General features: G+C 42.3%; 4 protein-coding genes across 5 annotated transcripts; 2 read left to right on the top strand and 2 right to left on the bottom strand.

Annotated features, from left to right (window-relative positions):
- The first annotated feature begins 73971 nt into the window (after window positions 1-73971).
- On the top strand, window positions 73972-87609 carry MPHOSPH6 (M-phase phosphoprotein 6). The gene is made up of 5 exons (XM_081963502.1): window positions 73972-74129; window positions 81325-81437; window positions 82489-82579; window positions 83953-84053; window positions 85340-87609. Exons 1-5 carry the CDS (start codon window positions 74079-74081, stop codon window positions 85479-85481), a joined length of 498 nt encoding a protein of 165 aa, XP_081819628.1. The 5' UTR covers window positions 73972-74078; the 3' UTR covers window positions 85482-87609.
- Window positions 87610-90637: 3028 nt separating this feature from the next.
- Window positions 90638-103648, bottom strand: LOC309397459 (arylamine N-acetyltransferase, pineal gland isozyme NAT-3-like). The gene is made up of 2 exons (XM_081963498.1): window positions 103614-103648; window positions 90638-92032 (listed from the first exon to the last, which is right to left on the bottom strand). The coding sequence occupies exon 2, from the start codon at window positions 91997-91999 to the stop codon at window positions 91118-91120; it is 882 nt and encodes a 293-aa protein (XP_081819624.1). The 5' UTR covers window positions 92000-92032; window positions 103614-103648; the 3' UTR covers window positions 90638-91117.
- On the top strand, window positions 101353-143405 carry SDR42E1 (short chain dehydrogenase/reductase family 42E, member 1). 2 transcript variants are annotated; one of them, XM_081963486.1, is made up of 6 exons: window positions 101353-101478; window positions 101714-101776; window positions 118482-118666; window positions 139829-139975; window positions 140222-140310; window positions 140937-143405. In XM_081963486.1, the coding sequence occupies exons 4-6, from the start codon at window positions 139910-139912 to the stop codon at window positions 142030-142032; spliced, it is 1251 nt and encodes a 416-aa protein (XP_081819612.1). In that variant the 5' UTR covers window positions 101353-101478; window positions 101714-101776; window positions 118482-118666; window positions 139829-139909; the 3' UTR covers window positions 142033-143405. The 2 variants fall into 2 exon arrangements, with proteins under 2 accessions (XP_081819612.1, XP_081819611.1); XM_081963485.1 differs by lacking the exons at window positions 101353-101478; window positions 101714-101776; window positions 118482-118666 and adding an exon at window positions 138253-138529.
- HSD17B2 (hydroxysteroid 17-beta dehydrogenase 2) lies at window positions 114998-124817 on the bottom strand. The gene is made up of 5 exons (XM_081963507.1): window positions 124336-124817; window positions 120104-120316; window positions 118616-118801; window positions 116259-116396; window positions 114998-115876 (listed from the first exon to the last, which is right to left on the bottom strand). Exons 1-5 carry the CDS (start codon window positions 124619-124621, stop codon window positions 115515-115517), a joined length of 1185 nt encoding a protein of 394 aa, XP_081819633.1. The 5' UTR covers window positions 124622-124817; the 3' UTR covers window positions 114998-115514.
- Window positions 143406-144179: the final 774 nt, after the last annotated feature.

Below are 144179 nucleotides of genomic sequence, written 5' to 3'. Positions count from 1 at the left end.
CCCATTTCCTCCCGATCAGCTGGGACTCAGGAGGCAGAGAATAGATGGGGGTGAGGCCAGCCAGAGGTGGTATTTGCTGGTTCTCCAAACTCCTCAAAATTTCTGCTACTGGTTCTCCAGAACTGGTCAGAACCTGCTGAATACTACCTCTGATATGTGTGTTTGTTTGTTTGTTGATGTTTTAGTTAGTTACTTACAGAATAGAGTTGGAAGGGATTTTGCAGGTCTTGTAGTCCAACCTCCTGTACCATTTCAGGAAAATGTCTGTCCAGTCTCTTCTTTAAAAACTCCAGTGATAGGAAAGGAAGGAAGGAAGGAAGGAAGGAAGGAAGGAAGGAAGGAAGGAAGGAAGGAAGGAAGGAAGGAAGGACAGAATAGCAGAATATTGGAAGGGACTTTGGAGGTCTTCTATTCCAACCTCCTTCAGTTGTTCTCACTGTAAGGGATGTTTATGGAGATTCTCCATCATCCAGATGATGGTTGTCCCCAAGGTGCTTTTTTCAAGAGGCAACTGGACTTGCTGGTTTTCCTTTGAAGATGTTTCACTTCTCATCCAAGAAGCTCCTTCAGTCACATTTTCGGTGCCATCATAACTTTGAATGGTCACTGCTGGAAACCGCCGGAAACCACCGTAAGTCAAGGACTACCAATATGAATTACTACAGAGCTTTCAGAGTTATGGAGAGACAAACAAGTGTAGATAACCACAATTGTGACAGTCTCTGCAAGGAAGAAAGCTTTACAAACCCAAATTCTAAGCACCCTGAGGATGATTTTTTAAAAAGATAAAACAAAAGCTTTTTCTCCCACCGAAAGCAGTGAGTTATTCTAGAAAAGCATTGAGACAGGATTCATTCTGAACCAACAGGGCTTGTCTGATGTTATTTGCAACCTGTTGGCAAGGAGCCTTTTCTAGGAATTAATCTGAGCAAAAGGCATAAACATAACACTTAGTTCATTTACACACACACACACACACACACACACACACACACACAAAGAGCATCAATAAAACTGAATAAAACCTCAATAGATGGGACATGTTAATTGAGTGTTGGCTTTTCTCAGAGGACAAAACTATCATATTTAAAGCATCTGGGAGCTTACAACATATGCCCATCCTTATGTTTAGCATTAACGTTGTCTGAGCACCTCAGACGGAATGCATTATCCACTTTTTTAAAAAAAATAAAAGACAACCGCTGTCAGAACAGGGAGAGTTTCCTTAATGGGTGGCCTTTTCAGAGAATCAATCAACGCTTTGGCTAGTAAAGGATAGATATTAGTATGCTAAGAAGCTTGAGCACAGTGGCTAAGGGACACACCCCGTATGCCCGAATTCCCAGAGTTGCAAATGTTAATAAAAGTTCATGGGCACTTATTTTATTTTATTTATTTTATTTGTTAAACACGTACAGGATAGCGGGTGTAAGTATGAACATGGACCTGAACAAAAGAAATGAGTACAAATAAATGGGGACAGTAGGACAGGGACGGTAGGTACGCTGGTGCGCTTATGCACGCCCCTTTTACGGACCTCTTAGGAATGGGGTGAGGTCCATGGTGGACAGTTTGAGGTTTCCTATTACCGCTAACCCTTCCCAACATAGTGCTTTTAGAATAACAGAGTTGGGAGGGCATCTAGTCCAACCCCCTGCCGAAGTAGTGGGGATGGGCTACACCATTTCTGCCCCTATCCACAACTACAAGCAAAGTAGCCTACTGAGAAAGAATTTAGGAACAAATTTTAATCCTTCCCTTCCTGGAAACAGTGTTTTTGACTCTTTAAAATATAAATGGATGAACAATATTCATAGCACTAATTAATATGCATATTCAAAGGGGGGAAAATATGACAAGCCCTTAGGACTGTGTTTCCAGAGAAACAAGGGCAGCTTTAAGAAGCCAATCACATTTTTTGCTTACACTTCCTTTGTTAATTATTAGCTAGTCTGAATAGAGTGATAAAAGCATCTTTAATATGCAGTAGCCCTTTCGTTGTGGCCTAATTAAGGACGAAATTCAATAAATGGACAAAAGGATACATTAGCTGATGTTTTAAAAATAGCTTTTTTTTAAAGCATGGGGTCTGTTGTCACCTCCCATACATACTTTGCTGCCCTATAATTAAGATCAGAGAGCAAACAATCCATTGATTAAAAGCGACCTAGTGCGCTTCCTTGTCAAATTATTAAAAGAGAAGAATTAATTGACACAGCCCTGATTTGCAATTGCAAAAATGGGCTCCAACACCACTTTGGGGAATGGGCTTTCCCAAGGTGATTCAATTAGATGAGTCTATTCTGACTTTTGGTCATTGGCATTGGTGGCCAGCATGAGGGTTTCTTTTGGGTAGCAAGAATTGTGACTTCTGGGAGCCTCAGAATTAAGTCCATTGCCGGTTGTTGAATCTCCTAGGACATTGAAAATAAATTAATAAACTGAAGTAAAAGAAGGAGGGAGGGAAAGAAGGAAGGAAGGAAGGAAGGAAGGAAGGAAGGAGAAATGAATAAAGGAAAACAGAGAGAAAGAAGGTAGGAAAGAAATCAGATGGAGAGAAAGTGAAAAGATGAAAGGGAGGAGGGAGGGAGGGAGGAAAAGGGGAGGGAGGGAGGGATGGTGGAAGGAAGGGAGGGAGGAAAGAAATCAGAAGGAGAAAAAGTGAAAAGATGGGAGGGAGGAGGGAGGGAGGGGGGAAGGAAAGAAATAAAAAGGGAGGGAGGAAAGAAATCAGAAGGAGAAAAACTAAAAAGATGGGAGGGAAGAGGGAGGGAGGAAGGAAGGAAAGAAAGAAAGAAAAAGGCAGGGAGGGAAGAAATCAGATGGAGAGAAAGTGAAAAGATGGCAGAGGGAGGGAGGGATGAAGGAAGGAAGGAAGGGGAGATGAATAAAGGAAAACAGAGAGGAAGAAGGAAGGAAGAAAATCAGATGACGAGAAAGTGAAAAGGGAGGGAAGGAGGGAGGTCACGAGAAAGCAAAAAGTAGCCCCTATACAGGTAGTCCTTGCTTACGACCACATCTGACCCCCACATTTATGTTGTTAAGCGAGACATTTGTTAAGTGAGTTTGGCCCCATTTTATGACTTTTCTTGCTATCTTTCTTAAGGGACTCACTACAACTGTTAAAATTAGTAACCCAGTTGTTAAGTGAATCCGGCTTCCCCCTCGAAGGGGATCACGTGACCCCAGGACACACTGCGCCCATCATAAATATGAGTCATAAATACCAAACAGCTTGACTTTCATTATGCACCAGGCTCTCTATTTTCCAAAGACACACAGACACAGACACAGACACACACACACACACACACAAACACTCAGAGATGTGTGTAACACCTCAAATGGGTGTCTTGGCTCGTTTTTGCATGAAGTGAATTTCAGTGTTAATTGTTTGGTTCCTAGAGAATATACGCCCGTCTTGCCACTGCAATCCTCCAAGAGCAAATTATTTATATATGTAATGCAACAGGAGGAAGATTGCAGCTAATGTAACATTAGCTGTTCCATTATTCCTATGTGTTAGTATAGATGGCAAGGTTTAGATTTTTTTTTTAAAAAAACGATTCCTCCGATAGTATTTTTTTAAATTAAAGACGATCTTAAAATGGCAATAATTGAAGACATGATTAAAAACGCGTGAAGATTGTTTTTTTTAAAGAAAATATGGATTTAACAAGTAAGGAACACTTGGGGGATGTAGAAGATATAGTCTCTAGGTGGGGTATTATAATTAAAACCTTCATCATTAACTCAAGGAATAACTGAAGTAGGAAATAACCTGAAAGTAAGGTAAAGTTAAAGATTCCCCTGGCACATATGTGCTAGTCGTTCCCAACTCTAGGGGGGCAGTGCTCATCTCTGTTTCAAAGCCAAGAGCCAGCGTTGTCCGAAGACGTTCTCCATGGTCATGTGGCCAGCATGACTAAATGCTGAAGGCGCACAGAACGCTGTTACTTTCCCACCAAAGGTGGCTCCTATTTTTCTACTTGCATTTTTTTACGTGCTTTCAAACTGCTAGGTTGGCAGAAGCTGGGACAAGTAACGGGAACTCAGTCCATTAAGTGGCGCTAGGGATTAGAACCGCTGGTATTCAGTAGGTTCTGACCAGTTCTGGAGAACTGGAAGCGGAAATTTTGAGAAATTCAGAAAACTGATAAATACCGCCTCTGACTGGCCCTGCCCACATCTATTCTCTGCCTCCCGAATCCCAGCTGATCGGGAGGAAATGGAGATTTTGCAGTATCCTTCCCCTGGAGTGGGGAGGGAATGGAGATTTTGCAGGATCCTTCCCCTGCCACGCCCACCAAGCCCATCCACAGAACCGGAAGTAAAAAATAAATAAATCCCACCACTGAACTGAACCCACTTCAGAAGGTGAAACGAAGGTGAGGCTAGAGGTGTGGTTGGGAAGAACCATTTTTTAGACGGAGATACGTGGGACGTTGATAAATTAGTGAGATTCTATCCAGTGGGCAGGGGGTAATGATAAATCCTCTTGACTTTTCACAGGCCTCCTTTTGGTACATTAAACCTCATTGTTCTCCCGAATGCCTGATTCTAAGAATAGGATTAATTAGCTTCTCCAGCACCACAGCCAGCGAGGTTGTGCTCGTTTTCATTAGTGTTGACCTGATCCCATCTCCAAGCCCTCATTGTTATAAGCATTAATGATGCACCAGAGAGGCCTTACTCTTAGCGTGATAGGAAAGGCAGGAGGCAGCTTGTTTAGAATGGAGGTTTGTTAAACTAGCCAGGAAGAGAGAATTGTGCGGCGTTTATACCTGGCCAGTGACTGACTTTGCTGTTTCATATTTCTTCTTGTTCTCCTAACTTAGGATCCTTCCTTCCTTCCCTCCTACCCTTCCTTCCATATCTTCCTTCCTTCCCTTTCATTCTTTGGTTCTTTCATTCTTTGGTTTTTTCATTCTTTGGTTCATTCATTCTTTGGTTGCTTCATTCTTTCTCTCTTCTTCCCCCCCTTCCTTCCCTCCCTCCTCATTTTCTCTCCATCTTATTTCCTTCCTACCTTCTTTCTCTCTGTTTTCTTCCTCCCTCCCTCCCTTCATCATTTTTCCCTGTTTTCTTTTCTCCTTCCACCCTCCCTCCCTCCCCTCCTTCCCCTTCTTCCTTCCTTCCCAAACTAGGTAACATTATCAGTGCTAGAAAGGAATGGGGAGGAGGCAGAGAAGGAGGAGGGGGAGGACTTTGGGATCCTTGGGTGCTCTCTGAGCTTAGTGGTTTTCTTGCAGACATTTCATTACCCAACAAGGTTACATCATCAGAGTCCCAGAATCCCCTGGAATTGGGTGGCCAATAATTTTAAATAAATAAATATCCCTTGCAGTTTTCTTCTGGGCTCCAGATCATAAGCTGCAAACTATTCCCTAAGAGGCATAGCCCAGATGAGCAAAGAATGGAGTCTATTAGTTTATATTTCATTTCTACAAAGTATGCATTCTTTTAGAACTTCGTTCCCAAGTACGGAATATCAGACAGGGTCGCAAACAAACTTAAAGGGAAAGTTACAACCCACGAAACGCCTCTTTCTTTTTCCGAGTTTTCTGTCTAAAACTCAGCTGCAGGGAAGATTTGAAACAAAAACCCGCACAATTTCTTCTAAGAGAATTTTCATGATTCTTGCAGAAAATGACATTTTTTATGCACGCTCAAGAGTGTAATTTTCACTTTAACAGACTGGCTGGCAAGATGGAAACCTCGTGTCTCCTGCTGTTTCCCTGCTTATTTTATGCTGCAGGAGGGGCAAGGGGACAAGCTTTTTTTGAAACTTTTCTGACAAATGGGTTTTCGCCAGCGTTATTTCTGAGCACCCATTAGAGTTGCAAAGCTCTTAGACTTCAATGGGCCACTTGCAAAAAAAAAAAGTGCACATGATTTGGGTGATAATCGTGAATTTCTCTACACAGGAACTCTTAAATCACGAAAAAGGAAGTATCCACATTATTTTATTTTATTTTACTTGAACTTGGCAATAGAACGGGAGGAGAGTCGATCATTAATTCACTGCACTTAAAAAGGCATTGCTTCCATCTATCTTTGTCGTGAGGTCTAGCTGACAAAAAAAATTACCTTGCAATAATTTACGCTATTTATCATTAAAAGCTCTTTCGAAAAAGAAGATGCAGTTGAGCTCTGAACCATGCTGTCTCAAGGACTTTCAGACAATGAACCATGCATATATATGGGCTAGTCATTCCTGACTCTAGGGGGTGGTGCTCATCTCCGTTTCAAAGCCAAAGAGCCAGCGCTGTCCGAAGATGTCTCCGTGGTCATGTGACTGGCATGACTAAACACCAAAGGTGCATGGAACACTGTTACCTTCCCACCAAAGGTGGTCCCTATTTTTCTACTTCCCTTTTTTACATGCTTTCGAACTGCTAGATTGGCAGAAGCTGGGACAAGGAACGGGAGCTCACTCCGTTATGCGGCGCTAGGGATTCGAACCGCCGAACTGCCGACCTTTCTGATCAACAAGTTCAGCGTCTTAGCTACTGAGCCACCGCGTCCTATTTCTTTTAGGGAATAAATGAATACATTTCTTTGCAAGGAAGTACAAGACATAATTCTTCAAAGGCTTTCTTTTTTTTCTGATATCACATGACACCCCCCCCCCTTCCACTACAACCCCTTAGTACGTCCGCTGCTATTTTTCTTTTTAACAGTAAAAGCTGAACAAGCTTTCAAAGGACCCCTTGAACGCTGCCAATAAGAAAGCACACATTTCATTATGGATTCCAGTTGATGAATTATTTGTTCTCTGAGCCATCTCTTTAACTATTAAAGCTGATATTTGACAGTATCTGTTCGAGGTATGTCCCAAAACCTTTTCATTTTGTAAGCGCGGTACTTAACTCACCTTTTCCCCAAAGCGGGAGAGAGACAGAGAGAAAAGAAAAAGCTAGGAGAAGAAGAAAGTAGAAGACAAAAACCCAATGTCCTTTGAGACTAGGTTGCTTCAAGGGTTGTCTGTGTCCCTTAAGACCAGTTGAGAAGATGGTGTGGCCAGTCCATGAATGACATAATAAGGAACTTACTGGTTTGCTTGCTTTGTGAGCTGGTCTCTGGAGAGCCGAGTCCCAAAAAACAATTTCCTTTGAAGAGGTAGGGCCAGGCTAATGCATTAGTGTGCCAATAAATATTTCATAGCTCATAGGAGATATCTCCTCCAGCAAAATGCAAAACAGAGAGCAGTCTGAAGAGCTGCTCACTTACGTACCGGTATATATTTTATTTCTAAAATAAAATAAAATAAAAATTAGGACTTAATGAACTTGGGCTGAAAATAAATGTACGCATGGAAATGTATCCGAAAAGGCTGCAAATCAAGAAATATTTTAGAACCTGGAATCCTGAACTTGGAATACAGGTGGAGCCACGACCTACGACTGCCATTTTCACACTTACGACCATTGTAGCATCCTCACAGTCAACAGCCACACGCTCGGTGACTGACTCGTGTTTATGACGAGCAAATTCAACAAGGAAGCCAGATTCGCTTAACAATGGCGTCAATAGTTGAAAACCCGCAGTGATTCACTGAACAAGGGCGGCGAGAAAGGTCGTAAAATCCCCTTCACAAAGGCCTCGCTTAGCAACAGAAATGCTGGGCTCGATTGTGGTCGTAAGTTGAGGGCTACCTGTATATTATAGCCTGGACTAACAATACGATTTGTGTGCGTAATTCTGCCTAAGACGGTTGTGAAGGGAAAGCAAAACAAAAAACAAAAAGAGTGGGAAGCCACCACAAATAGCAATTTGATTTGAAAAGAACATTTACACTTACGGAATCATTGTTTGTACCTTTTCAACTTCATTTTGATTGACGGCTATTTAGATGGCTCCTTTTCCGGGCCGTGTTTGCATGTTATTAAAAAATAAAATTGGGGGGGGCAGGGGGAATCCTGCTCTATCTTTGCAGACCCTGTGTTGGCTGACACATTTGCTTTTATTTTATTCAATCATGTACCTGTCATTTTGCTGAAATATGACTCCTGTTCTTCCAGCACTGCGTTCCCTTTCATTATATCTTGAAAATTAGCCTTCCTTAAAACACAAGCTATGCTTTTCATTTATTTTTTTTATTTTTTGGGGGGGTGGGGGGAACTTTCTTCTGCCAAACAACCCAATCTGTGCGCCTGCCCTGTGACAATCAACAGGAGGACAATTTTGCTCAGGCTGTGGCCGATTGCATCGAAGAAACGCATCCCCAAAACAAGAATAACAACAATAAAGCATTTAGCCGACCTTCTGATTCATAAGCATAAATGGCAGGCAGGGATTGACAGCAAAGAGAGAATCCTTAATGCCTGGATTTGTCAGAAAAGCAGGATTTTCTTCGGAAGGGGAGGAGTGCTTAAAAAAAGTATCAATTCTAAGATGAAGAATCATCCACTGATTGTGATATGAAAACTCAATTTAGCGCCTTGCGCCTTTGGTTTTTTGCATTTGGTGACAGGAAAAAAAGGGGGGGCGAGGGAGCATCGATACAGAATTATGAAAAGCAAGCTTGCACCCTTCTGGCCTCAGCTGGATGCAATCCTCCTCGAATAGAGATACCCAGCCTTCAATCTCTCCCCCTCCAACACAAGTCCTGTTGACTCCTGCCTTAATTACTGAAATGTGTTACACATGGCGTTGCCTAGGAAAGGGGCTGAAAATATCTGCTAATAGGAAATATCGTTGCTAGGGCTGCGGCGCTGGGTTTTATTTATTTCATCAATTAATTAAGGCTTTAAGAGGCGGATCCAGTCAGTGGACTCCCAAGGAGCCTCCCTTCCCCAGTCCATCATTTGGGATGAAAAAGGAACCCATTGTTGTGGTCCACCAGTGGCGGTGGAGCTGGCAGCAGAGTTGGAGAGTGAGGAGGTTGGGGAGGAACATGGGACAGTCCTAGAGTCTGGGGAAGGTTCGGATGGGGCTCTGCATCGGAGGCAGAGAGGGGGCCAGGGCCATCTGGTAGTTATTTGCTGCCTCCGGAGTCTGACCAGCGAGGCAGAGGAACAGGAGGAGCCTGTTCCCAGTGTGTGCATGCACAGAGCTTCCAGAAGGTAAGAATAGTTGAGACAAAAGAGGCGACTCGGGAGTAAGACTTGGAGATGATTGGCCCCTCCCATAAGACATAAAAGAGGAGCAAACGGGACGTGAGCCTTTGCAGGAAGCAATTTTGTTCATTCCGGTCGGTTCAAATTCTGAGAAGCTCCGTTTGACTCTGTGCTCCATTTGGCCTTGAAAAACTAATTGGCAATTAGGTCTCTGGCAGCGTTTCAAGGGAGATAAAGGTGGGTGCTTAGCAGCATTACCCTGAAAGACTGTGGCAGACATCTGTCAGACTCTTTACAGACTGGTTGTGGATCATTATGGGCTGTGAATGAACATAATTCACAGCTGTTTAAATAAAAAGAGGCTTTTGGGGACTAAGCATGTGATTTATGCTTTCTCAGGAAGCCTAGGTCAAAACACCCATATGTCAATAAGCTGAACCTTTAAAACCAGTCTTTGTAAATAACCGTGTCAAACCAGGGTTCTACATTTGATGAGGAAGATGTAGGAAGTACATAAGGCTCCCCTCATTTACGACCTCATACAAGAGGGGAGAGCAGACCTGGTGTGCATTACAGAGACCTCGTTGGGCCATAAGGGGGGTGTTCCCCTCATTGAATTATGCCCACCAGGAAAATCTTAAGGGAGGCAGAAACCTGACCCAGTCTCCCTGCCTCAAGCAGAAACCGAGGAAGCCAGCTTTTAGAAATGCAGATTTGGTAATCCATTCAGAAAGACTGGGTCAGCCAGAAACTCCAGATAAGCAGTTAGGCAAGACAAGATTAGCTCAGACAAAAACACCCAGGATTTGCAGTTCCCCTTTTGCCTATAGAGCCAGCCATGACCCCTACATGACCCCGTGGATATCAAACAGGTATAAAAACCCACCCTACTCTCAACTCCATTTTGTCAGCTGTCCCAGAACTGCACACTTTTGTGTTGGATGCCTCCATCCCTTCCCAGCTTCCTCCAAGTTGAAATAAAGCCTTGTTTTAAAAAAAGGACCCTCACCATAAAGGAGAGATAAAGTTTAAATTGTTCACACATTTCCACCGACGGAGGCTCCTAGAGAGGGGAGTAAAAAATATTCATTTGCTACCAAACTATCCTGAAATTTTATATCTGCCAAGGTTCAAAGTGTGCACTTAGGAGTGTGAACTTTCCCATAATTATATCCTGATCATCATTATAAGATTTACTTATCTCATTATCAGCTCACTCTTCTATGGGAGGTCAGTCATGTATCCCTTTTATTGCCTGTTTAATCCTTCTGCCACCAGCTCCATTCAGATTGATTTACTTATCGTATTTCTCAGCAAGCAAAGGCTTTTAAACATTTAAAAATAACCTCGTCTCTTTCCCAGTGTCCAAACTAACCTTCTTTTCCCCTGAATCCCATAGTCATTAGCCGCTGAATTAGAAAAATAGGACCCAAGCATTATTTCATTTTTTTAAAATAGTAATAATTATATTAGTACAGATATATGCATTCAGGGCAGGAAGCATCATTGCAATAGAGCACAAAATTCAAGGTCAGAAAAATAAGGTCCAATATAGGAGGAAAATTTGGAGTTGTGATCCATCCAGCGATACCTGGACTGCTAAGAAAATGAACATTGGTTGGATCAGCATGGTTCCTTTCTATTGTCTGACATTCTGATAGATGAGCAATTCTCAACCTTGCACACTTTAAGATGCATGTACTTCAACTCCCAGAATTCCCTTGTCAGAATGGATTTAATTTACACCAGGCACAGGGGCTGGGGAATTCTGGGAGTTGAAGTCTGCACCTCTGGCCAAAGTTGAAAAATGCTACAGGATCCAATCTGGATCGGTTGCTGGGACCAGAGGTTTTGTCATCCAAACTTTCGGGCTTGTGCTGGAGACCATCTTCAGGGAACTTCTCTCTAGCAGAGTATGTCACAGATTGAATCCTGCGACATTATCCTGGGACGCTGGAATGGAACAGAAGTTGCCTTCGGTAGTTGTGGGAGCTTCATTACTGGAGGCTTTCAAGAAGAGAAATGGCAGAAATGGTGTAGGGTTTCCTGCTTGGGGGTGTGGGTGGTCTAGATGACCTACTACAAGGTCCCTTCCAACTCTGTTAATCTGGATCTGGATCTGACATGTATATTAGACTTCATTTTAAAAATAAAATATTGATATAAATACATTATTCAACCCTTCCTGGTTTTTGTTGGAAGAGATAACTGTTGGAAGGAATAAGTAAGAAATATTTCAATGACAATTTTCAGCCATCTGTTTCCAGCAGGAACTGTTAGTCAGATTCTGTTTTGCGCAGACAAAGTGACCTGGAGATATATATTTTTAAAATACTAATCATTATGTTTAATAATGAAATCACTTTTTGTGTGCCTGTGAGTGGATCATTCTTGACTCCTGATAACTACATGCATGAGTCTGCTGGGACTGAAAATGAGAGAGGGAGAAAGAGAGAGGAGGGGAGAGAGAAAGAGAGGGAGAGAGAAAGAAGAAGAAGAAGAAGAAGAAGAAGAAGAAGAAGAAGAAGAAGAAGAAGAAGAAGAAGAAGAAGAAGAAGAAGAAGAAGAAGAAGAAGAAGAAGAAGAAGGGAGGAGACAAAGAAGAAGAGGAAGAGGAGGAGGGGGAGGAGGAGAAGAAGAGGAGGAAGAAGAAGAGGAAGAGGGGGAGGAGGAGGGGGAGGTGAAGAGGAGGAGGAGGAGGAGCAGCAGCAGCAGCAGCAGCCCAAAATCACCCATGTAGAATTGTGTCCCAAGCAGGACTAGAACTCTTGGTCTCCTGGTTTCTACCTCAATTTCTTTAACAAGGATGCGCATACTTCAAAATTCATTTGGAAGAGATCCTTCAGCATATCAGCTTTTCAAAGGAGCTGTTTTTATAAGGTTACACATTAAAGCAGCTGCATCTTTTCCAAGCTCTTGTTCCTTGCAAGCAACCTCTTTTAAATAATTTTAAAAGCAATGCACACCTCATTGTACAACAGATCTTTCAAGGAAAGGCTTTTCTTTCTGGATTGAACACAAACAGAGAACTGTGCAACCTATGGTCTGACCTAAGGACAGTACACAAAATTGTCTGCTACAATGTCCTACTGGTCAAGGACTACTTCAGCTTCAACCACAGTAATACTCTGACCAACAAGAGATACAAACCCAAGATAAATCACTCCAAATTTGATTGCAGGAAATAGGACTTCAGCAACAGATTGGTCAATGCCTAAAATGCTCTACCTGTCTCCATTGTTACATCCTCTAATCCTCACAGGTTCAACCTTAAACTGTCTACCATGGACCTCACCCCATTCCTAAGAGGTCCATAAAGGGGACATACATAAGCGCACCAGCTTGCCTACCGTCCCTGTCCTACTGTCCCCATTTATTTGTACTCATTTCCTTTGTTCATGTCCATGTTTATACTTACACCTGTTATCTTGTACATGTTTTACAAACCATATAAATAAAAATAAAACAAATTAAAATAAAAAAAACAAGCCGAGAATGGAGGGGAGCAGGAATATGCATTCATTTCCATTTTCACATTTCATTCTAGCTCATTTCCAAGGTGTTAAAGGGTGTGGTTATCTGACTTAGTTTCCCAACACTGCTTCTATAAAAGAGAAGTGGAAATCCTGTTTAAATGGAGTCACTTAACATCTGCTACCCATGGGGACACCCAACTCCAGCAGCTGCCCTCAATATTTGCACTGAGAAATTGACCAATAATCTGTCATGGCAACCTGAACGAGGCAATCCATTCCTGCAAATAAGAGTGGTTCTTGTCAACTCTATCAGGGCAAAATGCAGCTTAACTAGATCCAAACTATTGGATGTGGAGTGGGTTATTATTACTATTTTTTTGAAATAAGGGATTAAGCTGCCGAATGGAAATAATGCTAATGCTTTTCTAAATGTGTATATTATTTTATCACATTGTTTGCCAGCTTGGGGGATGCAGGGTGGATTTTAGTGAGATGAGAACACTGCCAGTTAGTCGATGCTTAAGGGTTGTTAAGGTGCTCTCTCTAACCTTGTGGTTGCACCTGCTCTAAGGAGCCATTACTGCCTTTTGTTCTACGGCAGTTAATAACATGCCACTCGGAATAATTTTGATTAGAACTGAGAAACGAGCACATCTTAGACAAGTGTGAAATTACATCAGGCCTACAAGAGATGAGTGTTTAGAAGTCTAAGATCCATTAATTTCCATTCCGTTCGCTGTCAATAACCTTGTTTTTGTTCAGGCAAGTTTGCTTGAACAGAGCTTACTAATTTCATCGCTCAGCCAGCCGCGTGGCAGAGGCCTTTAGCTCCTCCAAAGAAGCTGAAAAGCCCAAAACAGAAGAATAATTATTCTCAAATCATAGCTGAGCTTCAGGATCAGGGTGACACTTTGAGATGCAGGACCTGGGTTGGGATATTGTTCTGACCTAGGCTTCACCCAACCGCGAAACAGACTCCTTGTCCCGAAAAAAACCATTTTTATTTGGCTAATATGAATTCCTAGCATTCACAACCAGCAAAGTCCCGGCAAAGAGTCTTTCAAGGGTGAATTGCAAACACAGACCTTATCAGTCCTTGGAGACGTGCCAAGCTGATAGCTTCCAGATGCAATTGCTGTACAGAGGAAAGCCTCCAAAGCTTGCGGAAGTCAAAAACACCCCCCTCCTCCAGCCGTGGTGCAGGAAACCAACTAGGCCAAGCCCCCATGGCCACCCCCCCACCCAGAAACCAGGCAGGGAACCGGTTGCTAAAAATTTCCAATCCCACCTCTGGTCCCCCCAGCCCATTAGGAATATAGAATAACAGAATAGCAGAGGTGGAAGGGATCTTGGAGATCTAATTATTAGTTCTAACTGTCAGGAAACGTCTCCTTAGTTCCAAGTTGCTTCTTTCCTTGATTGGTTTCCATCCAAATTGTTTTAGTATTGATGCCAAGGAAACATCACAGATATGTCCATGGATTTCATGGACATGTGAAATTAAGGAACTGAATTCTGGGAGTTGGAGTCTACACATCTTAGGGTGGCCGAAGGTTGAGAAAGACAGAGTTAAGCAAAGCCAGATCTGCTTAGGAGACTATCAACAAAGCCCAGGCTTCTCTGAATTAACTAGATGGTTCTGGAAGTCCCAAAGTCCCAAAGAATGTAATGAGAAACCACTTTGATACTGTTGCTGAGGGTTGCTGGTTTCAAGGAGTTGATCCCAGCTCAAAGTTCAGCTCATTTCTTCATCCATCATCCTCACCTCGAGAAAAATAGAACTCTAAATAAAATAACAAACCATCAATCTCCATAGGTCATTCAAGTACCTCCACAGATTTCCAGAAAGACAGATAAGATACATGATAGATGACACATTGATAGATGTTATCATTTTTTTTCCAGATATTGCTGATATTGCGTGCACTATACAAGACAGCAACTGATTAAAGTTAATTTGCTTAGGTCCATGTTAAGAGACATCAATATCTTATCCCAGCATCTTAAGGGTATAGTCAGGATATTAAAGATATTTCTGTTCAAAGCACATGCTGGGGGAATATGAACACCAGATGTTCCTTGCTCTTTCTTGTTTTCTATGTCATACTTTTTAAAATGTTTTTCTTCCTCTTTCCCCATTTACACCTTCCATTTTCTGATTTTTCAACTGTCTGCCTCTGTATCCACCTTAAAGAGTTTGCTTGCTACTTAGATGGTGGGGTAAGGAGAGATTTTTGAAATGTGAATTTCAGGATAAAGGGAGCACCTTGGTCAGGGCCTCTGGGTCTGCTTTCATCACCAGTTCGGGGTTCAAGCCAGACAATTAGTAATATTTGTTAAGTAATTAAGCTCCCCGTTAGAAGAGCGAGTATGCAGAGAAGAGTAATGAGAGTGATATGGAATAACACGCACAAACCAGCATACAGAGACACTGAATAGTATAAAATATAGTAGTTTACTATGTAGAAATATAGAGATATTCAGAGTCCGGTTAACAGTCCAAGTCATACACAGTTCAGTAATTCAGTTATCAAAATAGTCAGTCTAACACACAAAGTATAGCTAAATAGGTTAACAGCTAAACAGTAGCAAACCACAATACCTCAGTATACACCGATCAGCTTCTAACAAAACAGAGAGAGAGATCTAACAACCATTCTGGCTCCCTCTTACAGCTGCTTGAGGTAACAAAGCAATTACATCTCTGAATCATTTAAAGTAACAGTAAAGTAATCATAGCTTATATACATTGCCAAGCCAAGCCTAGGATTACATCCCTAACAATATTGTCTGCAAGTAATTGTCTGCAGGTAATATTGAACTTCAAACTAGGGCATACAAAACTTTTGATAGACCAGTTCTTGAATACAGCCTAATAACAGAATAGGAAGGGACCTTGGAGGTCTTCTTGTCCAACCCCCTGCTAAGGCAGGAGACCCTCTACCCTTCTGGAGAAATGTCTGTTGTCCAATCTCTTCTTGTCCTGCCTTCAGGGGCTTTGGAGAATAGGTTGGCCCCACCTCTCTCCTTTGTGGCTGCCCCTTAGATATTGGAACATATCAGTAACTAATATCAGTAGCCACCTCTTTTTTGGCGTGATAAAAAAGAGAAAGGGTGGGTTTTTTTTTGTCCCATGCAACAATTCAGAGGTAGGGAAAAAGGGCCCTCTGCAGGTACAGCAATTTTAGCTTTTGTTAGGATATACGTTTTGATCGATGTTTGATGCTTGCTCTGGCTTATGCTGGCAGAATTGTGGAAATGCCTCTTTGGAGTCATTCCTTTTCTTCCCCGATTACAATAGGCATTATATAGAGCAGTTTATTGCACACCTGAAGGAAAAAAGAGCAGATATAATGTCTGGTATTCTTCTCTCCGTGTTTAGAGTAAGCACCTAATAGGTCAAGATATTTTGTGCTATACAAACGGATCATCTGCCAGAGGAGTAAAGTGGGTGTAGACTTAAATAGTGGGCTATAAATAGGATGGAACTATTTATCTTCTGCAGTCACAGCTAACCTCAAAAGTCAGCCATTGTGTTTAGTTATTTGCTGAAACTCCATTCTACGAGTTGGTCTAGGCTATATTTCTAAACATCCTTACTTTCAAATAACCGACCTCATAATCACTATGTTGTAGGATAAAGTCCCTATTGAGAATATAAATGTTAGCCTTTTTTGGTAGAAACATGTCCAAAAAGCAATCTAAGCATAGGGAAAAAACAAAACCAATAGAACTCAAGGGTTATTAGGACTGCCCAAAACTCTTCACCAAGAAACACACTGTTAAAAAATAGTGGTAGGAAAGTGAAAATATATTCAGTCCCTTAGAATTAATCTTCCTCTTCAAAGAATAAATTTATGGCTCACAAACCAACCCCCATGCACAATCCCATTTGGGGATACTTCTCATGGTGTCCTTTTGGTTGGTTCTCTGCTCCATCTGATTTATGGGGTTTCTAGCTGGCCACACCACCATGCAGTCCATTTATGGACTGAGGCACTTTATTCACACACATCCCACAACATCCACAAATGTTCAAGGAGAGGCTCATGATGATACATGCATAATCACTGCGTTTGTGCAATGTCACACCCCATGTCCTGCCATTTTGACTTCATTGTAGCTTGTTATGTATGCTACAGCCCTCACTGTAGGAGATGACCATTCTGAGCTCGTGGGAGGAGTCAAATGCATCATCCGTCTTGAGTCCCTTTGTGTCCTCAAGAGATCTAAATCCAGCCCACCGTGAATTCCACTGACTCTTATCCACCGCCAATTTGCTTTGACTGTTAATAGTTCAGATTTTTTTGTAGGAAGCATTAGCATACAATAAACCTATATCCATTTGTACTGCCTGGATTCCTCATTTTCTGCACTGATGGTAACCACTGTTCTCACAACACATCCTTGACTCTTAGGACCAAATAACCAGATCCACATAAGAACAGTTCAATTAGCTCCTTTGTTGCTCGTGCCTATTTACCAGTTTATACCTGGGCCAAACTAGATAATGTTCAACAGCATTCAAGGGAGATTAGACCTTCTCCTTTGTGCCTTTGTAACGGTTCCAGACTAATTCCCCACTTGACTCCTCCACCAGCTTAATCGATCCTTCTTTCTCAAACAACAGCCTTTCATTTGCACATAGTGGTGCACTGCTATCTATATACAGAATATATATGCCTCTGTCCACAAAAGCAGTGCCCTAAAACTTGTATGTTATGAAAAATTGGAAACCAAATATATGTGTTGGAGGAAATTGCCTTCATGTGAAAATAAATGCCATTTCTGAGTCTTTCCTTTCCCTTCTGGAAATGGAGATTGATGTGGAAATTGGTAGAATGGAGCTATGATTAAATATGTATGAAACTGACCTAGAGCGGAAGAGGGGCGATTCATTCATCTCCACAATGTACACTTGAGTTCTGCAAGACAACTCGCTTCTTACTATCTCTCCAAAACAAAGCGCCCTCCCCCCACCAGCTATTCATTATTCAGTTGAGATGATCGACACTTTTCTTCAGATCCGCCGTTGTTGTGGTGGCCCTTTTTTTTTTTTTAATGTAAGCATTCATCTCTGAACTTTGGCACTTACTAAAAGCTTTGCATACCAATGTTTAAAAGTCAATATGTTATCAAGCAAAATATGTTGCTCTGTCTATAACGTATCAGGATGGGACCACTCTTCCCCTTCTCCACCTCCCAAAAATCACATTAAAAAGATAATATTTTCTAGAGCGGGGGAGGGTGCGGGAATCTATATTCTTTCCTGAAACAGAAGTCTAAAAGTGTTAAAAGTAGGATGAAGATTTGCTTGGTATTCACACACAGACCCCAGAGGGGCTCCTGCATCCTTTATTCAGAGCATTTTCACTGCTTTTTGCTAAATAGAGCAGGAGAGGAATATCTCAGCATTGATTCTGCTAGGTACTCCAGAGCTTCTGTTGCCTCCAGTGCTGGTAGGCTTTTAAACAGTTTGTTTGGAACACACCTTGAGAAGATTGTTTGGTTATACATCCTGCCTTCAAGGTTGATCCCCAAAGTGTTGCTTGTAACTCCAACTCTGTGAAAAATTGCAGAATTTCCTCTAATCCTACTCTTTCTCTATAATATCTTTCTTAATCAGGACAACTATTCACTCCGTCTCTCAGTTTTGCTTCAGGTTCAGAGGAAGTGGTGGATTCCCACCGGTTCGGACCAGTTCAGCTGAACTGGTTGTGGTTTGGCAGCCTGGGTTGCTGGAACCTGCAGTGACGCAGGCCTGCCATGCCCCTGAACTGGTCCTATGGGCAGCGCCATAGGCACTGCCATCTTGTTTTTTGCTTCTGTGCATGCCCCAAACAATTTTTATTTGGGGACTCCAGAGCCTCCAGAGCCTGGGGGGAGAATGTTTTTGCCCTCCCGGAGGCTCAAGGAAAGCCTCCGGAGCCTGGGGAGGATGAAAATGGCCCTCCCTACCAGTAGGCCACACCCCCATGGCCACACCCACCCAGCAACCAGGCAGAGAACCAGTTGCTAAAAATTTTCAATCCCACCCCTGGATCCCACCCCTGGATCCCACCCCAGCTAATGCTACTCACAAGGAGGGGAAAATACATGCAAATAACTGTGAATCAATAAAGATGTACAGGGACATTGGATCTTAATCGCAGCATCTCCAAAAAGATGGCTCTCTGTTGAACTCAACAATGTTATCCCTGCTGCCTAAGTTTTATCTTCTCTTTCACTCTGCAGAGGTGAAATCAAGGTGACCTTTCTACGACCGCTTAGGAAATTATCGCGCTACTAAATTCAGCTCTACTAAAAACGGTGGATTTTCTTAATTCCTTTCTTTCAGCCTGTAATCCTCCTTGTAGACTTTGGTCTTTTTAATTTTTTTGCCTGTATTAATTGGAGTCAATCATGATAGTGTGACGGTTGTGTAACTGTTCGGTTACTGCATCAGACTTAGTATTGCCCTGAAGCCAACTCAAGAGAAAGAGGGAAGACTAAACAACCAGAAGTTAGAAATATTGGCATGGATAGAAATATTGGACTGCAGCTATTTTTGTCATACGGTACCCTGGGATTTAAGAACAGGATGGCATCATGGTTCAACTAAATGCCTCTGGCAGGAAGAGAATTATGATTTTTTTTAAAAAAAGAAGAACAAACTCCAATTCTTATTTTGGAAGACAATTTTGAATTACACACGAAAGGACTTCAGAGAAGAATAAGCATTCATTGGTTGCTTGGTTCTTCTTGAATTTAAGAGTGGGGGAAATTTAGAGAACGTCAAGTGAAATAACTTTGAAAGCCAACAGATTTGACTTCTGCAACACGGGCTTGTTAAATCGCATAACAATGTAAGTTATTCCATAGAGCTGCATGGAGATTTATAAGGACTTATGCCTGAACATATGTTTATTCATAAGGTGTCAGAAATAGGCAGGTGTGCCAACCTCACTGCCCTAATGGAAACCAATCCTGTCAGTCTAAGGAGAAACAAAACTCTTCACACTTCATATACAATCATCACGAGAGAGTCCCAGGTATGATTTACTGTAGAAAATAACATGTCCTGTTCTCTTAACAAGGAAGAACTGGATTTCATTTAATGTCTGCCCTATCGGCTTTCATTCATTCATTCATTCATTCATTCATTTTGCAACTGGAATTGTTTCAGTTTAGATTATGAAACCCTAGAAAGAGGGACACGTCGGCCCTGTTCTTAGCATACCTGTGTCCATTCAGATGATGATGAATGACAGTTGCCAGCAGCTTTGCTAACATGATGGAGGCAAGTGACTTGTCACTTTGCAACATCTGGAGAAGGTAAATGACCTGCTAACTGGTGAATATGGACAATGCAACTTGAATGAAACAACATGAGCTTTGCATAACATCCGTAGCTGTTGATCTACAGCAGGGGTGTCAAACTCAAGGCCCGTGGGCTGGATCTGGTCCGTGGGGGGTTTAGACCTGGCCTGCAGGGCTGCCTTGGAAACAGTGAAGGACTGACCTGTGATTCCTCTGCCAGCAAAAATGGAGATCAGAAGGGTTGCATATGGTCCTCCTGAGCTCTGTTTTTGGATGCAACGGCCTTCTGCAACTCTGCCAGCGAAAATGGAGCTTAGGAGTGCGGCATGCGGCCCTCCCGAGCTCCATTTTCATTGGCAGAATGCTCGAGCTACCACAGGAGCCCCTGACATGAGTGACATCAAGCTGGTCACACCCACCTTGGCCATGCTTCACTCAACTCCCCCGAAGTCAAACACAACCTTGATGCGGCCCTCAATGAAATTGAGTTTGACACCCCTTATCTGTGTCTCTCCATGTATGTTATGTGGTTGCACTTTGGACCTCTTATCAACAAACTGTAAGCAAGTCCAATCAAAAAAATTGCAGCATCATGCTACCACCAGGTCTGATTTAAAAAAATTCAAGATCGGGGCATAAGCAATGGTGGTGCAATGTTTAGAGTGAAGTATTGCAGGCTACGTCTGCTGACTGCCAGCTGACTGCAATTTGGCAGTTTGAATCTCCCCAGGCTCAAACTTGACTCAGCCTTCCATCCTTCCGAGGTGGGTAAAATGAGGACCCAGATTGTTGGGGGCGATAGGCTGACTCTGTAAACCACTTAGAGACGGCTGTGAAGCGGTATTTAAGTCTAAGGGCTGTTGCTATTGCTATGATGCTGCAATTGATGTTCTGCCTATATTTAAGTGGTCACACATGCAATGCACATTGAAAACAAGCAGAGCTTCAACTGCACCATTATGACTGCCATCTGTGGGTCATACTCTGTGGATGTCCCTGAAGCTACAGCTGAAATGTTGAAGTGCTTCAGGAATCTTCATTTGGAAACCCACTTTACCAAGCAGAATGTATTGCCTTCTGGGTCACTCCGTTGGAGAAAGGTCCACCTGAACATCCTCCTGAAAACCAATGCAATTCCAAACATTAGTCCTTTGACCTTTGCTTGCTGACTTTAGATTCTGCTTTGCATTTCATGCCTGATGTGCCAACCATATTTCTTCAGCTTTCCACCCTGAGACTGGATCCTATAGGCTGACTGTTGCTGCTCCTCCATCTGTTCTATCTCTCCCACACACATACACACACACACACCCATTGCTGGAATTAGATGCAAATTGTTGGATAGCATTGTTTGTACGGGGTTGGGAGAGATTTAATGTGCTTGGTCAGTGCCGAGTTGGAAATTTTTACATTCATTTTCCCATTGCCGGAGGGCCTGTGCCTGAATAGCAATGATCTGCCTTGATTTTAATACACAGAGGCGAGATATATGAAGCACAGCTAGCCGTTAAAATAAGAGCCAGAACAGCAGAGAAAACCACAGATCACATTCTGCTTTTCCCTGCATTTAGTAATCATCATAGACAATGTAGAATGGACATTGACGTGCCTCCCTGGCCCGGGATTCTTCCAATTTCCCCGGATGCAATTAACACTCATCTGAACTTAACTAATCAAAATAAAATGCAAATGTCTCCTGGTCACACTGGTAGCAGGACATTGGGAAGGGACCGTCAAAAGATACATTAGATTAGGGATGTAAAGCGGTGCCAATTAGGAGAAGCCCTTTGGATCCCATCAATCTCCAATTGTCTACAGCTGTATGAAGAAGAGATGGCCACAACCATGAAGTCACATTGATGGCCACACCCATACAGCAAAATTGGTGGTCACAGCTATGCAATTAAAGCCCACCCCTCAAATGGATATAGGTAGTCCTTGACGTGTGACCACAACTCAGCCCCAAATTTCTATTGCTCGGTGAGACCATGGTTAAATCCAACATCCAGTTTTGGCCGCCATGATGTAAAAAAGATGTGGAGACTCTAGAAAGAGTGCAGAGAAGAGCAACAAAGATGATTAGAGGACTGGAGGCTAAAACATATGAAGAACAGGAACTGGGTATGTCTAGTTTAATGAAAAGAAGGACTAGGGGAGACATGATAGCAGTCTTCCAATATCTCAGGGACTGCCACAAAGAAGAGGGAGTCAAGCTATTCTCCAAAGCACCTGAGGGCAAGAGAAGAAGCAATGGATGGAAACTAATCAAGGAGAGAAGCATCTTAGAACTAAGGAGAAATTTCCTGATTGTTAAAACAATCAGTTTAATTGAACAACTTGCCTCCAGAAATTGTGAAGGCTCCAACATTGGAAGTTTTTAAGAAGATGTTGGATAACCATTTGTCTGAAGTGGTGTAGTGTTTCCTGCCTAAGCAGGAGGTTGTACTAGAAGACCTCCAAGGTCCCTTCCAACTCCGTTATTCTATCCTAAATGAATTTCGACCCATTTCATGACATTTCTTGCCACCATTGTCAAGTGAATCCCTGCAGTTGTTAAGTTAGTCACACAGTTGTTAAGTGAATACAGCTTCCCCGTTGACTTTGCTTGTCAGAAGGTTGCAAAAGGGGATCACATGACCCAGGGATTCTGCAACCATCATAAATTTGAACCAACTGCCAAGTGTACCAATGTTGATCATGTGGCCATCAAGCTGCTGCAATGGTCATAAGTGTGAAAAACGGTCACAAGTTGCTTTTTTCAATCCTGTTGTAACTCTGAATGGTCTTTAAATGAATGATCATAAGTTGAGGGCTACAGATAGATTCACAATCTTTTGTGGTGACCACACATTGGATTTTTGGTCACACCCCTCTGCAGACATCCCTGTCTCTTTCCATCACCTGGTGCTTGGACAGTTTTCTAACGTTTCTCACGAGACAGGATGCAAAATGTCAGCCAGATCGTTTCTTTAGCCCCCTAGATGGAAATTCAACTTGCCCTCAAGCTATAGATGGATTCAACATTTATAGATATTCCTCACCCGCGTTTCTTTCAGTCACCAACTTCAATTGCATCTGTTTCTTCAACTTCAATACAATTTTCAGAGATGGTTGAAATAGGAATTGAGTCATTCCAACTTTCCTTTGTTCCACATAATTGTATTATTGCATTCGACTGAGTAGGTAGTGGAGGAGTTCTCTTTCATTGTTTTCCCCCCAATTCCTTTTATGCAGACTGCATCTGGAAAGAACTCTTTTGACTGTTGAGAGCAACTTTCCCAACCTCCCTCTTTGTTCTTCCTTGCAAACCTTTCCTGGTTTTTGTTGTTGCTGTTGTTGTTTTTTGTAGGTGGTAACAAATCATACCCACAAGGGCTTCTTCTGTTCTGTATTTCTTTTTTTACCCATTCAGATTGTGAATGTGTTTATTGTGTCTCCTTTTTTAAAAAAAAGTTCCACCTGTCCCATCTATCTATTATTCTACAAAGAGCTTCTCCTGTTACTGAATCCCACTTCGTGTATCTGCGGTGTAAAGCACACAAACTCACTTCTACTGTAATTCTTGCCATTTCTCTTTTGTCTGCCATGTTTTTCCTTATTGTCAGGGCTGAATAAAAAGGAAAATGATCCCATTCAGCCTTCTTCAGTTTAGTTTAGTTGACTTTATTGTCATTGCACCTCGTGCAACAGAAATGCCATTTTCAGTGTACATTATACATAAAACACAAACACACATCCTTCACATTCTATACAATAGAATAGAATGGAATAGAATATTGGAATGAAGATTACAGAAGAGAAGAGAATATAGAATGACATGGCAATGATTGGAATAAAATAGGGTGGGGTAGGATAGGGTAGAGTAGAATAGAATAGAATAGAATAGAATAGAATATTCGAATGAAGAATAGAGAAGAGAATATAGAATGACATGGCGTTGATTTGTATAGAATAGAATAGGATAGGGTAGGGTAAGGTAGGATAGGATAGGATATAATAGAATATAATAGAATGGAATATTGTGCAAGGTGAAAAACTGAACACCTAGGCTCAGGAATTAGCTCAAAACCCCAAACCCTGACACATAGTCCAGAAGGCCTCCATTCCGGTCAGCAGGAATCAGAATGTGCAGACAATGGGACACACAGAGGCCAAAAATGGGGAGCATGGAGCTGGCAATAGGCTATGCCAATCCCTGCAGTCTGAAAAAGCTGATGGTTGGGAGACTGATCCAACCGACAATCAGCTGCTTGTGCTAATCAGGCTGTGCTGAAGCTGAAACAGGCTGTTTTCTGTTTGCTGCAAGGATGCAAATTGCTGGGAGCCTGCGGGTGGGTGGGGCTACATTCGATGTATAAGATGCATCCAGATTTTCACCCTCTTATAGAGGGGGGGGGGGAAGTGTGTTTTATACCCCCCAAAATATGGTAGTCCATATTTTAGAGGAGTTCTCCCTGGCAGAAAGTTTTGACAAAACTCAGGATGAGAGAGAGGAGATCAGAAGGACTTCTACAGCTCTTTTTTACTGAGAAGTCTTCAACAGATGAGTTATGGAGGGAAATATTTTATCCTTTGATGTCAGTGATTTATTCCTGGTAGTGCCCCAATCTTCTAGAAAGATATTGACAAGTGTCAAAGGATACCATAACACTGATGCCAGAGCTGTCTGACAGTTATCAGCTCCCTTCAGAGTCAGACATCAGTGAGGCAGAAGAACAACTGGAGCCTGTTCCCAGTGTATGCATGCACAGAGTTGCCAGACGAAGGGAACAGCTAAAGAACCTGCAGTACTGCATTATAACCATTGCGCCACCATGCCACAATGATAGTGAGAGATTTATTGTCCCATCAATAACCCTTAATCAATGGAATGGCTTTCCTCCAGAAGTTGTGGGTGCTCCTTCACAGGATGGTTTTAAGAAGGGATTGACAGAATGGAATAGGGTCTCCTGTTCAAACAGGGGGTTGGACCAGAAGACCTCCAAGATCCCTTCCAACTCCGCTGTTCAATACGTTCTGTAACTCTTCTCCAGGAGTTGCATAAGAGCGCGTATCAAAGTACAGTAAACAGGCCATGGTGTTCTCATCTCGTCCTGGACTTCCTTTGAAAACAACCCTTTGGATGGTGTATCTCCAGCTTGAGGCTCAGCTGGGGAACATCACATCACAAATGGGCACGGATAATGGGTGCATTTGCCATGCGTAGCAATTGGGCACAATTACTACAGCCACGGGCCCTGTTTTAAGGGAAGCCGCATCCATAAAACATCAAGCTGCCCATGCATTTTGCATCGCCCACCAACTGCACAAGCATTTGAACTCATTTTGTTTTTATTTTTTTGGCGAAGACCCCGGAAAACACCTTAGATTTAACCTGCCCATCAACAAATGGCTTGCGAAGAGAAGTGCTGGAGCAGATGGGCAGAAAAATGTTTGTGGTTTTTCTTCTTTTTTCTGCTTCTGCTTTCCGTTGGGTAGAAAATCTACCGTCGCTAACACACAACCCAGAACACTAGAATTCAGGAGAAGTTGCCAGAGTCATACTGAGCAGCGACCCTGTTTGCAATAAATAGGAGTTTTTTTGGGTGGTGAGGATGGGGTGGCAGGGGCAGATATCTGAAACCCACTTTCTACGCCTGTCTTTGTTTTCTGTGTTCCACAGGGGTGTCATTTGGTGGCCTCAAAAGAAAAACAAGAACATTTCTTTGGGATGTCCAATCTCTTCTCTGCCAGAGAAATTTATGTCACTGCAGCCCACCAAGTAACTACCTGCCTCGCTAGTCCTGGAGAAAAGTCACACAGTACAAAGATGTGCAGATAGAGTAGAAGGGATGTAGCAAGAGAAAGTAAAGATAATACCAAATAGCTAAAAGCACCTTGGCTGCAATTCCGAAAGATCTGGTGAAGAACCTGAATGCCAATCGGCATTGACAAAATCATTATCTTGCTTTACATGTACTTCCAATCAGAAGTGTTAATGTTTTTACTGTTTTAATGCTTTTCACTGTAGAGTAGAATAGAATAGAGTAGAGTAGAGTAGAGAGTAGAGTAGAAGAGAAGATAATTCTTTATTGGCCAAGTGTGATTGGACACACAAGGAATTTGTCTTTGGTGCATATGCTCTCAGTGTACATAAGGAGAATAAAAAAAATACATTCATCGAGAATAAAAAGATACAACACTTAGTGATAGTCAAGGTTACTAATAAGCTATCAAATCGTACTAAAAATAATAAAAACAATATAACTTAAAAGATACAAGCAACATGGTTATACTCATAAGTGTGGAAAGATAAATACTAGGAAGGAAGAGAATAATAGAAATACATTCTTGGTAAATTATTGACAGTGTTGTGGGGATTAGTTGTTTAGCAGAGTGATGGCATTCGGGGGAAAAACTGTTCTTGTGTCTACTTGTCGTGGTGTGCAGTGCTCGATAGTGTCTGCTAATTCTAGAGGTGTAAAAAAAATGCAAAGAACTGGGAAAATTGTTGGTGCCATTTATAGCCCAGTAGGGGAACTGCCTCTTATATTGGATCCCGGAAGCTATAATAACCAAATACAATGGGATCATTTAAGATAAGTGCATTAAGGGGAAAAAACACTTAATGTTTCTTTGCAGCCATTGCGATACAGTGTTGTTTTGTTGCTATTGTACCACTCCTGCAAAGCCTCCTCAAAGACCAGGCTGTGAGAACCTTTTCCATTAACAGCATTCTCTGCAGTTGTCGGGCACAAAAGTCTAATTACCACACACACACACACACACACTATATACCCTATTTACTAAGGAAGGGTACAACCAGTGTGGGTCTTTCCCCACTTCTCCCCCCCCACAACAAGTTTAATCCTGAAAGTGGGAATGTACTAAGAATGCAATATTCTCGTGTATCCACTAAACACATTTCACCATGGTCTCCTTACAGCAAAGCACAGACAAACGGGCACTTTCTTTATTGAAGGAAGAGAACGCCTGCCAAAATCTTGCTGGCAAGGAGAAGCTAGGGCTGCGGAGATCTATCCCATTTGGTACATAAATAGACAGACAGTGCTGCTGTCTACCTGCCAACAGGAAATTGGTTTACATGGAACATAAGCAGAGGCACACTCGCCTTTTTTCTCCCGCGCTGTACAGATTGATTTCTTACCGTTTACACATTAATTTCTATGTTCCCATTTCTCCAGTTTTCTTCTCCTCCATCATCTTCTATATATATAAAAGCCAAATACCACTCACCCATCATGAAATTTACAGAACCGTAAAGCCTACAAACTTGAAATTTTGCGCGTATGTTCCTACATGGCTTCTAGGTGCTCGCTAAAAAATAATTTTTCGAAATGATCATTGGGTCATTAGTATTTCTTATACAGTAATTAACACTGTATAAGTGTTACTCTGATGCTTAACTCTGATGCTAAGGAGTTCTACTCCCCCTCCCCATCTGAAAAGAACTCTGTTTCAACTGCCAGTTGCCTTATATTAACACGCTCTGATGCTAAGGAGTTAGACATTCTACTCCCCCTCCCCACCTGAAAAGAACTCTGTTCCAACTGCCAATTGCCTCAGTTCAAACTGGCGGATGTTCCACTCCTTCACTCAAAAGTGGTCTGGGGCTCCTTACAGTACTAAATGTCGGTACCTCATCAAAATGTCTACACCTTCCACCTATTGAACTGCTTCCAGACTCAGGGTGGCGGGAGCGATGTTCCCTTATGTGTTTCAATCACCGACCACCAGTGAGCAAATTTCTCCAGCATAGCCCGATCACATGATTTTGTCACGAAGCATGGGTATCCAGCTAGTATTGTATAAGAAAGATATTTCTTAACAGCTGGACTCCAAAAAGTACCCCACCATCAATGTTGAGTAGATCCATTGACAATTTCCGCATCTTGACTTTAAACAGAATGACTGAGTTGGGATGGGCCTTGGAGGTCTTCTTGTCTAACCTCCTGATCAAACAGGAGACCCCGGACCATGACAGCAAATGATTGTCCAGTCTCTTCTTAAAAGCCTCCAGTGATGGAGCACCTACAACTTCTGGAGGCAACTTCTGTTCCACTGATTAATTGTCCTCACTGTCAGGAAATTTGTCCTTAGTTCTAGGTTGATTAGTTTCCATGCATGGCTTCTTGTTCTGCCTTCTGGTACTTTGAAGAATAGCTTGACTCCCTCTTCTTTGTAGCAGCCCCTGAAATATTGGAAGACTGCTATCATGTCATCCCTAGTCCTTATTTTCACTAGAATATACATGCCTTTAGACAGACTTTAGACACCATTTTTTTAGAAGTTCATGGCAAGGAATGAAAAAAAACCTTGGTGTCTGACCTTTCTTTCTTTCTTTCTTTCTTTCTTTCTTTCTTTCTTTCTTTCTTTCTTTCTTTCTTTCTTTCTTTCTTTCCAGCACAAGTTAACTTCAGGGATGTGATAGGATATTCTTGTGCCGAATTATGAAGTTGTAAAGAGGTATGTGGGAATGCCATAGTTTTTCATTGTATGATCATCTCTCTGGAGGTTTGCAGTCCTAGCCTCCAAGTCTTGTTAAAGCTTAAGAAAGACCTTGCAAAGAGGATATTCTTACTGGGCCGTATTCAAACTGAGAGGTGTGATCATCCAGGGAAGATTGAAAAGAGTAGGAAAAAAATGTGTTATGAATCCCTTTCACCATCTCTCCTCATCCCATTAAGTCGGAACCTCGGCAAGAGACATTGGAACGAAATGTTCAGGCGCAGAAGAAGAAGTGCGACCTTCTTTTGGATGGAAAGATACTTCAGAGAAAGTGCAAGATTAGTCAGAAAACAGCTGTGCTCTGGATGGAACTGTGCGGGAGGCATCATTTTAATTTCTTACAGTAACCCAAAGTGATTTAATTAAGAGAAATTAAAATGGCAGTTGATTGGGAGGACAGAGGAAGTGTCATATGCCATAGATACAGTGGAACTTTCACAAAAAGGTAAAAACAAAACTTTTTTTTAAAGTTCAGCTCACTTCCTGCTGCACAAGTAGACAACCATGGCAACTTTATGACTTGTGGGCTTCAACTCCTAGGATTCCTAAGCCATTGTGAACTTGGACTAGAAAAATCTCCAAGGTCCCTTTGAACTCTGTTATTTTGTAAGTTCTGTGACTCTTCTCCAGCACTTGAATAATTTAGCATGGCTGATTCAGGAATGCTGGAAATTGAAGTCCATAAGTCATAAGATTGCCATTGTTGTCCATCCCTGTTCTGGTGCTTTCATGAAACTAGTTTTTTTTGCCAATTACTTTATTATATGTCATCCCCCACCCCAAGTTTAACCGAGTGAACTTTTGTTACTTATCCCAGCTTCTGCCAACCTAGCAGTTCGAAAGCACGCAAAAAATGCAAGTAGAAAAATAGGGACCACCTTTGATGGGAAGGGAACAGCATTCCGTGTGCCTTCAGTGCTTAGTCATGCCGGCCACATGACCACAGAGACGTCTTCGGGCAGCGCTGGCTCTTCGGCTCTGAAACGGAGATGAGCATTGCCCCCTAGAGTAGGGAACGACTAGCACATATGTGCGAGGGGAACCTTTACCTTTACCTATGCCTACCTTAGCGCTTGGACAACATTGCTAAATTTGTTAACCTGTGATCTAGATTTTTTTTTAAAAAAGATTTAAATTCCATGTTGGTTATTTTAGCCTGGTAACCTTCTGTGTTAACTCACAAGGGTTATTACATTGAATACTGAATACCTGCCTAAATAACAAATAGAAATATGTGGTAATGTTTTTGTTTTTCTTCTTTGCTGGTGATGATAAGTCAATAAGTACAACAATTAACCCCACTGATACTCATTTTAAAGAGTGAATATTTATTTGGGAGAATTTCTGCTTTTAAATTGTATAAACAAGGGGCCAATTGTGCCAACAATATGACATGTGTAGAGCACATAGAAAATTACATCTATAACGCAGCTACAGTGGCAATTGCCACTCAATAAATCATTCATGCCATGGGCAGAATTGTGTTAACGTTGGAGCAATCTGGCAAAAAGATGTTGAGCTGGGGAATCTCAAAATGGATATCTCCCTTTTTCTATCTGAAAACTTTATGTCCCTGGATGAGCATTAGACAAACTTTGCTAAGTTTTTGCTTGTTTTTAAAGTGGCTGTAAAGATAAAGTTTTGCCCCACTCTTTGAAAAGACTAGATCAGGGGTGTTCTGACTTAGACTTCCCCCAAAAGCACAAGCCAGAGTCCTGGTCCTGACAAAGCCCCTTTTATTAAACGAATATGAATTTCTCTCATTCACATTCAGCAAAGACCTGGCCAACAGTCTTTCAAAGGAATATTTATGATCTTGGAAAACTGCCATGTAAAGATTTTCCAAATGAGGTGCTGTGCAAGGAAAGACTGGGCACAGAGTCTCTGAGATTCACAGACAGATCTTCACACTCCTGAAACGAATCCAAAGACCGAATGAATTGTTTCCTGCAAAAGCCCCCTCCCCTGTCACTCCTCTTTTATTTCCTATGGGAGGGGCCAATCACCTTCCACTTGTGACTTTACTCCCAAGTTCACCCTGATTTCTGAGTTATTCTTTTCTTTTGGCAGCTCTGCGCATGCGCACACTGGGAACAGGCTCTAGTTGTTCCCCTGTCTCACTGCTATCTAGCTCCATAGGCTCCTGATCATTGCCAGATGGCCTCGGCCCTGTCTCTGCCTCCGATGCAGAGCCCTTGTCCGAGCCTTCTCCAGCCTCCAGGACTGGCCCATGCTCCTCCCCAACCTCCTCATTGTCCGACTCTGCTGCCAGCTCTGCTGGCCACTGGGGGGGGCACAACAAGGGGTATCCAAATTTAAGACCTGTGGACTTCAGTGAGGAGAATTCTGGAAGTTGAAGTCCAAAAGACTTGGTCCAAAAGCCAAGTTGGCCACCCCTTGGCTACATCATTCCCAGGAAATGATGATTTTGGACAAGTTTCTTGGTTGAGAAAAGGTTCAATGCCAGCCTGAATGCACCAATATATGGAATATATGGAAAGAGATGTGAGAAGAAGGGGTGCAAGGACAGCTATTGAATCCAGCTGAGGTGACCAACTCGATGGCTATGAACCTTTCTAGGCAAAGGTGAAGAAGAAGAAGTGCCATTCGTTCCAACTAAATCAACATTGAGATGGGCTCACATCTTTCCTCATGCTGGACTTCAGCAAACTAGCTTACAAATTCAGAATGTTGTTTTCTTGCTTTCCATCTCTAGATAAAGGTAAAGGTTCCCCTCGCACATATGTGCTAGTCGTCCCCGACTCTAGGGGACAGTGCTCATCTCTGTTTCAAAGCTGAAGAGCCAGCGCTGTCTAAAGACATCTCCGTGGTCATGTGGCCTGCATGAATCAATGCCGAAGGCGCATGGAATGCTGTTACCTTCCCACCATAGGAAGGTGGTTCCTATTTTTCTACTTGCATTTTTACGTGCTTTTTACTGCTAGGTTGGCAGAATCTGGGACAAGTAATGGGAGCTCTCTCCGTTGCTAGGGATTCGAACTGCCAATCTTTCTGATCGACAGGCTCAGCATCTTAACCACTGAGCCACCACGTCCCCTTCCATCTCTATTCCCCACCAAAATAAATTCTCCTTTACTCACCTCTCTTTGCCTCATTGTAGAGTTAGTTCTGAGCTGGCCCTTTAAAAAATTGGTTCCCCCCCCCCAAAAAAAAAAAAAAGCTGAGTGGAACATCAAATTTGAGGGCCCAACTTAGGCATTGCTTCTCAGCTGAATAAAGGTCATTCCAGAAGTCATCCTTAACTATAAACGGTCCAGCATAAAATGTGTTGTTTTTAGTAGCCCTGTCAATTTAGGATGCTTCATTTGGTGGTGGCGGTGATGGCAAATTAGAGAAGTTGCATGAAGGACAAATACATTAGCTTGTGTGTTATGTTTTTTTTTCACCAGTTTGTGATAGATTAGCTTCTACATGTCATTTTAATTTGTAGCAGGGTTTTTATCAGTGCTGGACAAAGTTTGATAATCCCTCCTTGTTTAATTAGAGGGTGAAACACATCCCCAATAATAATTCTGTGCATTACGTGGTATTTTTTTTGGAATTAGTGATATTATTTTTTTCTTTAGGAAGGAAAACAAAGGCACAGAGCACCAAAACAGTTTTAGGAGGCAATCTGTCAATCTTGTTGGCGAAGGATTCAGAAACCGTATTCCTGATTCAGGTATTAAACATCTCAATAGACTATAAGTAGGGAGAAAGTCCATAGTGGTATCAAGACAAACCAGGAATCAATCATCAAAGTTTGATGGAGATCAAAGGAATTCAGGAACTGTTCTGTAACATTGCTTCACCACTGACTGCTACAAGCAAAGACGGTCTTCCAAATTCTGATGACGTGAAGAGGCTTCTGCCCTTCATATCATGAGGTGGACATTAATTTCAAGCCTTTACTTGCATATAGACTTCTTTGTGGGCAATGACAGAAGTGTCTATTTGCTCAGTGATTCTTGTCCACATGATATTTTTCTGATGACCTACAGTTACTGATCATAGAATTCCACTTGCTTCTTGGTATTCCCAGGCACTGTGACTCCTCTCGATGCATTATTCTCAGTATGGGAAAGCCTAAGTGTGAGCCTTAAGAGGCCAATTTATTATTATTTTAAACCTTGTTTCTAAGAAGAAGCCATGATCGCAATTCACAATCAAAAACTTACATAAAATCATTAAAACAATTCTAAAAATATTGAAACAACTATAAAACAGTGAAAAAAATAATTTAGAATGCCAAGTTTATAAAAAAAATTGTATCTTAATGTCTTTTCTAATGAATAACAATCAGAACCCCATGGCACCTTAAGAAAGAAAGTAACCAATTACAGTATCAGTGTTAAATTTTTCATGTAATGACATTTTTATGCTTTGCAGAGTTGTGTATCAAGTCAAATGGTAAACAGTGCATTTCTGAAGTTATTATATTGTGGTAGGTGCATACAAATTCCTAGGCTGATATGGGAGGGAGGGAGGAAAGGAAGGAAGGAAATAGAGAAGAAGGGAGGAAGGGATAGAGAAAGAGGGAGGAAGGAAGGAAACAAGGTACAGGAGAACAGAATCAAATAGAAGGAAGGAATAGGATAATAGAATCAAAAGGAAGGAAGGAAGGAATAGAATAGAGAGAAATGGAAGGAGTGAAGGAAGGAGGGAGGGAGGGAAGGAAGGAAGGAAGAATAGAATAGAATAGAATAGAATAGAATAGAATAGAATAGAATAGAATAGAATAGAATAGAATAGAATAGAGAGAATGGAAGGAAGGAGGGAAGGGGCAAATAGAGAGAAAAGGAAGGAACAAGGGAGGGCAGGAGGGATGGAAAAAGAAAAGAAGGAAGGAATGGAATGGAATGGAATGGAACAGAACAGAATAGAAATCGAAGAAAGGAGGGAAGGAAGGAAGAGGAGAATAGAGAGAAAAGGAAGGAAGGAAGGAAGGAAGGAAGGAAGGAAGGAAGGAAGGAAGGAAGGAAGGAAAAAGTGAGGGATATTCCTGCTTTCTGAGCAATACAGTGGAGAGGGGAGGCTTGGTTTGTGAAAGCATCCTCCCCAATGATTTCGATGATCAAAGGGAAGGCGATGATAATAGGGAGAAAAAGGAAGGAGTGTCCTTCTCTCTTTTGCAATGGTTAATGTCACAAATAATAAATTCATCTGTCAAATGGTTTTCAGATACACAAACCGAAATGTTATTTTGTTGCAAAACCTGACCCTAATCCCTTGATGTGCTTTAAAATTGCATTACGTGAGATCCACGGGGGGGGGGGGGAACCATCAAAGCATTTGCGTTACATCCATTTTCCTAATCATCAGAAGGTTGATTGCGTCGTTGAGGGCCCTGTTGTCAAAGAACCACATCAGAAGAAGGTTATAGACCTTCCTTTTGTTCCCTCCAGCTTGATATGAACTCCTCGTCCCGCCACCCATTCATAGGCGTGGGAGAGAGAAAGACCTGAAAGCAGAAAGCTTACTATGGCAGATTATTTTAATTGTGAGTCACTTTATGTCTGGCAATTATGTTGCGGTTACCAGCTTTTCAGGAAGAACCTGGGCAACGTTTCAAATCATTCAAGACTTCCCATCAACATGTTAAGAACAAGTGGAATAAGGCAGCCAGAGTATGAAAATAAATGCAAATAGAAACGAGAGTTTTAGCCCTCCGTGTCATCGTAATAAGCACAGTTAGAAATACGCAAAAGCTTTGCAAACACTGAATCGTTCCTTGTCTCAAGTCCTCCTGAGAAGATTAAGGCTTCCATTGAAGGATACGTGGTGAATTTTCTATGGATAAGACATCAGGATGTGTAATATTCCCACCCTGATGTGGATACGCTTAGCAGATGGAGCAGAGAGGGACAGAGGTATGCCTAACATTGCTTTGATTCTTCTGACCAACCATTGGTAGCGAGTGTCTATTCTCAGATATCCAGATCATGGTTATCCCAAAAGGCAACTGGATTTAAACAATTCTCAGCATGAGTGCTAATGACCAGATGACTGCAAGGAATATAAATCCTTCCATCCTCCACTAATCAGTCAAGAAGCTTCTTGCAGTGAGAAGCAAAACATCTTCAAGGAAAAAGAAAGTCGGTTGCCTTTGACCAAGAAATTAGTAGTAAGGATAGACCATACTTTGACTTTCAGTTCAATCCTACGAGAGACTATCTGATGCATGATTGTTTTTAACTCATCAATATTTGTTTGTGGGCTTCTTTAGAGGCACTTGGTTAGAAACAATCCAGATAACCTTTCCAAGAGATTCCCAGGAGTCCTATTTCCATTTTTTTTCACTGTTATTAACAAGAAATATTAACAAGAAATATTAACAAGGCGATGGTTTTCCCAATTGCAATGCATGGCTGTGAAAGTTGGACCATAAGGAAGGCTGAGTACCAAAGAATGGAAGCCTTTGAGCTATGGTGCTGGAGAAGACTCCTGCAAATTCCTTGGACTGCAAGACCATGAAACCAGTCAGTCCTAGAGGAGATCAGCCCTGACTGCTCTTTAGAAGGCCAGATCCTGAAGAGGAAACTCAAAGACTTTGGCCACCTAATGAGAAGGAAGGACTCACTGGAGAAGAGCCTCATGCTGGGAACGATGGAGGGCAAAAGAAGAAGGGGACAACAGAGAAGGAGGTGGCTAGATGGAGTCACCGAAGCAGTCAGTGTGAGCTTAAATGGGATCCAGAGTATGGTAGAGGACAGGAAGGCCTGGAGGAATGTTGTCCATGGGGTCGCGATGGGTTGGACACAACTTCGCAACTAACAACAACAACAAAACAAGAAATATAATTTCTGTCTCTGGTAGGGTGCCGTGTCTCTTAGAATATCTTCTAGCCCTATCAGTGACTATCCATGCTGCAGGAGTCCCCTGGCAGTCCCCTGGCCAGTCATTTCCTGCAATCAAAAGTTTGCCTTATGCCCATTAATCTAACCCGTGAGTACCACCTTCTTTTCCGCAGCGCCAAATGGCTTCGGTCCCAAGCTCATAGAACATATCAATCACAAAGGGAAACTTAGAAGTTTGCTCAGGTAGAAAGCCATTGATCTTGGAAACCATCCTGAACTACTGTCGCTTCTCCCCCTTTGCAACGTGATCACGGGCCCCAATGCTCTGCCTGAACAGATCCTGATGGATGAAAGCCAGTAGCGTTCCTTCAGAATCATTGAAGTGTTAAGGCACAAAGAACCGACTTAATACAGCATGCACTTTTTGGGAGGGGGCGGTATCAATAAGTGGATGGAAGGATATCATTAGCCAGGATTGAATGAAGCTGGGAATTGAGTGATAATATTCCCAAAGGCTGCATTTGCAAGGCAGTCATTAATATTGTAGAGAAACTCTGCAATGACAGTTGGTTAAAGCAACAATATTGGGGACATTCACCACACATCACTACGATTAAAATCCCCATAGAACCATGTCCGTTTTTCTTCTGTCTGGTGGCTTTATCTTTCTCTCTCTTTCTCTCTTTCTTTTCTTCCTTTTTTAGCATCCAACGGTCAATCCTTGGAGGGGAGTCCTTCTCTTCTTCACATTTTGCCATTCCACGGGTGTTAAAAGTGGGGAGGAGGGAAATTTCACATCTTTTTTTTTTCTATCTCATTTCTAACTTCCTATAGGGATGTGGGTTGTTGTTTTTTTGCCAGTTTAATAGCCATGAGCTCACTCCTCTATCCCCTTTGATCTCTGGTTTGCTAGAATTCCACTCGATGGCCTCTGCCTTTAATCTTTCTTATCATAGTTCAGTAACAATTCTCCTCTTCCTTCCTTCCTTCCTTCCTTTTTTTCCCACCCCCTTCTGCTTTTTATTTCAAGGCTCAGGTTGATGGCTTCACTTTCTCTCCTTTACGTTTTTGTAGATGAAATAGTTGTGGAATCTTTATTTGATAATGATGCCTAACAACGTGGGACATTATCTGAATGACAGAGGTGTGCAGATGCGTTAGAAATGTATGAATCGTCTCTGACTCAATCTTAATCATTCATTTGATTTAGAGAGCTGATCCACTCTGACTTGGCCATTTAAATAGATTCTCAAATGGAACTGATTTGATTCCAATAAGTGGGGAAAATATTTGGTCCTATGTGCCGAAAACTAAATGTTTGAAATCAATTTAAAAAAGAAAAGAAAAAATGGTGTACGCTTTCCTGCTTGAACTTGGGGTTAGACTAGAAGACCTCCAAGGTCGCTTCCAACTCTGTTTTTCTTTTTGGGATACCAATTTTTTAATATTACCTCAATAAATTGGGAAGAGGGCTTAAACAGATGACAGATGGTTTGGACTTTAACACAGTAAGACTTTTTTTTTTTTTTTTGCAAGAATGAGAAAGATACCACCTGGAATTTGCCCTGGAGTTTCATTTTGTCTTGGGGTCTTGGTTTTTTTTTTCTGTGTGTGGTTTTTTTCCTTTGAAAATCCAGTGGCATTAAACTCATTTCATAATAAGCTTCTGTTTAAAAACAAAATGTGGATTTTTTACATCAGTAATTACACGAAGTGAATTGCCCTGACACAGCCAAGGGCTGTCTGTTATATATGCAAGGTTGGAAAGATAATTTCAGAAACTCTTTCATAATTGTCTACACAACCCCCTTGGATTACAACCCCCGGAGGCATTTTAAGGTGGGATGTGTCAGCTGACACTTTCTTCTCTGTGTTTATGTTCTTGGTTTTGAACAGAGTTATTATTATTTTTTTCCATTGAAACCCCGGGTGGATTTATAAGCCATGCAAATGCACGGAGGAGAGTTACTTGGGGGAGGGGGGGAGGAAGATAAATGGATCCGCTTTTCTTCTTCCTGTGCTCATTATTTCTAAAATGCAAGGATGCTCGCTTTGTGTCATTTGTTTGCCACTGCATCAGTTCACATTCAGTAGGTCTGTTTTATACTGGGTGGGGAACTTGCAAGAAAAAAAAAAACACGAGTTGGTAACATTATATCACAAACGCAGTGAGTGACAGCCATGCCAGGACCTCATGAAATACCTCTGAACTCTCTCAATTGTATTAATGTCTGATATACAGTGCGGATTCCAGGCAGACAAGCTGTATCCGAGGACTGGTTTAGCAAAAGTTTTGTATACTCTAGTTTGCAGTACAGTGTTACCGGTGAAGAAGCTTTGCACAATTCGGTTAACAACTCTTAACGCCTTTTTTGGCAATGCTGTTACAGTGAGCTCTGGGGCTTAGATTGTTTGAGATGAGTACTCCAAGGTCTACGAGGTCATATCCGCCCAGCTTGTATTTGGTGTTCTGGTTTATTTATTTATTTTGCCAATGTGTAAGACAGAGCATTTGTGGGTTGAGGTTTGGAGTTGCCAATTGTTTGGCCATTCTGACACAGGGCAACAGACTCTTTTATCAGTAGACAATAATATGCATTCCACACAAACACACACACAGAGAGACACACAAATACTGAAGAAGCTTCTTGGATAAGAAGCAAAACGTCTTCAGAGAAAAACCAGAAGGTCCATCTGCCTCTTGAAAAAGCACCTTTGGGACAACCGTGACCTGGATGACAGAGGATCTCCATTGACGTTCACAAAGGTCTACCTCAAAGAGGTGAAATAAAATGGGTTTAGGGAAGACGGGCTGTGAAATTGTTGGCAAGATGAATGGGGAGAATCCGAAAAACAACCTATCAGATGCAGAACATGTTGCCTTCATTTCAAAATCGCAATTGACTTCTTGCTAACCCAAACCAGCCAAATAGTGCGAGCATGGCGGGCATCAGGATGCACCACTTAAAATGAGCAGCATTAGACCTTCCAAATTGGCCACATCATTATTTGCAAGTCGAACAAATCGTTTTATTGGTGCCCTCATCTTCCAATAAAACACTGCAGATGTTGCTCAACGCTTTCTCTCTCGGAGCAATGCCATCTTTTAAATAGCTTTGGAGATGAATCTGAGCGCTGTTTTCAAAAGTCTATAATTACTGGGCGATGCATTTATTAACAATATGAACAATTGCTGATGACCACTTAGTTGGGTTGCCGTGAGCCATGGACCGTTCTCTGAAGACACTTCTGCCCCAGGCAACGACATGCTAATTAACATTTGTCATGTGCTTCATTGAGTCTAGCAAGCCAGGAGGAGGTGAACCTGCCCATAGGTTTGTCATGCATACCTTGAAATGTAGCTCATTGGTGAAAAGGCAAAATTACAACGTTCAGAACAGAACAAAACAGAACAGCAGAATTAGAAGGGATCTTGGGGGCCTTCCAGTATAACCCCCTACTTGAGCAGGATACCTTACACCATTCCAGAGAAATAGCTGTCCAATCTCTTCTTAAAAACTTCCAGTGTTAGAGCATTCACAACTTCTGAAGCGAAGTCATTCCACTGGTTAATTGTACTAATTGTTTGGAAATTCCTCCTTATTTCAAATTTGAATATAGAATAACAGAGTTGAAAAGGACATTAGAGGTCTTCTAGTCCAATTCCCTGCCTAGGCAGGAAACCCTATACCATTTCAGACAAATGGATATCCAACTTCTTCTTAAAAACCTCCACTGTTGGAGCATTCACAACTTCTGGAGGCAAGTTGTTCCACTTATTAATTGTTCTCACGGTCAGGAAATTCCTCCTGAGTTCTAAATTGCTTCTCTCCTTGATTAGTTTCCACCCATTGCTTCTTGCTCTACCCTCAGGTGCCTTGGAGAATAGTTTGACTCCCTCTTCTTTGTGGCAACCCCTGAGATATTGGAAGACTGCTATCATGTCTCCCCCTAGTCCTTCTTTTCATCAGACTAGACATACCCAGTTCCTGCAACTGTTCTCATGTGTTTTAGCCTCCAGTCCCCTAATCATATTTGTTGCTCTTCTCTGCACTCTTTCTAGAGTCTCACCATGGGTGGAACCTAATCAAGGAGAGAAGCAATTTAGAATTGAGGAGAAATTTCCTGACAGTGAGAACAATTAATAAGTGGAACAGCTTGCCTCCAGAAGTTGTGAATGCCCCAACACTGGAAGTCTTTAAGAAGATGTTGGATAGCCATCTATCTGAAACGGTATAGGGTTTCCTGCCTAGGCAGGGGGTTGGACTAGAAGACCTCCAAGGTCCCTTGCAACTCTGCTATTGTATTGCATTGCATTGTATCTTTTTTTACATCATGATGACCAAAACTGAATGCTGTATTCCAAGTGTGGCCTTACCAAGTTTATGGTATGTAGCCTAGAACTGAACTTTGATTAGTTTCCTTGATTAGTTTCCACCCATTACTTCTTGCCCTGCCTTAAGGCAGATGTGATATTCAGCCAGTTCTGATCGGTTCTGGAGAACCAGTAGCGGAAATTTTGAGTAGTTTGGAGAACCGGCAAAGAGGCTGGCCCCACCCCCACTTCCTCCCAACTTTCCAGCTGATCTTTTGTTGCCCTGAACAGGAGAACGGAGCTGGAAAGCAGGTTAGTGGGGTGGGGAGGGAATGGGGATTTTGCAGTATCCTTCCCCTGCCATACCCACCAAGCCACACCATGCCCACAAAGCCATGCCCACAGAACCGGTAGTAAAAAAAATTGAATCTCACCACTGCCTTCAGTTGCTTTGGGGAATAGGGTGACTCCCTCTTCTTTGTGGCAGCCCATCAAATATTGGAACCCTGCTCTCATGTCACCCCTAGTCCTTCTTTTCAGTTGACACATCTCCGCTGACGCTCTTATCAAAGTCGAACAGGAAGCAAGCAGCAAGTTTTGGTGGACACCTGAGCACAGAAGTCAGGAGAAGAGCCTGTTTTTTGACAAAAGGAAGAACGGAGAAGAGTAAAACAAAAGATGGGCTGGAAAAATGCAACGAGAAGAGGTTTCGAGGGCAAAGAAAATATGTTGCACTCAGTATGTCACTGCCTTATAAAGCAGACGGCCGTAGTCTATAACGATGGCCACCAGCCATCATAAAATTAAGAAATTTGTCCACCAGTGGTAATGTAACATTGCCTAAGCCAATCTAAAACTGGCACCCAATTTGAAGCATCTGTTTTAATTTATACAGTACAATATCTCAATCAGCTACCGAATCATAATGCTCCGTGGAACTTTCACATTAATACACATGAACAGTAAACTCGCGCCCCATCCAAATCTGCAATTCATTTAATTTTCAATGAATGAATCATACGGCAGGTTCTGAATTGTATTTAATTTCCTGAATGCAAAATATAAAATAAGACAATTAAATATCTCATGCCACCGCTATTTTATTTGCTAAAACCTGGCTTTCTTCTCACGATGGGTTTTCAAAAGATTTTATTGGGCAATGCACAAGGTAAGTTGATTGGGGAAAGAGGATAATTTACTAGATAAGACATGCTTTCCACTGCAATAACTCATATTTCCTTTCATTTCATGCTGAAGCCCATAGCTTTGTTGCACCACATATCAATATAATTACAATATTTTCTTTTTCACTCTTTGAACAGCAAGTGTATCGCTCTCTTTAACTGCAGCGCAGGACCCAGAAAGCAAGATTCACAGAGAGTTTAACAAGTTTTTATTGCCAAGAACTAGGGATTAGAATACAGAACCGCAAATAACATCTCTGCTTTACTTAGTGAGATTATTAAGAGATGGCTGTCTGGATGCTTTTGGATTCCCCTTTTCTGAATCGTTGCACAGAGACTTAATATTCCATTTATTTGATAACCTGTAACAGGATCTCCCATTTGCAGATTGTTTGAGTTTTCAGATACGAATGACTGTTCACCGGGCAAAGATATTGTTTTCTTAACCATTATTTATTGGATCTCCAACACTGGAAGTTTTTAAAAAGAGATCGGACAGCCATTGGTCTGAAATGGTATAGGGCTTCCTGCCTGAAAAGGGGTTGGACTAGAAGACCTCTTTCAGTCTGAAGAAGCTCCTTGGATGAGAAGTGAAACGTCTTCAAAGGAAAACCAGAAAGTCTGCTTGCCTCTTGAAAAAAGCACCTTTGGGAGCTGTGGTGGCACAGTGGTCAAAGTGCAGTACTGCAGGCTACTTCTGCTGACTGCTGGCTGGCTGGCTGCAATTTGGCAATTCAAATCTCACCAAGCTCAAGGTTGACTCAGCCTTCCATTCTTCAGAAGTGGGTAAAAGGAGGACCCAGATTGTTGGGGGCAAGATGCTGACTGTAAACTGCTTAGAGAGGGCTGGAAAAAACTGTAAAGCGGTATATAAGCCTAAGTATGATTGCAATTAAAGCTAAGGGTGAAGTCTAAACATAGCTAATATCTGCAGTTATGCTGGGCCTTTGAAGGGGCATGACGTCTTGGGTATTGAAGGCATTTAATTCTGGGTGCATTTTACATAAATCACATTGGAGGAGGAGGAAACCCCCAGAACTATTAATTTATGACTTTGAGCACAGGTTTGGTGCAAAATCCTGAGCCATTAGTATTGTTTAACATCCACGCAGAGCACAATAATAGCCAAACATTTTTTAAAGGTAAAATACATTGTTGTTCCAAACTTCTTTGTTAAGAAGGCAAGAAATAAGGGGTAACGGGTTCTGGGGCGGAAAAAAAATAAAGAGCCATCAATACAATTGGGCTGGTTCATCCATCAAATCCATAAAGCTTTTAAGCTGTCTTTGCTTTAACTTTAGCTTTACAGTACATTAGGTGACATTTAAAAACCCGTGTGCATTTTCGCCCTTTCTTCGGGAACATGGAGAATTTCCCCCTGAAAGCAGGCATGAGCCAAATGAGCATGTCCCTGCTTGCATTCCCTCAGGAGTAAATGCTCAAGAAGCAACCAAGGGAATCAAGCTTGTGGGTTGATACATGGGACCGCGATATAAAAAAAGAGAAATTGAGACTTTAGACAGAGTGCAGAGAAGACCAACAAAGAGGATTAGGGGACTGGAGGCTAAAACAGACGATGAATGGTTGCAGGAACTGGATATGTCTAGTTTCATGAAAAAAGGACTAGGAAAGACATGATAGCAGTCTTCCAATATCTCAGGGGCTGCCCCAGAGAAGAGGGAGTCAAGCTATTCTCCAAAGCACCAGAAGGCAGGAAAAGAAGCAACGGATGGAAACTAATCAAGGAGAGAAGCAATCTAGATGCCATCCATTGCATTGGGCTTCAGGCCTGCCACATTTTCTGCTGTGGGAAAATGAGAGGGGGGATTATATGAAGTATGGGAAATATATAGTCAAAATAATATTCCTTTCTCAGAAAGTCAAGACCATCTTGCCCTGCAGCTGCGATGGTGTAACTGGGAGGCACCTCCAGTTGGGACAGTGAGTGATTGGACCATGGGATGCTGTGCAGGGATTTAGACTTTCATTTGGGTCTAACCTGGAAACTTTCAGATTCGGGTTTTCCCAGATATGCCAAGATGACATCTCTAATAAAATGGAACTTTGAGGAAACTCAAGCCTCAGAGTCTTCTTTTGTTGGGGATGTTGCTTGGAACCCTGACACTAGAATTAAGGAGAAATTTCCTAAAGGTAAGAACAATTAACCAGTGTGGCAGCTTGCCTCCAGATGTTGTGGGTGCTGCAACACTGGAGGTTTTTAAGAAGAGATTGGGCAGCCATTTGCCTGAAATGGATATAAAATTTCCTAAGCAGAAGACCTCCAAAGTCCCTTCCATTTGGCATTGACAAAAACACCATCAGTCAATTGCGAATGGCAACTTGGTTTGAAATATTTATGTCTCTCTCTATAGACTCTTCCCCAAGACAATGCCCCCAAGTTTCTACAACAGGGCTACATTTGCAGAAATCTCTACAGTTGGGTGTGCCTGTGTATGTGTGTGCGTGTTTTGTTCTTATGCCAAATTGTGTTCTTTGGTTAAGTGCAAATATTCAGGCTGTCCTCAATCTTGAGGTGCAAAGAGTCATTTCCAAGCAACGCTCCACAAAGAGACAACCAACTGAGCATCCTTTTGTTCAATGAGTGTATCATCTCTGTATTTCTAGCTCTCACTCCCTTTTTTGCCGCCACTCGTGTTGAAAACTCTCCAGATCTCATCGATTGCTTCCAGAGTCTTGTAATTTTGACACAGAAACATAAATTCACAGAGGTAACTGTCAGGCATCAATCGATAAACCCCATTGGGTAGGGGGAAAAGAGAAGGTAAGGCAGTCAAAATAGCAGATATAATTGATTGATCTGTGCAAAAGGAAAAAGAATCCTATGAATGGTGAGATAGGGGTATAACATTAGATCTCTCTGCTCGCTCTTTGTTTGCTTGTTGATTTCTAGGATGCATTACTGGATTCTTCTCTTCCTCCTGTTTTTTTTTCTTGGAAAAGTTCCAATGTCATCTCACCATCTAAGTTCAGGACTTCTCAATAGGAGAAAATTCTTGCTATAATTTAGATCAGGTTAGTCCCCAACCTTTCGGACCTCAGGTACCACTAAATTCATTATTTTAAATCCCATGGACCACTAATACGATCTGTCTAAGGACCGGCAGGATGGGCAAGGCTAGGTGGTCGTGTGACTGGATGGACATGGCCAACTTGATGTCACATTGAGGGGAGCATCACCAGCCTCTACTCGCCCCTCCCCTCCCAGCGACTCCCCACCTGCCCGCCCCAGCTCCTTAAGGCCCCAACAGGAAGCATTTCCTGGAGCTAAGGAGCCATCATGAGAAAGAGTTGGCAAAACAGCTCAGTTCAAATTGGATCTGACCGAGAAGGGGGCTCAGTAGAAGCACCTCACTGAGGACTATGAGCATAGGCTTTCCAAGCAGAGGGAAGACCTGTGGGAGTGCAAGGCCAGGTACTGTTGCCTGGAGGCTCAACGGGCTGAGATGGTCAACCAGTTCCAGGCCATGATGCAGTCCCACTGGAACAAGGTCCTCTGGCTCTTTGCCACCAGCACCATTTGCCTCCAACCTTTGCCCAAAGCCCCGCACCAAGAAGCTGAAGCAGACTCCAAGTTGGAATTTCTGCCCCCCTCTGACCCACACAAAAAGTCCCCAAAGGGGGAGACTCTCTGCAGCAAAGCAAGCGTTTATTGCACGTATCCGGCCCAGGGGCCGTAGTTTGAGGACCCCTGATTTAGTGCACTATAAAAAATGCAAATATTTTTTCTGCAGACCACCAAAATTTTCAAACTGAGTCAAATGAGTACTTGGTGATTTGCCCAATGGTTTGCAAGTGGTGTTGGTAGGAGTATTCTTGGTACTTAGAAGGTTGATTAGAACCCCGATTAGAAGTTGTTTACTGATTTGATAGTTCCTTGATTGGGGTATTTTTTACTTCTTGTGTGTTGGTTTTGTATTAATCTCTATTTTTTGAAGAATACTTTCACCAACACTGAAAGATCAAACCACTAGTTTGTAAACAGGAAGCAAACCCCAATCCCTTCTAGCACGAATTATGTTGCCTAGTTGTGTAATGAAGTGTCTGCAAGAAAACCACCAAGTTCAGAAAGCATCAAGGATTGCGTAGAAAGATAAGCATGGATTAACACCAGACAAGCCATCAAGCAGAAAATAATACCCTAATCAAGCAACTACCAAGGAAAAAATCCTTGGGTTGTGAAACATCTGCAAGAAAACAACCAAGCTCACAGAAGCATCAAGGAGCCCTCAATCTTAGATCTCCCTTGAGCATTAAACTCAGCTTCAGAAACTTGGCTTTCTCATTTACCCAAAAAAGATATCAAGTCCTGTGGTAGCCCTGCAACTCTCTCCCTGTGGGTGTTGTTTCTACAGATGTTTCTTGCAGATGTTGAATAGATGAGACTTCAAGCATAAGAAAAGATCATCATCATCATCTTTTAATGACCCCATAATCCATTGCGGGATGGAGTCTGGGCAACTGAATGGAGCTAGCAGGGTGTTTTAATGGCCGGATGCCCTTCTTGTCGCCAATGCGGAGTTTTGTTCAGCAGATATATTCTCAGAGAAAACGATCTGCCTCTACCTAGGATCAAACTCACAGGCTCCTGATTGTGAGGTGAGAACATAAGAAAGCATAAAAAACGATGCCCTGTTCAAACTTGCCCATTCATCAGAAACTAAGTCCATCTTGGTGCTCCCGAGAAAAAAATGTTTCAAATTGAATATTTTCTTCCTAAAGTTTTATGCTATTTAAGCTGTGCTAAAAATTACCCTCACTCTGAGCGGGAAGGCAAAATCATGCCATGCGCTTAATCTGCTCAGAGCAGTGAATAACCAGATTCTTTAGTGTAGCGTGTAAATTAATTTAAATGCAGCATATACAGCAATCATTCCTGTTTTTTATTTTACTTTTTTCTCCCCCCAGAAAAAGACTTTCAGCCTATAATTTCAGGGTATTATTTTAAGCCAATTTACTCTGCTAGTTATTATTAAATCCTTTCTCACCACCTTTAGGATAAATACTGCATTTAATAATATTTCAGGAATCCTACAGCTCCTTTCGCCTTGTATCTCGTAAAATAATAATTGTACACACCAGACACATTTTAACATTTACTTATTTATGTGTTTTGAATATTGCCAGGCCACCCTTCAAAGTAGAGTTTTCCTCATTTGACTGAGTTCACGTAGCGCTCTCCGCCATAATATAATTTGAAGTTGGTCTGGTGGGTTTTTAGAAGCAGGAATTCATAAGGACAGACGTCGGTTTCGAAATGGACGGGGCAACTGGGCAAGGAAAGCCCTGCCCCTTTTTATATGCCAGCCATGCGGGTTGAATTCTGGGGGTTGAAGTCCACGGGTCTTAAAGTTGCCAAGATTGGACACCCTTGCTCAAGAGAAATGTTTTTTGTTGTCGCCTCCTTTGCCTTTGCCTTCCTTCTCCCTCCGGAGGTGCCTGCCCCTGGCCAAATCCCTACTCGCAAAACCATCTGGGAAAGGATCCAAAAGATCGCTTTCTTTTGCCCCAGGTTGGCCTCTTCAGCAGCACAAAAGAATAAGAATGCAACTGGCATGTGGCAAGGGGGGAATTGGTACTGCATTCTTTAATTAATGAAAGTACAACTGGCGGGTTATTCATGCTTGGCATCAGGAATAAGACATAGGAGAGAACATGCCCCTATTACTATGGACAGATTAATCTATTTACAGAGTGCAGACATGGCATGGGGAAAGTCATGGACGGACTCTGTAAGAATTACATTCATCCCTTAATAGCAAATGAACAAACGTAGAAGGACGGGGCAAGCTCTATCAGAATCTGCACAACCAAAATTGTAATTATTTTTCCCATTAAAATAAACCAGGTATTTTTGCCCACTGGTTATGCAAATGCGGATTCACGTGGAGCTCCACAGTCTGTGTGCTTGCTTTTTCTATAAGGTTTTCTTTTTTTCCCTGATCTCTTCTACAGCCCTGAGATTTCTCATCTAGACACTAACCTAGTCTTGCCTTGATAAACTTTTTGAGATTTTTACTACCATTGCATAAAGCCTCGGTAAGGCCGCTCTTTGAATACTGCATTCAGTTTCGGTCGCCACAATGTAAAAAAAGATGTTGGGACTCTGGAAAGAGTGCAGAGAAGAGCAAAAAAGAGGATTAGGGGACTGGGGGCTAAAACATATGAAGAACGGTTGCAGGAACTGGGTATGTCTAGTTTCATGAAAAGAAGGACTAGGGATGACATGATAGCAGTGTTCCAATATCTCAGGGGCTGCCACAAAGAAGAGGGAGTCAAGCTATTCTCCAAAGCACCTGAGGGTAGGACAAGAAGCAATGGGTGGAAACTAATCAAGGAGAGAAGCAACCTAGAACTAAGGAAAATTTTTCCCAACAGTGAGAACAATTAATCAGTGGAACAACTTTCCTCCAACACTGGAAATTTTTAAGAAGAGATTGGATATCCATTTGTCTGAAGTGGTGTAGGGTTTCCTGACTAAGCAGGGGGTTGGACTAGAAGGCCTCCAAGGTGCCTTCCAACTCTGTCACTCTATTAGATTTGAGATCAAACATTCAATTAGATGTTGCTACCTAGCTGGTCTTTATTGAACGCTGTGTATGAGAAAGTAAACTTTCAAATGCAAAGATTAAATGTGTACAGATTTACTGTAAATTCCCAGTATAATGGAAAACGCTCCTCGTTTCTGCTTCCTAAAGTACGCAATTCTTCATTGGGAATTCAAAAAGAAAACCGTCCACGCTAATCATTTCATTTCACGTTTTCCATCTCATCCCAATCTCCAGGGCTCTTAAAGACCGAGTGTCCTCTTTTTTTTCCTTCCCCTGAATGGGGTGCCTGACCTCCATTAAGATTCATAGGGTAAAACAATACATCAAAGAGGAAGTCAGGTTTATAGTGTGGAGTGGGGATTTAGCTGAGGATTAATGCAAAGCTCCTTCCATCGGAAGCCCATGGTTAGCAGTAATCCTCGGGTGCCAGGGGATGCAACAAGAGGGAAGGCGAGAAAGGGTTAACTCTTGATTACCAGGCCCAAATGCTGGAGGATGTCCTTGTCAGCCCCTCCCCCCCCCAATGTGATGACTAAAGACTGGGGTGGCCTACTTTCGGTTAAACCGCATCCTTCAATCGGAGACTTTGAACCTCACCATCCAAGAATTCCTCTCCGTGGTGGAGAACATCCATCCTGCACTTACTCAAGGGATGGGTTTGATTCCAAGAGGAGACTCTGCATCCCAGATAAGAAAACACTGCATTTTTCTGATCTCGCTGAAATTAGAGCTTGCATCCAGTGCTAAATAATTTTCTTTCGGCTTGCTGTGAAAATTTATAGTCTTCAATAGCCCCTCTGCTGCTTCTCATTTTATCCCCGTGGCATGCTGCATTTACAAACACACATCAGCTGCCATGCTAGTAAAGATAGATAGATGATAGATAGATAGATAGATAGATAGATAGATAGATAGATAGATAGATAGATAGATAGATAGATGATAGATAGAGATAAAGATAGAGATAGAGATAGAGATAGAGATAGAGATAGAGAGAGAGAGAGAGAGAGAGAGAGAGAGAAAGAGAAAGAGAGAGAGAGAGAGTTTATTTAAGATCTCTTTAAAAACTCCTGACTGGGTTTAGATATTATACCTGTGCCTCTTTGCATATCTTTGTGACTCTCAGTTTCTTTCCTCTTTTTCTCTCTCCTGGAAGGAAAGGGCCAATTACTTTACTTCTAGCAAAAGGGAGAACAGGAGGCTCATAAAAAAAGGGGGGGGGTTAAAAAAACCCTCACCATTTTCTTTCAAAGTGTAGATGTGGAAGCAAGTTAATTGGCAGAAGGAGAAAAAATTCCGCCTGCTGCGTCGTTCCATGTGATGACTTTGTAAGCAGTTTGCCTTGTTTCGTTTTTTTTTCCTCATCCAAAAAGAAAAAAAGTAAAGATTTGGATTTTTTTTTAAAAAAAATTGGAACAGCGGAGGAAAATCAATATTGGGGTGAATCAAAAGAAAGAACGTGGAGAATTTTTCAAGATGTTCTATGAGAAACGGCAAAGGTTGAAATGAAGTCCTTCTTTGCCCAAAAGGGTCAGATTTTTTTTCAAATTGCCAGTTGAAATAACAATAGCAATATCACTTAGACTTATATACCACTTCATAGTGCTTTTACAGCCCTCTCTAAGCGGTTTTGCAGAGTCAGCCTCTTGCCCTCAACAATCTGGGTCCTCATTTTACTTACCTCGGGAGGGTGGAAGGCTGAGTCAACTTTTGAGTCGATCAGGATCGAACTGCTGGCACTGGGCAGAGTTAACCTGCAAAAAGGCATTCTAACCTCTGAGAAGGAAGGAAGGAAGGAAGGAAGGAAGGAAGGAAGGAAGGAAGGAAGGAAGGAAGGAAGGAAGGAAGGAAGAGCAATAGCACTTAGACTTATATACCGCTTCATAGTGCTTTTACAGCCCTCTCTAAGCGGTTTTGCAGAGTCAGCCTCTTGCCCCCAACAATTTAGGTCCTCATTTTACCCACCTCAGGAATATGGAAGGCTGAGTTAACTTTTGAGCCAGTCAGGATCTAACGGGGCAGAGTTAATGGGAGAGTTAATCTGCAATATGACATTCTAAATCCCAAAAGGCAACTGGACTGTTTTTGTTTTTCCTTCAAGACATTTTGCTTCCCATCAGTAAGAACTGAAAAAGCTTCTTGGATGAGAAACAAAATGTCTTCAAGAAAAAAACATTTTTTTGGGGGGGAGAACACATTTTAGACACCTGTGGCCTCACTCCCAAGTAGACCTCTGTTCTTTAGCTGTTTCCTTCATCTGGCAACTCTGCGTATGCACACACTGGGAACAGGCTCCAGCTGTTCATCTGCCTCACTGATGTCTGACTCTGCAGGCAGCTGATAACTGTCAGATGGTCCTGGCCCCATCTCTGTCTCCAATACTGAGCATTTGTCAGAGCCTTCCCCAGACTCCAGGACTGGCCCATGTTCCTCCCCAACCTTCTCACTGTCCGATTCTGCTGCCAGCTCTGCAGGCCACTGGTGGGCCACAACAACAATGTTCAAATGTAGTGTTTGGAGATCAACCATGCTCATCTAGGAGCACCAGTTTGCTGAGCTTCTAAGGAACATAGGAGAGTCAAAAAAGAAGAAAAAAACTTGAGATTCAAGCACAAGCTGTCCTTTAAAACTCTGGACCTAATCTAAAAAGAAATGAAGGACTTTTGTCAGAGAGGAATATAATAATGCAATTTCTATGAACTGACTGATGTTTTCCTTTTTTTTTTTCCTTTTCCCAATGTTCTCTCTCCTGCTCTCTCGTTCACTCTGTTCCTTCGGAATCTATTTTATGAGGACTTGTTAAGATTTTGGTAATTACATTCTCCATAGGATGACTTCGCAGACAAACACAACATCATGCCTTTTCAAGAGATTCTCAGAATATGACAGCCTCACTGGAAGTTTGTAGAATTCCAAATAGCCACCATTATTTCATTTACTTTATTTGGTTTGGCTTGGTTTGGTTTGTCAAACATGTGCAAGATAACAGGTATAGGTATAAACATGGACATGAACAAAGGAAATGAGTTCAAATAAATGGGGACAGTAGGGCAGGGACGGAAGGCACAGTGGTGCACTTATGCACGCCCCCTTTACGGACCTCTTAGGAATGGGGTGAGGTCCACGGTAGACAGTCTAAGGTTAAAGTTATGGGGGTTTGAGGCTGTAACAACAGAGACAGGTAGAGCATTCCAGGCATTGACCACTTTGTTGCTGAAGTCATATTTTCTGCAATTGAGTTTGGAACGGTTTACCTTGAGTTTGTACCTGTTGTTTGCCTGTGTATTATTGAGGTTGAAGCTGAAGTACAGGTAGAACATTGTAGCAGACAATTTTGTGTACTACACTTAGGTCTAACTTTAGACAGCGTAGTTCCAGGTTTTCCAAGCCCAAAATTTGAAGCCTGGTGGCGTAAGGGATTCTGTTGTGAACAGAGGAGTGGAGGACTCTTCTCGTGAAATACCTCTGGACTCATTCAATTGCATGAATGTCTGATATGCAGTTTGTATGCACATTATGAATATGACGTTGGGGAGATTTGGCCATGTAGATGACAAACCTGAGAATGGAGCTCGCTTTGGAAAGCGTTGCCGAGAACTTCCTTTTCTTTCCTTCCTTGATAATCTTGGTGGTCGTAATGTTTTTTAACAGAACCATAAAATTAGTGGCGCATGAAAGCAATCTCCTTTCCTGAAAGTTGGCGGAATGTTTTTAATCAAGTTTTGCTATTTTAAAAAATAATGAGCTAATGTCTCTTCTCATCTAGCCAAAGACTCACACAACTGAAGGCTGCTTTAGATCTGAGATTTCAGCGCAAATTTGTTCAGTATCTGTTCACAGACTGAGTCACAATAATTGCAAGTGGGGAGCAGTTACTGGGGCTTCTAATGCAAAACTACACAATAGTGGCACAAGGCACAAGGGACAGAATCAAGATCACTCGAAGCATTGATACCACTTTATAATGCCTTAGTAAGACCACACTTGGAATACTGCACCCAGTTTTGGTTGCTACGATGTAAAAAAGATGTTGAGACTCTAAAAAGAGTGCAGAGAAGAGCAACAAAGATGATTAGGGGACTGGAGGCTAAAACACATAAAGAATGGTTGCGGGAATTGGATTTGTTATTGTGACCCCATGGACAATGTTCCTCCAGGGCTTCCTGTCCTCTACTATCCTCTGGAGTCTATTTAAGCTCATGCCTACTGCTTTGGTGACTCCATCCAGCCACCTCATTCTCTCTTGTCCCCTTCTTCTTTTGCCCTCAATCTTTCCCTGCATTAGGCTCTTCTCCAGGGAGTCCTTCCTTCTCATTAAGTGGCCAAAGTATTTGACTAAGGAATTGGACATGTCTAATTTAATGAAAAGAAGAACTAGGGATGATATGATAGCAGTCTTCCAATATCTCAGGAATTGCCAAAAAGAAGAGGGAGTCTGCCTATTCCCCAAAGCACCTGAAGGCAGAACAAGAAGCAATGGATGGAAAATAATCAAGGAAAGAAATAACCTTGAACTAAGGAAAAATTTCCTCTGAGTGAAAACAATTAATCAGTGGAATGACTTGCCTCCCGAAGTTGTTGGTGCTCAAACACTGGAGGTTTTGAGACCATTTGTCTGAAATGGTATAAGGTTTCCTGCTTGAGCAGAGGGTTGGACTAGAAGACCTCCAAGGTCCCTTCCAACTCTGTTATTCTGTTAAGGCTTCCACATTATCATTATTATTTTACCTCTATCTATTTAGCCTGCGTTTAAGTGGCGGTGCAAATAATCCACAAATCTTAAAGCCCGCCGGAAGTTTCAACTGGTAAGACTGCTTGATATTTAACTAAGTTACTTATTGGAAATAACAAAAGAATTACTTGGCCAATGCTTTCAACCTTGGAGGAAATTCTTATTCAGTGAACTAAAAGATGTAATCCTCTCACTTTCAGGGTTTTTTTTTCTTCCCTGATTAAGATTCTTCTCCCAAAGGGTTGAATTAAGTATGAAGACACAAGCTTTTCTCCAAGTTCAGTACCTTACCCAGAAGCCTTGAACTAACTTTATACAACTTCCTTTCTCGCAAAGCTGGATTATCTTCACAGAAAAAAGGAAGGCTTTCCAGGACAAAAGAAGCTGGCTTAAATCAGAGGGGCAACAAGTACAAAACTCTGCGGACATCAGGGACTTCCAAATTGAGTGAGATCAAAAAGTCACCCCCACACCTCTTTCCCACCCTCTACCCCAGTTTTTGGAATAGAAATTACCAATTATAAAATGGATCTTCTGAGGTAAAGGTAAAGGCTCCTCTCACACATATGTGCTAGTTGTTCCTGACTCCAGGGGGCAGTGCTCATCTCCGTTTCAAAGCCGAAGAGCTAGCGCTGTCCGAAGACGTCTCCATGTCATCTGGCTGACATGACTAAACGTCGAAGGCGCACTGAATGTTGTTACCTTCCCACCAAAGGTGGTTCCTATTTTCCTATTTGCATTTTTTACGTGCTTTCGAACTGTTAGGTTGGCAGAAGCTGGGACAAGTAACAGGAGCTCACTCCATTATGCGGTGCTAGGGATTTGAACCACCAAACTGCTGATCTTTCTGATCAACAAGCCACTGAGCCACCACATCCTGGATCTTCTGAAGGATGTGTTAAATTTGCCCTTAAAATTCTAAATACCCCTCCAAATTGTATGCTGATCTTTCTCCATTTACAGTAGACCTCAAGCCAACAAGGATTCTGCTCTCCCAGCTTAAGTGCCTCTTATTGGTCTTGCTTTAGCCACTGAACCTTTTCCATGTTTCCTTTTCATCCTGGAGCGCTATGTGTTTTATCCACATTTCCCCAGGCACAATTCTTCTATTTTTATGGGTTTGTTTACCTTAAGCTCCCATTACTTTTAATGAAGACTGTTTTCCTCGAAACTTTTATCTGTTACAAATAATCAGGAAAATGCTTTTGGAGCCAACCAATAAATCCCAATGTTGCCTAAAGCTTGTGACATCTTTGGATTGCAGTAAGCTTTTTTTCAAATCAGAAGAAATGGACATGTGTAAATGCTCAGGTCTTCCTGCACTATCAGCACTGTTGAGGTGTCAATAAAATGTCGGCACCTTGAAAAGTTCCCAGGGTTATGTGAGAAGACAGTATTGGAAGAAGAAGAGGAAATAAGGAGCAAGATTAAGAAGGATTTGTCTTCTGTCCTCTAGATCGAATAGATTTTAGCTCTCGTCAACCTCAGCCAGGTGAAACCAGTGACAACAATTTGTGGAAAACATTGCATTTGTCATCCCATCGATTGGCCTTGGTTGCCCTGCCATCTGCTCAGTCTCATCTTTGGTTGATCTAAATCAGTTTTGTCCCTTTGGCCGACAGTTCAGTTCAGTTCAGTTGGGGCAATTCCAGTCCTACTTAATTACAAATGGTTTTGAATTCTTCATATCTAACATGGACTGGAGAACTTGTCTCTTCGGCCTGCTCTGAAGTATAATATATAGGAAGCTCATCTAAGCAGGAAAAGTGGTTGGTTTCTTTCTTAAGTTGTGGCAAGGGACAAAAGAAGAGGCCATCTTTGCTTGACTTAATAGTGACATCCAGTGGACAGTTGGGTGGCTAAGGAGTTTAATTTTAGGGAAAACAGAATTTGATTTGCATTCGTTTGAAAGCAAGATTCTTGCCTTTGTGATTAACAACTGGTTGTGTAGATAGCAAAGGGCTAAACCAATGGCTGTCAGACATTCAAGACATGTCAAGGAAACCTTGTGAGCTTCTCCTCAACCTTTTGAAAACCCTCTCTAATTCATCTGTTATCTTATGGACATTTGACCGAATCATGGAGTGTTACAAATAATAGAATAGCTGACCTGGCGGTCTTCTACTCCACCCTCCGCTGAAGTAAGAAACCCTATAGCATTTCAGATAAATGAATGTCCAATCTCTTCTTAAAAACCTCCACTCTTGGAGCACCCACTACTTCTGAAGGCCAGCTGTTCCATTGGTTCATTGTTCTCACTGTCAGGAAATTTCTCCCTAGTTCTAGGTTGGTTCTCTCCTTGATTAGTTTCCATCCATGGCTTCTTGTCTTGCCTTCACATGATTTGGAGAATAGGTTGACCCTCTATTCTTTGTAGAAGCCCATCTGTTTTCAGAATAGGTTGACTCCATTAGCATCAGCTCCAATTCCTTTCCTATATCATTTTTGTTGTTAGTTGTGAAGTCATGTTCGACCCATAGCAACCCCATGGACAATGTTCCTCTAGCCTTCATGTCCTCTACCATCCTCTGGAGTCCATTTAAGCTCATGCTGACTGCTTCAGTGACTCCATCCAGCCACTTCATTCTCTATCATCCCCTTCTTCTTTTGCCCTCCATGGTTCCCAGCATGAGGCTCTTCTCCAGTGAGTCCTTCCTTCTCATTAGGTGGCCAAAATATTTGAGTTTCCTCTTCAGGATCTGGCCTTCTAAAGAGCAGTCAGGGTTGATCTCTGCTAGGGCTGACCAGTTTGATCGCTTTGCAATCCAAAGAACTCATGGGAGTCTTCTCCAGCATCATAGTTCAAAGGCCTCCATTCTTTGGCACTCAGCCTTCCTTATGGTCCAACTTTCACAGCCATCCATTGCAACTGGGAAAACGATTGCCTTGACTATATGCACTTTTGTTGGCAGGGTGATGTCTATGCTTTTTAGTATGCTGTCTAGATTTGCCATAGCTTTCCTCCCCAGGAGCTTTCCTCCCCATATCATATAGCAGAGAACAAAACCCAATATTTGTTTGAAATTTCAACTAGACCATGTCTTCTCTTAATTCAAGTATGAGAATATCTTGAAAGAACTAGAGTGGGGTGAATTCTAACTGCCAGCATCCTCCACCCATGGCCACCCAGGAAGTTGAACAAGCTCTGGAGAGTGTAACCTTCCCAGCCCATCTTTAATTCAGTGTTAGTTTTGGAGCCGGCAATCTCCCTGGTTTAGAAGGTCCCAGGGTTGTCTGGGAGAGGCATCCAATTAGTTAAAGCTGATCAAAAGAGATTTATGTATGGCTAATTAAATCACAATGGAGGGAAACAAGCAAAACAGGCAAACAAACCAACCCCACCAGGGTTTTTCCTCAGCTGCTTCTGAAAATATATATCTATATCTATGTAGAGCAGCACAAGTGACTCATGCTTTAACTGTAATCATTTTTAAACCCTTGCATTCATCTTCCACTAATTTATCCTTCTTTATAACCCAAGGGGCTTCCAACGCCAGAGCAGAGCAAAAAGCTTCCAAATTGTAACCCTAGGGCATCACATCAGATAACCAGCAACTTCCTGTAATGTTTTATTTAAAAGGAAAAAAATATTTTCCTCCACCTCTCCCCTGTTTCTAAGAGGGAGGAGACTTTGCTCGATAGATGCTAATCACTTGAGCCTTGGTCAGAATGGCGGGGAAATTGAAACTGACAATATTGACGGTTTCGTCCACTTAAAGTCTCCCCTGGAAGATAAGGGATCTTGTCAGCTAGAAATGCTGGGTTTTTTCCCCCAGTGAGAATTTATTTTGAGTCTTACTAATGGTGAGCTTTAGAAGTGCAAACTTTGCTCTGCACAGTACAGTCCCTCTTATGAGCAAGGGGTGGTGGTGGTAAGCCCAAGGAATATTTCGTTTATGTATTTATTTAGTTTGTCAAACATGTACCAGATAACAGGTACAAGTATAAGCATGGGCATGGACACAGGAAATGGGTACGAATAATTGGGGACAGTAGGACAGGGACGGAAAGGATGCTGGTGCACTTATGCACAATTCCTTACAGACCTCTTAGGAATGGGGTGACGTCCACGGTAGACAGTTTAAGATTAAAGTTATGGGGGTTTGAGGATGTAATAACAGAGCCAGGTAGAGCATTCCAGGCATTGACCACTCTGTTGCTGAAGTCGTATTTTCTGCAATCAAGTTTGGAGCAGTTCACCTTGAGTTAGTCTCTATTGTTTGTCCATGGATTATTGCGGTTGAAGCTGAAGTAGTCATTGATAGGTAGGACATTGTAGCAGACAATTTTGTGTACTACGCTTAGGTCTGACTGTAGTTCTAGGTTGCCCAAGCTCAAAATGTCAAGCCTGGTGGCGTAAGGGATTCTGTTGTGAGCAGAGGAGTGGAGGACTCTTCTCGTGAAATACCTCTGGACTCGATCGATTGCATTAATGTCCGATGTACAGTGTGGATTCCAGGCAGACGAATTGTATTCGAGAATTGGTCTGGCAAAGGTTTGGTATGCCCTATTTTGCAGTATAATATCAGAGATTGGAGCATCTTCCCTTCTTAGTGGTTTGCTGGGGGAAAACATGTGTAGATTTGAAGGAAGAAAGAATGAATGGCACAGATTGGGTTCCACTATGGCATGCAAATCTTATGATCTCATTTACTGCCTGCAAATATTCAAGAATCGGCATGAAACTATTTGAAATCTGTTTCACTGTGTCTTGCTTTTTGGATTCATTCAGCATTGCCTTCCAAGCCCCCTTCAGAATTAATCCTCTCCACTATTCATTTATTTCCATGACTGTGATCCCAACGTCAAAGCCGAAGTTTGCAGGAAAAAAATAAGATTTTACAAAGGCCTTCCCTGGGCCTGTTAATTGTTTTCATTCAAGGTTCCTTGACAGCTTCTCATCTTCAGTGTTAATCAAGGTAAGACGCATAGGAATACCTCTGTTCCTGCGAGGTTGACAGGATTTCTAATTTTTTTTTAAAAAAAGAAACGATCAAATCTCACCGGGTTGATAAGGTTTGAAACTGCTTCCACAATAAAGGAGCAAATGAACAATCCAGGCCACAAGCCAAATGCAATCGTGGCTAGGTTGAAAGAAAAAAAAAGGCAAAGGTCTGTCATTTCCTGATTTGATTCCAGCTCATTGTAGTGCCTCCCCTCAATCCAAGAACAAATTAAAACCACAACTATTCTCTAGATTGAATGTAAAGGAATGTAATGTAAGATTGTGTATTTTTCATAAGAAAGAGGTAAGGAGAGGAGGGTGGAAGGGAGAGAAAGAGAAGGAGAGAGGGTAGGAAGGGGAAGAGTAGGGGAGAGGTAAGAAAAGAAGGAAGGGGAAGGAGAGGAGGAAGGAAGAAAATAGAGGAGGGAAAGAGAAAAGAAAGGGAAAATAAGGTGGTGTTACAGCGGGTGGAAGGGATAGTAAATAAAGCAACCCAAACTGTATATTAGAACCTATTAAATGGAATAACAAATGTATAAGAATGACAAATGTAAAGAAGAATAACAATTAGGTGAATGTATACTTATAATAGTATGTAAGAGAAAAAAAACTTTAAAAAAGATTATGTATTTTTCTCACGGGGTGAGGAGCAAAAAACAAAAAAAAGGTGAGAAAATTTGTTATATTTATGTGTTCTGCAGTTCAGACAAAGAGGTAGCACACCTACCAACAGTACAAGTCATACATGGCTGAAATATCATAAAAAGAATATGGCTAGAGATGTTGCAGATACTTAGTTTGTGAAGTGGGATACTAGCTGGGCTCTTTTAGAAGGAAACTCAAGTAGACTCTACTCTTGGATAAGAATATAAGAGAGAAGGAAGAGAAAACATAGTCAAGCTTTCAAGTTACGGTTATTATATCCTACTTTAATTTTCCAGTTAAATCTGTGTAGTCTATATTCAGGTCTGGTCTATCCCAAGTATAATCTTGAATGCCTGACCACATTTCCCTTGTCTCACTCATATATCTCAGGGTTACTATACCCAGGCAGCCAAATTAATTTTAAAAATTAATTTATATACCCCCTTTAAACAACTTGAGGTGGTAAACATATATAATGTTCCTTTCTCCTCTTATTTCCCTCATGAAGTTTTTCATTGGCAGAGGGTAAGTAAGATAAGCCCAAAATCTCCCAACTAGCTTTCATGCCTAAGAAGGCACTAGAACTCACCACCTCCTAGTGATTGGCCCAAAGTCACCCAGCTGGCTTTTATGCCTCAGGCGGGATGAGAATTCACCATCTCCTGGGATTGGCCCTGAGTCAACCAGTTAGCTTTCATGTCCAAGGCTAGATCTCATTGGCTTCTGTTTTCTGGTATCTTCCCCAATAATGTCTTTTGATTAAAGACATATTTTGTACATATTGTTGCCTCTATGGCTTTCTAATATTTTGCATCAGGAAGTAATTGATACCAATGACATCATTTGCTTCACTTGTGGAATGACATCATGTCACAGACAACATCACTGGCTATCCCTTAGCTGTCCACTCCAGTATAATCTCGGGGAGTCAGTGTGTCTACACATCTAGAAGATGCCAAGGTTAGAAATGAGGCCCTCCAAAATGCAAGGAATTAAGGTAAAAAACTAAATGATCTCCAAGCTTTTCCGGCTAGGAGATTGTTCGTCTTTGGTTGCGCACCAATGTTGAGGCCATTAGTAGACTTGACTTCCCTTGGGATCAACCTCAGGGAGCTCTCCAAGGTCCTGACAAGAGCCTCATTTTAGCCAGCTGCTAAATCCCCTCACCTCTTCTCCTCTCTGAATACATCATTTCTTGCTCGCTTTCTCAAAGTTAGCTGGACCAGAAAAGTAATTTCCCCCGAATGTAGTAACAATTTTGTGTCCAAATAACTAATTTGCGGCAGGTGAACTACTTCCATTAAGAAGATTAATAGCTACCTAGCTCTGTTAGATTAGCACACAGACAAAGGACCTGTGCAATTAGAATATTTTGAGTCAAGGGATATTCCAATCAATTAGGACTCTTTGCTGGCATTTCCAGGACAGTAGTTTTGTTTGATGTGTCTTTTTTTTTATCCCCAGTTGCATTTTTTTCCTTTTTAAACCTTGTCAAAAGCTTCCCTGACCTTAATTATGTCTAGCTTTGAAACCACTTTCAAGCAGTCAAAAGGAGGTTTGTAACAGTGTGACCCAGGTTGCAAGTTCTTCCTTCTTTGGGCATCATCCCACTCCAGATTACCATATTTTTCAGAGTATAAACTGCCTGATTAGCATAAGAAAAAAAAATCTGCCTCTGCTTCCCAGCGATTTGCCTCCTTGCAGCAAACAGCAAACAGCTCGTTTCACTTTCAATGTCAGTTTCAGCACGGATCTCCCGCTGATCAGCCGTTTCAGGCTGGAGGGATTGCCATAGTCTATTGCCACCTCTGCAAGCCCCATTTTCCTGGTTTGCTGCAAGGAGGGAAATTGCTGGAAGGTAGAGGCTAAAGGGTGGGGGGCTACATTCGGTGTATAAGACACACCCAAATTTTCAACCTCTTTTAGGGGGGAAAAGTGCATCTTATACTCTGAAAAATTCAGTATATTGTATTCCTTCTTCAAATATGAAGGCCCCTGGCAATTTCTGTTTCTCCCCAAGTTCTGAGTGCTGTACGGTTGCTGAAATACATTGCTCTTGATGTACTAAAAGGAACAGTGGATTTGTTTGTTACAGTTGTGCAGCTTCTAACAATTTATCTGCGGGCTGAATTAGACGAAGCAAGAGTAACCAAAGATAAAGCAGAACAAGCGTGGCTGCTTTAATTAAGGCTGGAGCTAAATCTTTATTTGGGAGAGCGGTCATCAGTTCCTTCCAACCCAAGTTAATTCTGAATTTGGCTTCTGTGGTTCAACAATTTAGAACGAATGTGACATGTCGTTTTGCAGTTTCCCTGCTGTTCTTTGAAAAAAATGTTCTAGTATGCTTTAGATCTACTTGAGACCTTGGCATGGGGAGAAAAATAATTGCTTCCCTTCCCAATGCTTTCAAATCACAGGACAAACTAAAACAGAGTTATCGTCTGCTAAAATGTTCCCATCCCTGAATTTGCGAAACTTGTAGAAATGCATGTGCCCAAATATATCTTTTAAGGAATTACATTAATGAAAGTAGTCTACTGAAAACTGTAGGAAATGATCAGGCTAAATCTGAGGGAGGGGGTCAAACAGGTCATAAGTCATGAGTCCCTGCATGTCTGCAAGAGACCTAAGTCCAGCCCACTTTGATTCTTAATCCCTGCTCATTTTCCTTGACCGTTAGTAGAACACAATTTATAGAGAGCTTAAGTTGGCAATAAATCTTTATATTCGTTTGAGCTGTCTGGGTCTCCTTCCCTGATGCTTGACCAAAACAAAAATATTAGAAATACAAGCAGAAAGTGAATTTGGGAAGGCACATAAGAACTCTATAAATTGTAATGCATTATAATATAGCCCCCAATCAACTATGAGATGGATGGGATATATATTTAATTGATTGATTGATAGCTAACACAACTGAGAGGAAAATGGGTGGACAAACTACTAAAAATGTAAGACCCCCTATATAATAATAGTTATATTTCTATTATATTATATAATTATATTATATTATTTTCTTCCTTTTTTTACAGTTCTTTAGAACATGCGAGGGGAAAATAGCATTCTGATACAATTGATTTTCTTTTCAGAATATATTAAGAACAATGTTATAAGTACTAATAAAGGAAAATATTTGTAGCTCAGGGTTCTAGCACTGATGGTGTTACCTACTTGGGAAATATCTGCAAGAAAACAAGAAAGCTCAGAGAGCACCAAGGATCTCACAATCCTCCTCCTCCTCCTCCTCCTCCTCCTCCTCCTCCTCCTCCTCCTCCTCCTCCTCCTCCTCCTCCACCTTGTCCTCCTCATCCTCCTTGTCCTCCTCCTCCTCTCCTCGAATCCCACTCCCTTCTAGCACTGATGATGTTACCTACTTGGGTAATGAAACATCTGCAAGAAAACAACTAATCTCAGATAGCATCAAACACTTCACAGTCCTCCTCCTTCTCCCATTCCTCCTCCTCCTCTCTGCAAATCCCTTCCCTTCTACACTGATGAGGCTGTCTAGTGAAGTACTTCCATTAACAGGAAAACAATTTCTGGCTTCCATCGGCCACATTTACTCCTTCTTGAATATTAAATGGATGGCTTCGCCTCCTCTTCTTTCCCACTCATAATATATACCTTATGCTTCTTTCCTTCCCCTCTTCGCTAACCAGATCCGTTGGATTATCGAAACAAGATAGGACTTGCCTCACCCCCATTACAAAAACACACACCTCTCTGTTCCCAACGGAGGAACAAAATCCATTAATCCAACCTGGGTTTTATTTGTTTGTTGGCTGCAGATTGGTGTTGAGCATTGTAAAACTTCCCCAGAGCTTCTAACAGGATTTTTAAAAAGCAACAAAAGGCACATTAGTTTCAACTGGGATGTTAATTTGAGGCTTTATTTCACTTGTACAGCTGGATATTTGGACACCTGGCTTAGGTTTTTTTGACAACCACAAGCTCTGGAAATATTGTTAATCTTTAAAATCAATATCGCATCTAGGAGGCTGCGGGCAAAGTCTGCGTATTTGCAACAATCTGGTCTTCTCCATGTACCATTTTGTGAATTATTTAACCTTCTATGATCCTCCCACCTATCAAATAAATTTATTGCAGTCCTACGCCGGCGTAAAGAAAATGGGGCACAAACAATTAATAGGTTTTTTTTAAAAAAATAAAAATATTAAAACAAAAATGACAAGACATTAATAAACATTAAAAAATACACACATACAATTTTCCATTGGTGGTTCTAGGTTGGCTGGGTGCTCATTATTCTTTGGTTTATGCTATCTGTTCTATTTACTCTGATTAAGCTCAAGGTTTTTAGAGGGAAATGCTTCACAGTGAAATCAGAATTATGAGCCAAGTGCTCAGTAAAAGACACTTTAATTCATTGATCAATAATGTATATTATTCTCCATATTTGTGTCTGCTTGAGTAACATTGGAGAAGGAGGATGAGAATTAAAATAGATTTTAATACTCCAAAGAAAACATAAGTTTGAAAGAGATAACTGCCTCTGTCTCGCCATGCGTAGACCTACAACTATTCTTAACAATAATTAACACACACACACACACACACACACACACACACTCACAAAAGGCACAAACTGTGGAAAATGAGACCATGTCCCTCAATTCTCCTATTGATAAAATGACTCTTTACCACAATCTTTGTTGCCTTACTTAATGCAGAGGAATTAGGCGATAAAGGTGGAGATGGTAACATTGACTGTTCGAATGAAAGAGAAGAATTGAGCCAGTTTTGTTTCACTGAGGACAATTAACCAGTGGAACAACTTGCCACTAGAAGTTGTGGGAGCTTCATCCCTGGAAGCTTTCAAGAAGAGGCTGGGCTGCCATTGGTCAGAAATGGTGCAAGGCCTCCTGCTTGGATGGGGGGTTGGACTAGATGACCTTACCTTTACCTTAGATTTATACACAGGTCATCCTTAGCAACATCCCCTGAACACATCAACATTTGTTTTCCTCCATACACTCCTAGAAGTGGCACAATGGGTTGAGTGAAAGTTACTCTTAGTGTGGGGGGAAAATAATGATTACCAACATCATTGCCTCATTAAGTGGGCTACTTACTAGCTTGTTTGCCCTAATTGACTGATGGTCCGATTCAACAATTACGTTCCCTCTTTCGATGGAAACCAACTGGGTGCAACTAATAATAGTAGTAGTGATAATGATAATCTGATTTCCTGATATATGGGGGGGTTGAGCCCCTGCCCATATGGAAACACGGCTGAGAATGTCCTTCAGGAAGTAACTGTCTGTTGTGCTGGATTTATTATTTCTTGTGTTGGCATTATGTCTGAATTACCAAAGCTTATTCAGGCTGAGAGCTTTTAGACACAAGTGTCTGACATCATTTTTTTAAAGCTCATCATGCCATTACGCATAATGAGAAAGTACTTCTCAACATGACGATTGCTTTTCCCTGGTGAGCCATTCTGGAGGCACCAGCAGCATTTATTCGGTGCTACTTGGGTTCAGAAAGGAGTTTCAAGACAAGATGACCATCCTAAAATACTTAGAGAAGAGGCTAATTGCTCAGCCCAAGGCAAATTATATGTCTTGAATGGTAAAGAAAAGGTTCCCCTCGCACACATGTGCTCGTCGCTCCCGACTGTAGGGGGAAGTGCTCATCTCCGTTTCCAAGGTGAAGAGCCAGCGCTGTCTGAAGATGTCTCCATGGTCATGTGGCCGGCATGACTCAATGCCAAAGGTGCACTGTTACCTTCCCACCAAAGGTGGTCCCTATTTGCATTTTTTACATGCTTTCGAACGGCTAGGTTGGCAGAAGCTGGGACAAGTAATTTAAAGAAGGCGAAACAGTATGTTAGGTCAAAGGGGGGAAAAAGAACAGGACATTAATAAATATATTTATCTGGTTTTATAAAACCTACATGATACAGCTTTTGCTGCCTGTGCATCTGTGTTTTATGCTTGCTGAAAATCAATTCAGATTCACAGTTGGGCAAACAGTGAGGAAAGTAAATCTGAATATGTCTACAAATATTAAAGAAAATCACATTTCAGCTTGTCTCTGTTTGCATCTCACTTGTTCTGTCTTTCAATGTTTTGGGGAGTGAAACTTCATGGAAAACTTCCAGACTGCTAGTCAAGATTTCTACTGCACTTGCTTGAGATGGGACCACTAACAAAAATACAGTGGAAAAAGGAGAAATATGGATAGTTTGTTCAACAAGCAGAGGAGTGATTTTATAAGGGCAGAGAGATTGATGTAGAAACAAGTCCTTCTGAATCTGATGGACTGAAAGGCTGTATAAACAAATAGCATGCTGAAATTCACTCTCCAATTTCCTGAAAGCTAGCTAGCTAGCTTCCTTCCTTCCTTCCTTCCTTCCTTTTAAGGTGAGTGCAACATAGATTTTTGTATGCTAATATAAAGTCTAGTGGTATTTGGACGGCAAAGATCTCTGTCAAGAAACTTCGCGGAATAAATCTTTTCATAACCTCTGGAACAATATATAAAAATGCAATTAGGAACCTCCATAAAGTCTGAGGAGGAGGAGAAAAAGGAGGAGAAGGAGAAGGAGGAAGAGGAAGAGGAAAATGAGGAGGAGGAGAAGGAGAAAGAGTAGGAGAAAGACGAGGAAAAAGAGAAGGAGCTGCTGCTTCTTCTTTCAATATATTTATACAGAATAAATCAAATGAGTAACTCGAAGAAGAAACCATCCAGGTTTGTTATTTTTCTAAAACAAAGTGTAATCATTTAGAAAGTAGTGTTGTTAGCAAATCATAACCTTTGCTCATTAACCAATTGTTGAATCTGAAGCTATTTCCAGACAGACAACTCAACTAAAGAATAATTATAAATTGATTCCCCTTTCTTTCCCTTTATTGTTTAAAATACCACCAAATAATTTAAGAAGAGATTATTTCACTCCGGATGAACCCTCAGACATAATAGCCAAATCAGTAACTGTGATTCTTCCATTGCAGACAACACTTCTGGAAATGTCTCTATATTATCAAAATGAGGTTTCGAAATGAGCTATCGTGCCTGTAAAAAAATGAGGCATAATATTGTTTCACCAAAGCTAATTGGAAATGTAGTTTTGACTAAAGCAGTTATTATTTCCATTAAGAATATGAAATTCACATTTTATCATTCTTCCAGGCTGCTGTCATGTGTTACTTATTTAAGGTGAAATTAAAAACTTGACAAATACCAGGAAGGTAGTTCATACCAGTAAAACAAAAATTCTTCTAGAATGGAGCTTTTATATAGAAATTCATTATGTTGTTAGAGATGTATTTATTATGTAAAAAGGAATGAATAATTCAAAGGTGCTTGTTTTATTCTTTATGGGAATATGCAATCAGGGGCTGTGAATGTTATATAGAAAATTGCTATGATCTCAGAAGCTACTTAGGTGTGTTCCTTTCACCATCATCCACAGCCAACACATACAATAACCTATTTAGCAGTGTTTATTCATCGATCAGGTCACTCACTTTGTTATTGTATTTTGATCATTATCTGGATTACTTTAGGATCTTTAACCACAAAGTATCCTAAAGTAAAACTTTCAAAATTGGGCTTCAAATTATTCTAGAAGAACTTCTAGCTGTCTTTGGGAGCTGAGCATTCAGGACCAAGGATAGATCAGCTGATAAATTATTTTTATGTAATACAGGCGGAACTCAATTTACAACACAATTGAGCCCAACATTTCTGTTGCTAAGCGAGACAGTTGTTACGTGAGCTTTGCTCCATTTTACGACCTTTCTCGCCGCAGCTGTTAAGTATAATCATTGCAGTTGTTTGTAACCTGGTCATTGCATGAATCTCGCTTCCCCCTGGAGTTTGCTTCTCAGAAGGCTACAAAAGTGACCCTCAAAGTATTCCTTGTCTGGCCTTTGAGTGCTTTGGAAAACAGCTTGACCCCCTCCTCTCTGTGGCAGCCCCTCCAATATTGGAAGACTGCTATCATGTCTCCCCTGATCCTTCTCTTCACTAGACTAGCCATGCCCAGTTTCTGCAGTTGTTCTTCATATGTTTTAGCTTCTAGTCCACTTAACATCTTGGTTGCTCTTCTCTGCACTCTTTCTAGACTCTCAACCTATTTTTTAGTGTGGTGATTGAAACTGGATGCAGCACTCTAGGTGTGGTCTTCCTAAGGCTTTATAGACAAGGTCCTTCTCTTCATGGAAGCCCAGAGCTCTAGTTGTGTAGTGTTGCTAACGCAGCATCCAAGAAAAGCACAAGGAGAACACAATTAACACTCTCATTCAACAAATTGATTCACTGGGGTTCTCGGATATTCCTAAGGTTGGACACATTCCCATGAGTGACTTATGGAGTCTTCTGGCATAAGCCAGCCATTGCTGAGCCAATATATAAAGACCATGGTTACTTTAGAATTAGAATTAGAAAACTTTAGTGATTTACAACCATTTTTCACACTTAAAGACAGTTGCTGCATCCCTACGCTCACGTGATCGAAATTTAGACACTTGACAACAGACTCACATTTATGACAGTTGCAGTGTCCCAAGAGGGACAGTGGCTCAGTGGCTCAGATGCTTGTTGATCAGAAAGGTCAGCAGTTCGGCGGTTCGAATCCCTAGTGCTGCGTAATGGAGTGAGCTTGCCCCAGCTTCTGCCAACCTAGCAGATCGAAAGCACGTAAAAAATGCAAGTAGAAAAATAGGGATCACCTTTGGTGGGAAGGTAACATTGTTCTGTGCACCTTTGGCATTTAGTCATGCCGGCCACATGACCATGGAGACATCTTCGGACAGTGCTGGCTCTTTGGATTTGAAACGGAGATGAGCACCACCCCCTAGAGTCGGGAATGGCTAGCACATATGAGCGAGGGGAACCTTTACTTTTAGTGTCCCAAGGTCACACGATCCCCTTATGCGACCTTCTAACAAGAAAGGTCAAAGGGAAAACCAGATTCACTTAACAACCGTGTTACTAACAATTACAATGATTTGTTCAACAACTGTGGCAAGAAAGGTTGCAAAATGGGTCAAAACTCCCTTAACAAATGTCTCACTTAGCAACATATTGCAGTTGTTAAGTCGAGGACCACCTGTATTGGCATAACATGACATCATTTTCTTCTTTTAAAACCCATTGGGGAATTGCTAGGGTCTCTCGAGAAGAGAAAAAATCAACAGATGTCCTTCATTCGTTATTTTTTATTCCCCTTCTTAATCAGATGTTCCCAAAATACACTGCTGCTTTCCCGACATTCGAGCTATCAATGTTCAGAGGTGGCTTCCTACCGGTTTGGACCGGTTTGGCCGAGTAGGTAGTAACACGCACCTGAACCAATTCTATCCTTGGCGGCACCATCTTCATTTCTGTTCTGGGCATGCACAGAACAAACGTCATTGAAAAAATGTAAAACCCCTCCCTTTTTTAACGTTGTGCGCATGCGCACACCTTTTTAGCTATAAATGTACCCGTGCGCAGAGCACGCACAATTTTTCAGGTGCCGAACCGGTAGTAATGCCGGCAGGAACCCACTTCAGGCAATGTAGCAATCTGCAAATCCCTCTTGGAAGCCGCGGAAGGAGGGAAAACACAAATGTGGTCGTATAACAAGCGACGGGACCAACTTGGCCTCTGTTGAAAGAAAGGAAGGGGGATGAAAACCTGGGATCGGTGCCATCGGCTTAATGGGTTTTGTCCCAATTAAACTTCATTATCTTTGAATTGCAAAAACGAGTGAGTTTGGGTACATTTAGACCTAGATGGAACGTTTCTGCAGAAAAGAGCCAACACATTGGCGGGTGTCTTCAAAAGCCTGTCGGAAAATCTCCCCCCCCCCCCGCTCTCCTTTCTTTTCACCCTACTGTTTGCTGCACAAGAATGGAGGAGCAGACTGAGAGTGGCAGATAACAATGAGTGGGAAATTAAAAGTTTTTTTGCTATTAACGATGGCCGAGCTGCCTGTCCAATCAATGGATCTGTACATATTTTAAGGCGAGGAAGAATGGGCATTTGTTCGCATCAATTATTTTTAAAAACGAGGTGCAAAATGGATTTTGAGGATGGCAGGAGAAAGTCTGCCACGTCGGATGGTACTTTGGTTTGTTTCGTATGTTAGCTTTGCTGGATACCTCCCATGTTTGCTAGTGAAAACGATTTTCTGAATCGAAATTCTGGACCTGTCGAATAGGTAGCCCTCGATATACGACTGCAATTGAGCCCTAAATTTTTCTCACTAAACAGTTGTTAAATGAGGTGTGCCTCATTTTGTGACCTTTTTTTTTGGCCACAATTATTTTTAAAAAGGTTCATACCAAGGTCCTTGGGAAGGATTCAAGTGTCAAATCCAATCCAAAGCCATCTGGCTGACGGTGTAATGGATCATAATGCAATGTAATTTCATTTTAATGTATGCCGATTAGTGTACATTCAAAGTGACAATAAAGTATTCTATCTATCTATCATCTATCTATCTATCTATCTATCTATCTATCATCTATCTATCTATCTATCTATCTATCTATCTATCATCTATCTATCTATCTATCATCTATCTATCTATCTATCTATCTATCTATCTATCTATCTATCTATCTATCTATCTATCTATCTATCTATCGTATCTATCTATCTAATAATGTGGGGAAAAAATGTACCTGAGTAGAAGAGGCTTTGCTACTCGTACGACAATCCTTCTCATTTTTATTTTTAGTGCTAAGTTGCCTTAATGTAATCCAATTAAATGTTAATCAGGCTGGCTCTGTCAAAATTCCGTGTTAGGTAAAGAAAAAACCACAGATTTTTTCCCCCTGCAAACTTCCATTTGTCTGGCATCAGAAGAGATGCTTCTCACACCTCAGATTGGGATTTGGAAGCCAATATGACAGCCTAAACAACGAGTTGTGGGGCTGCTGAAGAGTCATTTTTAATTATTGCGGCCCTTTGTTGCTATTAATCATAAGTGATGTCTTAAGTTCTCGCACTCTCCTTTTTTTTTTAAGCCCGCAAGGAACAAACAATAACTTCATTACCATCCCTGTAATGATTTCGAGCCACGGCGCAGAATAAGGTGCCAGGTGTTGCTTCTGGAAGTCGTCCCCACCTTGGCTGGGAATCAAGAGTTTGAATTAAGGAAGACGGGAGGGAGTGAAAGATCTGAAGGTTTTAAGCTCAGAAGACGAACAAGGTAGGTTGAATTGAATTGGTTTGTACATGGCTCTGAATATTTAAATACGAGGGATCCCATTGGAGGTGATACAAAGAATGTCTTTATCAAAGATGAAAGTGACATTGGGTGAGGATAGCGTCAATCTGCTAGCCTTATGATACGTCAGTATCATAAGACAATGTTTCTCAACCTTGTCAACTTTAAGATGGGTGGACTTCAAGTCCCAGAATTCCCCAGCCAGCATTGATGGCTAGGGAATTCTGGGAATTGAAACACACCCATCTTAAAGTTGACAAGGTTGAGAAACAACAGAATAGAGCAGTGATGGCTAACCTTTTGTCACTGCATGCCAAAAGCGCATGTGCGCATGACAGCTTGTGAGTGTGCCCACACCTATAACGCAATGCATATGCAACCTCCCCTGTGCCCCGTTTTGTCCTTGGAGAGCCTCCTGCACCAACCTGGAAGCCAAAATGGGCCGTGGAGGTGCTGTGTGAGGCCCCAAAATGCAATCCGAGCTCCCACCTGTGCAAGCTCCCTGCCCCGTGCATGCCCTCCACCCCCATGCATGCACATGTTACTAATTTAATGCTGCCGTGATTTAACAACAGTGACAAGAAAGGTCATAGAACAGGACAAAATTCATTTAGCAGCTGCCTCACTCAACAATGGAAAATTTGGGCACTATTGGGGTTTTAAGCCGATCCCTCTGTTCATTTTTTTAAAAAAGAGAAATCTCTAACTGGAGTTTTCTTTTCATTTTGCCTTGTTGCCTAACCTCCTTTCAATTTGCTGTAAATTGTCAATTTGCATGGGTGGGGAAGAGTCCCCTGGGCCTTCTATTACTGAGAAGGAAAACATGCTGCATTTTATTTTTAATTTATTTTCACCAATTTGCGATGCTCTCCCTCCCGCGACGTAGGAACGCTGGATGGCCAGCAAGGTTCAGCACTCAAGACTACCAACTGCCAAAACACAACAGCAATAAATATATTCATGCAACATCCCGATATCCATTAATTTGTACTTTTTTGTCTGTTTTTCCAACAATATCCTCATTATCATCCCAAAAGAACAGAGGAGTGCTCTGCCGCTGTTTAATGAAAGCTAACCTTGAGTTAGTTTTGTTTTTTATGGCAATACGATTGCTAATATAGACACAGGGAAGGAGGGGGAGAAAAATCCATTAAGTTGATTAGAAGTTGCTTTTTTTAAAGAATAAACCTCCTTCCCTGTCACCCCTCCCCTCAAATAAAAACCCAAAGACTGGATGCAATTTCCAGAGCCTCTAACTAGCCAAGCGTTAGCGGCTACAGGATTTGCCATGACAGATCTGAGCCGTGATCCATCATAGTGTCTCGCTGCGGTAGTTTTCACATTTAGTAAAGCCGTGTAGTGCAACATCCAATCATTTTTTTTTCCACAGTAGAAGCTTAGAAAAACAGGAAGAATCAGTGTTCAGTAAACTAGCTCAGGCAACTTAGTTAAACTTTTAATGCTTTTTGGGGTACTTCTTTTTGGTAGAGGACCTGTATACTGAGTCAAAAAGAGGGCTGTGAAAATATGTACAGCGTCAGGGTTCCAAATAGCATCCAAAAGTAAATCAGAGTCCAAGGCAAAGTATTGCTCAAAGTTCCAATTTATTAAGAGAGCCATATTGACCCATCTGGGAAAACCCGAATCTGAAGGCTTCCTAGTTTTCCCCACCCAGTTGAAAGTTCAAGATCTTGCCCCCACACCAACAAATCCATCACATGGACCAATCTCCCACTGTCATGCTGGCAGTTCCACCCATCCAGTTCTGGTCAGGTGCAGAGGTGCAGAGACAAAGGATGGCCTTGGCTTTCTAGAAAGAATGTTGTTATGGCTACGTAGCATCTAACTCAGTACAATCCCCAAGGCATAGTAGAATAATACAGACATACAGACTCTTCAGAATGGCAGAGGGTGGGACATCTAACCTGACCGAACTGAAAGCCAAAAAAAAAAAAGGTGAATATAATTAAGATGATTAAAGACTACCAGATCTGGGCTGCAACTATCTGGATGTCCACCAGATAACAGCATAATGAAAAATTCTTATCCACGACTTGGATTAGGTTGCTTTTTTTTGTCTTGCATTCCTCCAGTTAAAAATTATCTGCTGGCTTTTCACCAAAGCTGGTTTTTTTTTTTAAACAAACTGCATGGTTAAAAATACCAGAATTTGATATATATTTCAGCGACTATGGTAAAAACAACAGCACACAAGCGCAACCCCCCAAAAAATGTGAGACAGAAAAAAAATGACAATTTAATCAATCAGCCCCTATTCCTTCAGGGAGGGAAAATACTTAAAATAACCTATAAACTTTAGAAGCTTCCATCACTCTGAAATAAGCCTGCAGCAAGAATGTTTATTAAAGTGACAAACGCAGTGTATTCACTTTAGAAATTGCAAAGCCAGTGGGGCTGAATTCTGGATTGTCCTCAGTCTTAAGGTCAAAAAAATCTACTTTTTCCCCAACTTAGGATCCCTCCAGAGAAAGATGGCTAGGAATTAAAATAGTCTCAGACTGAAACAGATTGTGATTTTTTCCCCCCATCTCTTTTAATATAGCTTGGGAATATTACTTGTGCAATATCCTTCAACGATCTGAACAATTCCAGATCGGCTGGAACGAAACCGAAAGAAAGAAAGGGGATTTTAGATTCTTAAATTCAAAAAGGAGCCCTTGACAAAAAGAGGGAGAAAAAAGAAGAAGGAAACACAAAACAAAAGAAATTAAACAAAGGCCATTTATCCATGCAGGGGTCACCAACCAGTGGTCTATGAGAAAAGTTTGGTAGTCCACGGAAAAATTATTTGCATTTTTTATATTGTACTAAATACTATTTATCTTTTTTTAAAAAATCATATTAATGGTCCGTGGGATTTAAAATTATGAATTTAGTGGTCCCTGAGGTCAAAAAGGTTGGTGACCCCTGATCCAGAGAATAGAATTCTTCTAGAATATAATTCTTTATTTACTTATTTATTATTAGGATGACAACTGTGCTTTTTATGCAATAGAATAGAATGGAATTCATTACTGGCCAAATGTGATTGGACACACAAGGAATTTGTCTTTGGTGCACATGCTCTCAGTATACATAAAAAGAGAAGATACATTTGTCAAGAATTATAAGGTACAACACTTAATGATAGTCAGACGGTACAAATAAGCTATCAGGAAACAATTATCGTGTCCAACTCTGGACAACTAACAATAATAAAAACCGTAACTATATAAAAAAACAAAATTCAAGTAAATGTAACCTCAAAACTAATGTCATTACAATGTGGCTGAGATCCTCAAATATACTAATATCCTATAAACAAATCGCCAGCCAACCAGCTTTCAGAAATAGACCAGATAGGAAACAGGACCAGGTGAGTTAATTCTATTTATTGTAAAGTTGCATTAACTAAATCTTGTTAAATCTGAAAGTGCAAATCTCCCACTGTCTCTTTTAACAGCCTGGGAAGTTATTCTGAATTTCCTTCTCTGTCTGTGATACAGCCGAGGGCTAGGGTGTCTCTTATCTGATCCATCCGTAGGTACCATTACTTCGCCCTGTCTCCCAAGGCCATTCCACACATGCACCATTACATCGCCTCATCCCAGCCCAATGCCTGAAGAAATATTCAAAATTTTAAACCTTTTTGGAACAGAGTTGGGGGTCATTTAAATCTTGGGGTGGGAGGGAAAGGTGTTCTACAGGGCACCATTGTTTTTTCATCCCCACACCTGGTTGGGGATTCAATGAATGGTTAAGTGGCTTTCTCCCTTGCTCGTCAGAAGGTTGGCTCCGGGACACAGCAACGGTCATAAATACGAGTCAGTGAATTTTGAGCACGTGACCATGGAGATGCCACAAAGGTCACAACTATGAAAAACGGCCGTAAGACACATTTTTCAGTGCCGTTGTCCCCTCAGTCACTAAATGAACTGTTGTAAATAGAGGAATGCCAGTCTTGTTTTTTTTTTCATTTTTATTTTCATCTGACATTTATATTTCTGTTTGCAGCTCATGTTTCTGAGGTAGAAACATTAATAAGTTACCTAAAGAAACCTCTTGCTGCCAGGACGTCTCGCCCTGCATTATACGTAATTCAGAATCCTCAGGGAGGCCTAAGCTGTTTTCTCTTCTGAGGAACAAGCTTTAAAAATGCTACGTACTTTCACATAAACGTTTTTGAACATCTGGAAAATTGGTCAGATATGAGTCAAATGAGAAATTCAGAACTGCCTTTTATTCTGTCCATCCCATTTCAGCCATGCTAGATCACATCCATGAGCCACTAGTTAATTCTAGTGTTCATTAGGGGGGAAATGTTCCCTTGACCAGATTTCAACTATGAAACAATATTAATTGTTGAATTCTGGTGGTGAGTTTCATGTAATCCTATCCAGAATGGTTATTTGACACATTCGGTGGTAGTACCATAACTCTTTTGCCACACCACATCCCCAAATTACTTTACTGGGTGTGTCCAGTTTATAGAAGAGAAGGACTAGGGGAGACATGATAGCGGTGTTCCAATATCTCAGGGGTTGCTACAAAGAAGAGGGAGTCAAGCTATTCTCCAAGGCACCTGAGGGTAGAACAAGAAGCAATGGGTGGAAACTAATCAAGGAGAGAAGCAACTTAGAACTAAGGAAATATTTCCTGACAGTTGGAACAATTAATCAGTGGAACAATTTGCCTCCAGAAGTTGTAAATGCTCCAACACTGGAAGTCTTTAAGATGATGTTGGATAGCCATTTGTCTAGAAGGGTTTCCTGCCTAGGCAGGGGGTTGGACTAGAAGACCTCCAAGGTCCCTTCCATCTCTGTTATTCTATACGTAGGATAGAGTCTTGTGAAGGGTTTTCTGCTGTGGAAAAAATATGCTCTAAATGAACACTGAATTAAATATATACTGTCAGAGGTGATGGTACCAACTTATGGGTAGTTCTGTGAATGTATTTTGACATTAAACACAATGGGATGCCAAAAAAAGAGAGAATTGGGCATCACTTGGATATATTGAGCATGCTCCATAGGTGCCAGTTGTAACTTTTTCTTGCAAACTTTGTTTTTTGAAAAAAGGTTCTCCCCAACGAACATTTTTCATTTCATCACTCTGCATTTTACATGCTTTTTAAAAAAAGGTCTCATTTACACTTGACTTCTAAGGTAAAGAAAGGGCATGAGCCAGGAGGAAGGCATCAGTGGGGACTACTGAGCATGCGCGTGCTATCGCGCACACTCAGTCACCACCACCGCCGCCATAAAATGGCGCTTTCACGATGAGGGACCGCGGCCCGGTGAGCGACAGAAACACGTGAAAGGCGCTGCGTTTTGAGGGGGATTTCGGCTTCACCTCGCCATGGCTCAGAACGTGAAGAGCAAACTATCCAAGAATCTCCTCCGCATGAAGGTAAGAGTCGTCTGAAGGGATTCGCTCGCTGAGGAGAAAGCGTTCGAAAAAGGGAGGTGCCAGCACGACTCTTTCCGATCCGTTTCCGGCGGCAAACGAAGGCAACCCCGATTGGCTTCGGCTGGTGACGAACGTGGAAAGAGCCGCCAATTGGAGACGAGAGGCGTGGCGCCGAATGTCCCCGAAGAGCTTCGGATACGGACGGAAGGGAGGGGGGAGGAAAGCCGATGAGCCTCGGAGACGATTCGAACAGAGCGAAGGTGCTTCGGGCTGAACGCGTGGCGCACGCTCAGACCTAGAACTGATGCTTTCTAATCTTTTAAAAGAATTAAATTGGATTCTCGGCAAAAATCCTTGTAGGAAAAGAAAGTTTCCACCCCAAATCAGCTTTTGCTGGCCTGGATTTCTTAAGGGTGCAAGGAATGCTTACAAGCCTGCAATAATCCCATAGTTTTGTAAGAAAGGGGAATACATGCACGCGCTTAAACCTGCATTTTAACATTTTATTTTTTACTTTTACATTTTATTATTATTATTATTATTATTATTAACATTTTTTTGCAGCCTCAAATGAATGCAACGGGGAGGATGCATCACTTTAAGCCAGCGTTTCTCAACCTTGAGTTCTTTTAAGATGTGTGGACTTCAACTCCCAGGATTCCCCAGGCAGCTATGCTGACTGGGGAATTCTGGATGTTGAAGTCCACACATCTTAAAAGTGTCCAAAATTGCAAAAAAAAATTTAAAAAAGCCACACCCTGGTTTAAGCATTGCAGATTACTTTTTTTAAAAAAAGTTCACAGCCCTTCTCAAGGGTTTTACGTTGCAAGTCCATCTTTTCCCCAAAGTAGTTAGAGACTTTGCTAAATTGGATCTGTTGTAGGCTAAACTTTTGCTGATGGGGGCGAAAACCCCACTATTTCTCTGTGCCTTTGGAAGTCTCTTTCACGCTTTCTGCTTTTTCCATTTGCTCCTTATTTATTTGTTTGCGTAGTACATGCACAGGGGCCCTGCAATTTGCAAGAAGGACTCTTGGTGACTTCCAGTTCAAAAAAGCATGAAATTACATAGCCAGGCCAGCAAAGAAGAGACAAACTGTTTGAAAAGGAATTAAAAGGATGCACATAGAGATGAGCCATAATCACAGAGGTCCAAGGCACAGTTTAAAAAATTTTAAGTAGAAATTAGCAGTTGGAGGGAGGAAAAAATAAGGGTATTAGAATGTCCCCCCCCCTTTTTCACTTTCTTGTTTATCTTACCTTTATTTTATATTTGCACTTCAGCCTTCCTTCTCGTATAATAAGTTAACTTTCTCTTTCTTTTTGCTTTTTATTTGTTTATTTGCCTAATAAAAAAGAAAAAGAAGCATGAAAACAAGGAATTTAAAATGCAATGCAATTTAACCCACCTCACAGGGTTGTTGTTGTGAAAAATAGGAAGAGGAAGCTGTGCTGGATATGTTTGCCACCTTATTTGTAAAAATAATAAAAGTGGGATACAAAAAATTAAGATAATGCAGTAGCTGAAATAGCAATACCTGAAGTATCCGGGACTATCCAACCTAAACCTCATTCAGGTATTTTACATTATACATGGGTTCATCCTATGAGCTGGTCCCATTCTCCAGGGAAGAGCCTGCCCTTGTGGAAGGGGAGAAGAATCAGGGCCATCCAAACCTACCATAGAAGAGAATCTTGTTGGCTGAGGGTTGAACTCTGGAGTCTTTGGTGCTCTCAGAGCTTGGTTGTTTTCTTGCAGACGTCTCATGACCCAACTAGGTAACAGCATCAGTGCTAGAAAAGAATGGGAATTGCTCTGCGGATTACCTACTTGGGTCATGAAATGTCTGCAAGAATACCACCAAATTCAGAAAGGGAGCACCAAAGGCACCCCACAAATCTGCAATTTTTTAAAAAAAATGTTGGTAATCTGCAAATGAGGTGGTATGAGTTTTTCATTGTCCATTGCAAATGCAGGTAATCTTCAATTAACAACCGCAACTGAGCCCAACATGTATGTTGCTAAGTGAGACATTTGTGAAACGGGTTTTGCCTCTATTTTATGACTTTCCTTGCCCCGTGGGTTAAGTGAATCACCGCCGCTGTTAAATATGTCACACGGCCGTTAAGTGAATCTGGTTTCCGCACTGACTTTGCTTGTCAGGAGGTCGCAAAAGGGGATCACATGACCCCGGGACACTGCCACCGTCATAAATATGAGTCGGTTGTCAAACATCCGAATGTAAATCACATGAACATGGGGATGCCGCCACAGTCATAAGGGTGAAAAATGGTCATAAATCCCTGTTTTTCATTGCTGTTGTAGCTTCCAACTCTCATTAAGCAAACTGTTGTAAGTCGAGGACTGTCTGTATGCCTGTTCTGACTAAGGCTTCCTGAGAGCATGAAGCAAACTCCCTCTCCCGATGAAAAACCCTTTTATTACTTTACTGTGAATTCTGCTCATTCACATCTAGCAAAGTCTTTCAAGGGAGGATTTACAGTCACAGACCTTCTCTGGCTTGGAGAACTGACAGGCCGATATCTGCAAAACTTGGCAAAGAGTCATGAACCAATTAAGCAAACTAATTGCCTCCTGCAAACTCCACTCCCCTTTCGCTCCTCTTTTATTTCCTCTGGGAAGGGCCATTCATCGTCCATATGTGGCCTTACTCCCAAGTCAACCCTTGTTCTTTAGCTGTTCTCTTCGTCTGGCCATTCTGTGCATGCGCACACTGGGAACAGGCTCCAGCTGTTCTTCTGCCCCACTGATATCTGACTCTGAAGGCAGCTGATAACTGTCATATGGACCCCTCTCTACCTCCCATGCAGAGCCCTCATCAGAGCCTTCACCAGACTCCAGGACTGGCCCAGGTTCCTCCCCAACCTCTTCACTGTCCGAATCTGCTGCCAGCTTCTCTGGCGTGCCACAACAATACCTTCCCCTCTTCTCCAACTTAGCTATGCAGCCATGTTGCTATTGGGAGCCAGAGAGCGGGGTGTGTTAATAAAACCCCGACCTGGCAGTTGTCCTTAGATATGTGAATTCGGTCTTGAGTTCAAAGCCGGATTAATCTCGGTTCGGTGCCTGATGAACTCCACTCCTGCTCTGTAATGTAACACATCATTCAGCCGAAGACACGGCTCTGATTGATGATGGCTCCGTTGGCTTTTTTTCTTTTTCTTTCAGGAGGAGAACATCTGAGCCGGATTGCCATTAATTTTTTAAAAGTATAAATACTCATCAAATATTTACAACTCAATATCGCCGGCCCTTCATGGTTTGTTAGCTTCAAGTTGATGTCAGAGCCATTACTTTTTTTTTTTATCTCTCGTCTCCGAGGCTGCCATTAAGTTGTGGGTGGTTATTGTTGTGGTTATTGTTGTTGTTATTTCTTTTATTCATGAAACATGAAACTCAGTCAACTGAACATTCAAAAACACATCACAAATACCACTGAGTGGTGCTAATAGTTGATACGGGTTGTTGCCAGCGTCCTAGGTATCAACCAAGTATCTTCTTAAAATATATGATGTTTCTAGTAGCGCAGTTTTTTGCAGTTCTGCTGGTGTTATTGCAGGAAGCTGCAATTTCTTGATGTGATTTGCAAAATTCTTGGACATGGTACCAAGTGCCCCGATGACAATGGGTATCACTGTTACATGTTTCATCCAAAGCCGTGTAGTTTCGATGGTCAGGTTGCGGTATTTCGTGATTTTTTTCCAGTTCTTTTTCTTCGACTGCGGCATCTGCTGGTACAGTAGACTGTACGCTTCAGCCCTCTACAACTGTGATATCTGGTGTGTTTTGTTGTTGTTATTGGAAGGAAAAAAAAAAGGTTGAGAGGGATTTAAGGAAAAAAATAAAAAAAATAAACCCCCTTCTCAGCGGTTGCTTACTTGACGAGACATTTTCTGGTAGATCTGACAGGTGATTTAAAAGGAGTTGTCTGCAAAATGATCCGGAGGGGTTGACAAAAGGTTGAGGGGCTCAAGTGCTTGGAATTAGCCCTCTCGGAGGGATTTATTCAGGTTTGCAGCCCTAATCCCTTTTCCATGGAAGTGGATTTCATTCTGTTGGATCAATGGGTCTTCTGGATAGCCGAGATCGATGAGGATACTCCAGGCTGAGCCACAGAAACATAAAAAGCTGATGTCGGAAAAAGACCTAGGACAGGCAGTCCTCAACTTAACAACAGTCCATTTAGTGACTGGTCAAAGTTACACTGAAAAAAGGGACATATGACCGTTTTTCACACTTACAACCCTGTGGTCACATCCTTGGCAACTGGTTCATATTTATGACGGTTGAAGTGTCCTGGGGTCATGGGACCCCCTTTTCTAACCTTCTGACAAGCAAAGTTAATGGGGAAGCCATATTCTTTTAACAATTGTGTTACTAACCTAACAACCACAGTGATTCACGTAACTGTGGCAAGAAAAGCCGTATAATACAACCATGAGAATAGAATAGGGTAGGGTAGGGTAGAAGAGATTGATTTGAAGAGAAGAGAACCATGACAATAGAGTAGAGAAGAGAAGAGATTTGAAGAGAAGAGAACCATGACAATAGAATAGAATAGAATAGAATAGAATAGAATAGAATAGAATAGAATAGGAATTGAAGAGAAGAGAACCATGACAGTGGAGTAGAGTGGAAGAGAAGAGAAGAGAAAAGAGAGGAGAGAGAGGAGAAAAGAAGAGAATTCTTTATTGGCCAAGGGTAATCGAAAACACAAGGAATTCGTCTCCGGTGCATAAGCTCACAGTGTACCTCCAAACAGCCAGTCATAGGTCATATAGGCCATAAACCACATTTGCAATCATAAATCATAAGAAATTTGCTTAGGGCAGCAGGAGCGACTTGTCTGTTTTTCAAATCCAGCCGGTATGCAAATGATATGAAAATGAACAGTAGCCTTCTGATCCAGGCCCAGCTTTGTCCTACCGCGGCTGATTGCTCGCCGGCAGCTCCTTTCCTTGCAAAATGGCACCTTGTGTCAAAAGCCAGAGGCAACAGCAGCAGCTGAGCTGCGGTGGCAACACACCTGGATGGGAGCCTTTGCCAGGACAGTCTTTCCTTTTTCACAGCTTGCTAGGCCGTCGCTTCCTTGCCCCAGATTACGCAACCTCCTGGAAGCACAAACAAATCATCATTTGTTACCTTCTTTTCCCCTCTCTCTCAGTCTTAATCCTTTGCCTCGCAGCTGTTCAAATCAGGAGCTACATATTTTTATCGCAAGGTGTTTTCACGTGCTTACTAATCTTTTCCAGGTGATTATAGCCACTGTTAACGGGATTTTTTTTTTTTTTGGCCGAAAACAATATTCGCCCAGAATTTTAATTGACCAGGTAATAAATTCCTTGCCTTCTCTTGGCATCCTTCATAATGGCATTTTTTCCCCTCCCCTTTCCCTTTTTACTTTTCTCCAGATAAGGGCCAGATTTCTTTAGGGGAGAAATGAAAGCTATGTGGCTGTTTTAGTATGTCATTCTTGTCATTCGTTGTGTGTCACCTTCTTGTTCTAGGGATTTATCATGTCGTTGCATGATGAATAACGTAACAATGCAGTAGTCCTCAACTTACTACCCCAATGGGAACCAGAATTTTCTGTTGCTAACCGAGGCAGTTGTTTTAAGGGAATTGTGCCTGATTTTTTTTATGTTAGTTGTTCAGCAAACCAGTTCAGTGTCAACCCTGAAGCTGACTTGACCGGAACCGTATTGGAGCTTCAGTCTTGCCACACTGGAGCGAAGGGATAGGGAGGTGGGGATTAGAGATAGAGGGGTTTGTGTAGCCAAAATAAAATACTTTCTCTTGAGAACCAAGGACATTCTCACACCTGGACCGTGGAAGGAGGAGGGCATGTCTTGGTCTTGGTTGGACCATATGACTGATTGTTTGGGGTTTAAGGAGAAACTTTCTCTTTTAACTATTGTAGTTTTCGGAGTATAAGACGCACCTTTCCCCCACCTAAAAGAGGGTGAAAATTTGGGTGTGTCTTATACACCAAATGTAGCCCCACCCACTCACTGGCCCCCACCCTTTGGCCTCTGCCTCCCAGCAATTTACCTCCTTGCAGGAAATGGAGAAAATGGGGCTTGCGGAGGCAGCAATAGGCTATGGCAATCCCTGCAGCCTGAAACAGCTGGTGATCGGGAGCCCTGTCTAAAATGAAAATGAAAATGAAACTTGCTGTTTGCTGCAAGGAGGCAAATTGCGGGGAGGCGGAGGCAGATTTTTTTTTCTTGTGCTAATCAGGCTAAACTGAAACAGGCTGTTTGTTGCAAGGAGACAAGTCAATAACTATAAATGCCTATATAGAATGTTCCAGTTATTAAGCTTATTTTTTTAAAGACTGCTTTATTATTGTTCTAGACAACTTAACAAAATGAAGAAGCTTTTTAAAATAAATGCTTGATCTGAAGAGGCTCAGTGCTATTGTATCTTCTTTTAAATACCAGAGAATAATATATATTTCCAGAAACCCACATCAATTTTAAGAGCATCTGTAGAAGTATAGCCTGAAATGTAACACCGCAAACAGTGTATATCTTCTTTACTGTTTGCTTTTTTGATGCAAGGAGGCAAATTGCTGGGAGGCAGAGGCAGATTTTTTTTCTCTTGTTTTCCACCCCAAAAGTTAGCTGCGTCTTATACTCCGAAAAATACGGTAGACAGGAACCTTCGAGTTGGTTTTCACCAGATATGTGCCAATATGATTTTTCCAATAAAGCTATCCTTTGAGGAATCTACCTGCCTTGGAGTTTTGCTTGCTATGGATCTATTATTTCGAACCCTGACTTGCAGTTGTTAAATGAGTCAAATGGTTGTTAAGTGAACCTGGCTTCTTTCCCCATTGGCTTTGCTTGTCATAAGCCAACTGGGAAGGTCGCAAATAGGGAATCCTGTGACCTTGGGAGACTGCAACCATCGTAAATTAATCCCGGTTGCCCAATGCCTGAATTTTGATCATATGACTTTTGGCATGCTACACCAGACGTAAGTGCGAGGCGTGGTCCCAAGTCATTTTTTTTTTACTGCCGGTGTAACTTCGAAAGATTGGAAAACGGAATGTCTGTAAGTCGAGGGCTAAGCTCCCACAAAGTCCACTTGATGGTAAAATGGGCAGCCTACAAATTTAATAAATACATTTTTTAAAAAAAACGGGTGCCCTTTGTGTCGTGTCTTTCAGTTCATGCAAAGGGGCTTGGATTCAGAAACCAAAAAGCAACTTGAGGAAGAGGAGAAGAAAATAATCAGTGAAGAACATTGGTTTCTGGATCGACCGGAACTGAAAGAAAAAGAGTAAGTTTGCTACCCTTTTCATCTTTGCAGGGTGTGGGAGGAGATGGGAGATGGTGTGGGAGGAGATGCTCAATAGTAGTAACTGTGAGAGGGATCTTGGAGTCCTAGTGGACAACCATTTAAATATGAGCCAGCTGGGTACAGCAGCTGCCAAAAAAGCCAACACAGTTCTAGGCTGCATAAACAGAGGGATAGAATCAAGATCACGTGAAGTGTTAATACCACTTTATAATGCCTTGGTAAGGCCACACTTGGAATACTGCATCCAGTTTTAGTTGCCACGATGTAGAAAAGATGTGGAGACTCTAGAAAGAGTGCAGAGAAGAGCAACAAAGTTGATTAGGGGAGACTAAAACATATGAAGAACAGTTGCAGGAACTGGGTATGTCTAGTTTAATGAAAAGAAGGAACAGGGGAGACAGGATAGCAGCGCTCCAATATCTCAGGGGTTGCTGCAAAGAAGAGGGAGTCAAACTATTCTCCAAGGCACCTGAGGGTAGAACAAGAAGCAATGGGTGGAAACTAATCAAGGAGAGAAGCAACTTAGAATTGAGGAGAAATTTCCTGACAGTTAGAACAATTAATCAGTGGAACATCTTGCCTCCAGAAGTTGTGAATGCCCCAACACTGGAAGTCTTTAAGGAGATGTTGGATAGCCATTTGTCTGGAATGGTATAGGGTTTCCTGCCTAGGCAGGGGGTTGGGCTAGAAGACCTCCAAGGTCCCTTCCAACTCTGCTATTGTATTGTATTAAAAAGCAGAATTAACAGGATTACAGCATTGGAAGGGACCTTGGTGGTCTTCTAGCCCAACCCCCTGATCCAGATGGAGACCCCTTACTATTCCAGACAAATGGCTGTTCAGTCTCTTCTTAAAAACCTCCATTGATGGAGCAGCCACAACTTCAAAACAAAAACAGAAACAAGCTTTGCCTTCTCCAATTGGAGATCTGTCTGGAGTTGTTGTTTTTTAAAAAATAACCTGCCAAGTGGTTGGCTAAGCTCAATTTAACTTATTCTATCCTCTTTTTAAAACAATGGTTTCTTCACAGGAGCCTTGTCATAGAGGAAAGAAGCTTTGCCATGTGTGAAGATCTTCTGTACGGCAGAATGTCCTTCAAAGGGTTCAATCCTGAAGTCGAGGTATTATTTTCTTTGGGCCTATAGCATTCCTGCATCCTCTTGGGGATTTGGCTTATAAAGGCAGTTCAAAGTCGGTGAAATCCCTCATTCAGTTTGTACCATATTGAAATAACTTGGTGGATGGATGATGGATGGGTGGGTGGATGGGTGGATGGATGGATGGATGGATGGATGGATGGATGGATGGATGGATGGATGGGCGAGTGGATGGATGGATGGATAGATGGGTGGGTGGGTGGGTGGGTGGGTGGATGGGTGGATGATGGATGGATGGATGATGGATGGGTGGGTGGGTGGGTTGGCGGACAGATGGATGGATAGAATGATGGATAGGCAGGTGGATGGATAGATGGATGAATAGATGGGCGGATGGATGGATGGATGGATGGATGGATGGATGGATGGATGGATGGATGGATGGATAGGCGGGTGGGTGGACAGACGGATGGATAGAATGATGGATAGGCAGGTGGATGGATGGGTGGGTGGATGGATGGATGAGTGGATGGTTGGGTGGATGAGTGGATGGATAGATACGTTCATACATAGAGTGGATGGGTGAATGGATGATAGATACATATGAATGGATGGATGGATAGATGATAGATACATTTATACATACATTGGCTGGGTGGATGGCTGAATGGATGGATGATAGATACATGCATACATTGGAGGGAGGGATGATAGATATATACAATGGATGGATGGATGTTACCTTTGGTTCTGATGAATTCACTAGGTATAAAAGCAGAGAGCCTTCATGAGTAGTTCAGAAGAACCCTCTTCCAGACCAGTTGCATTCATGCAACATGCTTGACCCAGTTCCTGAATTTTCTGAGTTTGGACTCCATATGAAATATTTGCCGCACTGATCTGTTCAGAATTTAACCGGAGAGCTGAATTAGAGCAATATCTCTGGATAGTGACTCTTAGTGTCTTACATTCTGCCATCCATTGACTGGTTAACAAATAGAATGTGATCAGAAGCTTTAATCTTTGCTTCATCTGTCGAAAAGAAAAATCCAAAAGCTGTTTTCATCTTGATCCATCAAGATTAACATATTTTTAACGATACCAGAAATAGTATTTGTGTGGCATTCCTATTGGGGCATGAGCATCTGTGGACTGGAGGGCCTGCGTAGGCTATAAGCCACAAAGAAAGATGCTACAATTGAGCAATTAGCCATAATAATATGCTCCGAGGGTCAGTGTGATATCAAACGGCCCTCAGCTAGACAGAAAATATTGAGGTACTTAATGTTTGCACCGCTTGTCTATTCAGCTCCCTCATTCTTGCCAAATCGGTCTCCGTGAGTTTTTTTCAAGGAGCGTAACACCTAAAGTGATATTCCAGTTTTTTTCATTTTCAGAAGTTAACGGTCCAGATGAACTCGAGGTACAAGACAGAAGACACCGGAGAGGAAAAGAATGTGAAGGAAACTGATGTATCGGATGAAGAAATGGCTAGAAGGTACTTCTTCCCCATTATAACACAAATAACGTTGTCGAAATGTGTTTTTTTTTTCTGTCTTCCCCCCTTCAGTCTAAAATGAAAGTTCTCCCAAATGACCAGGCTTTTGATGCTCAAAACACTTGTTTTGCAAGAGAGTATTTTATAAGAGAAATAAGCTTTTGACCTGATGAGTTCCTTTCTTTTTTAAAAAAATAAAAAACTACAAATAAAAATGCTTTGTTTGCTTTCTCTAGGCTACCTCGGTCAGACATCAACCCCAGTACTTTCTTTCATTCTTTCTTTTGTTATTGGGTTCACAGCCAGCAAAAACATTAGAGGAAATATTTATAGGTGTTCCTAGAGAAATCATTTGAAATCTTTTTAATTCATTTGGCTCTGGGGGGACTGCAAAATAGGATGCTGCAGCCGGAGGCGGGAAGAAGGATTTTAAATTAAAAACTAGATATCTTCAGTGGAAAATAGAGAGCTGGCTAGTTGTAATAGTTAAGGTGTTGCTCTAACTGGGAGATTGTGAGTTCTAGACTTACCTTAGGCATGAAAAGGTGACTCTGGACCAATCACCAGGAGAGACAGTGAGTTCTAGTCCTGTCTTAGGCAGGAAAGCCAGCTGGATGATTTTGGTCCAGCCTAAAGTCCAGCCCAACCCTAACCCTCCCCCAGTCCAACCTCACGGGGTTATTGTGAAAAATGTTTGCCAAAATTATCCATCCAAATTTGGCAGGAAATTGTAAGGCTATTGAAGCCATGTCGTAGTTCAAAGACACCAAGTTAGGGAAGGATGGTTGAGTTAATTTTTCATTAGGACTTCCTTGCAAGGTTGATTTTGTCTCCTTTTGGGCTGTTTTTTTTATTGTGGGAGGAAACTTTTTATCTACTGAAGGTGCTGAAAACTTTTACTCTTTTCTCCTTGCTGCTGTGCCTCCTGTTTTCATGTCATAAACCTCCATTTTCCCTGGGTTGATTTTCAAAACTGTGTTAAGGGCAAAAGAGAAGACTTTTGAAACTAAACAAAGTTTTGTCTATTTAAATTGACGGGACAGTCAGGGTCTTGGAGAGTTTGACATGGAAAGCACAACTTTGTCTTCCGTCTCTGTCATTGGAGAAAAGGAAAAGAAAAGGAGAAACAAAATAAGAAATCTAGAAATTGAAGTCTCTATATTTTTGGAAGTGCCAGACCAGAGAGCGTTTGCTTTAAAAGAGCATCTTACGATTATTTTGTGATCTTCTTGAGGTCTACAACCATGTTTGAACATTTCTCTCACATTTGCAATGATTGTTCACAGGTATGAAACGTTAGTGGGAACCATCGGGAAGAAATTCCTAAAGAAAAGAGACCGCCATGTTTTGCAAGATCCTACAGAGGTGGAAAGCAATGAGAGGAGGCCCATCAAAGTGAGAAAAGGATTTTTAAAACCCCAGGATTAATGTCGGATGTTGTGCGTATTCCTTGCAAGGAACAGAAAGTTAGAATGCCATTTATTTTTGTAAATTGCTGACTCTCCTGGACAGGCCTCGTCCTTTATTCTCCCCCCAATACCTAATGGATGTTATATATCCTCTCTTCCCCATGCACAAATTTTTGAGGAGCACAAAAACAGATCGGTAAATAGTAGGGAAATTGTTCCTTTTTTAAGAAACAGAATTCAAGACTTGGTTTTTATCTGCTCCATCTTGAAAAACGCTTTCTTAAGGGGTGTGTGTTTTTAATTTCTGAAGATGTTCTCCAGGTGCCTTAGCATTATTTTTGTTGAGGAAAAACACAGCTCCCCAAAAGAAGGGTTAAAGCAAGGGGGAAAAAATGCACCTTTTTTGCTGTAGCCTCTTCAGGGTTGGGGGGGGGGGGGGAAGCTTTATCAGTTCTTTCATTTAATGTATCAGCCAAAAGGGCCTCTTATCACTTAGAAATAAATAATAACAATGTTCTGTTGTAGGTGGGGTCTATGTGGGTTTGTGTGTATCCCAAATGGAAGAAAATTCATTGCCCAAGGTCAGAGAGATACATTATTCCCACAGTACGGCTGGTGTTTGACCTGTGACCGCAATTGAACTCAACATTTCCGCTACTAAGGTTAGGGGAGTTGCACCCACCTTTTACGACCTTCCTGGCCACAAACGTACTTGTTAAGCGAATCATGCCATTGTTAAGCGAATCTGATTGCCTCCGTTGATTTTGCTTGTGAAAGGGACATAAATACATGGCAGTTGCCAACGCCTGGATTTTGATTATGTGACCATGGCTAGGCTGCAGGGGTTATAAGTATGAAAACCGGTCACAAGTCACTTTTTTCAGTGTCACCGTCACGTCAAACAATCACTAAACGAGGAGTTATAAATGAAGGGTTACTTGTAATCTCTCAGTCATATTATTACATACTAGGATAGCAGAGAGAAACTCTATGAAGGGCTGTTCAGTCTTCCCCCATGTTGTCCTTCAGATCTGCTCAGATGACAGCTCCCAGCCCCATCTACTTCTCCTCCTCTTCTTCCTCCTCTTCCTCTTCCACTCCTCCTCCTCCCTTCTCTTTCTGTCCTCTTCCTCCTCCCCTTCTTCCTCCTCTCCTCCTCCTCTTCTCTTCCACCCAGGGGTGAGTTGCTGCTGGTGGTTTGCTTCATGCGCGCTTTGATTATAAATTTCTCTGCACATGCATAGAACATGAAAAAAAATACTAAAAATTAATAAAAAACACCAGGGAATCGGTTTGGGGGCGTGGCCAACCTGGGTCCTCCCCTTCTTCCTCCTTCTTTTCCTCTTCCTCTCCTCCCTCTCCTGTTCTTCTCTTCTTCCTCCTCTCCTTCCTCCTCTTCATCTCCTCCTCCTCCTCTCCTTCCTGCTCTTCCCCTTCTCTTCCTCCTCCTCTCCTCCTCTTCCTCCTCCTCCAACTCTAACACCCACAGATATTTATGCCTCAATCCTTTGAATCTTTTGAAACAATGATTTCTTTGTTTGAATTTACAAGCTGCTTGACCGCAGTGAGCATCTTCCAGTGATGCTCTTCTATTTCACTTATACAAACGAAGCAAAATGTGTCTGCTTGTCATCCTTGATCCCTACGTTCATTGCAGAAACTGGATTTTAAAGATCCAGTTTCCACGGAGGTGGATTCCAGCTCAACAGCTTTAAACAGCCCCCAGAATGGTCTTTCTGCATTTTGACCTCGATGCACCGTAAGCAGCAGGTGAAGAAAAGAATGGACATACGATGTGGAAGAAAACTTAGGAAATTTAAAGCATTATTTTAACAATTCAACATTAAACGCACAGTCACACGCACACACAAAGAGGCACAAACAAACAAACATACACACTGTTGTTGCTTGATGTGGCTTTGTTACAATTAATTCTCCCATGTCTTACCGAAATATGTATAAACAGAAATTAGTGGAGATTGGAAATTAAGTCTTTGCAAATATTGGCACTTTTAATTAAACTGATATTGCCCCCCCCTTTCAGGATTTAATGGGATTTTCATTCTCTGCTCAGTTTATTAAATGTACTCTTTGCCGACTATGTGCACCCAGAAAATAAGAATTAAAATAATAAAGACGTTTTCATATGTGCTAGTTGTTCCCGACTCTAGGGGGCTGTGCTCATCTCTGTTTCAAAGCTGAAGAGCCAGCGCTGTCCGAAGACATCTCCGTGGTCATGTGGCCGGCATGACTCAATGGCGAAGGTGCACGGAACGCTGTTACCTTCCCACCAAAGGTGGTTCCTATTTTTCTACTTGCATTTTTTACATGCTTTCAAACTGCTAGATTGGCAGAAGTTGGGACAAGTAATGAGAGCTCACTCTGTTACGCGGCGCTAGGGATTCGAACCGCCAAACTGCCAACCTTTCTGATCGACAAGCTCAGCGTCTTAGTCACTGAGTCACCACGTCTTTTACTTCGGCCTAAAAACATATAAATAGTTGAGAGGCTGGATAGAACCTCTCCTGGATACAGAGGTTTTTCCAGGGAAGTCCTAAGCCTAATGTTAAAAGAAAGAATTGTTTCCTGCAGCCATTCCCCCGCAGAATGCATTCAGCTGCATTTTTAGTCTGAACCAAGAGAATTCTCTCTGAATCCCTCTGAAAGCCATCTGAACCAATGGCTAATGCTGGGTCTCATAAATCATGAATTACAGCCAAGTGGTCCCTTAATGCCGTGATTCTCGGCTTCCTCTCTGGAATTTCTTTGAAACATCACACTGAATTCTGTAAGCCCAAGAAGCTTTTCACAGTCCCATCATTTTTAATTGGTTTCTTTTAACATTTGCCTTCCAGGAAGCCCATTCAAGATTTTTTTTTCACAAGGATATGTTGCGAAGGCTCTCAAATAACTCAAGGTAGAAACACATTTTTTTTGCAGAATTCCATACAAGCTGTGCCGCAGTAAAATTCCAGCATCCTTAGCGGGAGACCATTACCTTAGACTTAGAACAGACTCATAATAAAATTGTGGAGAAAAGGCATGAAGAACAACTCACATTCCACCCTTATGTGCTGAAAAACTAGGTTAGAAAAATCTTAATCTGGTGCGCTCCTAAGTGCTAGGGAACATCATCGTTGTTGGGTGTAGGGTTTATTCTTTCTATACACAACACTTGCCCTGCCAGTGTTGATGGGGGAAGAGGTTTTCTCCTTGGCGAGTGCCCAAAAAACATCCTCTCCAGCAGCCAACAGCCAGATAAGCAGGGATTAACACCAGACAAACCACCAAGCAGAAACAATACTCTCATCCAAGAACTCCCAGGACGAATACAGTAGCAACCAATACTGGCAGGGCGAGCTACCTTGAGGATTTTAGGAATGTTAGCGAGTTGGGCAGCATCGGTCTTTCTGAAGAAAGTGCAAAGAAGAGCAACAAAGATGATGGGACTGGAGGCTATGATGATTGAGGGTACGTCAATCATGATGATTGAGGTAGTCTAGGTATGTCTAGTCTTAAGGAAGAGAAGGGCTAGAGGTGACATGATAGCAGTCTTCCAATATTTGAAAGGCTGTCACAGACAAGGGGGTCAGCCTATTCTCCAAAGCATCTGAGGGCAGCACAAGGATGGAAACTAATCAAGGAGACATCCGGCCTAGAACTAAGGAGAAATTTCCTGACAGTGAGAACAATTAACCAGTGGAATGGCTTGCCTCCAGAAGTTGTGGATGCTGTATCACTGGACATCTTTAACAGATTGGACATTTGTTTGTCTGACATGGTATAGGATCTTGTGCTTGAGCAGGGGCTTGGATTAGAAGACCTCAGGGTCCCTTCCAGTTCTATTACTACATTACTACATTCCAGTTCTACATTCTAAGACAGGAAACAGATCATTCACAGACTCCAAAATAATTTTTCTTTCACCTGCACCAAGGCATTTGAGATACGGAAGTAAGAACTTAGCAGTTGCACCATTTTATCCCCCTTATTAGACTGTGACTTGTGTCTTGATCAGTTCAAGTAAGTCTTGATTACATAGAATAACACAGAGAGAGAGATTGTAGCTTCACGACTCAGTTTCTTATAGCACTTTCTCTGACCCCTTGGAGGTCTCGGCGTGGCTCCTAGCAAGATATAAAGCAATAAACCCAATACGTTCTAACTCAGTTAAGATTAGAATTTGCTGGGTAATTGGAAAACGAGAAGCGATTTTCAATTTGCGTTTGATGCAAAGACTATAGTGAGAATCGTACTTCTTGCAGGCGTAATTTAGCAGTTTCAATCCTTTCTGTCTTGAAGGACTGCTATTCTCAACGTTGCCCAATTGTGTGCTGTATTCTCACAGGAACATTATACCAGACCCTTTGGGACTTAATAGTTTCCTGGCTGGCAAGCAAACGCAGGTGATTTTTAAAAAAGAGTCTGATTTTTAAAACCCATGCTGAATTCACACACACACACACAGACACACACACACACACAGAGAGAGAGAAAACACTTGTAAAATATTTAATTGGGAGAACCATCAAGACTACCATCAAGACTTAGTAGATATCCCAATAGGCAAAGCTCCCTGGGCGGGTTTACAATCAAATCCATGTGCTCATGCACAGAAATCCCAAGTGAAAATATATACAATAAAATCAAATACCATGCACTATTAAAAACACTTGTCTAAAATTGGCATCAGCACTGTGATCGTTCAGAAGGTAAGAATCAAAATACAATTAAAAGCCACTTAAAAAGCCCAGGACAAACAGCTAATATAGGTGCTGGACAATCAAGTCTGGGGAAGGAATTCCATCACTGGGGTTCCACCACGGAAAAAGCTGCTCCCCTTGTCCATCTTCACCAATTTTGGAGGACCTCATTAAAGGTAAAGGTTCCCCTCACACATATGCGCTAGTCGTTCTTGACTATAGGGAGTGGTGCTCATTTCCATTTCAAAGCCGAAGAGCCAATGCTGTCTACGGAGATGTCTCTGTGGTCATGTGGCCAGCATCACTAAAAGCTGAAGGCTCACAGAACAGTGTTACCTTCCCACCAAAAGTGGTTCCTATTTTTATGTGCTTTTGAACTGCTAGGTTGGCAGAAGCTGGGACAAGTAACGGGAGCTCCCTTTGTTACATGGTGCTAGGGATTCGAACCTCCGAATGGCTGACCTTTCTGATTGAAAAGCTCAGCATCTTTAGCCACTGAGCCACTGTGTCTCTTTGATTCCACCCCTTCATATATCCCCATCTAAGGACTTTCGGACTCCCTATATACCTTAGAGACCAGATAAGGACTGGAAAGATACTGATTTAAAATCTCACCATTACGCTGAAGCTACAGATAGCTAGGACCCAGTTAAAACTCAACACTGATAATCTTGCAAAAGGTTTCTTATCCCTTTTCCTACTTCAAAGTAGACTTAACATTGCTAACCCTGTGGCAAAGCCTAGACCCCAGCAAATTCAACTTGTGTAAAGGACTTCATTTGCTCTCTAAATTGACCTGAATCTGCCCAAGAAAATACAGCATCTTGTTTCCTAAAGTGTTCGCCCCTTTGGATCTTTTTGTGGTGAGAATTCCCCAAAGTTGCTTCCCAATTTCATTTCATTAGGATGAACCAAAGTGAAGTTGAGCAAAGTTCGTCCTTGGCCACCTGAATCAAAACACGTGTCCTGAACAGGTGTTAAGAGGGACAAACTTCTTGTCCAGCCGAATCTTGAATCGCTCCTTCAGGATTTTCTGCAGTTCTTCTTCACTTGTCAGGACCGTGCTTACTACTAGATCCGTGTCGTCCTTATAAGTATATTTGGTTTCAATCAGCATCCACCCAATCAAAGCTAGAAATCCATCCGCAGTCTGGAGGCTACAGATGGACCTCCTTAAAAACATAGAATTCGGATCAGTTTGGAGTTGCAAACTGGCCATCTGGAAGTCACCTATCATCTTTGGTTGCAAGGTAAACAAATATATGTTCTTGCAGGTCGCGTTTTTTACAACCTCAGGGCAGAGAATTTCGTTCTCGGAATCCATCCTGAATGTCTTGCGCTTCACTTTGTGAAAATACCACACTCCGTCCTTCTCCGTGAAGCAGAAGATTCCTGGGGTCTGAGGTTGGTTCTTCCCAGAAACCAGCTCCATGGGTTGCCACATTTGATAAGCCACTCCGAAACCACCATCCACAATGTAGGTTTTGCCTTCAAGGACGACTTTGATCAGAAGATGGGTGTAATCTTTATTGTAGGCCTTTTGCTCTGGGTTATAAACACGAGCACTTAAAAGACCAACTTTGTAGCCCATGATCTGGAAGGCCCAAGACAGAAGTTGGTTGTTCTCCATGCACCATCCGCCACGGTTACGTTTCACAATTTTATCATACACCGATTCTAAATCCAACGGAATGGTTTCGCCACAGTGGAGGCTGAGATTTTCAAAGGGGACTGCGCGGATGTGATGTTGAAAAACCTCGGTTAAGGTTTCCAAGTCTACTTTTTGCTGGGAACCTTTGTAACAAATTCTTTCAAAATAATCCTTAATATTCATGATGGGTTCTCTCTCTATCTTTTTTTTTGGTCCCTGCAGAGTGAAACAAATAGTTAAACTAATTGTACAAAAGTGTCTCCACGTTGGATTTATTTCACGGTTGCATGAAACCCCTGGAAAGTAAAGTCATATCATTATCCTCTCTGTATTTCTGATTTGGGACGTCATACAGAGCAAGAGTCATGATTCAGCCTTGTAACACTTTACCATTAAATTTAAAATGCAAACCAGTGTTTTTCAAGCTTGGCAACTTGAACATGAGTGAATGTCAACTCCATGGATGTCAATTTCCCAATTGGTTGGAGAATTCTAGGAACTGACACCCAACTTATGTCATCACTCCCACTCCAAAGATACCTTTGTATCTTGCAAAATGTGCAGATAATATCTTGATAACAGACCTCTCTCCTCCCCTGCTCATCCTATTCCCTCCCCATCTTTCAGTTAGAGTCAAACTTTTGCATTTTTATAGTATTTTATTTGTCATTCTCTCTCTCTCCCTCTCTCTCTCTCTCTCTCTCTCTCTCTCTCTCTGTGTGTGTGTGTGTGTGTGTGTGTGTGTTGTCTCTCATCCATCCAGCTATCCACTCTCTCTCTCTCTCTCTCTCTCTCTCTCTCTCTTTCAGCCAGCCAGCCAGCCAGCCAGCCAGCCAACATCTATCTATCTATCTATCTATCTATCTATCTATCTATCTATCTATCTATCTATCTATCATCTATCTATCATCTATCTCTGTCTCTACCTATCATCCATCCATCCAGCAATCTACAGTCTCTCTCTCTCTTTCTCATCCATCTGTCCAGCTATCTACTCACTCTCTCTCTCTCATATAGCTTTATCCTTTTTAAAGTTGTAAGCCCCCCAGAGTTACCCTGGGGTAAGATGGGCAGCCAATAAATTTAATACATTAAATTAATAAGGTTTTTTTAAAAAATAAAATTAAAACAGAATTCGGAGAAATGTCTAGAAATATACAGGTGAAAATGCACATGGTCTTAGAACACTTTACATGTCTCAAACAACATTTCTCAGTTTGTCTAGTTTACCTTGATTTTAAGAATGGAGAACAAAAACCTGAAAGAAAAACCACTCTTTACCTTTAACAGTTAAGAGGAGACTGTTGGTAGCAAAAAAAAACAACAGTGTGATTTTGCAAAATCAACAGCTCTTGTTGCTTTCTCTGCACCTGTGTAAGGATGAAACGGTATCTTCCCACCCGTTACTTTTGTTTTCATCCCGTGCTCCGAACAGTTCACAATTGAAAACAAACAAAAGAGACTACGCAAATCACCTTTTAAAGTGCATTTCTCATATCATACATAATTTAGAGGCATTTAAATAAAGGGCGCTTGGAATCTAATATTTGCTGTTCCACACATTTTCTGCTACCCTGCACAGTTTTGCACGCAGGCATTATTTCCCTTTTTCTTCCTGGGAACAGAGCTCGCTTTTGTTATTTACCTCTTAGTGAAACCTGATAACAATACGTGTTTTGCTGTTCAACTTTGGCTTTCTTTGCTTATCGTTCATTTGACAATTTTCTGTTTCCTTCAATTCCTTCAGATGTTCTTTTGCCCTCAACAGCTGCACCCACCCAAATACTGGCGGAATTTCAGCTCTTAGAATTTTTCTAAAGACAATAAAATGGACCCTGGAAGTCAGAATTTGTTCCTCCCTTCCTTATGAACAAAAAAGTTAGCAAAAACACCCAGGCAGAACATCCTGTGTAGTTCAATGAACACTCAAGCAGTGCTGAAACATTTTTTGTTTCCTGGCAATGTTTTACGTGTACGTCAAACATGCCACTGTTGTGTTAATAAAATTATTGAATGCAAAGCAAAGCAGTGTGTATGTCAAAAGATAGAATTTACAACTTCATTGCCATGCCTCTTTGGGCATCCTCTCCACATGATGAGGTTGATTTTTGATCTTCTTTCCATTATCCCCTCCAAAATTGTATCCATTAAGAGGAACGTGTTTTGTATTTGGAATATATATATATTTGCACGAAGATACAGAGATATGAACAACAACTCCATCTTTTGGCCAGAAAGGCAATCAGCAGCCTGGGTTGTTCTCAACATATCAAAGTTGAAAGAAGCAAGATTTGGCAAGATGGTCTCTAAAACAGAGTAACAGAGTTGGAAGGGACTTTGGAGGTCTTCTAGTCCAACTCCCTGCAAAAGCAGGAGACGTTATACCCTTCTGAACAAATGGCTGTCCAATTTCTTTTTGAAAACCTCTTGTGATGGAGTACCCACAACTTCTGGAGGCAAGTTGTTCCACTGGTCAATTGTTCTCACTATCAGGAAATTTCTCCGTAGTTCTACATTGCTTCTCTCCTTGATTAGTTTCCATCTGCTGCTTCTTGTCCTGCCTTCAGGTGCTTTGGAGAATAGGTTGAGCTCCTCTTCTTTGTGGCAGCCCCTCAGATATTGGAACTCAGCTATCATGTCACCTTAGTTCTTCTTTTCATTACACTAGACATGCCCAATTCCTACAACTGGGAGAACTTGGACTTCAAAGAAGCAGAAAGAAAAGGGCATTATAAATTGAGCAGGTGAGCTTTCCCTTGGCAAAGACTGAACAATGGGGCAGCATCTAGATTAACATTTGCTAGTAAATAGCCTCATTTTCTGGATTTAAATGAAACACTTTCAGTTGGTATGAGAGATGGAGTTGTATTTGATGGCTCCACCTAATTTTTAACTAACCCAGTTAATTGTACTGTAGGAAAACAATTTGAGAGCATCTTTTCACCTTTCACAGGGGAGAAAACATTGAATAGTATAAAAATACTAGAGAATCCCTGGAAGTTTGGCATTTGACCAAATCAGCCATCAACAGAAACAAAGAGAGAAACAACTTCTACATACCATTCAAAAGAGACAATCAAAAGGGCAAAAAGGAAACAAAAAGATTGAAACATGTTAGCAATCAACATCCAAATGAGCAGAGATAAACACCAGGTTTAATACTGACTAAAGCAGTAAACCAGGGGTCCTCAAACTTTTTGAACAGGGGGCCGATTCACTCTCCTACACACTACTGGGGGGGGGGGTCAGACTGGCGTGGCTAGGTGGTCATGTGACTGGATGGGCATGGCCAATTTAGCCGTCCATTTTGCCTTTGTACTTGCTCAACCCAAGGAATCTATTTACTTAAGACACCCCCCCTCCAAAAGTGAAAAACACTGCAAACTTTCTTGCCCCCAAATACTGGAATATACAGATATATATAAGCAGAAATGTAAAGTATTTCTGTTCTAAAATAATATAAACATAAGATAAAATAAATAATATATAATGTAATAATGCAAGGCAATGCAATGCAAACAGAAAGCAAACGTCACTCACTTTAGCACTGAGTGAGGGAAACCTATCCCATTTCCCTGAAAATAAGACCTTCCCGGATAATAAGCCCAATCGGGCTTTTGACGCATGCGCTAAAATAAGCCCTCCCCAAAAAATAACCCCTCCCCGAAAATATTTAAACATATGCACAGCCGGTCCACGCCATTTCCTCTGGTTGCTCACTGCGCAAACAACATGAGGTAAAAATGCGAAGCCAGAGGGGGGTGAAGGAAGGGGGAACATGCCCCATGCACCCCACGTGCCCTTACCTAACTGCCGCTCCTGCAACCCTAGCCACTGCACCCCTTCTGTCACTTTAATGGCTGCCGCAAAAAGAGCGGCCGGCCCAGTGATGCGCCTCTCTGCCGCAGCAGCGCAACACAGCAGGAGCCATGAGGTGACCAAGCTCACCGCTTCCTGCGCTTCAAAAATAATAAGACCTCCCCGAAAATAAGGCCAAGCACTTATTTTGGGGATCAGAAGAAAATAAGACCCTGCCTTTTGGGGGGCAAACACGGGTAGTTGGGTCATGAAACATCTGCAAACAACCAGGCACAGAGAGCACCAAGGATTCCACAGTTCTAATACCCCTTTTTTAAATAGCAAAAGTATAGCATCTTGCAATATATTGCATTTCATATGAAGAATCTCTGGAAGATGCTGGTGGGATGTATTTCAGGATAAGATACCCAGTACATCCGACCTTAGCCAGGAAATCCCAATAGATTGATAAGTGTTAGATGTTACTGTCAGACAGTCCAACAGCACTTTCTCTTAAACTAGCTGAAGCAGATGACAAGGCTGAAAGTTTGCATCCACTGAAAAAGCAAAGCTTTAACTCTTAAGAGGTGATTTGGGCTTCCTTCTTCGCAGGGTTTGACTTCTCGCTCTGATAGATCAGCCGTGAGATTTGTTTCCAAGACCAGAAGAGAACCTTCCTGACCAGCAGATGTCACCATCATTTCACTTGTTAGCTTTCGGCAGTTTCAAAATTGATGTTTTGCTTCATTCTGGAAGGAATTCCTAGGAGAGGGCAGTTTCTAGGAACCGCAAATGCTTTATGGCTAATGCAGGAATTGTGCAGGAATAATGCAGGACTGCAGCCAAGAAATTAAAAGACTCTTGCTCCTGGGGAGGAAAGCTATGGCAAATCTAGGCAGCAGACTAAAAAGCAGAGACCTCACCCTGCCAACAAAAGTGCATATAGTCAAGGCTAGTTGCAAACCCTCTGAAAGCCCAAAGCAGAATTGGTTATCCCAAGAAAATCCTTCCCAAGAGTCCTTTTAAGCAAAATGCCTCATCTGCTTGATGAGAATATTCGTAGTTTGCAGTGAACATGCAGTGAGCACGTTAGCTGCGTTTGCACAATATGCTTGAAGGAAGGATTTAAAGTGGATTGTAGCCTGTGCAAACTTGCTATGGAATCAGTTGTGGGCGGCACATAAGGAATTCAAGTCTCCTAGGGCAGGAAAAGTGAAAATACAGAATAGAATACAGAATAACAGAGTTGGAAGTGACCTTGGAGATCTTCTAGTCCAACCCCTTGATCAAGCAGGAGGCTCATTCCGGACAAATGGCTGTGTGGTCTCTTCTTAAAAACCTCCAGTGATAGGAGCACCCCAATTTCTGAAGGCTGAACCCATAGCCATAAAGAAAAGGGATGTCCTTCCTTACATTTCCCCCACCAGATTTTGATTAACCCATGACGTCTCCCCCCCCCACACACACACACGCACAAAGGACAGAAAAATGCATTGGCCTTCCAACACTTATGTGGTAATCGTTATCAATTCTTCAAAGCAGGCCAGGCCAGGAAACAAGCTTTACAAGGACCTGTGAAATTTTGTTGTTGGGAGATGTAAGGGCAGGTTTTTCGAAGAGTTATTCTCTGCTCGCTTTTATACCATCCAGATAAGATTATTGAAAGAAGATAATATTTGTAGCTCAGGGTTGAACTGTTAGGGTCCTTGGTGCCCTCTGAGCTTGGTGGTTTTCTTGTGGACGTTACATGACCCAACTAGAGAACATCTTCAGTGTTACAAAGGAATCCCTTCTAACATTGATGGTGTTGCCTAGCTGGATCATGAAACATCTGCAAAAAACAAACAAACACCAAGCTCAAAGAGCTCATCAAAGAGGTCAGCTCATTTTCGGCCCCACCTTACACAGGACAGACAAGATGTCCTATCTCTTGGGTTCTGTTGCCAACCTTAATCCATCTTCCTTAATGTTGTCCCAGAGGTGCTTTTTCAGGAGACAACTGGGCTTTCTTGGTTTTTCTTTGAAGAGGTTTCACTTCTCATCCAAGAAGCTTCTTCAGCTTTGTCAGGACAGTGACGAATGGGAGGATTGATATTCCTTGCAGGCAGCTGGTCATTTACATCCTTTTAGAGGGTCCTTGAAGCACTTGGAGGTTTTTCTGTGTCCTCAGGGTCACCTGGGTGGCGCGCCTGCTTCCTGTAGTATGCATTTTTCCCCTCTGGAAATCCATTCCTCCTCCCACACCATTCAAAGGGTCTTCATCCCAAATTGTCATCCATGTCACAGTTGTCCCAAAGGTGCTTCCATTCCCCACTATCCTGTCAGAGCTGAAGAAGCTTCTTAAATGGAAAGCGAAACAGCTTCACAAGCCCAAGTGCCTCCTGAAAAATTACCTTTGGGACAACCATGTCCTGGAGGGCTGAGAACCTCTAAAGACCTTTAGCTATACAATTTGGAATGGACACCCTTTGACTAGAGTGGGAGTAGGCTTTCCAGAGGGGAAAAATTGCAGACCACAGGAACCAGGAGCACCTCTCAGGTGACCCTGATGACACAGGTAAACCTCCAATTGCTTCCATGACTCACTAAAATGATGCAAATGACCAGCTGTCTGCAAGGAGTAGCAATCCTTCCCTTCCCCAATATCCTGTCAGAGCTGAAGAAGCTTCTTTCAATGAGAAGCAAAACATCTTCAAAGAGAAACCAAGAAAGTCCAGTTGCCTCCTGAAAATGTACCTTTGGGACAACCATAACCTGGAGGACTGAGAATCCCTACAGACTTTCCTCTAATGTTGCCCAAGAAAGTTGCTTCCTGTTTGACTGGCCATCCTTGGGTCATCTTCTACCACTCCATTCGAGTGGAGGATGGCACCCAACGGAGTCTACTTGATCCGGTGGTGGTAGCCATTGTCTGAATCAATGCTTGAACTTCTTCTTCTTTTTTTAAACAATTATTTGTTTGTTTTCCCAACCACCTACACACTCATTAATATAATTAGCCATTGTGGCATGGATTTTAAAATTTAAATACCAGGTGTGCACGCAAGTGTGTGAACTGCTATCAGATTACAATGCGAGGGAAGGTTTAATTAAACCATCTCTCTCCAGACATGGGGGTGGGTGGGAAATCAGCAGCTGTGTCCCATTATATACAGGAATTCATGTTAAGGGAGAAAAGTCCAATTGGCATCTATGGAAGGTAAGGGTTTGGCGTATGTGTTTTTTCCCCTCCTCGTTTTAATTGCTATTTGGAGAGGGCAGTTGCCCAAAGAATGTAGCTGGGGTGGAAAAATTTAAACTATCTCCTTCCTCCTATTGCACTGTTCATAATAATATGTGTATGCTCTCAGTGTTTCAGCAATTTTTCTTTTTAGAAAGTTCTGTAACATGAATGTTAATTATATCATTAAAAGAGCATAGCTTCCAGGCAATGGGTCACAAATATTTATATATTTCCTCCCGTTGCACCTGGGGGGCATTTTGAGGAGGCCTAATGTGGAAATCAAAGAGCAGACAATCACCCACAGCCATCCCTCCCCTCTGCTCCTTTGCTAGAAGGAAGCAATGAAAGTTCCTCCACCCTACCATCTTCTCTACGGTCACCAGAAGAGAAGGAGGATGTCTCCAAGGGTTCTAATAAACATCCGTGAATTACTGCTGCTAAAGGTGAAGGTAAAAGTTTATCCTGTCCAGTCCAAGGGGGAAGTGCTCATCTCCATTTCTTAACCGAGGGAGCCAGCGTTGTCCGAAGACATTTTCTGTGGTCATGTGGCTAGCATGACTATACATTGAGGCAAACAGAGCGCTGTTCCCTTCCCACCAAAGTGGTACCTATTCATCTACTCGCATTTGCATGTTTTCCCAAGGGCATGAAGCAAACTCCTTGTCCCGGCAAAAAAACCTTTTATTAATTTGCTGTGAATTCTGCTCATTCACAGCCGGCAAAGTCTTTCAATGGAGGATTTATGGTCACAGACCTTCTCTGGCTTGGGGAGCTGACAGGCTGATATCTGCAGAACTTGGCAAGGAGTCTTGGAGACTCACGAACCAATGAAGTGAACTAATGGCCTCCTGCAAACTTGACTCCCCTTTCGCTCCTCTTTTATTTCCTCTGGGAGGGGTCATTCATCGTCCACCTGTGGCCTTACTCCCAAGTCGACCCCTGTTCTTTACTTGTTCCCTTCGTCTGGCCACTCTGCGCATGCGCACACTGGGAACAGGCTCCAGCTGCTCCAGAATTTCTCACTCACCTTGTAATGTTTTTGTGTCTCTTTTCCTTTCCTTACTTGTGTTCGCATGTTAATTTGTTTTGTTAAAATGTTAATTTTGATAATACTGCAAATTGTTTGAGTTGCAGTTACAAGTTCAGAGTTTTTGAAGTGATCATGTATGTTGAAAATCCATAAAAATAACTTACAGATGAATCCTGGGAAACTTTTCTGCATTATTATTATAATTATTATTGTTATTGTTATTATTTCTCCTCCTCCATCATCATCATGATCATAGCTTACCAGTTCATTCCAACTTGATTTAGTACTTTTGATTATAGGATGCTTCCCAAGAATCTAGGCATGGTTAAGGACATTGTCAATAAATATAAATAGATATGGATGCTGTAATATTGATGTAATGCAGATTTTTGTAATTGATGGGTTGCGTTTTGTCCGTTCTTATTGTGCCTAAGTACTTTTCTAGATTTCATAAGGCGCTTCATATGGGACTGGAGGTTAAAACCTACAATGAACAGTTGTGGGAACTGGGTATGTCTAGTTTAATGAAGAGAAGGACTAGGGGTGACATGATAGCAGTCTTCCAATATCTAAGGGGTCTCCACAAAGAAGAGAGGGTCAACCTATTCTCCAAATCAGCAGGATAAGAAGCAACGGATGCAAATTAATCAAGGAGAGAAGCAACCTAGAACTAAGGAGAAATTTTCTGATAGTGAGCACAATTAACCAGTGGAACAGCTTGCCTCCAGAAGTTGTGGGTGCTCCATCCCTGGAGGCTTTTAAGAAGAGACTGGACAACCATTTGTCTGGAATGGTATAGAGGGTCTCCTGCTTGAGCAGGGGGTTAGATTAGAAGACCTCCAAAATCTCTTCCAACTCTTTGTTTTGTTTTGTTATTCTGTTAAAATGATAATGGAAAGAAAATAAGGCAAGGAGTTATGGCCAAACAAGAAACGGGACCAAATTTCTGATGGGCCAGATGAAGTCCATTGATTAGACATTTTCTAAATCAAGGGCTATCTTGAGCCATGGTGGTGCAGTGGTTATAGTGCAGTACTGTAGGCTACTTCTGCTGGCTGCCGGCTGACTGCAATTTGGCAGATCGAATCTCACCAGGCTCAAGGTTGACTCAGCCTTTCATCTTTCCAAGGTGGATAAAATGAGGACCCAGATTGTTGGGGGCAAGAGGCTGACTCTGTAAACTGCTTAAAGAGGGCTGGAAAATACTGTGAAGCGTTATATAAGTCTAAGGGCTATTGCTAGCTAGTAGCAAGGAAGAAAATAGACATCTGCTCTTCTTTTCCACTTATAGAAAACGTCAAACGCCTACTTTATAATGTATGCTCTCTTAACACATCACCGGGATATTTTGTTGCTGAGGTCAGAGTGGCCTTCCTTGGACAAAGGCTATTGTTTCAATCTGATATTGCAGAGTTGGGATTGCGATCGCACTATTGAATTACCTTCTCAATGATTAAACAGGGACCAAAGTTCCTTCTGGCCAATCAACCCTCCAAAGAATACAAAATGATGTCAAATCCAACAACCTTCTTGCAGATAATATTTTCCACTCTTTCAACACCCAGCGTTGCTTTTGTCTTTTGTTATTCCATTCCTGGGGTTCACTTGAAGGTTTGGGGAAATATTGACTTCATGGTCTGGTTGACCACAATAATAATATTCGGGATTAAGTCTGCTCATCATTTTGGGGTAATTTGAGTCCCATTTTTCTTTCTTTTCTGGATTATTCCATGAATTGTGCCTCCTGTCCATTACAATTCTGAATGCATGAATGTTGGTGGGAGGGGAAGAAAATCCTTTTTTTAAAAAAAAATTCTTTTATTCAATCCCATTCCTTTTGCTTTAGTTCTCCGCTGTCACGACAATTAAGAAAGACGGATAAATTGGGAGCCTCTCCGTCTGCATATAGGTAAGTAGGAACCAACCCTATTTTTTTGTAGATTCTAGAAATAAATGGGCTTCATGAGACATGACATGTCGTGAAGGGACTTGGTGACTCAGTGGCTAAGATGCTGAGCTTGTCAGGCAGAAAGGTTGACAGTTCGAATCCCTAGCACCGTGTAATGGAGTGAGCTCCCGTTACTTGTCCCAGCTTCTGCCAACCTAGCAGTTCGAAAGTATGTAAAAATGCAAGTAGAAAACTAGGAACCACCTTTGGTGGGAAGGGAACAGCGTTTCATGCGTCTTTGGCATTTAGTCATGCCAGCCACATGACCACGGAGATGTCTTCGGACAGCGCTGTGCGAGATGAACACTGCCCCCTAGAGTTGGGAATGACTAGCACATAGGTGCGAGGGGAACCTTTACCTTTACATGAGACATGGGATTAATCATAATGATGCAATGCAGCTTTGATCCTTAGGAATTCAGACCCAGTTTGTCTTTCAAAGTTTGACTCACACAATATAGCCAACCTCAAATTCACCCAGCAGATTTGAATCTGTCTGGTTCAGGTGAACTCTTCCCTTATTGTTAAAGTTTAATCTGGTGGCAATCCTGTGTATCCAGTTCTACTATGAACTGTCCCCCTGATTTGAAAAAAAAAAAATTGATCTCATCCGTAACCATCTGGATGTAGGAAAAGAATTTAAATAAGAATTCCATTCCAATTTGCAAACCAAATGCACGAAAAAGTAGCAAACGCAGAAATATCTGACATTCTCTGAACCGATGGAGGAGCTGATCACAATCAAACTGTACAATTCTTACTTAATCATTCGAAGCGCCTGTTTAGAGCACTGACTTAATTCAGAGCCAATCACATTGCATTTAGTCCGAATCTTCGTTACAGCCTGACCTGGAAAAATTATGGTCCCATTAACCCTAGATAATAAGGCTGATCGAATGCAGCCACGTTCCCATTTTTCTGGCGCTCTCCGTTAATCTTCTGATACGCATGCATACCCTGAAGTCTGACGCGTGGCGAAAACCATCCGTGCAAGCTGGGTGAAACGATTCCACAGAGGGGTTCAGCCAGCAGTGCTCAAAATGCCACATTAATTCATATCATGTGATCCTACATCATAGTATCTCTCCTTGGCCGTGTGAAAGGATTGCACATATGAATTGTGCTCTGGTTTTGCCGGTGCCTGTGTTCTCTCAAATAATACACCAATGGCTTGAAAATGGACCGGAAAACTTTGCTCCCTTTGAAGGGTGCTTAATGGTCCCTAAGTTTGTTTGTTTTTTAATTGCACATTACCAAACTAGTTAATATCGTCAGTGCTGGGTCATGAAATGCCTATAAGAAAACAGTCAAGCTCAGAGAGTACCAAGAGTCCCTCATTTCAACCCTGAACTACAAATATTCTCCTTTAACCCCCTTTCTCTGTCCGAAGCAACATTTTACGGCAGGTCCGTAAAGAGTCTGTAGTAATTTCGCTTTCTAAGATATACTTCATTTCCTTTTCCTTTTAAGCAAACTGACTTAAATGTTTGTTTAAAAGAGTGCATACACCGATAGATATAGATATTCATAAGTTGCATAACCCCACAGTTTTTGATGTTGAGCACATGAGGGTTTCAAAGTTTTTCCTCTTTGTTCTTTTATTTTGGGGCATAAAAATTTCAACAATTAATAAGAAACGATAAGTTACTTCTTAAAACGAGAATTGAATGTAGATTTAAATAATCCTAGGGTTCCCCACCCCACCCCGCCACCGCCAAAGGAAATAAAATCCTGACTCTCTTAACTTACCTCTTAAAGAAAGAGAAAGGATAGATTTAGAAAAGTAAACTCAACAAACCTTAATCTTTGAGGATATCTGTACCCAAATATGTCCTTTTCTCCTGCTGGCTGAACACAAAATAAGTTTTCCAAAATCAGGGAATTTTAAGAATAGTAGGTGTTGTGGGTGTGGCTTTCCAAAGAGGGGTATTCAGATTGACTAATTAGTACTATGAATGGTTTAATCAAAGATCTTCCAGATTATGAACAGAGAAGTTGTTTAGCAGGAAGAGCCTTACTAAGACTACACCTGGAATACTGTGTCCAGTTTTGGTCATCAAGGTATCAAAAAGATGTTGAGACTCTGGACAGCATTCACAGAAGAGCAACAAAACATGAAGGCTAAAACATATGAAGAACAGTTGTAGGAATTGTGTATGTCTAGTCTGATGAATTGGGACACAGTGGTTCAGTGGTAAGACGCTGAGCTTGTCGATCAGAAGGTCGGCAGTTCAGCGGTTCAAATCCCTAGCGCCGCGTAATGGATTGACTTCCCGTTACTTGTCCCAGCTTCTGCCAACCTAGCGGTTCGAAAGCACGTAAAAAAAAATGACTAGCACATATGTGCGAGGGGAACCTTACCTTTTTACCTTTAGTCTGATGAAAAGAAGGACTAGGGGTGACTTGAGAGCAGTCTTCCGATATCTCAGGGGTTGCCACAAAGAGTAGGGAGTCAAGCTATTCTCCAAAGCACCTGAAAGCAGGACAAGAAGCAATGGGTGGAAACTAATCAAGGAGAGAACTTATTTTCTCCTTACTTTTTATTCTTATCCTTTTAAAAAATATTTTCAGATGGAAAAGTAGTTCACTGTCAAGATGACAGATTGTGTCTCCTCCCCTCCCCTCTCTTCCCTTCCCATCCTATCCCATCCCTATGAAGAACGGTTGTAGGAATTGGGTATTTTTAGTTCAATGAAAAGAAGAACTAGGTAGCAGTCTTCCAATATCTGAGGGGCTGCCCAAAGAAGAGGGTGCCAACCTATTCTTCAAAGCCTCTGAAGGCAGGACAAGAAGCAATGGATGGAAACTAATCAAGGAGAGAAGCAATCTAGAACCAAAGAAGAAATTTCCTGACTTTGAGAACAATTAATCAGAGGAATGACTTGCCTTCAGAAGTTGTGAATGCTCCAACACTGGAGGTTTTTAAGAAGAGATCAGATAACCATTTGTCTAAAATTATATAGGGTTTCCTGCCTAAGCAGGGGGTTGGACTAGAAGATCCACTTCTGTTATTTTGTTATTCAACAATCACTCATCATAAAAGTTCAAAATGCCATGAACTCTCCATTTTAAACATTTCTGAGCTGTCAAATGAAACTCTACTCCAGGTTGTAAACGTCATAGTAAAAGTTCCTTCTTGGTTACTCAGCTCTAAAGATCAGGTCTTCTAATATAGGCGTTTCCTTGCAACACTAGAAAACATATTTAAGTCATCATAAATCAACATTTCCCCTCTATGGAATAGTGACAAGTGGCTCTTACTAATTTTGTGATGATGGCTTGATGGAACTATTACCTTATTTTTTGCATGTAATTACTTAAGATCCACAAAGGCACTTTTGTATGAAAGGTGTGTATTATGATTGCTATCCTTTAAATCAGGAGTGGTTTCTTCATTTGCTTTGGGAAGAATGCTAGTTCACATAGGCATCATGCCAAGGGATTAAAAATAAACAAGGTGTATTTATCCTTCTTTCAGAAGATTAAAAATAGTGTTTTCATGCAAGAGGAACAATGGAGAAGGCTTGGCAAACAGACTTGTCAAGTAGGAAACCAACTGCATAACTTTTTCTATAAAACAACATGAAAGAGCAGTCTTTTTCACAGGAGTCTCACAACAATCTTACTCTTAACTTTGTATTTACACACACAGACATACACACACACACACACACATCCCTTACAAAATCATAATAAACTTCCATCAATTGATTTCAGGAGAATCTACTTTGTTCTTAATCTCATGTTATATAGCTCAGTCACGCTGGATCCCATGTTAGGCAATATCCCACGACCAGTATCAACAAAAGAAATGTATTGATTAGTCGACTGTCCATATGAAACAGCTGTAAAACCAATACAGGGAAAACCATAGGACACATAGTATCCCTAATAAATAGTGAACTCCAAACTGTTGCGAATAGACTGTCTTTATCTTAATAATGAGACCATCATGGGTGGCCGGGGCGGGGGGGATCTAGACCTTTAAGAATCTCTACATCAGGAATTCTCAAAGTTGGCAACTGTTATGACTTGTGGACTTCAACTCCCAGAATTCCCCAGCCACTGTAGTGCCATAATTTTGGCAACACTGTACCATGGTACTCAGCCTTAATTGGTTCCAGGAGGCACGATAAATACCAAAAACAAGAAGTACCATATTTTTCGGAGTATAAGACATACCGGAGTATAAGACGCACCAAGGTTTTGAAGAGGAAAATATTTTTAAAAGTTTTTGCACTCTGCAAACCTCACCAAAATGGTCCGTTTTTCGCAAAAACGGGCCCATTTGCCCCCCGCCCACAAAGGCATGAACAGCCTTTAAGGAGTTTACAGTGCTTCTGGGGGGTGCCCCCCCCCAAAAAAAACAAGCAAAAAATGGCCAGTTCTGGTGAAAATGGGCCCATTTTTCGTCAAGAAAATTGCATACATAGCCTTTAGGAGGCTTATAGAGTATGTCTGGGGACGGGGGCAAAATTGAGCCAAAAAAACAGCCCGTTTTTCACTCATTTCTGCCCTCCCCAGCCCCCAGGAGCTCTCTGAAAGTCTTTTACAGGCTCTACATGGCCATTTTGGTGAAGGGGCAGGATTTTGGGAGGCAAAAAAATGCTGTATTCAGTGTATAAGACACACCAGATTTTCAGCCTCTTTTTTGAGGGAAAACGTTGTGTCTTATACTCCAGAAAATATGGTACCAAACTCTTTTTTCCCCTGTGAGACATAATGTAGTGTGTCACAAGGCAGCTGACACTGACAAATTCTATCTTATGCATTGAGTACCAAACAACGGATGAGCACCGGAACAAAATTTTCTCCTCAAAACGCTTTGAGTACCAAATTTGATGAGTTTCAAAGAAGTTGACTTCCCAGGTACCACTGTATTCCGTAAAGCAACAAGTAGTGAAAAGATCCAATGAATGTGGCTTCCAACAGAGGGAATTAATTTGTTGAAATAACACACACTCTGGTGCAATTTTAATAAAGTGCAACCCTGGTTAAACTTTACTTCGGTTCACACACTGAGTTAAAGGGTAATCGGTTGCTATTTTTCACCGGTGGCTATTAACGCCGTATTTTATTGTCTTCATCGTGAACAAGCACTGCTTGTCTCACAATCCAGGCAATTAGCAGGAGGCAGTCCTTTGTTCAGAAATTTCACAGTACATCTTAGTGCTTCATTAGATTTAGGAACTGTAACGTTTGTGTGCTTGTGTGCGTACGTGCTGTAAATTAGAGCTGGATAAAAAAAAGCAGAAAGAATATCATGTTTCATTTGTATTAGAACGTTTAGTGCACGTCAAGCTGGGTTAAGACATCAGGACTGGACCTCTCTAAAGATACTTTCTCCCCTTAGCTCCCTCCTTTACACTAACTTTAATTCCTTACAGTTCTGACCTAGGCTTCCCCAGCAGCACAAAGCCAAGTCCTTGTCCTGCTAAACCCTTTCATTTAATTTACGTTGAATTCCTCTCCAGCAAAGTCCCAGCCCACAGTCTTTCAAGATAGTTCACAATTACTGATCTTTATCAGGCTTGGAGAGTGGCCAGGCTGATATCTTTCAGATGCTGCAATACTTGGCAAGAATGCAGGAATGAACTAATTGTCTCTTGCAAATTCCACTCCCCTTTTGCTCCTCTTTTATTTCCTCTGGGAGGGGCCATTCATCGTCCACCTGTCGCCTTACTCACAAGTCAACCCCTGTTCTTTAGCTGTTCCCTTCGTCGGGCAACTCTGTGCATGCACAAACTGGGAACAGGCTCCAGCTGTTCGTCTGCCTCACTGATGTCTGACTCCAAAGGCAGCTGATAACTGTCAGACAGCCTTGGCCCCCTCTCTGCCTCCAACACAGAGCCCTTGGCTGAGATTTCCCCAGACTCCAGGACAGGCCCATGTTCCTCCTCACTGTCCGAATCTGCTGCCAGCTCCTCTGGCAGGCAACCACACTTACACCTTTCATTTCTTCAAACTCTCTTGTCTTTATTCTTTAGTCAGTTATTCGTAATCTTCATTCTTTCATCCCTTGCCATATCTGACCATTAGTGTCTGGTTCATGTTGGCGAGACCCTTAATTCTACATATTTCAAGGCCACCAGATTTTAAAAAAAGTCAGTAATAACTTCATTGTTAAGTCTATCCAACACGCCAGTTCAAAATGCAGTTAGAAGATGATTTGGATCATCTCCAAACTGAATTGTGGGTTTTTTTTTTTTCAGATCAAATCAGAAAATCAAATTGGTTCCATCAGACTCAATGCCCCTTTAAATTGATTTGGATGAACTTATGCATATGCCGTGTTTCCCCGAAAATATGACATGTCCTGATAATAAGGCCATGCCACATTTTTCTGGTGGACAAAAATATAAGCCCTTCCCTGCAAATAAGCCCCCTGGACAACCCCCTACCTCTGGCCAGGCAGAGCGCCGCTCACCAACCTAGCGGTATCCCAAAGGTGCCGAGCCGTGGGAACGGGGGGGGGGGAAGGTGATCGCGTTGCTTGGCTCCTTCGGGATACCGCTAGGTTGGTGAGCAACACTGCACAGCCTCAGGGGCGAACGGTTGTGTTGCGCTGTCGCAACAGCACAACACAACAGCCATGAAGCAACCACGCTCACAAGCAGCCACCAGGCAAACCCCCTTTCAGCCGGGCACAGCGCCATTCACTGACCTAGGGGTATCGCCAAGCAGCCCAGCTCCCGCAGCTTGGTGCCTTCGAAATGCCAGTGAATGGTGCTCTGCACGGCTGGAGAGGGGGGTTGTGTGAGCGGCTGTTCTGCTCTTGCTCGCATGCCTCCCAGCCTCACGATGCCCTGGCCCAGCTCTCCCTGCAGAGCCAGGGCACCGCCGCCGCCACTGCCACCGCCATCCCAGCATGGCTTTTTCAGGGGCTTCCAAACCGAGTCTTCCAGCAGTGGCCACTCTGGGAGTACGCTCTATGGTTGTACCCTCTGCCAGCAGCTGGTCCACAATCATAGAGCATATGCCCAGAGCAGCCACATCCTTTGGTGAACTTAGTGGAATATGTATTAAATACAGAAGAGTGGTACAGATAGTTGTAGACAAGTGAGAAACTGATTTGGATGTTTATGTGAGTAAGTATATAATTATTAGTATATGTTGCACTAAGAAGGAATGTATGATTGTACCACGTCTATTTTACCTCTGAAAGAGGATATCAATATCAATAGCATTTAAAACTTAAATGCCGCTTCACAGTGCTTTATAATCCTCTCTAAGCAGTCTTCTAGTCTTAACCCCCTATTCCAGCGATGGCTAACCTTTTTCTGATTGTCTGCCAAAAGCACATGCGTGCGTGACAGTGCATGCACTCACTGGCACCCGTAATGCAATGCGCACATGACACCCCCCCTCCACACTCCTCCTCCCCCCTGCATGCACCCTGCCCCCCCCTCACTTATTTTTGGCTTCCTGAGCTGGGGTGACGGTTGCCACCTGTGGCACACATTCCATAGATTCGCCATCACAGTCCTATATATTTGGCTGTCCAATCTCTCTTCTTAAAAACCTCCAGTGAGGGAGCACCCACAACGTCTGGAGACAAGCTGTTCCACTGATTAATTGCTCTCACCACTAGGAAATTTCTCCTTTGTTCCAGGTTGCTTCTCTCCTTGATTAGTTTCCATCCGTTGCTTCTTGTCTTGCCTTCTGGTGCTCCGGAAAATAAGTTGACCCCCTCTTCTTTGTGGCAGCCCCTCAAATATTGGGAGACTGCTATCGTGTCACCCCTCGTCCTTCTTTTCTCTAGACTAGACACACCCAGTTCCTGCAACCGTACTTCATATGTTTAAGTCTTTATTTCAGTTGTGTCAATTTTCCCTATTGGCACATGAAGGCAGGATGAAAGTAGTTTCCAGTATTTTTGAATTCAGAGAACGTTCATTTCTTTCCGTGGCTGATGATTATTCTATGTACTTGAAAATCCTAGGCTTGGGACGATACGTTCTTGGCTGTGATCACTGGCAAGTGAAATTCTTGAATTGTAGGACATGGGATTCCTGTTGTGCTTGTTTGGGACCACGTTCGTTCTGCAAGCCAAACAATGCAAGTGTGTACTCATAAATCCGACATCTAGCACAGCGCTTCCAGCCCTACTTCTCTGCAGTTCCTAGCCAGCAGAGAAGATGACTCAGGCCGTAAAAATGTGGAATAAAAGTGTTTTGGGGAGCCCCCCCCATCCGTACCTTCCCCTGCTCGATGAACACATAAGTGACAAGGCTTACTTTTCCTCCCTAGTAGTAGGTGTTACTGAGGCTAAAGTGATGACCTTATTGAAACCTGAGCTTTGACCATATTGACCAGCCAAAGATCAGCTATTCATAAATAATTGACTAATGCTTATAAAATAATAGTCTCTTAGGCACCAGGAAGAAAGACCTATTAACCAACCAATCACCATAGAGCTGGAAGTAACCTTGGGGGTCTTCTAGTCTAACCCCCTGCTCAAGCAGACCCCCTACAACATTTCAGACAAGTGGCTCTCCAGTCTCTTCTTAAAAACCCTCCAGGGATGGAATACCCAAATGTTCTGGAGGAAAGTTGTTCCACTGATTAATTGTTCTATCAGGAATAGCCCCAGTGGTGACATTCAATTTTTTTTACTACCGGTTCTGTGGGTGTGGCTTGGTGGGTGTGGCAGGGGAAGGCTACTGCAAAATCCCCATTCCCACCCCACTCTGGGGCCAGCCAGTTCTCCAACTACTCAAAATTTACACTGCCAGTTCTCCAGAACCTGCTGAATTTCACCCCTGAATACCTCATAGGTATTACTGGGAAGATTGTGGAGAGCAACTGGACTTCTGAAGTTCCGAAGGAAATGCATTATATTCTTCCTTAGTCTCATTAAAAAAATGTGCAAAGCAACACCCCTAATCCATTTTAGACAAACGGCTGTCCAATCTCTTCTTAAAATCTTTTTATTTATTAAAATAACCTTCCATCCATCCATCCATCCATCCATCCATCCATCATCCATCCATCCATCCATCCATCCATCCATCCATCCATCCATCCATCCATCTATCTATCTATCTATCTATCTATCTATCTATCTAACTATCTATCATCAGCACTATCATATATATGTCTATCATCATTTTCTATCTAACTATCCATCTATCTAGCCATCTATAATCATCTTTCTCTAGCTATTTCTATCTCTTCTGTCTGTCTGTATGCCTGTCTATCTATCATCATTATCTATCTATCTATCTATCTATCTATCTATCTATCTATCTATCTATCTATCTATCTATCTATCTATCTATCTATCTATCCATCCATAATCATCTTTCTCTAGCTAACTCTATTTCCTATCTATCTATCTATCTATCTATCTATCTATCTATCTATCTATCTCTCTCTCTCTCTCTCTCTCTCTCTCTCTCTCTCTCTCTCTCTCTATCTATCTATCTATCTATCTATCTATCATTATCATCTATCTGTCTGTCTACTTGTCTGTCTATCCATTTGTTTGTCTATCTGTTTGTTTGTTTTTGCCCCTCTGCAAAAGGTGAAACCAGTTTGCCCATGACAAAGAAATATGTTCCTCTACCAACTCAGGAGAAAGGTTAGGAAGCCCAGATGCTTGGTGTTTCCAGCTTCTCTGAAACGCCAACTTCACGCTTTCTAACCTCTCATCTTCCCAAATAGGAAGAGACAATCCGTCAGCAAGGAAGGAGCAGATCTCATTTCTGTGGTGCTCATTTTGTAATTTCCAAGAGCCCCTTTTTAACTTTTCATGTCTATCTACCTGAGCTGGTAAATTCACTCCTTGATCTGACAGAGACTGTAATTACTCTGTACAGTAGAAAATGAAGTGCCACCGAAGTTGTCGCTTTTAAAAAAAAAAACCAAACAAAACTCTCTTTTCTGGGTCTCTTATCTGCTTTTCACGGTGAAAAAGAAGAATGGATAACTATTTAAGACCATTCATTCCTTTCAGTTCAGGGTTTATACCAGCTCATGAGATTCAAAAGCACTTCATGCATTAGGACAGATGTCTACAGCTTATTAAAGTAGCCACCTCTTTTCCTTCAGCTCTTCGGAAGAAGCTTCTCAGACGAGAAGCAAAATATCTTCAAAGAAAAACCAGAAAGTCCAGCTGCCTCTTGAAAAAGCACCTTTGGGACAACCATGACTGGATGACAGAGAATCTCCATAGGCAAGAAAGGAACCGATAAGCACCAGACAGTTTTTGCTCTCAAGATTATTCTTTATTGGCTCGAAAGCTAAGTTGTTTCTTCATTCATGGGGCAGCTTTCTCCAAAGGAAACCTGAACTTGAAAAACTGCTTCACTGCTGCAGGATCTTCTGAGATGGTACAAGCAGAGCAATCTAACAAAATGTATAATACTGCATGCTCACCACATCTCTTTTAACAGATTAATGGAGTTGGAAGGGGCCTTGTAGGTCATCTAGTCCAACTCCTCTCCACCCAAGCAAGAGACCCTACACCATTTCTGACAGAGGGCAGTCCAGTCTCTTCTTGAAAGCTTCCAGTAATGGAGCTCCCACAACTTCTGAAGGCAACTTCTGTTCCATCAGTTGATTGTTCTCACTGTTAGAACGTTCCTCCTTATTTTTAGGTTGAATCTCTCCTTGATCAGTTTCCATCCATTCCTTGTCTGGCCTTCAGGTGCTTAGGAAAACAGGTTGACTTCCTCTTCCTTGTGTCATCCCTTCAAATATTGGAAGACTGCTATCATGTCTCCCCTGGTCCTTCTCTTCACTAGACTAGCCATGCCTGGTTCCTGCAACTGTTCGTTGTATGTTTTAGCCTCCGGTCCCCTCATCATCCTGGTTGCTCTTCTCTGCACTTTTTCTAGAGTCTCAACCTCTTTTTTTATAGTGTGGTAACAAAAGCTCAATGCAGTATTCTAGGTGTGGTCTTACTAAGGCTTTACAGAGTGGTATTAAGACCTCACTTGATCTTGATTGTATCCCTCTTAATGCAATTTAGGATTGCATTGGCTTTTTGTTTCATTGCATCTCCTGGTGTGTGTGTGTTTATGTTTAAACAGGGCCATTCTGTTTATTCTTGGAAGCCTAGTTTCCAGTTTAACCTTGAGGGCTTCCTTGGTTAAATCAATCAACGAGTGCCAATATTTGTTAGGGCTATTTATTCAAACCCAGTTGGGTCACAGTTGCCCCCATGTCACTTTCCTGCTTCTAATCATGCCGGTGGCACCAATTATTTAGACGTACGACATGGCAAACTGGGGGAAAAAACCTATGTTAATGTCAGGGGAAATGTAAAAAACAACAACAAACTAAAACTTCTTTTATAGTCTGTAGAAAGTCTGAAGATGACCTTGGACCAGTCCTGTAGTCTTGGTCCAACTGCTTTCATAGGATTGATGAAGATGCAATCTAGGACACCTCAAGCTCCTGGAGAAAAAAGTAGGATATTATGGGATCTGGAACTTTTAAAGCAGGTATGGAGAACCTGTGCCCCAAAATATGACATCAGGTCCCAGCAAGAAGACTGATAGCATCTCAAAATTGTAAGAACCAGAGATGTTTCTATGGCCCACTCTGCTTAATATTAGGCTTGATTCCCCCTTTCACATGCCCATTTGTCTCTTCCAATCTCATTCGTGTTGTGTGATTTAAAGTTGGCTGGCAAAGGGATATAGGCACGGGTGAAAACCAGCAGGTTTTGACAGGTTCTAGAGAACCAGTAGCGAAAATTTTGAGTAGTTCGGAGAACCGACAAATGCCACCTTTGGCTGGTCCAAGAGTGGGGTGGGAATGGAGATTTTGCAGTATCCTTCCCCTGCCATGCCCACCAAACCATGCCCACCAAGCCACACCATGCCCACCAAGCCAGGCCCACAGAACCGGTAGTAAAAAAAATTGAATTTCACCACTGGCTGTAGGACTTGCTATTACCTCTCAAGAAGCTGAAGATCAAGTTAAAATGTAATAAATATATCTTTATTAGGATGTGGACCAAAGGAACACTTGTTATGGAGGCCTCGTGCTTTTCTTCTACGTCGCCTCATTCCATACAACCTTAACGATATTGGCCACAATCCAAACGAATGGACGATGTCCCAAGCAGCAGAAGCATTGTAGGCACGCAATTGTCTCAATCGTTAATCCAGGTTACATTTAGGATTGTGAGCACAAAGCCTTTGCCAACGGAGCATTCACAGACATTCTCTGAGCAAATCTGGAAAGCTCTTGAAGTTGAGTGATATTTATTTACACATACAGGATTTGAACAGAGGAGGAAACACAAAAGTACATGTGACCTGTGGCCTAAAAGGATGACACTTAAAGAGATAACTGCCTGCAGCTCCTTCTCCTGTGCAGGAAACTCATTCTACTAGCCACTATTTGCAAAGTAAGCATATCTATGTCTCCCCCCCCCCCTTTATCCTGCTTCTTGGCACTGGACTCTTTGAACTGGCCCAGGCACAGTATAACCTTTGACTATAGCTGCTATTACTGTTAATGACAAACTTTTATGATCTCTTGGATTTTCTCATTTGTGGTTTGGCGATTCCATTAAGTAATTTAGGAACCAGGTCAAACGTCAGTTCTTTCTTCTGATCAGCTCAGCTCAGGTTGACCCAGGGTAGCGCCTTAAGCATGTACTGGCACAAAGGACAAACTCACTGTTATCTTAAAATGCAACAAGATGATGCAAATTCATATATATATCTACATATATAAAAATGGCTGTGTGTGTGTGTTCCAGCATAACTCTGGAACACCTGGAGCAATTTCAACCAAACTTGGTACACAGATGACTTACCCTCTGGAGACAAATACTGTGGGGGTAAGACACCCCTAATACCCCTCCAGGGGGGATGTTCTGTTAGGATACAGCCTGTTGTGCCTTAAAGTGGCTTCTACAGTACTGCCTTAAATGGCTTCCACTGTGGAGTTTCACAGTGGAGTTTCCATGGTAACGGCTTCACGGTACTCCACAAGGAGGCTCCCTCTGGTAAGGGGGGAAATCCAACATTACAAATTACGTTTGGTCCGGATATATATACATGTGTGTGTGTGTGTGTGTGTGTGCGTAAACACATACACATGCATGCATGCATGCATACATACATACATACATACATACATACATACATACATATATATATATATATATATATATATAGTATGTATGTATGTATGTATACACACACACACACACACACACACACACACAATCCATTCATGTTCCTCCCCTAAAGTTTTCAGAAGAGTTCAGGCGAGTACGGTTTTGTTTTACTTTTATATAATCCTGAGCAAAATCATGGATGGAAAATGTATACTGTATTATATAGTATATGTATAATAGGTATTGATTGGATGAGGTCAAACAGAAGATAGGGAAAAAATATATATGAATCTTTGGAAAAGGGAAGACGTTTTTTCAGCATTGCCCCAAAACACAAAATACAATCCCAGAAAAAGCTAATCTCCATCTGAAAACAAAGGTGAACCTTAGAAGGTGTTATCACGAGATGTTCGCTATTATAAGCTTAAAGCTTCCTCCTTTACCATTCTAAAATCTATGCTTATATTGCTACCTACCTCTACCTCCGCCTATAGTTTACTGGTTTCCTAGGTGGCGAAATTAGCTGAACAAACTTATCAAATAAAGGGCACAAACCATTGAAAATTTGAGGGGCTACCGACTTCCATCTGTTGAAGGGTGCAGCAGATTTCTCGCTCAATTGACAACCTGCTTTTTTCCCTCCACCATTCGGAGAGCATAAGGAATTTGAGGGCTGCCCAATATTTTGCTCATGAAAAAGTCATAAAACCAGAGAGGAAAATAACAGAACACGAGGAGGAAGGTGTAGCTGTTTTTGCCTGGAGTGTATAAACCTTTGGGTCGCTCGGCCAGTAAAGCATGCAGAACATCGGTGAAGATAGGCGAGAGGTCCGACGAGCAAATCGTAACCATCTCACCGAGGAACACCCGCAGGTTGTGGATGTAATCCTCGCCATAATCTTTCTTCACATCTGGAGCTAGGCCGTCCATAATCATCTGCTCTTCCTTTTTCCAGTCTTCAGGATTCCCCCCGATTGCTAGAAAACCAACACATTCATATATTTATATATATATATTGGAATGTCTAGCTTCTTTGGTTATTCAGAAGTTATTCCTATAAAAGACTCCAACAGATAGTTAAGACTGCAAAAAGAACAATTGCAATCCAGGCTACCTTCCAGAGAAGACCCGTATATTATTGCACAGGTCAGAAGGAGGGCTGGGAAAATATTTGTTGACCAGAGGCGGGTTGCTACCGGTTCGGCCCAATTTGGCCGAACCGGTAGTGGAATTCAGGCCTGGGTCACAGAACCAGCAGTGATGGATTATGATGATGATTCTATGACTTTGTGTGTACAATGATAATTTCTGCACCAGAGACAAATTCTCTGTGTGAAGTCTGATGGAGAGAGAACTTACATGTTTTGAAGCCTGATGGATGGAGAATGGAAACCTTTATGCCCCATACGGACAGCTCCTGCCTCATAACGCCAGAAAACATGGAGAGGGCTGCTTTGGAGGCGCCATAGGCAGCAAACCGTGGCATTGGGATTCCTCCTGCGAGACAAATCAAAACAGACTCACCAATGAAGGACAAAAAGTTTCAGGAAAAGCTAAACACTAAGATGAAGTTAAATATAAAATTCTTAGCAGCAAACAAATCAAAAGGTCTAAGTTCTTGCTGGCTAAATATAGTTCTGAAATGCTTGTCTTATTTTTTTCCTCTCCTCCTCCTTTTTCTTAAAGGATATTGGAAAAAGAACATTGCCAGGTTATACGTACCTCATGCCTTCCAGAAATTAGTCAGTTATTCAGTGCTTTAGACTATCATGGGATAAATAAAATGTATCCGCTTATAATTTTGATGGTTTGCAATTGTCCATTATTGTTGTTCTGTCTTCAGATGGTTTTGAAAATAGCTTGACCCCCTCTTCTTTGTGGCAGCCCCACAAATATTGGAACACTGCTATCGTGTCACCCCGGTCCTTCTTTTCAATAGATTAGATATACCCAATTCCTTCAACTGTTCTTCCAGTACCCTAATCATCTTGATTGCTCTTCTCTGCACTCTTTCCAGAATCTCAACATCTTTTTTTACATTGTGGCAAACATAAACTGGATATAGTATTCCAAGTGTGGTCTTACTAAGGCTTTGTAAAGTGGCACTAGTACTTCAGGTGAACTTGATTCTATCCCTCTGTTAATGCAACCTAGGGTTGTGTTCAGAGGTGGTATTCAGCCAATTCTGACCTGTTCTGGAGAACCGGTAAATTTTGAGTAGTTCGGAAAACCGGCAAATAGGCTGGCCCCGCCCCCGCTTCCTCCCATTTTCCTAGCTGATCTTCTTTTGTTGCCCTGAACAGGAGAATGGAGCTGAAAAGTAGGTTAGTGGGATGAGGAGGGAATGTGGGTTTTGTAGTATCCTTCCCCTGCCACACCCACAAAGCCATGCCCACAAAGCCACACCACACCCACAAAGCCATGCCCACAGAACCGGTAGTAAAAAAAGAATGAGTCCCATTACTGGTTTTGTTGGCTTTTTTGGCTACTGCCACATACTTCAGGCTCAGATTTAGATGATCGTCGCCAAGATAATCTCAATCCTACACAGGAAAAGACCCGAATACAACAAAATCCAGCATACCTACACCCATGAAAATCTACGAAAACAAATGTGTGTGTGTGTGTATGTGTGTTACAACCCCTGGTATGCCCAAATATGCCCTAAATAGCTTGAAATAGATCTATACTAGTCTCCCTTTATTTATTTATCAGCACAAATACAACACGCACACACACACATATATGAACGAGAACCTACTATATATATATATATATATATATATATTAGTGCCTCATTTCTTTTGCTCCGATTCATCCATCCCAACTGAAACTGATTCATCCATCCCAACTGAAACTGCTAGCTGGATTTAATAAAAAAACAAACAAACACCCAATTCTGTAGCTACCAGACAAAAGAGCCTCAAGCAATTCATGTTCCTCCTGTAAGAAATACTTTTTACAGTGCAGGGAATGAGAATATTACATCATATTTCATTGCATTATCCAATCTTTTGTTTGGGACTTTTCTGAAGATGGGATTTAATAGACAAGGGGAAAAAAGGGGGGCCCATTTTAATTGATAGATCTGATCCGAAGTCTGCGTTGTGTTTATTAGAATCCATGGGAAATCGTAAGCGGTTTGTTAACGCCAATAAAATGCAATTCTGGACATTCTTTTTTCGTGAGTCTGTAAATAACTACTCATGCCTTTCTTTAATACATGCTTTATTTTTGCCTTAGGGAAGCTCCATTGCAATACTCAGAGAAGGACAAATTTTGAAAGATAAGTGAGCCGTTGGTTTGCATAGAAGCAAAACACACAAAGAGACAAGTGCATGCGTGTGCGCGCGCACACACACACACACACACACACATGCACACACACACACACGCACGCACAAACACAGGCCAGTGCACATTTCCCCTGCATTTTTGGCCTTGGCATGGCTATAAATACTTCGAGATTAGAGATGTGATAGTGCCCTGTTCCTACGGTGCCAAACTAAATCTTCTTGGATGTTAGATAGCTCAATTGTTTAGCATTGACAGATCTGCTTTTTCCTGCCGTTTGATCGTTAGATCCGTGATTCATTTGGAAGCCTCCCGCACGGCAGCTTGAAAGGTTCAGAAAAGTGGCCGTTAAGGGAGCAGAATCCAACCCAGGTGACGGCCTATAAATTTACAACTTGCTAGGAAACGTGAGCATAACTCACCTGCCAAACTCGAGACGTTAATAATCCTTCCCTTGGATTTCCGGAGCAACGGTAAGAACACTTTGGATATTTCAACAGGCCCAAAGAAATTTACATCCATGCACTGCTTGTAAGAACTCATGGGGAGCAGTTCTCCGTCAGCAATGAACCCCAGGATCCCTGCATTGTTGATAACAGCCCAAAGCTCTGGAGAAAGCAGAAAGGAAAGCCCAACAAGTGAATTAATGAATTCCTGTGGGAGGAAAGAAGCAATCCCAGAGCCTGCCTGCCTGCCTGCCTTCCTTCCTTCCTTCCTTGTCTGTTTTTCCTTCCTTTATTCCTTCCCTCTGTTGCTCCCTCCCTTCCCGTTTTTCCTTCTTTCCCTCCCTCCCTCCATTTTTCCTCCCTCCTGTTTTCTTCCTTCCTTCCTCCCTCCCTCTCCCTTTTTCTTCCTTCCTTCCTTCTCTCCTTCCTTCCTTCCCTCCTTTCCTTTCCCTCCTTCATTCCTTTATTCCTTCCCTCTGTCCCTCCCTTGCTGTTTTCCTTCCTTCTCTCCCTCCCTCCATTTTCCTTCCTCCTTTTTTCTTCCTTCCTTCCCTCCCTCTCCCTTTTTCTTCCTTCCTTCCCGCTCTCTCCCTTTTTCTTCCTTCCTTCCCGCTCTCCTCCCTCTCCTTCCTTCCCTTCCGTCCTTTCCTTTCCCTCCTTCATTCCTTTACTCCTTGCCTCTGTCCCTCCCTCGCTGTTTTCCTTCCTTCTCTCCCTCCCTCCATTTTTCCTTCCTCCTTTTTTCTTCCTTCCTTCCTTCCCTCTCTCCCTCCCTGTTTTTCCTTCCTCCCTCCCTCTCCCTCTGTCTCCCTCTTTTTCTTCCTTCCTTCCTTCCTTCCTGCCCTCCTCCCGCTCCTTCCTTCCTTCCCTTCCCTCCTTTTCTTTCCTTCCTTGCCTCTGTCCCCCCCTCTCTGTTTGTTATAAAGTTCTTGTATTAAATACTGTGAATAAGCTGCAATCCTCTGGAACGTAAAGGGTTGCAAACAGGCATAACTCAGCCTTGATGAGCTGGAAGGAAGGGGAGGGGAAACCCCCAAAACCTCATGCCTGACAAGTAGGGTTGATTGTGTTTCAGACGTTAGATAGACCATTGATTTTATTGTTTTTAATAGCAGCATTTGGATGTCGCAGTGTTGAGATCTGACAATGTTTTGATGGATAACCACGTGTGGCTGCAAGGTTTTTCATTATCTAGATTGCAGATATTGGGCAACCGTCCAGCTTGTAACCCCCACCCTTGAGTTGACCGCATGCAACCGCGTTAAGGTAGATCTTTTATCTCAATTCTGTTCATTCCATCGGCCGCTCATAGGAGGTAAACAGCCTCCTGATTTTGAAATATGATTAGGCTGCTCAGGCCAATATCAACATGCCTCCTTTCTGGACCTTTGCAAAAAAGAAAAAAAAGTCACCTCGGCCAGAACGAGGCTCACAGAGGGCGGGAAGAGTGCAAACAAGCCCTACCTTCATGTTGCAACTTCCGTCTTATTTCGAGATTAGCCTCCTGGATTTGCGCAGAACTGGTGATATCCAGCTGCAGAATGGAAAGCCTTTCGGAGGAAGTCTCCTTCAGCTTTTTGGCCCCGGGCCCCGATGCATTTAAGACGCCGGCAAAGACAGTAAACCCTAAACTGTCAAGGTACTTGGCGAGCTCATGGCCAATCCCACAGTCGGTTCCTATCAAAGAAGCCATTAAAAATATAAGCATACGTATACATACGTGTGTGTGTGTGTGTAATATACATTCTTATTAAAGAAGCCATTAAAAATATTAGTGTACAGTATGTATATATGCATATAAGTGTATGTATCTATGTGTGTATGCCAGGGGTGAAATCCTCTTACCTTTGCTAACCCGTTCAGTAGCAATGTGAGGGCTCGCCTCAACGCATGCGCAGGATCTTCCGCGCATGCGCCGAGCGTCAAAATGACATCCAGGTGGGTGGGCGGAGCCTGCTACTAAGGGCGCCTGCAAAGGTAACTAAACAGCGAGGTGGCAGAATCTGCTGCACCACACAATTTTGATTAGCTAGAAAGCAGGAAATCCTACTTTCCAACTGATATAAATTGCGCGGCACAGCTGATCGTTGGGAAAAACAGTTCTCCTGAAACCGTTAGCATTTTTTTTTTACTACCAGTTCAAGCAAACAGCTGGCATCTTTACTACTGGTTTGGGTGAACCAATCTGAACTGGTAGCATTTGACCCCTGGTGTATGCGTATATACACATATACTGATATTACTACACATACATACATATGTATATCTACATACATTACTATTAAAGAAATCATTAAATATATATATGAATGTGTGTGTGTGTGTTTGTGGTATGTGTCTATATATATCAACATGCATATATTCTTGTTAAAGAAGCCGTTCAAAATATTAATGTGTGCGTGTGATGTAGTATATACACATTCATATGAACATACATACATAAAAAATGTAAGGGACTGGTTTGGACAAAACTCAACAGCATTTTTTAATGCGGCTGTTGATAAAAATAATATCGCCAGCATGATTGACAACATTCAATGATGGATATGGAAGAAGGAGGAGGAGGAGGAGGAAGAAGAAGTAGCAGTAGTAGTAGTAACCTTTGATATAGCTAGGCTGAGAGGTAGCGACTTAGGTGAATGAGGGTTTGAACTTTGATCTCCTTGGTACCTGCCCAATGCCTTAATCACTACATCTGCAGAGTTGAAATAAGTCCCCTACATACCATCTAATTCTGCTTGATCTTTTTTTTTACTCCGGTGATACGGACACAACAGCATATTTTGTAGCTCAGGGTTGAATTTGGGGTCCTTAGTGCTCTCTGAGCTTGGTTGTTGCCTACAACCAAACAAACCAAGCTCAAAGAAAGGGCCCCCACAAAGAACATCCCCCAAGGATGGGAGCCTAACTGCCACCTGAAAAGCTCTAGGAAGAAGAGTCCATCCAAAATCTGGACAATGGAGTCCAAGGTTAGACTTAGGTTTGAGATCTCTTCCCACCAGGTAGCCAAATCTGTCTCTGTGAAATTCAACCCAGCCTGCATCCATCAACCTAAAGAGAGGGCAAGTCGTTGCTTTAACCAAACTGTGGTTTGCTTCCCTTGGTTGGAAATGAGCCATCATCCTGCTAATGTGTCCTCCACTCAAACCCCACCATCTACACAAAGGGCCCAAGTCAGAAGTCAGAAAGAATAGGCATGTTTCTCTGCTTCTGATTTTAAAGAGGTGACAGATGGACAACCGCAGAAGAAAGGAGAGCATCAAAAAATAAATCAAAGGGTGGGGAGCAGAGGAGAACTGTTGGCCGCAACTGGTATTTGGCTGTAAGGTATGTGACCAGGAGACCTTGGTTCTGAGAATGGGAATAGCACGTAAGTGCTATTCACCTAAGTCGCTACCTCTCAGCCTAGCTATATCAAAGGTTACTACTACTACTGCTACTTCCTCCTCCTCCTCCTCCTCCTCATCCTCCTTCTTCTTCTTCCATATCTGTCATTGGATGTTGTCAATCATGTCTGCCTTGACCCTCCTTTGCAAAAATGTGAAGCGACACATGAAATGACAGAGGTTTCTTCCATGGAGGCAAAATAGGACCCTTTATTTTTTTAAATGTGGACATGAGAACTTTTGGTAGTGTCAATCCAGTTGTTCTCCAACACTCATCATGCAAACAGCCATGTTTTGTTTTCCATTTCTAGTGGCTAATAGACAATATGAGAGAGGGAGGAAGAGAGAGAGAGAGAGAAGTGCATCTAATCTTTCAGCACATCACCAAAGGGAAAGAAAATGGAGCACGAAAGTACCAAAGCAAGGATGATCAACCTTCTAGGCTCTTATTTTTCTGTTTCTCTGTCTCTCATTCTCATTTTGGGTTGTGTGAGAGAGAAAGAGATAGAGAGAGAGAAAGGGACATAAAGGGAAAAGGAAAGAAAGGACAACACAGTGAAAGAGGGAGAGTGAGAAAGAGGGAGAGTGAGAGAGAGAAGGATGAAGTGGGAGAGACAGATTGAGAGGAGAGAGTGAGAGAGAGAGAGAGAGAGAGAGAGAGAGTTATTGAGAGAGAGAAGAGGGAGGGAGGGAGGAAAGAGAAAAAGGAAGAGAGATTGAGAGGAAAGAAACGAGGTATATTGAGAGAGAGGAAGAGAGAGAGGGAGGAGAGAAAAGGAAGAGACAGATCGAGAGGAGAGAAACAGAAGGAGATATATTGAGAGAGAGAAAAAGAGGGAAGGAAGGAGAGAGAGAGAGAGAGTTTGAGAGGAGAGAGAGAGAGAGAGAAACAGAGAGATATTGAGAGAAAAAGAGAGATTTACTATTATTTTCAGAGTCCATTGAGGAATTTTCTCCCTTGCTCCAGCCCTCCTGTGACATGCTCTTCTTGGCAAGGTGCTGTACCGGCAATTCAGCAATTTGTGTCAAGGTGCTATCCACACCCACTGCCACACATTCCTGGACTTGGTCTGTCGCCATTTATCACCCTGACCGTTTTAAAGCCACCTGTCAGACGCGAAGAGCTGCGCTAGTTAACCCTTCTAAAAAGAGCTTTTGAAAAAGGCTGCCCATTCCCTTTTTGCATGGGATGAAAAGGGAGAAAAGGCCAGGTGGCAGGCTCAGAAAATTATTTCCCTAAATTATTTCACAGTTTACAATCAATAAAGGAGAACATTTGGAGCTCATGGTTGAAAGGAGGACTCCTTGGGGCTCTCTGAGCTTGGTGGTTTTCTGGCAGACGTTTCATGACCCAGCTAGGAAACATTGTCAGGGCTAGAAGGGAGGGGTTTTGCAGAGAGGAGGAGGATGGTGAGGTCCTTGGTGCTCACTGAGCTTGGTAGTTTTCTTGCAGACATTTCACGATCCAACTAGGGAACACCATCAGTGCTAAATCATCAGTACTAGTTCATCATCATGTAGCACTGATGATGTTCCCTATTGGGTCATGAAATGTCTGCAAAGAAACAACCAAGCTCAGAGAGCACCAAGAACCCCATAGTTGTCGTCATGTTCCCTAGTTGGGTCATGAAATGTCTTCAAGGAAACAACCAGTTTCAGCAAGCACCTCACCATTTACAGCTCCTGCATCCGAAAGCATCCTTACCCAAAAACCCATCCCAATCTTCACACCACCTAAGAAGTCCAAAGTATCCTCAGATTTCAGTCTGAGGAGGGGAAGAATATATCTTTATTCACCTTCATGAAAGAATTAGAATAGCAGAGTTGCAAGGGACCTTGGAGGTCTTCTAGTCCAACCCCCTGCCTAGGCAGGAAACCTTATACCATTTCAGACAAATGGCTATCCAACATCTTCTTAAAGACTTCCAGTGTTGGGGCATTCACAACTTCCGGAGGCAACTTCTGTTCCACTGATTAATTGTTCTAACTGTCAGGAAATTTCTCCTCAGTTCTAAGTTGCTTCTCTCCTTGATTAGTTTCCACCCATTGCTTCTTGTTCTACCCTCAGGTGCCTTGGAGAATAGTTTGACTCCCTCTTCTTTGTGGCAACCCCTGAGATATCGTAAGACTGCTATCATGTCTCCCCTTCTTTTCATTAAACTAAACATCCTAGACATAAACTAGACCTACAAGAAAAGATGTTAGCTCCAAGCCTTCTAGAAAAGTTCTTTTAGCCAATTCCAACTTGGCCCATTCCACCCGAGAAGGTGGGATGGCTAATCCATCCTTAAGACATTCAACCTCCCTTACCTGTGATCAGCACCGCTTTACCGCCGACGGGCAACATTGCTTGCGCAGGGGTGTACAAGCAAAACACCAGACATGCCAGGGAGAAGAGAGCCAAGCCCAGAGAGCTTCTCAAGGTGGCGAAGCAGAGGACCTCCAGGGTCAAAAGCAGCAGGAGACCCCAGCGGAAAGGAGGGGCTTTCTCCACCCGGTTCTTCTTCGCCCGGTAAAAAATCGTCCCACCATAGACCACAGTGGCTCCCATGTAGAAGAGCAGCGAATGATCCAGTTCAGCCTGGTGCAAAAACATGACCGGATTGCTCAGAGAGGCACTGAGAAGAGAAAAGGAAAAAAAAAAGGAAAGGGGAAAAAAAAAGATCCTTGGTATAAAATAAGATTTAAAAAAAATAAAACTCCTGAGGACGATTCAGAGCCCAGGCAAAGGGGTCTGATGTCTATGAGGATGAGAGGAGCATCTGAAAAAGGACCTGTCAGGCAGTGAGGCAGCAAACCTTGAACTGGAGTGCGTTTTATCTTGCCACACCAGGGTGCTAAGTGGGGGAACTCCGGATATTTGCATTCATTTCATTTTAAGTTGTTATTCCCCCCTCCTTCTTTATTGCAAGAGGGCTCCACCTTCAGAAGGATATACACACGCATGCAGAGAGAGACAGAGAGAGAGAGAGTCAGAGAAAGAGAGAGACAGAGAGAGACAGACAGACACACACAGAGAGAAAGAGACAGAAAGAGAGACAGAGAGAGACAGAGAGAGAAAGGCAGAGAGAGAGAGAGAGAGAGAAAGACAGAAAGAGAGACAGAAAGAGACAGAGAGAAAGGCAGAGAGAGAGACAGAAAGAGACAGAGAGAGAGAGATAGAAAGGCAGAGAGAGAGACAGAGAGAGACACAAACACAGAGAGACAGAAAGAGAGAGAGAAGGAGAAAGAGTCAGACAACGAACAAGTTTTGGATAATATTTGACAGAGCCAAGACCAACCAAGAAGCAGGAAGAAGTTTTGTCCTAAGGGAAGTTAGAAAGGGTGACATAATAGACAGGTTTGCAGCCCAGGCACGTCAGGGAAAAGTGTGTGTGTGTGTGTGTGTGTGTGATGTGTGTGTGTGTGTGATGTGTGCGCCACCGCACTCCAGAGCTGACCAGGTTCCCTTTGATGTGCAGCCTTCCAACTATGCACCGATTTAATGAGGACACACGCTTCTCTTTCATCAATTCGTTGCTTAGCTGGAAGCCGAGGAACTTAATTAGCACCAATGAACACACTCCAAAGCACAACTCCTTGGAAGGGCAATACTGCAAACCTTCCACTTTGACCAAGTTACCTAGGCTACAGAGAAGGTGCAGAGTTTTTTATTTTATTTTATTTAGTTTGTCAAACATGTACAAGGTAACAGGTATAAGTATAAACATGGATATGAACAAGGGAAATGAGTTGTTGTTTTGTTCCCCTGCATCTCCTGCGGTTCTAGAATTGTTCTAGAATTCATGGGTTCTAGATCTCATGAAGGTGACAATTGAGGGATATTTTTTTAGGAAGGTAGGAGATGTTTAGGAGGAAAAAGAAAAGAAATCCTTACTCAGCAATAAATGTATGCCTTAACGCAAAATAAAATCGCCATCTCTCCACTGGACGCAGTTTGAAAAGTGGAGGAAACTTTTCCATAGGGGAGGCAGTGGGTTCCTGTAAGTTGTCAGCTTTTCCATTTGGATTTCATTTATTTTCTTTATTTCAAATACACACACTCATTGAGGCATGAAGAAGACCATCCTAAAATACTTAGAGAAGAGGCTAATTGCTCAGCCCAAGCCAAATTATACAGCGTAAATTGTAAAGGTAAAGGTTCCTCTTGCACACATGTGCTCGTCGCTCCTGACTCTAGGGGGCAGTGCTCATCTCTGTTTCAAAGCCAAAGAGCCAGCGCTGTCCAAAAATGTCTCCGTGGTCATGTGGCTGGCATGACTCAACGCCCAAGGCGCACGGAACACTGTTACCTTCCCACCAAAGGTGGCTCCTATTTTTCTACTTGCATTTTTACGTGCTTTCGAACTGCTAGGTGGACAGAAGCTGGGACAAGTCACAGGAGCTCACTCCGTTAGGCAGTGTTAAGGATTTGAACCATCAAACTGCCAACCTTTCTGATCGACAAGCTCAGCGTCTTAGCCACTGAACCACCATGTCTCCCTAATCGAAAGACTAGATAAGTTTAGTGGAGGCTTCAGAGCAGATAAGCGAAACAATGTCGAGGAAAGAGGATTTCTTAGGGATAGTTTAAATGGAGACACTAGCACCTAGATCTTAGAAAGAAATGCACAGCACACACCCATCACAGCTTTATTGGAGTCAATTTGTAGACCAAGTAGACCCTTGGTCCCATATCTTTACTCACGGTTTTCCCCCACTGCAAACTCGGCTGAGGAAGAGGAGATGCCAGAAGCCAATCAGAACTTGCAGGAATGGTGGAGTCGATTGAAGCTTCCCTTTTCATTCCTCACTAGCCTTCCTTTTTTATATCCTCTCTGCCTAATTCCGTTGGCCATTAGACCTTCGGTTGCATGTCTAGTTCTTATCTTTTGGTAGTTGTCACTCCAAGTCAGTTCTAAATGGATTGCTTCCTGGTAACCCTCCTGCTCAGCCGTTCTTATCTTCAGACCTGATCTGGTTGTCTCCTTGCTTTTCACTTTCCTCTGCGAGTCTATATTTGTCCCCGCTCAATTTCCAATCATCTCTTTCCTCCATTTTCTTTTCACATTAATAGACCTACAGTGAAACCTGGTCCAAAGGGACTCTGCCCACTGGGGGCCCCATTCCTGGGAAGAAACAGGGACCTGGCCATAGTCACCTCTGCAATTCCCAGAAGTTGCTATTGATCCCCTTTCAAAGGTTGACCTAGAATGGACATTTGCTAGGAAGTACTGCCTGTAACAAGTCAACTTCTAGAGAAAGAACAATTTGAGCTCACTGACCGAACAATCAATGTTTTGTTAAACAGAGGCTCAGGGAATGCCTTATTGATGCTGAATCTCAATGGGCAAGTTTATACTTTTGCCTAATATTTGAACAATGGAGATGGAGCCTTGTTTTCAATCTGCAGCTCATAAAATGGAGAAAAGGGAATTGGCCAAGGCACTGCGAAGATATTGGGACAGGAAGGGCTGATGTAGAATTAAAGTGGTATCGGGGCTTGGAAGGATGGCTTTCATGATGCCAAAAACTGACCGATTGGTAGAATTCCATCTCTATAGAACCATGATGGCAAAATATGGCATGCATGCTAGAGGTGGCAATCAGAGCTCTCTCTGTGGGCACATATGCTGTCACCAGCTGGTTTTCACGGGCGCCGGAGCGCAGAAAATGGCCTGAAAACAGCCAAAAAACTGGCCAGAAACAGGCACTTTTGGGGTCATTTTCCTGGCCATTTTCAGGCCATTTTTTAGGCCTGAAAATGGCCCCAAAATAGGCATGCACGTGCTGGCCAGCTGGTCTCTGGTGCTCCGGCGTGCGCACTTGTATGCACATGCACACAAGTTCTGGTTTGGGAACTCAGTGCTGAAAAAGTTCGCCATCACTGCTATAAGTGAAAGAGGGGGATGAAACAAAGGATTTGGGGGTACAAATAGTGCTTGGCTGCATTTCCCCACCCCCACCCCAAGGGTGTCATCCAGAGGAGATAAATGGCCTGTTTCCACAATTTTGGTTTAATTTTCTGCCTTTGTCCAAGGCTTTCTTCGTTGTCAGTCAGTGAAAATGACATAGGCGAATTTTCAGGAAAACCCAGCGATTGGAGAGCAATGACCCACACCTTTGTCTCTCAAGGAACTGCTCGACTCCGTGCTAAAGAGGAATGACTGATTTCATGAACTGCTGGCATCAATAGTTCTCCGCTGGAGTCTCTGCTTTCATGCTACAACTGGCAGCTTCAATGATCTTGAAGTTATTCCAGACAATGTGTCATAACGCAGAGGACTGACGCTGCCTTACCAGCAGAAGGAGAAGAAACCTCCAGCTCTGAGGTCACGCCAAAGATGTCCAAGTGAAGGAGGGTTAAACCCATGTTCCTCCACAAAGGCAAAACAGGTTATTGGGTTTTTCTTCAAACAGAGCAGAGAAACAATTAAAATGTCTAACCCATCTTGAACCCTGCATGGGAAGGAGCTTCAAGCACGTCAGATGTCTGCATGGACAAATATTAAAGCCGGAGATCCATTGACCTTTTCCCTCCCCTAAGTTTCAAAGACATGGCTTGCAGTGAGATATCAAAACCAATATCAAATCATTTATAAAGGTAAAGGTTCCCCTCACACATACATCCTAATTGTTCCTGACTCTAGGGGATGATGCTCATCTCTGTTTCAAAGCCGAAGAGCCAGCGCTGTCCGAAGACGTCTCCGTGGTCATGTGGCCGGCATGACTAAATGCCAAAGGAGTGCGGAACGTTGTTACCTTCCCACCAAAGGTGGTTCCTATTTTTCTACTTGCATTTTTACATGCTCTCAAACTGCTAGGTTGGCAGAAGCTGGGACAAGTAGCATGAGTTCACTCCATTAGGCAGTGCTAGGGATTCGAACCACTGAACTGCCAACCTTCTGATCAACAAGCTCAATGTCCTAGCCACTGAGCCACCACCTATAAAGCATATATAAATGGTGGCCCACCAGGACACCTAGATCTGCTGAAATATGCCAAAGGATACACATAGAATGGACTAAGTCAGGACTAAGAAGTGGACAGAGACAAGCAAAGATAAAACTGATTTCACTGAAATCTATAATGAATGAACCACACATTCTACCGTGGGAAATATTTGGCAACCAGTTCTGATGATTTCAAGGGAGGCCTATCTGTGAGGCTGGGCCTTCTTCGGTGTTGACATGTTCATGAAGAGCACTACAAGTTTTCTTTCTGTTAGGATGAGATCCTGGTGATAACTGTTTTATCTGGGAATACAAAGCTATCAGGATTGGAAAGCATGCAGGCATTCTTCCAAAGCACTAAATCTCCTACCTCTTATCTGGTTTCTCATGGCAGCTTAACTCCCTCTGGTATTTTCTCATTAGTTAGTGTAGATGACCAAACAAAGACTCTAAATTACAGATTGTTCCCTTCCTTCAATGGTGAACATCACATTAAAAATACAGGAGAATGGTTTTGACTTTCCAGGAACATTAACATAATTCTCGGTTTTAATTCTTGGCTACCTACTTTGTCATACAAATTAACCTCTTTTTCCCAGAAACTGTCAGAAAAAAGTCCAGATAGATAGATAGATATAGAGATAGAGATAGAGAGATAGAGAGATAGGTAGGATTGTGAACTATCCTAAAAATACGAGTTCCAGGTGCAGCTATAAAAGAAGAGACGGACGTTGCGATCTCCAGAACTTAAAATATATTACCCACTTAGCTTTTGTTAGCTTCTTCTAACATCATCAGAGTGTAAAACTACCATTGAAGAGATATTTGCCTTAATACATCATTGCAATTAAAGTACCACTCATATCTTTTCATATCCTTTTGTCCTTGTAAACCACCCTTGCTTCCAATGTATCTGTAGGAGAGGCGCTGAGCCTGTGGGTGGAGTCAAAAGAGGAAGCAGCCTGGAGTCATTACGTTGCCAACAACAATCCAAGTGCTTTAATTCTTATCTAGTGCCAATTTAGTGCTGGCCATTAGTTGGCTAGATTCTTGTGCATAGGCATGAGCAATAAATCATCTTAATTGCAATAAATCAACTTAACTTCATACCTACATTTGAACTTTTGAGCATTTGAACTCTTCATGTCTTTATCATGTTCTCCGGATTTTGCACATTTGTCAAAGGACAAACGTTGACCAAACTGGTATTTTGACCAACATTCCACTCAAGATGCTAATCACGGATGTTCCCCCCCCCCCCTTATCCCAAGACTTAAATCCTTCTAACAGAAAAACAAACAAACCCAGAGACATCTCTAGAAGGTGGATCAACTTGCTGGTTTGCTTGCCTCTCTCCAGTTGCACCAGTCACAGGACCTGCATTTTTTCCACAAGCCCTTTCTCGTCATTGCCTCACGCAAAAGTAGTGTGACCACTTTGCTCAAAACTATTTTGAAAGCAGGGGTTGTAACATTACTTCCCTTGTGGGTAAATAACTAGGGCCATCAGATTAGGACTGTAAAATCTGGAATGGCCACTAGATAGCACGAGGGGTTAGACCAGGGGTCACCAACCTTTTGGACCACAGGGACCACGAAATTCATAATTTTAAATCACGTGGACCACTAATATGATCTGCCTAATGGCAGGCTAGGTGGTCATGTGACTGTCTGGGTGTGGCCAACTTGATGTCACTCACATTGAGGGGCACCTTGCCAGCCTCTACTCGCCACTCCTTGCCTGCCCGCCTGGGCTCCTTAACCCCAACAAGAAGCAGTTGATCTTTTGGGAGGGGGCCAGAGTGAGAATTAATACAGTGGAGAATTAATACAGGCAGAAGCCTTCATGGAAAAACACAAAGACCTCCTAGGTGAAACAAGGTACTGGCCCCTGGCCTTGCATTCCTGCAGGTCTTCCCTCTGCTTGTAAAGCCTATGTTTGCAGTCCTCAGTGAGGTGCTTCTGATGAGCCTCCTTCTTGGTCAGATCCAATTTAAACGGAGTTGTTTTGCCAACTCTTTCTCAGGGTGGCTGCTTAGCTCCAACAACTGCTTCTTTTCAAACAAAAGTTTTATTGGTTTTTTTTTCAAGTATTTTGGGGAAAAGGGTACATAAATGTGATTTTGATAATTTCAGATGCTTCTACACATTGGGCAGATCTGGCTTTTTACAGATTGGTCCCAGCACTGAAATGATAAACTGATTCCATTTTTTTTTCAAATCCAGTCAGTTGATCAACCAGATTTTGCCTCATGAACTTAGGTGTCTTTGACTCTATCCATGGTACTGATGCGTAGCATCAGTATTGATTTGTTAGATTTATATTTCTTTTTATCCCACCCTTATCATTTTTACCAATAAGTCAAGGTGGCGAACACATCTGATATTCCTTCCTCCTCCTATTTTCTCCCCAATAATAGCCCTGTGAGGTTGAGCTGTGAGACAGTGATTGGCCCAAAGTCACCCAGTTGGCTTTCATGCCTATCAGAACTAGAACTCTCCGTCCCCTGGTAATTGGCCCAAAGTCATCCAACCAGCTTTCATGCCTAAGGCGGAACTACAATTCATGGTCTCCCAGTTTCTAGCCTGGTGGCTTATCCACTAGACTAAATTGGCTCTCCTTTCTTGGAAATCTCTGGGAGATTTTATTTTTACCCTGCATTGGGTTGAAACACAAGTTTTTTTTATATATCCAGCAAAGTAGACAATTGGATTAGGAATTTCATTTCATTCATTCCTTCTTAACTGCATGTGACATTTGTTTGACTTTTGCTAAGATTCCTTGAACAGCAGAAAAATGACATCTACACTTTAAAAAAATTCCGCCCAAAATAAATAAGCACCTCGCCCACTTAGCTGTGATTAAAAACCTGTTTACCCACCTGAACGTCAAGCAGTGGGTGTGATTATTTATCCTCCCCAATCAGGATATTTACCCTGGCAAGATTAAGAATTTGTTGCGATGAATTGTTGTAATCAAAGAAATGTCAATAGCACAACTCATGTTCTCCCAGCTGGCAGGAAAGGCACCATGTTATTATGCTGGCAAGAATGCTTTGTCAAAGTGGAAAGATGGTCTTTCCATAGCTTTCAAGGTTTTGCTTCATATTTGGCCCACTCAGGATCTCCGCTTTCAGTTCTACACTATAGGGCATGGATCTTCAAACTACGGCCCACGGGCCACATGTGGCCTGCCAAAGCCATTAATCCGGCCTGTGCAGGACCACAAGGCTGACCCGCCCACATTGCCCTGCCCACTCTTCAGCCAAGGACAGGACTTACCTTCACGAGCCCCATGGGCTGGAACTGAAAGATAGAGAAAGGGAGAGAAAGGGAGAGAGAAAGAAAGAGAAAGAAGGAGAGAAAGAGACACAGAGAGATTTCTCAAGCACCTTGGGGCTGAGAAGAACTGCTGCAAAACTGAGTTTCCTGAAGTGGACCACTAGACTCCTAAACAACTGAAAAAAACTCTCTAGCAAAAAGAAAAATCAACCAAAAGAGCAACATGCAAACAAAAACACCCCCAGGAGCAAAACAAGTTCAAGTTTAATTTGTGTGCATTGTTCAATGGACTGTTAAATTGGACATGCCCACCCAGTCACATGACTACTTAGCCATGCCCACACAGCCAGTCCACCCCACCCCCCCCCCAACAGTCTAAGGGACTGTGAATTGTCCCCGTTTAAAAAGTTTGAGGACCCCTTGCTCTAGGGGAAGAATTTGGCAAGCTATCCTGTAGACCTGGGTTAGCAGGAAGTTCATAATGAAGAGAACTGAACTCCTCCAATTGACCAGCATATAAGCAGCATCTGGGATTCCCGCCCTGACTCCGTGTTATCTGAATGTCTTTTAAAGACGACGAAATAAACCAATGAAAAATAAGCCTGCAAGACATAGAGGATACAGATCTGACAGATAGTTCGAGGCCCAGTTTCCTTCAAGTCCTCATCGCAAAAATCTTAAAAGGACAGATCAAACATCTATGGTCGATGCACCATAGCTTTAGTGCCACAAAAGAAGGAAAATTAAATACCGTATATAGGGAGATGCACTACAAAGCGGATTTATTGAACCGACGCCCAGCTCAATGTAAATGAAATCAGATTAACATCTGTCAAGACCCCGTTCTTCCCCCCCCCTGCTAAGGAGGCCTCCAGATCAAAGACAGCACCCCCATCTCCTGCATCCCACCTGCCTTAGCCAGCCTTCTCAAAGCAACTTTAACAATGTTGGGGTTTTTTTTAGGTGTTGACCCACGAAGAGGTTAAGCATCCCACAACACACAGAGACGAAAGAAATTTATCCACCTCAACAAATTACTTCCATATGGATTTAATGGCAAAAAACCAGGAAAAAAACCTGGCCCAGTCACAAGAAAGAAAGATTGGGGGTGGGGGGGGGACATTAATTTATTTGCAAACGATCAAAGATAATATCTCCTCTACCTTCAAACGGCAAAAGGACATTCTTGCCAGAATATCGCAATCCATCATCCGAAGAACCAAAGACTGCAAAAACATTCCAGGAAGCAGCCTACCAAATCTTCCGAGTATGATCCCATATCTTACCTACCTAGAACTAAGCTCTCGGATGAGTAAACGTTGGATTTCTATTGTGGTCATAAATTAAGAGCGACCCGTCATTAAGGGAGCTTTGCTCCACGTTACAACCTTTCTTTCCACAGCTGTTCAACGAATCACTGCCGTTAAATTGTTCAGCATATCTGGCTTCCCCGTTGACTTTGCTTGTCAGAAGGTCGCAAAAGAAGGACGCACTTCGACCATCGTAAGTATGAATCAGTTGCCAAGCGTCTGAGTCTTGGTGTCAGAAGAACATGGAGGTTCTTCGGCAGCCGTCGTTAAGTGTAAAAAATGATCATTAGCCACTTTTCTCTGTGCCGCTGTTGCTTTGAGCAGTCACTATATGAACTGTCATAAGTCGAGGACTACCGGTATTTGAGAATAATTCCCGCCCTGGTTTTCAGTCCTCACCTCTTACTATCCTGGGGGCACTTTCTGGATTTTTATTTTATTTTATTTTTGACGGAAAGGAAGAAGGAAGGAAATGTTAAAGCTTAGCGCAGCAGGATAAACAATGATCTCCAAGGTGGAACCAACCCAAATACGGCCAAGATTGAAGATCTAAGACAAATATCAGACCCCGGTTCTCAAATGATGCCCAGCTTTGCTCAGTTCGGGGATTCAAAGGTTTCTTTAGGGAGTTGGGTTGCTTTTTTTTTTCCTTTTAAACTTTGCAATACTGTAATAGCTTTGCTCATATGTGTGGCTTGCACGCATGCACGCGGCTTAGAAAATGTGGCTAAATAGGACAGCATAACACCAGGACAGGGACCTGCAGGTTGTCACTACCGATTCGCCCGAACCGATCCGAACTGGTTGAATACTACCACTGCTCGATATTCTGTAACTCCTGTTAGCTATCTTAGCTAGTTGGAGTTAGCAAATCACCCGAAATCATTTTCGCTCGCCCGGTGCCCTGCACTTCCATTGGCCATCCTACACGGCAAGTATAAAAAGACACCATTGACTCAAAGACTCTGTGCCTGTGGCTCAGTCAAGAGGTGGAGACTGTGGGTCATACGTTCCTTCGATGCTTCTTTTACTTAAAAAGAGTCGGCAAAAATATAGTCTGCCAATAATTGCTAGGTACCGTGGCTTAAATGGACTCCAGAGGATGGTAGGGCCTGGAGGAACGTTGTCCATGGGGTTGGATACTCTGGAGTTCATTTAAGCTCACGCCTACTGCTTCGGTGACTCCAGCCAGCCACCTCATTCTACGTCGTCCCCTTCTTCTCTTGCCCTCAATCATTCCCAGCATTAGGCTCTTCTCCAGTGAGTCCTTCCTTCTCATTAGGTGGCCATTTGAGTTTCCTCTTCAGGATCTGGCCTTCTAAAGAGCAGTCAGGGCTGATCTCCTCTAGGACTGACCGTTTGGATGGCCTTGCAATCGTCAGTGGTTGTGTTGCAGGCATTTGGCTCACATATATGACCAATTGTGACATCCGGTGGTCACGTAAGCATGACTTGTGACCTTTTTTGTGCATTTCCCATTGGGGAAGCTGGACTCGTTTAACAGCCACATGGTTTGCTTAAGGGCCAACAGTTGGGAATAAAGGGAAAGAACCCCAAAGCCATCGAGATACAACGCAAACATGAAACTGCTTTCAAAACAAAGCTTAGGGCACCTTATCGTTTGAAAAAAGGGCCTACTTCCCCTTTGGGGGGCACCAGGACTCTTTCAAACCAGGAAATAATTCCTTGTAGAATTCAAACCAGGCCAACAAAACAATTGCAAAAGGACAGTAACTTTAAAAATGCAAATAAAAGAACTAGTTTTGTTTCATTCCTTGAAGCTTGATCCTCCAGGGACAACATTTTACAGGAGCTTTGGCAACTTTAAGATAGGCAGGACATCAACTCCCAGAATTCTATAGCCCATTCTAGGCGTTGAAGGCCACTTATCATTTGTCAGGGTTGAGAAACGCTGTTCTCTACTCGCTTACCCCCCCAAAAAAAACGGAAAAAACAAGCAGGTGTGACTCGGTGCAATATCGCCACCTATCGCAAGAAAATATGGGGAGGAAAGCACATTGAATAGAGTTGAAAGGGACTTTGGAGGTCTTCTAGTCCAACCCGCTGTTCGAGAGGAGATTCTATACCAGTCTGGACAACTGGCTGTGCAGTCTTCTTGAAAACCTCCAGCGATGAAACACCCGAAACCTATGGAAGGTCTACTGATTAATTGTTCACAAGGTCAGGAAAACAGAACAGAAAACAGAACAACAGAATTGGAAGGGACCTTGAAGTTCTTCTAGTCCAATCCCCTGCTTAGGCAGGAGACCTTACACCACTTCAGACAAATGGATATCCAACATCATCTTTAAAATTTTCAATATTGGAGCATTCACACCTTCTGAAGACAAATTGTTCCACTGATTAATTGTTCTAACTGTCAGGAAATTTCTCCTTACTTCTAAGTTGCTTCTCTCCTTGATTAGTCTCCATCTGTTGCTTCTTGTCCTGCCCTCAAGTGCCTTGGAGAATAGCTTGACTCCCTCTTCTTTGTGGCAACCCCTGAGATATTGGAACATTGCTATCATGTCTCCCCTGGTCCTTCTTTTCATCAGACTAGACATACCCAGCTCCAGCAACCGTTCTTCATATGTTTTAGTCTCCAGTCCCCTAATCCTCTTTGCTGCTCTTCTCTGCACTCTTTCTAGAATCTCCACATCTTTTTTATATCATGGCGACCAAAACTGAATGCCGTATTTCAAGTGTGGCCTTACCAAGGCATTATAAAGTGGTATTAACACTTCACGTGTTCTTGATTCTATCCCTCTGTTTATGCAGTCTAGAACTGTGTTGGCTTTTTTGGCAGCTGCTGCACACTGCTGGCTCATATTTAAATGGTTGTCCATTAGGACTCCAAGATCCCTCTCACAGTCACTACTATTGAGCAAGGTACCACCTATACTGTACCTGTGCATTTTGTTTTTCTTGCCTAAATGTACAGCCTTACTTTTTCCATCATAAAATTTCATTTTGTTTGATTTCTTTTTTTGTTAGATTTTTGTTATGAAATTTCTCCTTGGAGTATCTCTCTTGGATAAGCTTCCATCTTCTAACAGGTGGTTTGGAGAGTAACCCCTTCTCTGTGACAACCCCTTGAATCCTGGAAGACTGCCCTCATATCAGCACAGAAGATACAATCCTCTTCCTTCAACCTAGTCCCTTCCAGATGTCTTGGTCCATAACTTCTTTGGTTTCTTCCATAGAAGAAGCTGGCTAGGGAATTTTGGGAGTTGAAATCCACGTGTCTTAAAGTTGGCAAGGTTGGGAAACCTTGATCTACTGCTAAGCAAGCATATTGAATTTGCAAAGTTAGAGGTGAAGGGTGGTGGAAAGGAACAGGAAAATAAAAGTGATTTTTTTCCTTTCGCGGTTGCAAAGTTGGGTGTCAGAGGTTGTGTGTCTCTTGGTTGATCAACGAAAGATTCAGGATAAGGGATGGAAGCAGGAAATGTGTAAAGCCCTTAGGATACAGTGCAGACATTTGAGAGGGCTTATCTTGCCTCCTTCAAATGTGTTTAAAATTCACCGGGTGAGTTTTCTACACTGTGCTAAAGTTATCAAATGATTGGTATAGGATCTCCTGCTTGAGCAAGGGGTTGCTCTAAAAGACCTTCAAGGCCCCTTCCACCTCTGTCATTCTGATTGAATTGCTATTCGATTAAGAGAAGGTCCCCAAACTCTTTAGCTCATAAGTTTTAGACTGTTCATTGATGCCCAACATTTACGATAGGGAAATAATAAAAACTTTTAATAGTATTACAAGTAATAAAAACAACAGCAAGGTCTTGAATTGTCCCATCAACCCTTGCGGGTTCCTATCAACCATTTTGGAAAAACAACAACCCCTGGTTAAAATCCTCCTGTATAAACCCACATAGGGGGTTTGGAAACCAGAATTTGGGAGTCCATTGATCCAAACCGAAGCCTGCGATCTAATAAACCACATTTCAGTTAATCCCAGCTAAGGGCAACGTGTAAACCCAGTGGCAGAATTAGGGGCCCCACTCCATCACTGGAGGTTTTAAAGAAGAGACTAGACAGTCCCTTGTCTGAGATTGTATAGGTTCTCCTGCTTGAGAAGAGGGATAGACTAGAAGACCTCCAAGGTCCCTTCTGGGTTCTATTCTATCCTATCCTACCCTACCCTATCCTATTCCATATATTCTGCTCTATTCTATTCCATATGTTCTAATGTTCTATTCTACCCTACTCTACCCTATTCTATTCCATATACGTATTCTATTCTATTCTATGTTCTGCTCTACTCTACTCTACTCTCTTATACCTATTCCTATGCTATTATTCTGTTCTAAAGATTTTGGAGAAAGGTCGAGGGGAGGGTCGGGAAATCAACCAGCCTCTCCGAAACGGGCGGGAGACGGAAGGGGGATAGCCTTTAGGATTGCAAGTCAAGATCGCGAAAGGAGCGGAGCCCACGCGGCATTTCCCTGCAAATCCTTCTGCCGTACGGCTCCCGATCTGCGCGCTCTGACATCTTGTTGTACGGAACGCTACGGCTGGGAGGCGCCATGTCGGAACACCCCCTCACCCCGCCCCGAGGTCCTAAAAAAAAACCTACTCGGAAAGCGAGTGAAAGGGGGAGTTGGTTGCGGGGGAGCGAAGTTTCTTTCTTCCGATGGATCGGCGCCCGCGGGGTTGTTTTTGTTTTTTTTAAACTCGGAGATTTCGCTGCGCTGAAGGCAGGAATGGGCTTTGGGTATCCCGCAAACGGGGATGGGGGCTGTTCAGCCTGTAGCTAGAGATGCGTAATGTGGGGCGAGCGACGGGATCCGCCTCTCACCAGCTGATGGGGCGATGGGGCGGAGACAGTCCGTGGGAAAGTGAAGAGAAACGTAGGGAGGTCGGTTTCACCAAAGCGCGGCCGACTGCAACACCTATCATCCGCAGCCTGGGGAAAGGAAGAGCCCCAGCATCTTCCAGGTCCAAATCCACAGGTGCCATCACCTCCAGTGTCCAAAAGGTAAGCACCTTGTGATTGACACTGATGATAGGGCTGGAGAAAGAAGATACTTTGATGTTCTCCAGCTGTTTGGGACATTAACAGAGTTGGAAGGGACCTTATAGGTCATCTAGCCCACCACCCCCTGCTCAAGCAGGAGACCCTACACCATTTCTGACAGAGGACAGTCCAGTCTCTTCTTGAAAGCCTCCAGGGATGAAGCTCCCACAACTTCCAAGGACAACTTCTGTTCCATTGGTTGATTGTTCTCACTGTCAGAAAGTTCCTCCTTATTTCTAGGTTGAATCTCTCCTTGGTTAGTTTCCATCTGTTATTCCTTATCTGGCCTTTGGAAAATAGCTTGACCCCCTCCTCTGTATGGCAGCCCCTCGAATATTTAAAGACTGCTATCCTGTCTCCCTGGTCCTTCTCTTCACTAGACTAGCTATGACCAGTTCCTGCAACTGTTCTTCGTATGTTTTAGTCTCCAGTCCCCTAATCATCCTTGTTGCTCTTCTCTGCAATTTTTCTACAGTCTCAATCTTTTTATAGTGTGGTGACCAAAACTGGATGCAGCATTCTAGGTATGGTCTTACTAAGGCTTTATAGACAAGGCCCTTCTCTTCATGGATTCTTAAAGGCAGCCCAGAGCTCTAGTTAGAAGAGAAGAGAAGAGAAAAGAAGAGAGAATATAGAATGGCATGGCATGGCATGGCGTGGCGTGGTGTGGTGTGGTGTGGTGTGGTGTGGATTGGAGTAGTATAGAATAGAATAAAACAATAGAATAGTAATAGAGTAGAGTAGAGTAGGATAGGATAGGATAGAATAAGGAATAGATAATAGAATAGAATATAATTCTTTATTGGCCAAGTGTGATTGGACACAGAAGGAATTTGTCTTTGGTGCAGATGCTCTCAGTGTACATAAAAAGACAAGATACACTCAGCAAGTCATAAGGTACAAGACTTAATGATAGTCATAGGATACAAACAAGCAATTAAGGAACAATTAGTACCTCTCTTGATCTTGATTGTATCCCTCTATTAATGCCATTTAGGATTGCATTGGCTTTTTTGGCTGTCGCTGCACACGGCTGGCTCATATTTAACTGGCTCTCCAGCTACAACTGTCAGGGTTGGTGTCATTTCAAAACACTGCGGGGGGCACCATGTTGGCTTCTTCCAGCCTACACTGCCTTCCTCCCAAATCAGCCTCTCCAAACGTGCTGGACTACAGCTTCCACCATCCCCCAAACCTGCCTGCTTGTGGAGAACAAGAGGAGATTCTGGCTAGACTCTTTTTTCTTTTTTTTTCTTGAAGTGAAATGTGAATTGCTTGGCCAAAGGACAGAAGAGTTTGGATCTACCCCAGCAGATCATTAAACAAGAATGTTTGAGGCACATGCAAAATAGGCCCCACAGCCCCAGAGATCGATTCGTGCACTTCGGGCGTGTAAACATTGAACAGGTGAGATTTTATGTAAATTGAAATAGCGTGGCCCACCTCAGTAGGAGTCCAGTCCAATTAAAGTTTGGAAAAAAGTTGGCTGAAGGCAGGATTTTTAAGACCAAAGAGGCATTTTAATGCTTGCTAAAATGCTTTGGACACAATAAAAAAAAAAACCACATAAACCTAAAATAAAATACAGACAAACAGGTTATGGCTTGCATGTTGTGCGCACCAAGTTATATCATGCTTTCTCTTTCTTTATAGCTTAGGATTGTGGGCGGAGGCATGGAAAGAGAGAATCCCAGCAAGGAAGCTGTCCTTATTACGGGTGGAAGTGGATATTTTGGCTTTCGGTTAGTATTTGTTCCACGAAGAATTGCACTTGTTTGTTTGTGAATAAATTGCAATGTTAGTAATTACGGCTTTTGGAAAATGGTATTGATGCATCCAAATTGGCTCATATTCTGTACACATGCAAACAGTCTGTCTGTCTGTCTATCTATCATCTCTTTCTATATCTCCATCTTGCTCTCTCTCCCCATCTTGCTCTCTATCTCTCTACATCCATCCATCCATCCATCCATCCATCCATCCATCCATCCATCCATCCATGTCTGTCTGTCTCCCTCCCTCTCTCTTATATCTATCATCTCTCCCCATCTCACTCTCTATCTCTCTACATACATACATGCATACATACATGTCTGTCTGTCTGTCTTCTGTCTGTCTGTCTATCTATCTCTTCCTTCCTCTCTCTCCCCCCTGTCTCTTCCCCATGTGTGTGAGGCTCCATTGATGTGGGAAGGAGCTTAATAAACGAGAACCACCTCTACAATTTTGGCCTTTATTTCCTCTTAGAATAACATGACAGCCCTGCCCTCTTAATCACCTGAAGCTTTTGTTGATTGATCTGCTGCTTCAAAGTTGCAACCCTCATTCTTGTCCTCAGCAGCTGTAATAATTCCTTGTTGTGTTCCAGGTTGGCTTCAGCCTTAGTCAAGAGCCAAGTGGATGTGATCCTGTTTGATGTTTTCAAGCCTACCCAAGAGATGCCCAAAGGTGTGACATTTGTGCAGGGTGACATCTGTGTGATCCATGAAGTGGAAGAAGCACTCCGGGGTGTGTCCTGTGTCTTCCATATTGCTTCCTATGGAATGTCTGGCCGGGAGCAGCTCAACCCAAAACGTATAGAAGAGGTGAATGTCAAAGGAACTGACAATATCATCGAATCTTGCAGGAGAGTTGGAATCCCCAAACTTATATACACAAGCACATACAATGTAGTCTTTGGAGGTCAAGTCATAGAAAATGGAGATGAATCTTGGCCTTATCTACCCCTACATCTTCACCCTGACCATTACTCAAGGACCAAAGCTTTGGCTGAAATGAAAGTTCTGGAGGCCAATGGGACAGTCCTAAGGGATGGCCAGGGAATTTTGAGGACCTGTGCCATAAGACCTGCTGGCATTTATGGACCAGGAGAGCAGAGGCATCTTCCAAGGATTGTCAACTACATTGAACAGGGATGGTTCCGGTGTGTCTACGGGAATCCTAGTAGCCTGGTGGACTTTGTGCATGTAGATAACCTGGTGCAAGCTCACATGTTAGCAGCAGAGGCTCTGGGTGCCACCAAAAACCATACGGCTGCTGGCCAAGCCTATTTCATTTCTGATGGGAGGCCAGTCAATAATTTTGAATTTTTCCGCCCTTTGGTGGAAGGTTTAGGATACACCTACCCATCCCTCCGCCTCCCACTGCCGCTTGTTTACTACTTTGCATTTGTTACAGAACTGGTCCATGTTGCAGTGGGACGCCTGTATAACTTTCAGCCCCTCCTCACTCGCACCGAAGTTTACAAAACCGGTGTGACCCATTTTTTCAGCTTAGCCAAAGCTAGAAGGGAGCTGGACTACAAACCTCAGCATTACAGCCTCTGTGAAGTGGTGGAGTGGTTCCAAAACCATGGTCACGGCCAAAGGTTTAGCAAGTCGTCAGAAAAGCACTTCATCAGAAATGCAGCTCTGGTCTTCCTTGCGGCAATGATGGTCCTTTTGTGGTCTTGGAGTTTCTTTTGAAGCCCCTCAAATAAGAAAATACAACAAGTGGTGCGGTGAGCTAGAAGCGGAGTGCTCGCCTCACACTCAGGAGGCTATGAGTTCCATCCTAGGCAGCGACAGATGTTTATGTGTAATTGTCTGCTGCTAACTCTGTGTAGGCATCGGGAAGGGCATCTGACCAGTAAATACTCAATAAGTGAGCGTCCTTACTTATTACGTCATGGTATGGCATACCGGTTTGACAGCCGTGGATAAGAAAATACCATACAATCGGGCTTGAAATTTTAGGCCTGGATAACTTTGAATTATACTGTCTACATTCCGAACTGAGCTTAGTGCACAAGATAATCTGCCATAACATCCTACCAGTTAATGACTACTTTTACTTCAACCACAATAACACAAGGGCTATCAATAGAGACAAACTAAATGTAACCCACTCTAATCTTGATTGCAGGAAAAACGATTTCAGCAATAGAGTAGTAAATGTGTGTCCTGTTGTTAGTTCCTCTAACTCCTGTAGTTCAGTAACATCCCTGATGTAATGGGATGAGTAGGGGATACATCTGGCAGGACCCAGAACAAGGGCCTTCTCCGTGATGGCTCCCTTCCTTTGACACATCATCAGAGACGTCTTCAGACAGCGCTGACTCTTTGACTTTGAAACGGAGATGAGCACTGCCCCCTAGAGTCTGGATCGACTAGCACATATGTGCAAGGGGAACCTTTACCTTTATCTTTATTGTTTGTAAGCTGCTCAGAGTAGGTGAGAACTGACTTTCGTTTTCAGGAAAAGTCCGGATTATGAGTTTGTTGCTATTTAATGAATAAAGCACCTGCTTCTTTGTGAACGCTGACACAAAAAGATGGAGTCATCATTCAGCCACTCAACTCACAACTGCTGAGTTTCTTCCTGGAACCCATTCTTGCAAATACATTTCCAGACCTATTTTACTGCGACCCAAGCATAGCATGCATACATGAAGGCTCTGGGCTTCCTTTCTTTGGTCACCACACTATAAAAAAGACACTGAGACTCTAGAAAAACTGCAGAGAAGAGGCTAAAAGATATGAAGAACAGTTGCAGGAACTGGGCATGGCTATCTAATGAAGAGAAGGACCAGGGGAGATAGGATAGCAATCTTCCAGTATTTAAGGGGCTGCCACAGAGAGGAGGGGGTCTAGCTATTCTTCAAAGCACCTGAAGGCCAGAGAAGGAATAATGGATGGAAACTAATCAAGGAGAGATTCAACCACGAAATTAGGAGACATTTTCTGACAATGAGAACAATCAACTGGTGGAACAGAAGTTGCCTTCAGAAGTTGGAGCTTCATCACAGGAAACTTTCAAGAAGAGACTGGACTGCCCTCTGTCAGAAAGGGTGTAAAATTTCCTGCTTGGGCAAGACAGGGTGGGGGTGGGGGTGGAGTAGATGACCTACAAGGTCCTTCCAACTCTCTTAATCTGTTATGCTTTTTTGCAAATGTTTCATTATCCAAACTAGGCAACAGGGTTGGGTCATGCAACATCTGCAAGACAACAAGCAAGCTTGGAGAGCACGAAGGATCCCTCGTTTCAACCCTGAGCTACAAGTATTCTCATTTGCCACATGAAAACCCTAGTAAACCATCACCTTGTTTCTCTGTTCTATTCAGAGAAGATTTCCATATGATTCCGAGATCTTGAGAAAATCAAGCTGAGAAAGATCAAATTGTAAGCAGCAAGCCACAGCAGAGGGAGGGAGGGAGGGAAGGAGATAGAATGTATATTCTTCCTAACATGGGAAGATGTAGAGTGACATCTACTGCTTTAAAGCTGAATCAACTTTTCGAACACATTTTCCAAGAGCATATAATGTCAGGTTTTCTTTCATTAATAAGGGACTTATCTCCACTAGGTGCTTTTCCTCAGAGCTTTGGTTGTAAAAAGATAAAGACTCCGTCAACTTGAGCTCAATTCTTGGTGACTGGGGACATGGTATCAAATTTCATTGGCTGTGATCCAGACATTGGCTCTGTTTGGCACTGCTGTCTTTCAAAAAGTCCTTTGACCTCCTTGTCAAAAGCCGTAGAATCCCCTGGTCTCTGCCCAGCACATTTAGCATCTGAAGACAGATGTATATATAATTTAGAAGCACTCCTTGGAGATTTTTTTTTAAAAAAGC

Source organism: Natrix helvetica (assembly GCF_964273705.1).
Source record: "Natrix helvetica genome assembly, chromosome: 10".
In the NCBI taxonomy this organism is placed as follows: domain Eukaryota; kingdom Metazoa; phylum Chordata; class Lepidosauria; order Squamata; family Natricidae; genus Natrix; species Natrix helvetica.
The sequence above is the reverse complement of the archived record's forward strand: the minus strand, read 5'-3'. Positions and strand labels throughout refer to the sequence as shown.

Bases quoted from the DNA above. Each gene is read 5' to 3' on its own strand.
- SDR42E1 (XM_081963486.1), top strand. From the start codon at position 139,910: ATGCAAAATAGGCCCCACAGCCCCAGAGATCGATTCGTGCACTTCGGG. The intron at 139,976-140,221 runs GTGAGATTTTAT...CTTTCTTTATAG, and splicing joins GGCGTGTAAACATTGAACAG to CTTAGGATTGTGGGCGGAGG. The intron at 140,311-140,936 runs GTTAGTATTTGT...GTTGTGTTCCAG, and splicing joins AGTGGATATTTTGGCTTTCG to GTTGGCTTCAGCCTTAGTCA.
- LOC309397459 (XM_081963498.1), bottom strand. From the start codon at position 91,999: ATGAATATTAAGGATTATTTTGAAAGAATTTGTTACAAAGGTTCCCAG.
- HSD17B2 (XM_081963507.1), bottom strand. From the start codon at position 124,621: ATGTTTTTGCACCAGGCTGAACTGGATCATTCGCTGCTCTTCTACATG. The intron at 118,802-120,103 runs GTAGGGCTTGTT...TGCTTTCTCCAG, and splicing joins ACGGAAGTTGCAACATGAAG to AGCTTTGGGCTGTTATCAAC. The intron at 116,397-118,615 runs GTGAGTTATGCT...TTTGTCTCGCAG, and splicing joins TAACGTCTCGAGTTTGGCAG to GAGGAATCCCAATGCCACGG.
- MPHOSPH6 (XM_081963502.1), top strand. From the start codon at position 74,079: ATGGCTCAGAACGTGAAGAGCAAACTATCCAAGAATCTCCTCCGCATG. The intron at 81,438-82,488 runs GTAAGTTTGCTA...GTTTCTTCACAG, and splicing joins CCGGAACTGAAAGAAAAAGA to GAGCCTTGTCATAGAGGAAA. The intron at 82,580-83,952 runs GTATTATTTTCT...TTTCATTTTCAG, and splicing joins GGTTCAATCCTGAAGTCGAG to AAGTTAACGGTCCAGATGAA.